The sequence below is a fragment of the Taudactylus pleione genome, unplaced genomic scaffold (genome assembly GCF_031769625.1).
Source record: "Taudactylus pleione unplaced genomic scaffold, aTauple2 ptg000990l, whole genome shotgun sequence".
NCBI lineage: Eukaryota > Metazoa > Chordata > Amphibia > Anura > Myobatrachidae > Taudactylus > Taudactylus pleione.
Window position 1 is genome coordinate 478210 of NW_028285391.1, and position 144179 is coordinate 622388.

General features: G+C 47.0%; 2 protein-coding genes and 1 pseudogene across 2 annotated transcripts; all 3 read left to right on the forward strand.

Annotated features, from left to right (window-relative positions):
- The first annotated feature begins 26474 nt into the window (after nucleotides 1-26474).
- Nucleotides 26475-62803, forward strand: LOC148454476 (olfactory receptor 52P1-like). The gene is made up of 2 exons (XM_088460918.1): nucleotides 26475-26494; nucleotides 61848-62803. Exon 2 carries the CDS (start codon nucleotides 61862-61864, stop codon nucleotides 62801-62803), a length of 942 nt encoding a protein of 313 aa, XP_088317044.1. The 5' UTR covers nucleotides 26475-26494; nucleotides 61848-61861.
- On the forward strand, nucleotides 39442-39560 carry LOC148454477 (5S ribosomal RNA; annotated as a pseudogene).
- A 61525-nt stretch (nucleotides 62804-124328) lies between the features above and the next one.
- On the forward strand, nucleotides 124329-125267 carry LOC148454478 (olfactory receptor 52N2-like). Its single transcript, XM_088460924.1, has one exon. The coding sequence runs from the start codon at nucleotides 124329-124331 to the stop codon at nucleotides 125265-125267; it is 939 nt and encodes a 312-aa protein (XP_088317050.1).
- The last annotated feature ends 18912 nt before the right edge of the window (nucleotides 125268-144179 follow it).

Consider the following 144179-nt stretch of genomic DNA (forward strand, 5'->3'; position numbering starts at 1 on the left):
CAGGGGACCAGAGGCGTCACCTGGTCTGGTGACACCCGGTGCGCACTCTGGATACCTCCCATGTGGCAAAGTCGCGCCTGTCTGAAAAGAGGTGTGGCCTAACTAAAGGAACGCGGCCTCACGGGGGATCCCGATAACATCACTCCGGGGGGCAGCCCAGCATGACAGGAGCCGGGTGCTGCAGGAGAATGTCACACTGCAGAGGAGCTGGCATATTGGTGTCACCCCCTCCGAGGGTGACACCTGGGTGTGGCCCCCACCCCATCATGACCAGGGCTGGATTAATGGGAGGCAACAGGGGTGGTCATCTCTGGGCCCCCATGCATAAAGGACCCATCGGGGTTAAAGCTGGCTGGAAGAGACGGTACCAGTTCCGCCCCGTCCGGCCCACTTCAGCCCGGCGCCGCAGGGAGGCTCCATTTTCCAGGCGCCCACTGAGATTTTGCAACCAGTAGGCGCCCGGCTCCCTCCCCGCAGCAGCAGCTGGAGCCTAGAGCTCACTCATGAGCTCCGGTATCCGGCTCCCGCAGTGCACTATGGGAGATACGTCATGATGTCTCTCCCATGGTGCAGAGGAGAGGAGCAGCCGAGTGGACCGGTTGGCAGCGGATGCGGGAATGGGCCTTAAGTATTAGGTTTTTTGTTGTGCAAGTGGCTTCACTATAGGGGGCACTACTACTGGGGGTATTACTAATGGGGGTATTACTACTGGGGTATTACTACTGGGGGTATTACTACTGGGGGTATTACTCAGGGGTCATTACTATTGGGTGCTTTTCTACTTGGGGCGGGGCATTACTACTGGGGCACTACTACAGAGGGAGCATTACTATTGGGGGCACTAATACAGGGGCATTACTACTGGGGGCATTTATATAGAGGGCTCTACTACAGGGGGCATTACTCAGGGGGCACTACTACAGGGAGCATAACTATTGGGAGCATTACTACTGGGGGCATTACTATAGGGAGCATTACTATTGGGGGCACTACCACAGGGGTCATTACTACTGGGGGCATGACTACAGGGGGCATGACTACTGGGGGCATGACTACAGGGGGCATGGCTACTGGGGGCATGGCTACTGGGTGTACTGCATAAAGGGCACCACTACTGTGGGCTCTGCATACGGGGCACTACCACTATGGGCACTGACACTACTGGGGGCTCTGTATAAGGTCCCCATTTCGCATACCCCCAGTTTATCCACATTTAATAGGGGACCCCATATGTTTGTTGCCCCGGGGCCCCCACAGACCTTAATCCGGCCCTGCTCATGATGCCACTGCACTTTGCACTCCTTAGAATATTAGTCCAGTTGGCAGAAGGAATTTACAAATAAGAGACAGACACCAGCGCTCTGGATGTACAGTACAGTACCGGTATACTGAGGGAGAAAGTAACGGCGCAGTCTGACCCTGTCTCACACTAGCAGCTACATAGCCTACAGTAAGCACAGTACATGGGGGATACAGTAACCACAGTACATGGGGGATACAGTAACCACAGTACATGGGGGATACAGTAAGCACAGTACATGGGGGATACAGTAACACAGTACATGGGGGATACAGTAACCACAGTACATGGGGGATACAGTAAGCACAGTACATGGGGGATACAGTAACCACAGTACATGGGGGATACAGTAACCACAGTACATGGGGGATACAGTAACACAGTACATGGGGGATACAGTAAGCACAGTACATGGGGGATACAGTAAGCACAGTACATGGGGGATATAGTAACACAGTACATGGGGGATACAGTAACCACAGTACATGGGGGATATAGTAACCACAGTACATGGGGGATACAGTAACACAGTACATGGGGGATACAGTAACCACAGTACATGGGGGATACAGTAACACAGTACATGGGGGATACAGTAACCACAGTACATGGGGGATACAGTAAGCACAGTACATGGGGGATACAGTAACCACAGTACATGGGGGATAAAGTAAGCACAGTACATGGGGGATAAAGTAAGCACAGTACATGGGGGATACAGTAAGCACAGTACATGGGGGATACAGTAAGCACAGTACATGGGGGATACAGTAACCACAGTACATGGGGGATACAGTAAGCACAGTACATGGGGGATACAGTAAGCACAGTACATGGAGGATACAGTAACACAGTACATGGGGGATACAGTAAGCACAGTACATGGGGGATACAGTAAGCACAGTACATGGGGGATACAGTAACACAGTACATGGGGGATACAGTAACACAGTACATGGGGGATACAGTAAGCACAGTACATGGGGGATACAGTAACCACAGTACATGGGGGATAAAGTAAGCACAGTACATGGGGGATACAGTAAGCACAGTACATGGGGGATACAGTAAGCACAGTACATGGGGGATACAGTAACACAGTACATGGGGGATACAGTAAGCACAGTACATGGGGGATACAGTAAGCACAGTGCATGGGGGATACAGTAAGCACAGTGTATGGGGGATACAGTAACACAGTACATGGGGGATACAGTAACCACAGTACATGGGGGATACAGTAAGCACAGTACATGGGGGATACAGTAAGCACAGTACATGGGGGATACAGTAACACAGTACATGGGGGATACAGTAACCACAGTACATGGGGGATACAGTAAGCACAGTACATGGGGGATACAGTAACACAGTACATGGGGGATACAGTAACACAGTACATGGGGGATACAGTAACACAGTACATGGGGGATACAGTAACCACAGTACATGGGGGATACAGTAACACAGTACATGGGGGATACAGTAAGCAGAGTACATGGGGGATACAGTAAGCAGAGTACATGGGGGATACAGTAAGCAGAGTACATGGGGGATACAGTAAGCACAGTACATGGGGGATACAGTAAGCAGAGTACATGGGGGATACAGTAACACAGTACATGGGGATATAGTAAGCACAGTACATGGGGGATACAGTAAGCAGAGTACATGGGGGATACAGTAAGGAGAGTACATGGGGGATACAGTAACCACAGTACATGGGGGATACAGTAACCACAGTACATGGGGGATACAGTAAGCACAGTACATGGGGGATACAGTAAGCACAGTACATGGGGGATACAGTAACACAGTACATGGGGGATACAGTAACACAGTACATGGGGGATACAGTAAGCACAGTACATGGGGGATACAGTAAGCACAGTACATGGGGGATACAGTAACACAGTACATGGGGGATACAGTAAGCACAGTACATGGGGGATACAGTAAGCACAGTACATGAGGGATATAGTAACACAGTACATGAGGGATACAGTAACCACAGTACATGGGGGATACAGTAAGCACAGTACATGAGGGATACAGTAACCACAGTACATGGGGGATACAGTAACACAGTACATGAGGGATACAGTAAGCACAGTACATGGGGGATACAGTAAGCACAGTACATGGGGGATACAGTAACCACAGTACATGGGGATACAGTAACCACAGTACATGGGGGATACAGTAAGCACAGTACATGGGGGATACAGTAACCACAGTACATGGGGGATACAGTAACCACAGTACATGTGGTATACAGTAAGCACAGTACATGGGGGATACAGTAACACAGTACATGGGGGATACAGTAAGCACAGTACATGGGGATAAAGTAAGCACAGTACATGGGGGATACAGTAACTACAGTACATGGGGGATACAGTAAGCACAGTACATGGGGGATACAGTAACCACAGTACATGGGGGATACAGTAACCACAGTACATGGGGGATACAGTAACCACAGTACATGGGGGATACAGTAAGCACAGTACATGGGGGATACAGTAAGCACAGTACATGGGGATACAGTAACACAGTACATGGGGGATATAGTAAGCACAGTACATGGGGGATACAGTAACCATAGTACATGGGGGATACAGTAAGCACAGTATATGGGGGATACAGTAACCACAGTACATGGGGGATACAGTAACCATAGTACATGGGGGATACAGTAAGCACAGTATATGGGGGATACAGTAACCATAGTACATGGGGGATACAGTAAGCACAGTATATGGGGGATACAGTACATCTGCTATAATAGTCAGCACATATGCTACGGATCATTTCATCACTTTTTTTAAATTATCTTTATTAACTATTGTCAAAGGTAAATTCCAGTATAATCTGGGGAACATAGGGCCCGATTCAGACCTGCTCGCTAGATTCGTTCGCACGCAGCGAAAGTAAGCAAATCCCGCGATCGCACAGCAAGGAAATAGTACGGCCACTATGTCTTGGCATGCAATCGCCATGTGTATGCAGACGCCCACCAATGTGTCTTCACAACACACATCATTTCCAGGAAGTGTATGCAACAATCTGTAACATCGAGAACCATCGGATGCATACACAGCACTTGTGGCTGACCATATGTGGTACCCCGGTTCTGGGAGTACCACTTCTGAGCCACAAGGTTGAAAATCCCTGTTCATAAGAAATGTATATATATATTGTATATGTATTTATGGTGTTATCAGACTGTACTGTTGATGGTATTTATGTCCAGGAATGGCATGTGTATGCCTTATTGTGTACTAGAGACTGTGCCCTAAATTCCCCCCTGGGCTTGTGGACTTACCCCCTGCCTTGAACTACTAAGAATAGCGGGGCACGAGGGGAGGACTTCCCCAATGGACTTGAGAGGGGAGCCCTGGTTACCTTTAGTGCTAACTGACAGCCCCTAGTAACTGTCCTGTACCGCGTGACCCGGAGGGAGCTTATAAATAGAGGACTGCCTAAGTGACAGCTGCTGAGTCCTGAGGTAATGCCAGACAGCGCAGGGTCTGCGCACTAACCTGGGAGTCCACCGGAGACCGTGAGCGGGAGCCGCGCCAAGGAGAGAGCTGCTCTGCTGTTCCGGGCACTTTCCCTTGTGTGCTGCAGGGGTCCGGAGGCTGCTGGGAAGAAAGGCGGGCCCGAGTGAGTCATAGGCGGGCTGTGGGAGTCGACAGGTGTCGGAGGCTGGTCCGGAGGCAGGAGGCAGGTGTCGGAGGCGGTGATCTCCTGAGGATACCTCCCATCGTGACTAATGGTGCATACACACTGGGCGATAAAGTGGACGACTGAACGATAACGATATCGTTCAGTCGTTCACTTTATCATCCATTTTTAACCACAAAAAGATGAACGATGACGACGACGCGCGTTCCCGCGGGTCGTTCGTCATCATCGTTCATCGGGCTGACATGCAGGCCAACCTGATGATCTCGTCAGGTTGCTGCATGTCAGGGAATGGGGGAGAGAGCCCGGCGCTGAACGATATCGTTAATTATATCGTTCAGCGGCTGTGCTCAATGTCATGAACGACATTGAGCACAGCCTGCCGGGGACACACTACACGATATCGCTCAGGGAGCATATCGTGTAGTGTGTGTACCCACCATAAATGTGGCTTAGGTCTATTTATCAAGCAGTGAAAAGTGTGGAGAAGTGGACCAGTATATAAGTTGCCCATAGCAACCAATCTGCTCCAGGTGGAGTTATTATCACAGAGCCTCCCCTGGTATGTTTTTCACAATTTATTTTTGGCAACTACCAGGCAGATCGCATTTCCCATTACAATGATGGGAAATGGGATCTGATTACTAAAATAAGTGAAAATTAGGGGTTGGAGTAGAATTTTACGAATTCTACTCCAATTGCCCTTTAGTAACTGTAGGTGATACTAAAATAATGTGAGGTGTGAAAATACAAAACTCCCTTTTTCACTTTATTTTAGTAACAATAATGATAATAAATAGAGCCCTTAGTCACAGTCACTGGAGTAAAGCTGCTTTGATCATCCATACTATCTGATGTTGCCCCAAAACAGTATCTTGCGTTAGTCAATCTCTGCCCGTTAATGGCTTTTACATTCTATTGTGCAATAGGGGGGACATTACTAAACATATCATTCTTTGCACTATCATTGACCCAATCCTACCATTAGCACTTCTGTTTGTAAGTAACCTTGTGAGGGTGATTAAGCCACTTACTCTATGGTGTTTAAAAACGTATGGCTCTTTTGCTGTCAGTAACATATAGATAGGTATGGGGATGTATCCAATTGGTTCCAATGACCCCAAACCCGCTTCATCCTGTGGTTGGGAACGGAAGAGTATAAAACCCCTTCAGTAGCTGTACCTGGAAGTGACACGAGTGAGGGCGGAAGTGGAGGTTTCTGCCCACACTTTCCAGGAAAATAAGTAATTCGGCCCCTTGCGGGCTCGCTTCACTCGCCACGCTGCGGGCAAGGTGGCTCACTTCGCTGGCCACAGGAGTATATTCCCCCTCTATGCCCACTTGGATGGTAGGGAATGACGTTGGACACTGGCTGATGATGTCATGGTACAGAAATGAAAGGGGATCTTTCTCATTCCGGTTGGGAACCAATGACAGAAATGTTACTAACAGTGCACAGCAGTGATGTGAGGCCCCTGTCACACTGGTGCTGGGAGATTGTGGTGTCACTTATATCTCTCTACAGAAGGGATAATAACTTATTCCTATCTGTCTCTGTACATAGTATTGGCTCTATTTATCAAGCTCCTTTCACATAAAAACCTTGTGACAGCTGCTGTTTCCACATGATTTAGTTATAGCGGCTATTTAACAAGAGCCTAACTACTACATTAGGATCACTAAAGGGGCAGTCCCCGTCCTTTTTCATGGAAACCAGAAACAAAACCAAATCATGTGATCTGGCAATTGTTTATACTGAGGGCAAAATGGGCATTTACTTCAGGTCAGTCTGGGCACAGCCCCTATTTGGTGTCCGCGTGATAGAACCAAATGAGATGGGCGGTAAAAGATTTCCTGTCCCAGCTCTGTGTATAATGGAAAGACCTTTGCACCTTTACCTTTGCTCTCTGTGTAGTTGTTATAATAACACTGGAGATAGAAGATCAGCACTATTTGTCGTCTGCACACAGCGCAATTGGGGCTGATGTAAAAGTCCATAATATCAGCTACTTTACAGAACTATGGTAAACTCTAGCATCAGGGTATACATTTATAAGTTACCCTTTGGAATGTCTGAGATCACACCTATAGTATAAATACTTTACTATCCTGCAGAATATCGCGGTGCCAGGCTCATGGTCATTTATGGGGACTTGACTTAGAGCTTTCCGCTATTGACCCCATCTCATACTCACCCTAAGGAGGAAATCTACTAAGAATCGCGTTGAGCTGCGATCCATCATCTATGCTTTACGCCGGAACATTTTCCACCGCCAATCGCAAAATGACTAAGTATCGTGTTTGCGCTCGTATTGCCACTCGATGGTGTTACTATTCGTATTATGGCGTGTTTGAGATCATAATCTCGGGAGGGGGTTTCGCAATGGAAATTCAAACTCGCATGTGAAATCTCAAATCAAATCGCAACACTTTCGCAAACATAACCCAATTGGTCCAAATTCATTCATGCTACTGTGACATCACCATTCCCTTATAAAACGTCCCCAAGCAGCTAAACCACGTGCATTTGTGGCGTTTGTTTGTGAGAATTGGGCACTGTTAGGGGTAAATTTACTAAGAATCGAGTCTGGGAGAGTTTGCTTTTTTTCAACTCGATTAGCTTCACCGAAACTCGGGTGATTTGAAGCTCCTGAGACTCTCACATTTACCAAGAAGTAAGTTTAGCTGAGAGTGAGACGTCCGATGGTGATTTAGCAAGGATCTCTCCTAGTATTTTCCCCAATTATGTGTCCTCTCTTGACTTGCATTAATCTCTTACATACAATTCTTGATCACTTATTACTCAGAGGCATCGATCCAATCTCATCATGTCTCCTCCATAAAGCCCTCTCATTTGCATGGTCACCTCAGTGTTTAGGCTCTAAGCCTGCAGATCTCACACCTCTACCTGTACTTTATCTAAGCTGAGCCTTCATCCTCTCAGCCTCCCCACCACCATATTGCCTCCATTACCAACTCTGCTCTCATTTACCTCACCAGGCCTCACTTCAGCCTCTTCTACTTTTGAGAGCATTTTATTCATAAAAATAAAGACAACCAAGCAGGAATATATATTTTTTAAAAATATTTAAGCTTTTATTTCAAGTAATATATAAACTTTTGTTTTATTTACTCTGCATTAAAAAATAGAGCATTCTGGACCAAGATTGATCCAGAATTCTTACACTCTTGTCCTATAAGAGGAACAAGATGGCGGAAACCTCATGACTCACAAAGAATCATCCTTCAGCACTCAGGAGAGGAAAAACCCCCTGTGGAGGAAACCTCTGGGGACCCATGGCTGAAGGACTGCCCGTCCCTCTAGGCATTAAGAGGCTATGCAGAGTTTGCCCAAATCACCCACCCACCACTAACCGTGCATAACCTGTGATCCCTTCTGTCACCTCAGTCTGCTACTTTTACCTATTACCCGGCCGGTGATAAACGCATCTGCACGTCGATGGCGATCGCATGTCCACGGTGAGAGATAGAAAAGAGAGTGACAGACAGGAGAAGTGGGCATGGGAGGGGGAGAGACAAGTCAGAGACACATAGAGCTCCATGTAAGAAAGAGTCATGATCCCTTTAGTCCTCATTTCTGGTGCTAATAGGGGTGATGACTGCAATGTTATATTCAGCAAACAGCTCTAACGCTGTTTCTGATGTCCCCACAGGGTTTGAGCTCTATGCGCATACACAGACGGTCATCACGTATGTACATTAGTCAGTGACCCATCGCCGGCAGCGTTAGGCTGCCAGCAACACAGCAGAGGATGCAGCGGAGGAGGAGGACACCGCTGGGCCTCGCTGGACAGGTAAGTGATGGTAAATACTAGCAGCATATTCCTATGTATCACAGTGACACAAAACAAAATATGCCACTGGCATTTATTATCACTCTTACATGGAGCCCAAACTATGATCTAGATGTAACATTTACTAATGACAGTATTGGATAAATACAAATAACTAAAGCACAATATGCTGTAATTCTCTCACACCTCTGCACATTAATAACAATGGAACAGGCCGCAATACTGGCATACCAGGCTTAGGGCTGTAAAGGAATTAATTAGGAACAGTATAGTCCCATCCAACACCCACCTGGAGCACTGTGTAAAGGATGTAATTAGGAACAGTATAGTCCCATCCAACACCCACCTGGAGCACTGTGTAAAGGATGTAATTAGGAACAGTATAGTCCCATCCAACACCCACCTGGAGCACTGTGTAAAGCAATTAATTAGGAACAGTATAGTCCCATCCAACACCCACCTGGAGCACTGTCTAAAGGATGTAATTAGGAACAGTATAGTCCCATCCAGACAGTGTCCACCCAGGATGCAGCCACTTTGGGCTGTAATGACACTGTCCCACTAGGTGTGAGGTTCTGTATTTATCCAATACTGCCCTGTCCCCGCGGTCACCAGTCATATTACAGTAGTCACGCTGTCTGCCGACGCATAGAACTAAGCTGCCCTTATCTCTGTCCAGTCACTAACCTTATGGAGTATCCCCTGCTGGTGTGTGGTGCAGTGTCAGTGCCCTGGTAGTGTATGAGAGAGGCAGCAACAGCAAAGCCCTGATACAGGCACTTACCATTATGACATCACAGCATGACCTCACAGACTCCAACAGGCAGGCCAAGACTGGTTATTTCTGGTTTCAGGCCCCTGGTGTCTTTTGTATGACTGACCTAAGGGAAATGTGATGTCACTCCTAAATTACAACTATTACATTCACATCAGATTATTATTATTATTATTTATGGCGGGGTTTCCCTATACATTTTTGGCTACTGTATATAGGGCTTTGTATGACCCCAATTTCACTGGTTACGGTTTACAAAAAAAAAAAAATTCATGCAAAAATGAATTCCAGTATAAAATACATTATCAATACAGGTATATAATATATCAGTGTATCATTTACAATCCTTTGGGGAGCATTATATATGTAAATCAAATCACATTCAGCATCATGCTTATATAAAACCCAAACATGATATAAACAAACTGAAATCAATAGCACCTCTATATAAAGAAGTAACACTTTACGTTGTTTTTTAATGTTAGTGTATCAGTGATCACCTCAATTAAGGATTGAGCCCTGTTTATGGCACTGACCTTCCTCAGACGTATTGTGATACTTTCAATTAAACGTCATATTGGCCATAAAAGTCAGCACTACATTCTCTCCCTTCCCCATTAGGATCTGCAGAGCAGCTATGGAAAGTGTTGTCCAATTGTCAAGTAGAACTTTGTTTAGAAAAAAATATATATACTAAAATATTATAATAGTTGTCAAAAACCATAAGGGCAGCAAGTGAGCAGACCTATATAAGGTGACCACAGGCTGCATCTGGGACCTCCGGGACTCTGCTGGATGGAAGACAGAAATCACTGCAGCACATTAAACAGCTGAAATGGATGAGTTCATGTTTGTGACTGCAGTAACCAGTCAGGAAAGCCCTGGCATGGGCCTGCGTGATGGGAGGGGCTATTCTAAGTGCACCAATCACACCAGGGTATATCTGTGGGATGTATTATGGTGCATATACACCCTCACATTTTCTTTCAGATTTGAACGATAACAATTTAGAAAATCGTTCAATCATTTCATATCTGAAAGAAAATGTGACGTGTGCTGGCAACAATGACCGATGCGCGTTCCCATTTGTCAGATAATGATATCTGACATCGTCTATGTTTGCAGTAAGATTTGGGCGATATCGTTCATGAAATCGTTAAAATCGTTGTAAAAATCGTTCAGTCGTTCTTGTGACACATGTGACAGTGTGTAGGCACCATTATTCATATATACATACATAGATGCTAAGTACCACATTTTATTAGGAGAATGTTGCTTAGAAGGGTCCCAGGCTGACAACCAACTTTATTTAATCACATCATTAATACAACAGGCTACAGCCCTGGGGTCCAGGCAGCTCACCTCCATTTGCTATTGCCATGTTATGACTATGACTGATGGCCTCTCCAGCTTCATTCCAGGTGAGAAGATTTAGGTCCCCTTCTGGATGAGCATTGGGAAACTATTCTATGCACCCTGCGACGTGCTACTATGTCGGCGCTGTTTCTACAGATTACCTTTATATGTTACATTTATTACTCCCTGCAGGGTGGCTGCATTTGGAGGTGCCTTGTTCAGTAGTGTCAGACCCTCCAACATGACCCCTTCCACCAGGTACAAAATGCTCTGCTCCTGGACTTCACACCTAATTTATTATTCCTTTTCACCTGTGTTGAACTGGTTGATTGATGAGAAGAAGGTTTCATCACAGGTGACTGCCATCATAAATTAGGTAGGAAGTCCCGGAGCAGAGCACTTTGTACCTAGTGGAAGAGGACATGTTGGACGGGTCTGTATTGTATCTATAACGGGTGCACAGGGACCCCTGGGACCAGGGAGGCTCACAACCCACATCCTACTCTCATTAACAACACTTATCCTGAGCGGAGCCTGAGGCCACCTGAGAGGAATCCTCCAGGAAAATAGTGCCGATACCATTCTCCATGAGATATGTACATGCGGGGTGGACTCTAGCACAGTGCGCAAGCACCAGGGGGTTGTGGGGGGCTTACTTGGACACTGCAGACCAGCCCCACAACTCATATAAGATGTAAAAGCAGAAACATGTAAATGCATTTTGAAGTGCACTTATACACCACCCTTCCTACTCTCCAACATGACCCGTTCCATTAGGTACAAAATGCTCTGCTCCTGGACTTCCCACCTTATGTATGTGTTGAACTAGGTAATTGATGAGACAGGTGTTTCACCACTGGTGGCTGCAATCATACATTAGGTGGGAAGTCCAGGAGCAGAGCATTTTGTACCTAATGGAACGGGTCATGTTGGAGGGTCTGTAACATCTGAGCCAATCCGAGAGAGCAATCTTTCTCTTTCAGCACCCTGACCAGCTCCTATACAACAGCTTGGTGCAATTTTTTTTCTTTGAATTTGCTTCACTAAAATACTCACTGCTCCGCTCCCTTTTATTACAGATGAATCGTTCATACACCTAAACCTTCCTCGACCAATACTGTATAGATATTGAAAACCCCATCAAAATATGTCCAGTGGTTCAAGAGATTAGCCTGAATGAACAGGCAGACCCCTAAACCGGGGTCTTTATTATATAGATAGATATCTATCTATGAGATTCAGGTATTATTTATGACTTATGTTCATAAACTGTGTATGTTAACCTAAACATTTGCATTGATCTGATTAGCCCTTGGTTATCGCAAATACAGTATGGCATTGATGTGATGGTGGGCAATATTCATTACTTGTATGTTTTTCCTATTTGTCTGCTTCCTTCTCTACTATATATAAGTAACTTCAGTACATTGCATGACACTCCTGTGCATTTCTCTGATAGAAGTCTATTTATTAATAATAGTGATACTCCCACGCTCTATAAGGGTCTAACTTACTATGAGTTGTAGCATCAGACCCCAAATGCTTACCAGTCGATTGGTCGACAATAAAATGGTCGACATTCCATGTTGACCTAATTGTTGATAGAATGATTGATGATTGTCGACCGTTATACTGTCGACATTTTGTACCACACCCGCGCCCAAATTACTGAAGAAATGTTAATATTACTCCTGTATGGGGAGAGCCCCAATAAGCCATTGTTCCTGCAAGCCCTATCACAGCTAATTTCACCACTAATTAGTTGTGGAGAAACTTTTATGCTATCAAGTTTGACCCAGCATGCGTGGACTGTGGAGGGATCCTAATGTGGACTGCGTTCAACTTCGGGATTGTCAGGTAAGCAGGAGATTTAAGTAAAGTCCCCCGGGTTACCTACACAATGAATAGCCCTGTTATTGTCATTGTACATTATAGATATGGAAAGTACGTTTCTGTGTCTAGAACTGAACATACATACCCACTCTCCCTGAGGTTGCGGGAGACTCTCTAATTTGTGGGAGAAGTCTCTCGGCTCCTGGTGATGTGGGCAAATTCTGTGCAACCTGCCGGCCTACCATAAAGTCGTCAAAAAGTCAGTAATGCCAATTCACATTGCTCTGCAAAGCAGAGGATGTCGACAAAACATCAAGGAGGCAGAGCCAAGGGTATTCGTATTGCGGTACTCTGCCTTTGTTCTACCCGCCTGCTGCCTCCTCTCCCGGGCTGAGATTTGCCAACGTCAGAAAGTATGGAATTGAATAATGAATAGATCCCTAGTACATTTATATTTGTATTATAATCTTGCTCCCTCTTTTATATAGCGTCTTGTTATGGGTTTTTATTTGATAAAAATGTAATAGGAGTAATAGTATAGCGCACGTAGAATTTGCAGTGATGATAGATCTGCTGGGAATCAGTATGTAATGCCGGCGGATCAAATACTGACAGCGAAATCCCGACAGCTGAAGGTAAGTATCCTAACCCTCCCCTCCCCCCCTAACCCTCCCTTAGGGGGCTGCCTAACCCTAACACCCCCCTCCCGTTGCCTAACCCTAACCTCCCACATTGGTGCCTAAACCTAACCCCCTCCTTGCACCCTAAACAGAACCCTATTGGGGGGGTGCCTAAACCTAACCCCCCCTAGTGGTGCCTAAGTCTAACCCCCCCTACCCTAACCCTCCCGGGGTTGTCTAATCCTTAATCCCCCCCGGTGTTCCCTAAACCCAACCCCCTCCCCTCTCCCCGCTGCTAGATGCTTAGACATCCGGCATATCTTCGTTCGGTATGCCGAGTGTCGGGATTCCATAGTGGGGCTAATTACAGGCGTCAGGATTTTGACGCCTATCTTTAGTCCCATGTCGGGATGTAAGTGTCGAGATATTGGCGAGCGGGATAGCGCCCGCCGGTATCCTGACTACATCCCATCTGCTGAGGAGCAGATTGATAAGATTGTAACCTCTCTCTCTGAACATCATATTATCAATTTAGAGATGGCTAAACGGAAAGCCTCATCTAAATCATGAAGCAAGTTATTGCCACAGTGTACAAAAGGTTAGGAATAAGGATAGGATTCCTTTGGTTCACCGATTTAATGTGGTTAGTGAGACTATTCTGAAATCTGCTAGAAAAAATTGTCCTATTAAGTTAGATTGTGATTTGAAACTTCAGGATGCTACCATTTTACCTTCATATAAGAGAGGTCGCAACATGGGTTGTAAGGACTGACGTCACCAACTGGGGTCAGAGCTCTACAGATTTATTTTATGACCTATATTGGGCTGCTTTAAATGCCTAAATTGCCTTACCTGTTGGTATGACTGGTAAGAGATTTAGTCCCTCACTCAGACCCGGTCACGAGCGCTCGCAACCGGGTCGATGTTTAGACCCTGCGCACGCGCAGCGGCCGCAAGCCGCGGAGCGAGAGAGAAATTCTCTCGCCCCGGAGCTCACTACAAAAGGGGCGACAGCTCGCCCCGTTTTGTGGGCAGGGGGGTGGCTACACAAGCGGAGGCGTTCCTTAAGGAACGCCTGCCATTTTGTGGGCGGCCGCACTGACATCAGCAGTGTTGTCAGTGGGGGGAGCTTCCTGCTCGATCAGTCTTGACCATCGCGACCATCAACCTGGTTGGTCGCTAAAGCTGTGGGTTGTAACCCACAGCTTAGCTAGCGACAAGGAGGCCCTACTTGAAAAATCAAGCGGCCGCCCTCATTCAGAGAGAGCGCTCGCTTCTTGCGACCGCCTTAGTATCAGGCACAGGGTGTCCTGCACAACTAGATATATATAGTTTATATGATTACTTGCCCTTGTAGTCTTGTATATATCGGTAAGACCGATAGAACACACTGTGAACGTATGGCCATTGATCGTAGCGGCAGTGACCAGCCGGTGGCGCACCATTTCGTATGTGCTGGACATTTTATAGAGATAGGCAGGTAGACAGATAGGCAGACACTAGTTATTTGGTACTTATGACTCGTCTTTCGCTGTGTTGCTAGTTATCGTACCTTGCGTTGCATGTGTTGCTAGTTGTGTGAGCATGTGGTAGGGAATATAGACTGTAAGCTCCACTGGATGAGGGCGGCCTCCTTTTTATTTATTTTTTTTCTTTAGCTGGCCGCTCACTAAGCTGCGGGTGACCACAGCTTTTGCGAGCGGCCAGGTGATGGTCATGACCATCGGGCTTGCGACGAGACCCTTGTGGTAGGGTCTCGTCTGCCACAAGCCCCAGTGAGCTTCTTGCTCTAAAAAAGTAGGAAGCTCACTACTGACATCATGAGTGATGTCAGTAGGGCCGCCCACAAACGGCAGGCGTTCCTTCAGGAACACCTCCATTTGTCCAGCCACCCCCCCTCCCCGCCTAAAAAACGGGGCGAGCTGTCGATCAACATCGACAGCCGCCCCGTTTGTAGCAAGCCCCAGAGCAAGTGAATTTCTCACTCACTACGGGGCTTGCGTGCGCAGTGCCCCACCATCTACCTGCTTGCGAGAGGGTCTGAATGAGGGCCTATGTGCGCTATATAAAAACTGGCAATGAATAATAATGATGTATCCGCTATGCGCAACATTCTTATAGACCATACACCCAAATTGGCATGGGGAGGTGATAGATCACTTAAGCTCTTACAATGTGAATCCCGTTGGATTGTTAGACATGAGACACCAGCACCCAAGGGGCTCAATGAAAATTTGGGACTTTTTTTTTTTTTTGCTCTTTGTAATATGTGTCATAATCTTGGTATTTATGTTTTTGTTTTGACTCTGTATTTATGATTTTTCAGTAGTTATAATTCAACTACAGCTACTTCCTGGTATATAATATATGTACAAATGCTCATTTTGATGTATGTTAGTGATAGTCTGCATGTATTTTTTCATTCAAGTATTTCATTGTTGCTATTGGCAGCCTTTGTTTCTTCTTCAGGGTCCATAGGGTATCCACAGGATACCTTGGGGTATAGGTGTGACGTCAGTCGCTGGGCACCATAGAGTTAAGCTTTTCAGCCTCCCAGGATGCACTAGGGTCCCCCTCCTATACCCCGCCCCCGAGCCAAGGCACCTCAGTTTAGTTTGGTGCCCGGCCGGAGTCGGGTGCACCTGTCGGAGTGGGTTCTAGAAGAGCCCCTGAAGCTTTTTCTTCATGCAGCTGTGGCTGCACATCTGGATGAACAGCATGGACAGTCAGTCCTGACGTCCATGCTGTCTTCCCTACACCCCCGCCGGTACCAGAACGCCGGTACCGATCCGGGGATGCTGGTGAGCATCTGGGGTCACAGCTAGCGGTGACCCCAGATGTTCCGGACCATGGCCGGATCCAAGGGGGACAAAGGTAAGCAGCGGGGTCCCGCGGTGGGTCCCCGCTGGTCACATGGTCCTAATTCCCCAGGCAGGGGGCTCCCTGGGGACTGGCTGTAGCGTGGAGGCAGGCGACCAACCTGCGCTTTCCACTACCCCCTGGGACAGCGGACCGCAGCAGAGCGGTAGCGCTGCGGCATCCCAGGGGTTAAATGCATGCCAGGGGAGCGCGCCTTCCCTGTCTCACAGCCGGCGCCTCCCCTGCTGCACACAGCCCTCTCTGCACGCTGCCGACTGGTCCTGTGGCAGCGCTCCTCCCCCACTCCAGCCTCCTCTCTGCTCCTCGGTGGCCATCTTCTCCAGAACACATGGTGAACGCTGCTGGAAGTCTGGAAGGAAGCATCATGGTCTGGGTCCCCCCGCATACCTCTCCTCCGCTGTGGCTCAGGTCTGTGTATGCAGCGCTGTGTCCTACCAGGCCCTGTGTCTGCGTAGTTGAGTGATCAGCGCTGTTAGTGCAGGAATTGATTTTCTTTGCATTGTATGTGACTGTGCTAGCGCTGCTGCCTGTAACTTTTCTCTAAACTGTCAGCTTTATTACTGTCCCTGTTCTTTCTGCTAAGCCCTTGCGGTGAGGTGCTGCAGGGTGATCTCTCGCCTATTTAAGTTATAATTGGTGAGAGAGGTCACATACGTGGTGCCATCATGTCCGAAAGTGATTTTCCCCTCCGACTACAGTGTACTACGTGTAAAGTACCGTTAGCGGAGGGGGAGGGTAGCGCGGAGGGCCTTTGCCGGCAGTGTTTGTCCATGGCGCGGCCTCTTACGGTTACAGCACCGGTACAGGAGCTGCCCTGGGCTTGTTTCGCTCAGGCGCTTACAGCCTTAGTGGGCCAGTTAGCTCCGCAGCCCGCGTTTACACCGATGGGTTTATCCCAGCAGTCAGTGGTGTCGTCACCCATGCAGGGTTTCCCACGACAATTGGTGGTACCCCACAGTCTCCCTATTTCCCCGCTCCCAGTTTCTCAGGAGCCAGCGTGGGTTAACTCCCTGACGAGTTCTGTACAGCACTTGTCGGATGTGTTGCAAGGGGAGTCTGTGATGTGGCCGCATAAACGGCCGGTGGCGTCTCTGTCGGCTCCTTATGAGGATGACGAGGGGACGTCTGATGATGGGGAGATTCTGGATCCTTACGATCAGGAACCTCTCCATACTAAGGATGCTGATGCTAAGTCCAAAGTATATATTCCTGGACTTATTTGGGCGGTCCGCACAGCCTTGGTGATTGAGGACGAAGTTCCCCCAGCGGCTAAATCTAAGTATGCCTTTTTCAAAGATGTGAAGGGCGATGCCACAGTCTTTCCTCTTTCGGGTCAGTTGGTGGACCATTTAGAGGAGGCGTGGAAACAGCCTGGCAAAAGATACCAGCCGCAGAGACACCTGGCGGTGGCTTATCCGTTCGCGGATAATTATTTTGCAAAGTTGGAATCCCCTCCACAGGTGGATTCTCACGTGACCCGTCTTGTCTGTAGTGCCACATTGCCGATGCCATCTATGTCCTCCCTTAAGGATGCTACGGAACCGCAAGGTGGAGATCTGCCTGAAGTCCGCTTATTCCTTTGCGGGGGGGGCAGCGCGGCCGGCTATGGCCATTTGCTGGGTTGCCAGAGCGATGGAGCACTGGGCGGATTCATTAGAGGCTTCTTTTGATTCCGACTGTCAGGCCGAACAGGCGGAGTTGATTGGTAATCTCCGTGATTCGGCCACTTATATCAACGAGGCGGCCCTAGACATTAGTACAACTGGTGTCTAGAATTTCTTCAGCAGCGGTGGCTGCTCGTCGCACCTTGTGGCTGCGATCCTGGAAGGCCGATGCAGATTCCAAAAAGGGTCTGGAGGCGTTGCCGTTTACCGGAGAAGTTCTCTTCGGTCCGGATCTGGATAAGATTGTGGCCACGCTGGCGGCAGCCAAATCGGCTTGTCTCCCGTCGGCCGCTGCTCCTTCTGGTTCTGGACCATCGTCCTTTTGGTCATCTAGGGCCCAGGGCAGGCCCAAACCACAGTCGTTTCCTCGACAGGCTGGCCCTAAGAAATCGGCCAAACCCCGGAAGCAGGCATGGAGTACCAGACGTCCGGCCCCCAAGCCAGATGACAAGCCTGTGGCCTACGGTCCGGGCCTCCCTTTGGGGGATCCCAGGGTAGGAGGCCGCCTGCTGCAGTTCGCCCAGTGTTGGTCAGCCACTACGACAGACACTTGGGTTCTGGAGGTGGTTTCCCACGGATACGCCCTCTCCTTCCGGCACAGACCCCCGGCTCGATTCTTCACCACGGGTCTACCATCAGACCGGAACAAGGCTACGGAGCTGCGGAAGGTATTGCACACTATGCTCCAGGCTGGAGTTATAGTGCCTGTTCCATTCTCCCAGAGGGGCCAGGGTTTCTATTCAAATCTATTTTTGGTACAGAAACCCAATGGGTCGTATCGTCCGATTCTCAACCTCAAAGCACTCAACAAGTCTTTGCGGGTTCCGAAGTTTCGGATGGAGACCCTACGGTCCATCATTCTGGCGCTGGAACCTGGGGACTACATGGTGTCATTGGACATACAGGATGCTTACCTGCATGTCCCTATTCTTTTGCGCCATCAACAGTTCCTCAGGTTTGCAATCCGCAGCGACCACTTCCAGTTTCGGGCGTTGCCTTTTGGCCTGGCGACAGCACCACGTGTTTTCACCAAGGTGATGGCGGTCATGGCGGCTTCTCTGCGGCTGCAGGGAGTCCGCATGTTGCCGGCTTGTTATTGGTGTCAGGATCTCCAGAGCTCCTGTTACGCCACTTGGACCTGACCATTGCACTGCTGCAACGGCACGGCTGGCTAATCAACTGGCAGAAGTCCACTCTAATCCCGTCTCGGAGGATTCTGCATCTTGGAGCCTTATTGGACTCGGGACAGCAAAGGATCTTCGTGACGGAGGACAAGATCTCTGCTTTACAGTCAAGGGTGCGCAGTTGTCTGCACAGCCGCCGGGTGTCCTTACACTCGGCGATGAGGTTACTGGGCTCCATGGTGTCGGTGTTCGACATGGTGGAATACGCCCAGTTTCACTCCAGACCTCTGCAGCACCTGATCCTGTCCAAGTGGAACGGGTTGCCTCAGTCTCTGAAGTTCCAGACGATTGTGCTCACCCCGGAGGTTCGCCTGTCCCTTGCGTGGTGGTTAAAGACGACCCACCTCAACAAGGGACGTCCGTTCTGGGTTCCAAATTGGGTCCTGTTGACAACGGACGCCAGTCTTCGGGGCTGGGGAGCAGTTTCGGGTCCACACTTGTTCCAGGGCAGGTGGACGCTGACAGAAGCGGAGCTTCCAATAAATATCTTGGAACTCCGTGCGGTCTTCAATGCTCTCCTGCAGGCACAGCGGTTTCTCCAGGGTCACCCGGTGCAGGTCCAGTCGGACAATGCTACCACCGTGGCCTACATAAACAGGCAAGGAGGAACTCGCAGTCGGGCGGCTCTCGTAGAGGTCTCTCGGATCCTGGTTTGGGCGGAGCGCAATATTCCGGCCATATCAGCGGTCTTCATCCCGGGAGTGCTAAATTGGGAGGCGGACTTTCTAAGTCGCCAGGACGTTCATCCAGGGGAATGGTCCCTGCACCCGGACGTTTTTCAACTACTGGTGGATGCTCTGTCCGTCCGGTGGACGTTCAGGTTCGCATACCTGTTCCCTCCGGTCTCCCTTCTTCCACGGGTAATCCGGAAATTCAAACAGGAAGGAGGGACGCTCCTGTTGATACCTCCCGCGTGGCCCAGATGGCACTGGTTCTCAGACCTTCAGGGTCTGTCCATGGACAGTCCTCTGCGGTTGCCGCTACGACCGGACCTTCTGTCTCAGGGTCCTTGTCTTCACCCGGACCTGACTCGGCTGTCTTTGGCGGCGTGGCTGTTGAGACGGCCATGCTGAGGTCCCGGGGGTTTTCCAGCTCTGTGGTGCGTACCATGTTACGAGCTCGGAAACCGTCTTCCGCGAGGATATACCATCGCGTGTGGCATACGTTCTTCCAGTGGTGTCGACCGAGAGGTTATGCACCGCGGGAGTTTCGTCTGTCTCGGATTCTCGCCTTCCTGCAAGCGGGACTAGATCATGGAGGTACAGGTTTCGGCCCTATCTGTCGGGTTTCACCGTAGGATTGCTACAATCCCGGATGTGCGCACCTTTATGCAAGGTGTTCTCCGTATTCAGCCGCCCTTTGTTCCACCTGTGGCGCCTTGGGATTTGGCTGTGGTCCTGAGGGCTCTCCAAGGACCGCCGTTTGACCCACTGGGCTCAGTGGATATTAAATGGCTAACAGCTAAGACTGTTTTCCTTCTGGCCGTTGCTTCGGCCAGACGTGTTTCTGAGTTAGGGGCTCTTTCTTGTAGACCCCCTTTCTTGGTTTTTCATGGGAACAGGGCAGTGCTCCGCACTCGGCCCGAGTTTCTTCCCAAAGTTGTTTCCCAGTTTCATGTTAACGAGGAAATAGTTGTTCCGGCCTTTAACTCACCGGGTCTTTCCGTGGGTGAGGCCTCTTTGGATGTTGTGCGGGCCTTAAGGACTTATGTTGACCGCACTTCTTCGTTTAGGAAGTCGGACGCTTTGTTGTCCTCTATGGCTTCTGTAAAAAGCGTTGGCCTGCTTCAAAGCAAACTTTGGCAGCCTGGATCCGTATGGCTATTTCTGAAGCTTATCTTCATGAAGGCCTACCGGTCCCTCCTTCTCTGAAGGCTCATTCCACTAGGTCTGTGGGTCCTTCGTGGGCAGCTCGACGTGGTGCCTCGGCAGTTCAGATCTGCAAGGCTGCTACGTGGTCTTCTGTCCATACCTGTGTGAGGTATTACAGGTTTGACACCTTCGCCCCTCAGGATGCTTCCTTCGGGCGGCGGATTCTCCTTTCTGCACAGGAGCGTCCCCACCCTTAAAGGATACTGCTTTGGGACATCCCCAAGGTATCCTGTGGATACCCTATGGACCCTGAAGTAGAAAATATGAGATATGGTAAGAACTTACCCTTGTTATCTCTATTTCTACGAAGTCCATACGGTTCCACAGGACTCCCGCCCTGTCGCACCTGTGCTGCAGATGGGCTTTGCTCTGGTCACCGGTTTTCTGTCTCCCTCTGGTGAGAATGTGATTCTTGTATGTGTCCAGATCTTTGTTCTCTCTCTTCCTTCTCCTCCTCCGGCCTATGGCTTGGTAACTAACTGAGGTGCCTTGGCCCGGGGGCGGTGTATAGGAGGGGGACCTAGTGCATCCTGGGAGGCTGAAAGCTTAACTCTTTGGTGCCCTGCGACTGACGTCACACCTATACCCCAAGGTATCCTGTGGAACCCTATGGACTTCGTAGAAATAGAGATAACAAGGGTAAGTTCTTACCATATCTCATATTTTTCGCAGCCTAATTGAATACGGGCCTTAAACTCTGATTCAGTTTTAGGGCCGTATTCAATCAGCGGCGAAAAGTCCATTTTCGGTGATAAGTTATCGCGGATGACGTAATTTTCACTTATCCCCATATCCAATTCCAAAGACTTTTCGCTCATAATTGAATACGGCCCTTAGTTGATAGCGGAATATAGAATGTATTGGATAACGTATTCCCATGTGATATGCACTAAAAACGCTTGGTTAGAAACTTGTGGTTTAGTTCATCTTCCTCTCTGTCCTTTATCTCTCGTCTCTCTTCTCTAATTGTCACCAACCCGTCGCTGCTCCTATCCTAATATTCCCCAGCATGAGCTTCCAGCAATTTATATTATATACTGTATATATCTATATAATAATTTGCTATGGTCTGTTCCATCTCAAACAGGCATGGGCGGTGGGAGCCGGGCCCGTCCAACGTCCGATAATGCACCATCCATTTGCCAGGTAAAATGGGTGTAAAAACAAGACGTAATACGTACCTCGAGGTTTAGGATTCGGTCGTGTTCCTGGTTACCGCGCTGCTCATCGATTTCAATCGCCTGCTTCATCACTGCCGTCATCTCCGTGATTTTATCAATGTGGCTTTGTAATTCCTTACAAAAATAAAACACATCCTAAAATTAGATGCTGCAGATCAGGGGTATTCAATAAGCGGCCCTCCAGCTGCTGTGGAACTACACATACCAGCATGCCCTGCTTTTAGGGCATGTTAAAATTGTGACAGGGCATGCTGGGATGTGTAGTACCACACCAGCTGGTGGGCTGCATGTTGAATACCCCTGCTGTAGGTGGTCTATTCTCTCGTTTCAGACTAATTAATGATAAAATAAATAAATTATATAGGAGTATATTTAATTCTTAGCACCGTGAAGACAAGCGAGCCTGAACTGCCAGGCCAGACCCTTACACACCGAGCCCACCCCAAATACACCCCATCCCACCTCACTAATTACAGCCAATCAGAGATCCATTCCCCGCAGACACGCGGCCTCTGAATGACCCACTCCCGTGACGACACCTGGACAGGTAACGGGGTACCTTGGAATGCTGCTCTTTCAGTCTCACAATGACCCCCGGGTCGTCCTTCTTGCTCGCCATCAGTAGGCGGAACATCTGCTCCCTGTACGTGCTCATAATCAGCTCCAGCGCCGACTGGTGTTCTTCTAACGTAGTGTGGAGCTCTAGTACAGAAAGCTTTAATGTTACACGTTACATAGAGAGTGACAGATAAGTGCTGCGTGTAGGGTACTCATCACACATCCCAGACAGAGCTATGTAACAGAAGTACAGGGGTACATACACACGGGTGCCTTTATCTGTATCAGCGTCTGATAGACAAAGAAATACAGCATATTTATTGTGTCTAGGAGTCTGATATCAGGAACCAGGATTCCCGATACACGCTGATGTGTATGACGGATTATGGCCCTGATTCAGAGCCGGACGCTCTGACCAGAGCGCTCGCTCTGAATCAGGGCCCACCTCCATTAATATGGAGCATCCTCCTGGACGCTCGTATAGCTGTGGGTCACCACCCACAGCATATACGAGCGTGCAAAATGATGGTCGCGATGGTCTTGACCCTATTTATCCCCAGCATCTCCTGGCCTCCCCTATCTCTTCCCTGGCATTTCCCCATGAGGCCAAGGCCCCTTTTTGGGTGTACCATCTTATGTCCCAATTTGAAAAATGGGGAGGGGGGGGCGCCTATGCTCTCTCTGGCACAGTGCACCAAAAAGTCTAGTTACGGCTCTGCTACTGCGTATACTCCATCTTAAAATTCCTACAGGGAGGCTTCAAATCCCTAACCAAGATGGCCTCCGACTTTATTACTGCGCATGCGCTGCGCCATCTTGTCACTGTGTTAGAGCACCACAGTGGAAGATGGACGTCTTCCACTTAGCTCAAGGAGGCCCTGCATTTGCCGCATCCATTGCTGCTACAGAGATTCTGATTTCAGCTACAGAGCCTGGTACCGCTAGCATCCGCACCGCTACCTAGATGCAGTCACTGGCTGGTGATCTGTATGCTCCACTCCATTCTAGAAGTCTGTGTATGTATAACTGTGAGTACGGCTGTACATTCGCATTGCTACTTCCACAAACCACCGCACTCATAGATCGATTCATTGCCATTGAAAACTGAGGGCCTGATTCGGACCCGCTCGCGAGCGCAGGGCACTCGCAAGCGGGTCGATGGTGCCGAAGTGCGCATGCGCACGACGGAGGGAGCTCCGTTGTGTGCATGCGCGAGACCCGGCGAGCGACGAGGAATGCGTCGCTCGGGGTCTCGCACCAAAGGTGGAGTGCTGTCGATGGTGAGTGACAGCACGCCCCCTTTGGTGGGCGTGCCGGGGGCGTGGCTGCCAGATGGAGGCGTTCCCATGGGAACGCCTACCGTCTGAGTCCGGCCCCACTGACATCAGTAGTGATGTCAGTGGGAGTGATTTTGGCTCTGATAGAGCCAAAATCACTCCAGGGCTTGAGGCAGCGAGACCCCGCAGGGTCTCGTCACAAGCCCATCATCATGGACGCTCGCTATAGCTGTGGGTGGTAACCCACAGCTATGCGAGCATCCATGAGGCCGCTCCATTTTCAGGTAGGAGGGCCCTGATTCAGAGCGAGCGCTCTGGTCAGAGCGTTCGGCTCTGAATCAGGCCCTGAGGGACCTCACCTGTCTCTCACAGACAGTGCAGAGAAAGTTGCATGGGGGAGCTCCATAGTCACCAGTAATCCAGTCCATCCCTTACCCTCAGCCTGCTGTAGCACCAGCACACAGCTGCAGCCTCAAGGACTAAGGGGTCTATTTACTAAGCAGTGTTAGGAGACAGAGTGAAAAGTGATAGGTCTGTGATAAGGTGCCAGCCAATCAGCTCCCAACTGTCATTTTTCAAACACAGCCTGTGAGATGACAGTTGGGAGCTGATTGGCTGGCACCTTATAACAGACTTATCATTTTGCACTCTTAGGGGTATTCAATATGGGTGTTTTTTGCGTTAATATCACTGATTTTACTTTTACACCGTATTCAATATCAAAGACTTATCGCATTTTTGAAAAGTCGAAGTTAAAAAACGGGGATAAGTTTTCACCTTTGAATAGGTGTCGAAAAAAAGTGCAGAATTGGGGTTTAGGGGTGCAGGCTTAAAAAAAATAGCCTGCACCCTTCAGAATGACCCTTTGAAATGATCTGTGTCCAAATAAAAAAAAAAAAAAAAAAGCGGCACACCCCAAAAAAACACTTTGAATTTGGGGGCCAAAAAAAAAAAAATGTTGGGGAACAAAGTTAAAAAATAGCGAACTTGACTCTGGGGGGGTCCCCAAGTATGCCCCAGGTGTTTTTTTCATTGCAGCTCCTTGCGCAAGTGGGTTTTTCACGATTTTTTCAAGTATGTTTAGCAACTTTAAAATATGCTGACCCCTATTTTCAAGTACCCCAAATTTGCTGGGCATAGTTATTTTTCGCAAAAAAAAATTCTAAATGCTCTTCTGCACCACTTTCTTCAAAGTCGCATTTATGCACTGGCCGCGGCTATTAGAAACCCCGACTTCCTTCAGGAGTTAAAAATGAGGGTACCCATAGTGATCCCCCATGTCTAGACATCATTAGGTGGGTCCCTAGAATATTTCCCGAAGATTCCCATTTTTGTTAACCTGTTAAAAAATGTGTAAAAATTTTGAAAAAAATGACATAAGGTCCCCCCCCCCCAATAGCCAAACCAGCCCCAGGCTAGCCAGCCAGTGGTGGTTTCTAAAAATACGGGGAACAAAATGTGTAGGGTTCCACCGTATTATAGAAACCAACACCAGGCTGTAGGGACTAGTACTGGTTTTAAATATAGGGGGCAAAAACGACGTGGGGTACCCCCTATATTTAAGACCAGCACCAGACCCAATCACCGGGGCTCCAGGTCCAAAGCATTACACCCCAAGTCAGTCAGCGCAAGTCGGTGATCTCGGGGGAGTCGGGGACCCCCCAAAAAAGGGTGTCCCCTCTCCCGAGGACCACAGGCTTATGCTGAAGCCTGGGGCTCATCCCTATACCCCTGGAGCGGTGGGTATGGGGGTAATAGGGGGGCCAAATAATGTAAGACTATTGTACTTTACAGTGGAACTACAAGTGCCAGCATGCCTGCCATTTTGCACTTGTGGAACTACAAGTGCCAGCAGACATGCGGCACCTGTAATTTCACTGTAAAATAAATAGTTAAAAAAAGACAAAACACACACACACCGTGCCCAGTATAAGTTTATTACATACACCTACCCATTCACACATACTTACCTATACCAGAGGTTTCTGTCCCCTTCTCCACGTAGAGATCCATGCAGGGCCGGACTGGCATATGCCAGAAGGGCCGATGGTCAGGTGGGCCGCTCTGTTCTGCACGCTCGCATGTATTGTATGTTATAGAAAATGTCTTTCCCAAAATGGCCGCCGCCTGAGGAAAGACAATTGTTTTCCATTCACAACTGTATATGTTCACTGTCCATATTCTGCCAGCAGACACTAGAGGGCCAGCGGTACCTCTAGTAACAGAGGTCTGACACGCCCCCTACAGAGGATTCCCATCGTCTGTGCTGCTGGTATACAGGAAATGTTCCTGCTACAGCAGCCTGCTGACAGTGGCCATATCAGGCCCCGCCCCCAGACCGAGGCCCCGCCCCCTGGCTTTGTGTGAAGAGCTAGGAGTGCGGAGGAGGAGCAGCAGCGCTGGTGCAGGAGCAGGGGAGGAGCCCCAATGCCACAGCTGCATGTCCTGCCTCTGAGGAGGAGAGGAGAGAGGGCACTGCCTACAAGTCAGGTAAGTGAGGGCATTTTATCTACCCGACCGCTTTATATGTGCAGGGAGCTCTGCTCTCCGGCAGTTATATATATATATAATCACTGTATCTCCACCTCAGTGTCCCACCCTCACCCTCCCTGTAACCCCCAATCAGTGTCCCACCCTCACCCTCCCTGTAACCCCCAATCAGTGTCCCACCCTCACCCTCCCTGTAACCCCCAATCAGTGTCCCACCCTCACCCTCCCTGTAACCCCCAATCAGTGTCCCACCCTCACCCTCCCTGTAACCCCCAATCAGTGTCCCACCCTCACCCTCCCTGTAACCCCCCTTAGTGTCCCCATCCTCAGCCTCTCTGTAAATCCCATCAGTGCCCCCACCCTCACCCTCCCTGTAACCCCCAATCAGTGTCCCCACCCTCACCCTCCCTGTAACCCCCAATCAGTGTCCCCACCCTCACCCTCCCTGTAACCCCCAAGCAGTGTCCCCGCCCTCACCCTCCCTGTAACCCCCAAGCAGTGTCCCCACCCTCACCCTCCTTGTAACCCCCAAGCAGTGTCCCCACCCTCACCCTCCCTGTAACTCCCCCTCAGGGTCCCACCCTCACCCTCCCTGTAACCCATAATCAGTGTCCCACCCTCACCCTCCCTGTAACCCCCAATCAGTGTCCCCACCCTCACCCTCCCTGTAACCCCCAATCAGTGTCCCCACCCTCATCCTCCCTGTAACCCCCACTATCCCCACCATCACCCTCCCTGTAACCCCCAATCAGTGTCCCCACTCTCACCCTCCCTGTAACCCCCAAGCAGTGTCCCCTTACTCAGCCTCCCTGTAACCCTCCTCAGTGTCCCCGTACTCAGCCTCCCTGTAACCCCCCTCAGTGTACCTGTCCTCAGCCTCCCTCTAACCACCCTTAGTGTCCCCATCCTCAGCCTCCCTGTAACAACCCCTCAGGGTCCCAGTCTCCAGCCTCTTTGTAAATCCCCTCAGTGTCCCTGTCCTCACCCTCCCTGTAACCCCCAATCAGTGTCCCCACCCTCACCCTCCCTGTAACCCCCAATCAGTGTCCCACCCTCACCCTCCCTGTAACCCCCAATCAGTGTCCCACCCTCACCCTCCCTGTAATCCCCAATCAGTGTCCTCACCCTCCCTGTAACCCCCAAGCAGTGTCCCCACCCTCACCCTCCCTGTAACCCCCAAGCAGTGTCCCCACCCTCACCCTTCCTGTAACCCCCAAGCAGTGTCCTCACCCTCCCTGTATCTCCCTCTCAGGGTCCCACCCTCACCCTCCCTGTAACCCCCAATCAGTGTCCTCACCCTCCCTGTAACCCCCAATCAGTGTCCCCCTCACCCTCCCTGTAACCCCCAATCAGAGTCCCCGTCCTCAGCCTCCCTGTAACACCCTTCAGTTTCCCTGTCCTCAGCCTCCCTGTAACACCCTTCAGTTTCCCTGTCCTCAGCCTCCCAGTAACACCCCTCAGAGTCCCCGTCCTCAGCCTCCCTGTAACCCCCTCAGTGTCCCCGTCCTCAGCCTCCCAGTAACACCCCTCAGTTTCCCCGTCCTCAGCCTCCAAGTAACACCCCTCAGTGTCCCTGTCCTCAGCCTCCCAGTGACTTCCCTCAGTGTCCCCGTCCTCAGCCTCCCTGTTACCCCCTCAGTGTCCCCGTCCACAGCCTCCCTGTAACCTCCCTCTGTGTCCCTTTCCTCAGCCTCCCTGTAACTTCCCGCAGTGTCCCCGTCCTCACCCTCCATATAACCCCCAAGCAGTGTCCCCATCCTCACCCTCCATGTAACCCCCAATCAGTGTCCCCACCCTCACCCTCCCTGTAATACCCAGTGTCCCCACCCTCACCCTCCCTGTAATCCCCAATCAGTGTCCCCCCCTCACCCTCCCTGTAACCCCCAATCAGTGTCCCCACTCTCACCCTCCCTGTAACCCCCAATCAGTGTCCCCACCCTCACCCTCCCTGTAACCCCCAATCAGTCCCCACCCTCACCCTCCCTGTAACCCCCAATCAGTGTCCCACCCTCACCCTCCCTGTAACCCCCAATCAGTGTCCCCACCCTCACCCTCCCTGTAACCCCCAATCAGTGTCCCCACCCTCATCCTCCCTGTAACCCCCACTGTCCCCACCATCACCCTCCCTGTAACCCCCAATCAGTGTCCCCACTCTCACCCTCCCTGTAACCCCCAAGCAGTGTCCCCTTACTCAGCCTCCCTGTAACCCTCCTCAGTGTCCCCGTACTTAGCCTCCCTGTAACCCCCCTCAGTGTACCTGTCCTCAGCCTCCCTCTAACCCCCCTTAGTGTCCCCATCCTCAGCCTCCCTGTAACAACCCCTCAGTGTTCCAGTCTCCAGCCTCTTTGTAAATCCCCTCAGTGTCCCTGTCCTCAGCCTCCCTGTAACCCCCAATCAGTGTCCCCACCCTCACCCTCCCTGTAACCCCCAATCAGTGTCCCACCCTCACCCTCCCTGTAACCCCCAATCAGTGTCCCACCCTCACCCTCCCTGTAATCCCCAATCAGTGTCCTCACCCTCCCTGTAACCCCCAAGCAGTGTCCCCACCCTCACCCTCCCTGTAACCCCCAAGCAGTGTCCCCACCCTCACCCTTCCTGTAACCCCCAAGCAGTGTCCTCACCCTCCCTGTATCTCCCTCTCAGGGTCCCACCCTCCCCCTCCCTGTAACCCCCAATCAGTGTCCTCACCCTCCCTGTAACCCCCAATCAGTGTCCCCCTCACCCTCCCTGTAACCCCCAATCAGAGTCCCCGTCCTCAGCCTCCCTGTAACACCCTTCAGTTTCCCTGTCCTCAGCCTCCCAGTAACACCCCTCAGTGTCCCCGTCCTCAGCCTCCCAGTGACTTCCCTCAGAGTCCCCGTCCTCAGCCTCCCTGTAACCCCCTCAGTGTCCCCGTCCTCAGCCTCCCAGTAACACCCCTCAGTTTCCCCGTCCTCAGCCTCCAAGTAACACCCCTCAGTGTCCCCGTCCTCAGCCTCCCAGTGACTTCCCTCAGTGTCCCCGTCCTCAGCCTCCCTGTTACCCCCTCAGTGTCCCCGTCCACAGCCTCCCTGTAACCTCCCTCTGTGTCCCTTTCCTCAGCCTCCCTGTAACTTCCCTCAGTGTCCCCGTCCGCACCCTCCATATAACCCCCAAGCAGTGTTCCCACCCTCACCCTCCATGTAACCCCCAATGAGTGTCCCCACCCTCACCCTCCCTGTAATCCCCAGTGTCCCCACCCTCACCCTCCCTGTAATCCCCAATCAGTGTCCCCACCCTCACCCTCCCTGTAACCCCCAATCAGTGTCCCCACTCTCACCCTCCCTGTAACCCCCAATCAGTGTCCCCACCCTCACCCTCCCTGTAACCCCCAATCAGTTCCCACCCTCACCCTCCCTGTAACCCCCAATCAGTGTCCCACCCTCACCCTCCCTGTAACCCCCAATCAGTGTCCCCACCCTCACCCTCCCTGTAACCCCCAATCAGTGTCCCCACCATCACCCTCCTTGTAATCCCCAATCAGTGTCCCCACCCTCACCCTCACTGTAACCCCCAATCAGTGTCCCCACTCTCACCCTCCCTGTAACCCCCAATCAGTGTCCCACTCTCACCCTCCCTGTAACCCCCCTCAGTGTCCCCACCCTCACCCTCCCTGTAACCCCCAATCAGTGTCCCCACCATCACCCTCCCTGTAACCCCCAATCAGTGTCCCCACCCTCACCCTCCCTGTAACCCCCAATCAGTGTCCCCACACTCACCCTCCCTGTAACCCCCAATCAGTGTCCCCACCATCACCCTCCCTGTAACCCCCAATCAGTGTCCCCACCCTCACCCTCCCTGTAACCCCCAATCAGTGTCCCCACCCTCACCCTCCCTGTAACCCCCAATCAGTGTCCCCACCCTCACCCTCCCTGTAACCCCCAATCAGTGTCCCCACCCTCACCCTCCCTGTAATCCCCAATCAGTGTCCCCACACTCACCCTCCCTGTAACCCCCAATCAGTGTCCCCACCCTCACCCTCCCTGTAACCCCCAATCAGTATCCTCACCCTCCCTGTAATCCCCAATCAGTGTCCCCACACTCACCCTCCCTGTAACCCCCAATCAGTGTCCCCACCCTCACCCTCCATGTAACCCCCAAGCAGTGTCCCCACACTCACCCTCCCTGTAACCCCCAATCAGAGTCCCCGTCCTCAGCCTCCCTGTAACACCCTTCAGTTTCCCTGTCCTCAGCCTCCCAGTAACACCCCTCAGTGTCCCCGTCCTCAGCCTCCCAGTGACTTCCCTCAGAGTCCCCGTCCTCAGCCTCCCTGTAACCCCCTCAGTGTCCCCGTCCTCAGCCTCCCAGTAACACCCCTCAGTTTCCCCGTCCTCAGCCTCCCAGTAACACCCCTCAGTGTCCCCGTCCTCAGCCTCCCAGTGACTTCCCTCAGTGTCCCCGTCCTCAGCCTCCCTGTTACCCCCTCAGTGTCCCCGTCCACAGCCTCCCTGTAACCTCCCTCTGTGTCCCTTTCCTCAGCCTCCCTGTAACTTCCCTCAGTGTCCCCGTCCTCACCCTCCATATAACCCCCAAGCAGTGTCCCCACCCTCACCCTCCATGTAACCACCAATCAGTGTCCCCACCCTCACCCTCCCTGTAATCCCCAGTGTCCCCACCCTCACCCTCCCTGTAATCCCCAATCAGTGTCCCCACCCTCACCCTCCCTGTAACCCCCAATCAGTGTCCCCACTCTCACCCTCCCTGTAACCCCCAATCAGTGTCTCCACCCTCACCCTCCCTGTAACCCCCAATCAGTCCCCACCCTCACCCTCCCTGTAATCCCCAATCAGTGTCCCCACCCTCACCCTCCCTGTAACCCCCAATCAGTGTCCCACCCTCACCCTCCCTGTAACCCCCAATCAGTGTCCCACCCTCACCCTCCCTGTAACCCCCAATCAGTGTCCCCACCCTCACCCTCCTTGTAATCCCCAATCAGTGTCCCCACCCTCACCCTCACTGTAACCCCCAATCAGTGTCCCACCCTCACCCTCCCTGTAACCCCCAAACAGTGTCCCCACACTCACCCTCCCTGTAACCCCCAGTGTCCCCACCCTCACCCTCCATGTAACCCCCAAGCAGTGTCCCCACACTCACCCTCCCTGTAACCCCCAATCAGAGTCCCCGTCCTCAGCCTCCCTGTAACACCCTTCAGTGTCCCCGTCCTCAGCCTCCCAGTAACACCCCTCAGTTTCCTCGTCCTCAGCCTCCCTGTAACACCCTTCAGTGTCCCCATCCTCAGCCTCTCTGTAACCCTACTCAGTGTCCCTGCCCCCACCCTCCCTGTAAAGCAGCGTACACACTGGGCGATTGTAATCGTGCAATTGTTAATTTTCCAGTGCAGTGGGATAATGGACCTCATTCAGAGGCGGTCGGGGGGAGGACTACTACTGAGGGCACTGCATCGGGGGAGGACTACTACTGAGGGCACTGCATCGGGGGAGGACTACTACTGGGGGCACTGCATCGGGGGAGGACTACTACTGGGGGCACTGCATCGGGGGAGGACTACTACTGAGGGCACTGCATCGGGGGAACTCTACTGGGGGGGACCTCTACTGGGTACAACTTGTGGGGGGGGGAAACTACTACTGGGGGCACTGCATCGGGGGGGACCACTGCTGGGGGGGACCTCTACTGGGGACTACTACTGGGGTCACTGCTTCGGCGGGGACCACTACTGGGGACACTACTCGGGGGACCTCTACTGGGGGCACTGCATAGGGGGGTCTACTACTGGGGCCACTATAAAAAGGGCACTGCTGGGGGAATTGAATAGGGCGGGACTACTACTGGGGACACTGCATAGGGGGTACCACTACTGAGGAAACTGTATAAGGGGCACTACTGGGGGCCTGCATAAGAGGAACCACTATTGGGGGCACTGCATAGGGGGGACTGTATAAGGGGCACTGCAATAAAGGTGCATATGAAATGGAAAGGAATGTTCAGAGTGACGAGAAAGGGGTGAGTGTCATGTTGAGTGACCGCACCCCTTGTGTCCATGCCCATTTTTTGGCATGCACACATAGGTGGGGTGGGGGCTCCATTTTTCAATTTGCCCATGGCTCCAAATACCCTAGTTACACCACTGGTGCCTAACCCTAAACCCCCTTTCCCGCACCCTAAACTTAATGCTCCCTGGTGGATGCCTAACCCTTACCCCCCCCCAACCCTAAACCTAACCCTCCCAGGGGGTGCCTAACTCTAACCTCATCCCCCAGGTGGTGCCTAACCCCACCTTCCCACAGCGTAATCCTAACCCTCCCCGGGGGATGCCTAACCCTAATTTCCCTCACAGTGGTCCCTAAACCTAACCCCTCATCCCTGGGCTAATGCTGATACTTACCCATATCCTTCGTTCCAAATCTCTGCGGTTGGGATAATGGCGTCTGCATTTTGCTGGGTATATTGGCAGCTGGTGGCCCATCCATATAAATATAAATGGCATGAGAAACCTTATTTGAAAATGTATGTAGCTGTAGGGGTCATTATGCCTTATAATGGGTTGGGTATGAAATCCTCACAGCCAGAATCCTGACACCCATAGGAATGCATGGTAAGTATTTTCCCATCCCCTACCCTAACACTCCCACCCCGGTGCCTAACCCTAACCTCCCCCCTAGTGCCTAAACTTAATCTCTCCCTCCCCGTACCCTAAACCTAACACTTCCTCCCCGGTGCCTAACCCCAACCCTCCCCCTAATGCCTAACCCCACTACCTAACCCTAACCTCCCCTAACACCCCAATACTTACCTTTGGGATGTCAACAGTCGGGATACTGGTGCCGGGATCCTGACCTGTCAGGATTTCAGCTCCAGTATTTAGACCATCGACATCCCAGGGAATAATACTAATGATCCCATTTGAATGTATATATCTGTTTTTTTTTTGTTATATAACAGCTTCATAATGGGGATAAGGTGCAATCAGGGAAATTACTAGAATCTTCAGGGAGACAGGGAGACTGCTGCTATTTCAGGAAGTCTCCCCGACAATTAGGGAGAGTTGGCAAGTATGGCTAGTTTAGAACAAACAGGGTGGGTGCCGCACAGAACCTATTCATATTATAAGTCAATAATTACAGACCAACCATATATTATCTCAGTACTTATATTGTATCATGACTCTTTGTTGGTGGTGCTCCCAAAGCCCAGGAAATAACATATACCAAAAACAAAGTAAACAAGACGGGCTTGTCATTGGGGCGCTCTTTACATTCACATATATAAAAAAATAACTTTTAAAAATGTTCCTTAAAATTCTGTAGATCTCCTTGGAAAAACAAAATTGAGTGGATGTAGATAGTCAGATCACTACAGTATAGCAATAAATTCACTAATAACGTATTTCTATATCTTACTGACTATGTATAAAAATGGCTATCAGTAACCCTGCGATTCCCAGACTCTAAAGTATTATCATGTGAACAATATGCTGTGTTATTCACTTTGTCCCAATCCACCTCTTATCTACCTACAGCACCTGGTATTCCTAGGCGGTCACCCATCCAAGTACTGACCAGGCCCAATGCTGTATGGCTTCCAAGATCAGACGAGATTGGGCATGGCTGACGGTTCTGATCCAGACAGCAGCAGCCCGACAGAGGAGGAAATCCTGATCGTCCAAGGTAAGTATAAACTAACCTAATTTTTCCCCCTAACCCTCCCTTAGGGGTGCCTAACCCCACCCCACCCCCCCAAGTGCCTAACCCTAATTCCCCCTGTAAGTGCCTACACCTAACCCCCCCTTCCCCGCGCTCGGCGCCCGGCTTACCTTCGATCGGGGTTGCGTGGCATCGGTCTCCCAGCGTATGTAAAATGAAAGGCCTCGGGGTCTCGACGCCTGTCATTTAACCCTTGCCGGGATTAGACAGTCGGATTCCATCCGTCGGCTTCCCTATCCAGTATGGTATGGCTGTAGGTCTGATATTATTCTGAGAGAGCCTGGATGCCCTGGTGTATACACAGCAACATATCTGTAGGACTATCTCACATGAGTCCGCTTTGTTCAGAATAATACAAAATCAAAAAAAGTATAGCACAAGCACTTTATTTGTGTGGAAATAAATCTTAGTGCTTATGCTTAGGTCAAGTATCACGTATGTGAGATATGAAATCTGTACAGTGCAAGGTTACATTTTATACCTGTGTTTCTGCATCTTGCAGCAATCAACATTTATTCATTTACATAGATACCCATCTTTCCATGCCCTGACAGACTAAGGGCCTGATTCAGACCCGGACGCAATGCTGCGCTCGCTCACATTCAGCGATTTGTCGCAAACTGCACATGCGTATAAGTAGCAGTGCGCAAACCGGTCAGTGCGATGGGAAAGTGCTCGCCCGTAGCCTGCAGACGGGCCGCTACTTTGAGTGACAGATAGTGCCGTTTGTGGGTGGTAACAAGAGAAGGTGCTTGTGAACAGGGGAGTGGAGGTGCGAACGCAGACGTGTCTGACCGTGTTGCGGTGGGGAAAGGCTACCACAAGCGCTGCGAGCAGCTCCGATGGCTCTCGATGTTCCCGATTAATCCTACAACTGCCGGAGATGACGTGTGTTGCGAGTGGCAAAGGGGCGTCTTTATACAGGTGCGAGCGCATAATCCCGCCGCCCGCTAATACTTAGTGGGCATCTACACGCAACGCACCATTTTAATATCCGGACCCTTTTTGCTGGCGGGCGATCGCAAATTGCGTCCGGGTCTGAATCAGGCCCAAAGTCACGAGTTTGTTGATCTGTTACTATATCATGTGGGTGTTAAAAGTCCAATATTATGACCCCCTATATGCTGTATGTGTTGTGTTTTTCTCCCCTCTTAGAGTGGGGTGTTCTAGTGAATGTCAAGGATATAACATTTATCCTGAAAATAGGTGCAAATAAACCTCCACATCACATATATGCTCTTACAGAGTAACTAATGACAGGCATTTATACACCAATGAATATAATGCAATCCATTTCTTTAAGGTCACATTCAGCATGGAGTAATAAAGATCTCCACACTTTTGAAGCAGAATAAATAGGTTTAGAAAGAGGGAGGGTATAACCATGGTACATCCATACAGCACAAAACGGGATGAGTGTTTTAACTACCAAATATTAAAACCACATGAGTTTCCACAGTGTTGTGGAGCTGGGTGCCCGCCTTCACATTGAATCAAGTTGCAGACACTCACAGCATTAGTCTGCCTACGACAGTACACACATGCGTTTCAACCTCGACAGCTGCACTGACACGGTGGTCAGTCAGCTGTAATACATACGGTATCCGGGTTACATGATCTGGAGTCTGATCCGTACACTGACCAGATCTCCGTTGATATGTGGTGTGGGGGGTGCGCGTTTCGCCTCTAAGGTGGCTTGTTCACCTCTCCATAGCCGTATTGCACACGGGTGACTCCTTTTAAGCTGAGTTACAAATGATTAGTGGGCGTGTCACCTGACGTCATTAGGCTGGCTATAGGCTACTGTCAGGTAGAGTTCCGCCTCTGGATTTGTCATTGCAGTCCGTCAGAATGACATGGATTAGAAGCCCAATAAACTCATTAGGAAGAAAACGGTTTGATCGTTCTGATTGTTATAAAATTGTTACAAAAAAATAAATATCAACCGAAAATTTGAAACAAAATGAAGCACAAAAAAGCGTTTGTCTCCCTAAAGGACCACAGGAATGTGTCCAAGACTGTGTTCTCAGGAAAACACACCGGCAAATCTCAGCTAGATCATGCCTAATATAGAAACACAGGCTTTACACAATAAGCCAGGAAATACTGAAAACCTGGCCCAGATTCCAGAAAAAAAAATGTTTTATTTATTTTATTAACAAATTATAAGTCCAGAATGAAAGTGGTTTCTTATAAAGTAAAAGATATTGCCCTAAAAATAATAAAAAGTTAATGTAGCAGCCAGGGAAATCCTAAAAACTTGGCCCATGTTTAGTAAAGACCCTGGCCACAATAAAACTTTAAAATTGAGAGAGATCACTTCGATCTGTCCCTGGATAATGATTAGGTGTCCTGGTTAGAAGTGCATATGATACACTAATGGTAAATGCCCTAGAAATAACAAAGTGGCAGCCAAAGAAATCCTGAAAACCTGGCCCATAATAGAAGAACACTGGACATATTAAAACTTCAAAGATTGAAAAATACCACTTTGGTCTATCTCCTTCTGTGATTCAGTGGCCTAATTATAAGTACATACAATAAAGTGGTCCCTGTAAGATATAGAGATTATGTATTCAAACCAGTGCTGGAAGTGTGCCGGTATGAAATGGTATGTCATACCGGCACTTCACTTCGTCACCCGGCGCTGGGACTGTTACTGCCCCAGCGCAAGTTAACAAGCGGCTGCGCCTGCGCTGCCTGTTGACTCTTGGTTCCGGCCATGAGCCAATCATGGCTCGCGGACCGATGGCCAATCAGCAGCAGCGGCAGTGGCATATTGAATTTGACACCGGCCGCAAGCCAATTAGGGTCGGCATATTGAATTTGGCGCCGGCCATAAGCCAATCAGGTGCGGCTACGTGGCCGTCCCTAATTGGCTGCCGGTCCGCGGCTGGTGCTAAATTCAGTATGCTGCACCGACGAGGAGTGAGGAGAAGAGGCGGGAGCAGCGCTGGTCAGCAGCGCGGCACTGGTGTGTGCTGGAAGATGACATGGAGGTGAGCTGGTAGCTGTGGTGTGAGGGCAGGTGAGCGGGTAGCTGTAATGGGAGGGCAAGGTAGCTGTAATGGGAAGGTATGGAAGCTGTAATGGGAGGGCAGGGTAGCTGTAATGGGAGGGTATGGAAGCTGTAATGGGAGGTCAGGGGAGCTGTAATGGGAGGTATGAGGGCAGGTGAGCTGGGAGCTGGGAGCTGTGATGTGAGCTGGGATGTGTGATGGGAGCTGTGATGGGAGCTGAGCTGTGATGGGAGCTGGGAGCTGTGATGTGAGCTGGGAGCTGTGATGGGAGCTGGGAGCTGTGATGGGAGCTGGGAGCTGTGATGTGAGCTGGGAGGTGTGATGGGAGCTGGGAGCTGTGATGGAAGCTGGGAGCTGTGATGGGAGCTGGGAGGTGTGATGGGAGCTGTGATGTGAGCTGGGAGGTGTGATGGGAGCTGGGAGCTGTGATGGGAGCTGTGATGTGAGCTGGGAGCTGTGATGGGAGCTGGGAGCTGTGATGGGAGCTGGTAGCTGTGATGGGAGCTGGTAGCTGTGATGGGAGCTGGTAGCTGTGATGGGAGCTGGTAGCTGTGATGGGAGCTGGGAGCTGTGATGGGAGCTGGTAGCTGTGATGGGAGCTGGGAGCTGTGATGTGAGCTGGGAGCTGTGATGGGAGCTGGTAGCTGTGATGGGAGCTGGGAGCTGTGATGTGAGCTGGGAGCTGTGATGGGAGCTGTGATGGGAGCTGGGAGCTGTGATGGGAGCTGGGAGCTGTGATGGGAGCTGGGAGCTGTGATGGGAGCTTGGAGCTGTGATGGGAGCTGGGAGGTGTGATGTGAGCTGGGAGCTGTGATGGGAGCTGGGAGCTGTGATGGGAGCTGTGATGGGAGCTGGGAGCTGTGATGGGAGCTGGGAGCTGTGATGGGAGCTGTGATGGGAGTTGGGAGCTGTGATGGGAGCTGGGAGCTGTGATGGGAGCTGTGATGGGAGCTGGGAGCTGTGATGTGAGCTGGGAGCTGAGGTGTGGGGGCAGGTGAGCTGTGAGGGGAGGAAGTGGAGGTATGGAATTATAAGGGGGGCTCAGGATTGTGCCTGCCTAAGTAAAGCCCCCCTGATATTTCCATACCCCCACTTCAAAATTTCCACTTCGACCACTGATTCAAACTATACATTATCCCAAACAAGTGATAACAGCAAATATGTGAAGGATAATCATTTGAAAAGAAGATTTCCCTCCTAAATATAAAAAGTATTGATAAAGTATAATTAATGAAAGGTTCTCCTCTGTGAAGAAAAATAACAATTGCTTAGACTGCCAATAGTGTCATTAACCAGTGACAGAATGTAGCTAGAAATACCATAGGATTCAAGGAGATCCTGAAAGCCTGGCCCATATCTAAGAGAAACAATGTACATATTAAAACTTCAGAATTGGGAGGAATCAATTTGATATGTCCCCTTCTGATAACTATGAGTACAAACACATACAATAGGATAGTTCATATCATAAAATATAGATATTACATAATTGGGCTGTGTTCCCGTAAAGTGATATCACCTAACATGTGAAATAATGGTCCTAGACAAGGGGTATCGGCCTCCATTGTACTAGTAAAGTATAGAAGGTGTTCCCAGAATAATCATAAGTGATACTCTATAGAGAAAAATGACAGATACTATGATTATATACAGTGGCGTATCTATAATGGGTGCAGTGTGTGCGGGGCACACAGGCCCCTGGGTCCAGGGGGGCCCCGCACAACAACCACACTGCACTCATATTTTTTTTAAACTTACCTGTCCGAGGTCCCGCGTCGGGCGTCACTGCTGCGCAGAACACCAGAAAGATGGTTGCCGCGGCCATTTTTTCCGGTGTTCTGCGTATGCACAATAGACTCCGGGCAAACTCTAGTGCCCGGAGTCTACTAATGCTCCAGTGGCTGGCCAGCCGCGTCAGTCGCCTGCCAGCCACCAGGGAGAGAGGAGGGGGCCCCGCACGTGGAGTGCACACGGGCCCCCTCCTCTCTTAAAACGCCCCTGATTATATATAATGTCAAATATCAGTGACAAAGTGTAACTGGAAATTACCCTGTAAATTATATCAAAATGATACAATTAAGATAAGTCCCACATATGATAGTCACAAAAATGTGACAAGTAAGCACTAAGATTTATTTCCACACAAATAAAGTATGCTTGTGCTATACTTATTTTCATTTTGTATTATTCAAACATATTGCTGTGTATACACCAGGGCATCCAGACTCTCTCAGAATAATATCAGGCCTACAGCCATACCATACTGGATATGCCCAATCTCGTCTGATCCTGGAAGCCATACAGTATTGGGCCTGGTCAGTACTTGGATGGGTGACCGCCTAGGAATACCAGGTGCTGTAGGTAGTCTTAGATAAGCGGTGGATTGGGACAAAGTGAATAACACAGCATATTGTTCACATGATAATACTTTACATTCTGGGAATGGCAGGGATACTGATAGCCATTTTTCTACATAATCAGTAAGATATATAAATACGTTATTTTTGAAGTTATTGGTATACTGTAGGAATCTGACTGACTATCTATAAACGTTGTTCAATATTTTCGCCACATCCACTCAATTTTGTTTTTCCAAGGAGATCTGCAGAATTTTAAGGAAAATTATTCAAAGTTATTTTTTATACTGTATATTTGAATGTAAAGAGTGCCCCAACAACAAGCCCTTCTTGTTTACTTTGTTTTAAGTATGGCTAGTTATAAGGCCCTTCCTAAATTTCACAAGCTATGTGACAGATGGGCTGTTTCTCCTTTGGATCTTCATAGACCTGTTGGAGATCCTCCCGTGTAATCTATAATCTCCCTTGTACAGGTGTTTCTTTCCTATGCCCTTTTACTCTCCTTTCATTTGCTAAGAAAGTACATAAATAGCGCTATGATAAAAGATAGAAGATGATACCCGGTATTAAAAAGTTATTTACCAAATACTTTTAATAAAAAATAATAATACACTTATATAAAAAAAGAATGACATTAAAACAATTCTGAAACGAGCAAATGCCTAACCCACATAATGCCCGCACAATTGTGCCTGTTCCTATTTATACTTTTGGATGTATATTAACACCAATTAGGTAGACAATGAATACCACTTTTAGAGTCCACCTCGCATGTACATATCTCATGGAGAATGGTATCGGCACTATTTTCCTGGAGGATTCCTCTCAGGTGGCCTCAGGCTCCGCTCAGGATAAGTGTTGTTAATGAGAGTAGGATGTGGGTTGTGAGCCCCCCTGGTCCCAGGGGTCCCTGTGCACCTGTTATAGATACAATACAGACCCGTCCAACATGTCCTCTTCCACTAGGTACAAAGTGCTCTGCTCCGGGACTTCCTACCTAATTTATGATGGCAGTCACCTGTGATGAAACCTTCTTCTCATCAATCAACCAGTTCAACACAGGTGAAAAGGAATAATAAATTAGGTGTGACGTCCAGGAGCAGAGCATTTTGTACCTGGTGGAAGGGGTCATGTTGGAGGGTCTGACACTACTGAACAAGGCACCTCCAAATGCAGCCACCCTGCAGGGAGTAATAAATGTAACATATAAATCTAATCTGTAGAAACAGCGCCGACATAGTAGCACGTCGCAGGGTGCATAGAATAGTTTCCCAATGCTCATCCAGAAGGGGACCTAAATCTTCTCACCTGGAATGAAGCTGGAGAGGCCATCAGTCATAGTCATAACATGGCAATAGCAAATGGAGGTGAGCTGCCTGGACCCCAGGGCTGTAGCCTGTTGTATTAATGATGTGATTAAATAAAGTTGGTTGTCAGCCTGGGACCCTTCTAAGCAACATTCTCCTAATAAAATGTGGTACTTAGCATCTATGGCCCTGATTCAGACCCACTCGCGAGCGCCTGTCCGCTCGCAAGTGGGTCGATGTTCTGCACTGAGCATGCGCACGACGGAGGAAGCTCCGTCGTGCGCATGCGCCAGACGCGACGAGCGAAGGAAAGTCCTTCGCTCGTTGTGTCTGATCAAAGGGGGCGTGCTGTCGATGTTGATTGACAGCACGCCCCCTTTTGTGGGCATGCCTCCCTGACGGGGGCGTTCCCACGGGAACACCTCACGTCAGAAGCCAGCCCACTGACATCACTAGTGATGTCAGTGGGAGTGATTTTGGCTCTGATAGAGCCAAAATCACTCCGGAGCTTGCGGTTGAAAACCTCAACCGCAGGCTCCGGCTCGCAGTTTCGATGGTCGCGATGGTCAAGACCATCGCGCCCATCAAACTGCACGCTCGTATAGCCTGTGGGTGGTGACCCACAGCTATACGAGCGTCCAGGAGGACGCTCCATTTTTATGGAGGGCGGCCCTCATTCAGAGCGTGCGCTCTGCTCAGAGTGTACGGCTCTGAATGAGGGCCTATGTATGTATATATGAATAATGGTGCATACACACCGTCACATGTGTCAGATGAACGACTGAACGATTTTTACAACGATTTCATGAACGATATCGCCCAAATCTTACTGCAAACATAGACGATGTCAGATATCATTATCTGACAAATGGGAACGCGCATCGGTCATTGTTGCAAGCACACGTCAGATTTTCTTTCAGATATGAAATGATTGAACGATTTTCTAAATTGTTATCGTTCAAATCTGAAAGAAAATGTGAGGGTGTATATGCACCATAATACATCCCACAGATATACCCTGGTGTGATTGGTGCACTTAGAATAGCCCCTCCCATCACGCAGGCCCATGCCAGGGCTTTCCTGACTGGTTACTGCAGTCACAAACATGAACTCATCCATTTCAGCTGTTTAATGTGCTGCAGTGATTTCTGTCTTCCATCCAGCAGAGTCCCGGAGGTCCCAGATGCAGCCTGTGGTCACCTTATATAGGTCTGCTCACTTGCTGCCCTTATGGTTTTTGACAACTATTATAATATTTTAGTATATATATTTTTTTCTAAACAAAGTTCTACTTGACAATTGGACAACACTTTCCATAGCTGCTCTGCAGATCCTAATGGGGAAGGGAGAGAATGTAGTGCTGACTTTTATGGCCAATATGACGTTTAATTGAAAGTATCACAATACGTCTGAGGAAGGTCAGTGCCATAAACAGGGCTCAATCCTTAATTGAGGTGATCACTGATACACTAACATTAAAAAACAACGTAAAGTGTTACTTCTTTATATAGAGGTGCTATTGGTTTCAGTTTCTTTATATCATGTTTGGGTTTTATATAAGCATGATGCTGAATGTGATTTGATTTACATATATAATGCTCCCCAAAGGATTGTAAATGATACACTGATATATTACATACCTGTATTGATAATGTATTTTATACTGGAATTCAATTTTGCATGAATTATTTTTTTTTGTAAACCGTAACCAGTGAAATTGGGGTCATACAAAGCCCTATATACAGTAGCCAAAAATGTATAGGGAAACCCCGCCATAAATAATAATAATAATAATCTGATGTGAATGTAATAGTTGTAATTTAGGAGTGACATCACATTTCCCTTAGGTCAGTCATACAAAAGACACCAGGGGCCTGAAACCAGAAATAACCAGTCTTGGGCTGCCTGTTGGAGTCTGTGAGGTCATGCTGTGATGTCATAATGGTAAGTGCCTGTATCAGGGCTTTGCTGTTGCTGCCTCTCTCATACACTACCAGGGCACTGACACTGCACCACACACCAGCAGGGGATACTCCATAAGGTTAGTGACTGGACAGAGATAAGGGCAGCTTAGTTCTATGCGTCGGCAGACAGCGTGACTACTGTAATATGACTGGTGACCGCGGGGACAGGGCAGTATTGGATAAATACAGAACCTCACACCTAGTGGGACAGTGTCATTACAGCCCAAAGTGGCTGCATCCTGGGTGGTCACTGTCTGGATGGGACTATACTGTTCCTAATTACATCCTTTAGACAGTGCTCCAGGTGGGTGTTGGATGGGACTATACTGTTCCTAATTAATTGCTTTACACAGTGCTCCAGGTGGGTGTTGGATGGGACTATACTGTTCCTAATTACATCCTTTACAGCCCTAAGCCTGGTATGCCAGTATTGCGGCCTGTTCCATTGTTATTAATGTGCAGAGGTGTGAGAGAATTACAGCATATTGTGCTTTAGTTATTTGTATTTATCCAATACTGTCATTAGTAAATGTTACATCTAGATCATAGTTTGGGCTCCATGTAAGAGTGATAATAAATGCCAGTGGCATATTGTGTTTTGTGTCACTGTGATACATAGGAATATGCTGCTAGTATTTACCATCACTTACCTGTCCAGCGAGGCCCAGCGGTGTCCTCCTCCTCCGCTGCATCCTCTGCTGTGTTGCTGGCAGCCTAACGCTGCCGGCGATGGGTCACTGACTAATGTACATACGTGATGACCGTCTGTGTATGCGCATAGAGCTCAAACCCTGTGGGGACATCAGAAACAGCGTTAGAGCCTTTTGCTGAATATAACATTGCAGTCATCACCCCTATTAGCACCAGAAATGAGGACTAAAGGGATCATGACTCTTTCTTACATGGAGCTCTATGTGTCTCTGACTTGTCTCTCCCCCTCCCATGCCCACTTCTCCTGTCTGTCACTCTCTTTTCTATCTCTCACCGTGGACATGCGATCGCCATCGACGTGCAGATGCGTTTATCACCGGCCGGGTAATAGGTAAAAGTAGCAGACTGAGGTGACAGAAGGGATCACAGGTTATGCACGGTTAGTGGTGGGTGGGTGATTTGGGCAAACTCTGCATAGCCTCTTAATGCCTAGAGGGACGGGCAGTCCTTCAGCCATGGGTCCCCAGAGGTTTCCTCCACAGGGGGTTTTTCCTCTCCTGAGTGCTGAAGGATGATTCTTTGTGAGTCATGAGGTTTCCGCCATCTTGTTCCTCTTATAGGACAAGAGTGTAAGAATTCTGGATCAATCTTGGTCCAGAATGCTCTATTTTTGAATGCAGAGTAAATAAAACAAAAGTTTATATATTACTTAAAATAAAAGCTTAAATATTTTTAAAAAATATATATTCCTGCTTGGTTGTCTTTATTTTTATGAATAAAATGCTCTCAAAAGTAGAAGAGGCTGAAGTGAGGCCTGGTGAGGTAAATGAGAGCAGAGTTGGTAATGGAGGCAATATGGTGGTGGGGAGGCTGAGAGGATGAAGGCTCAGCTTAGATAAAGTACAGGTAGAGGTGTGAGATCTGCAGGCTTAGAGCCTAAACACTGAGGTGACCATGCAAATGAGAGGGCTTTATGGAGGAGACATGATGAGATTGGATCGATGCCTCTGAGTAATAAGTGATCAAGAATTGTATGTAAGAGATTAATGCAAGTCAAGAGAGGACACATAATTGGGGAAAATACTAGGAGAGATCCTTGCTAAATCACCAGAACCATGCATTGTTTATTCTACACAAGAGAGCACCAGACGAGGCAGCCATCTTGGGTGCACTTCATACTTTATAGCTTACAATGTGCATTAGCAATACGTGAAAATAAGACATACAAGGGTAAAATGAAAAGCGACTAACAGGATACTCACTGCATAAATAGTTCTGCAGCTTACAGAGTGAGGAATATGGTCTTACTCTATAAATGCTTTCATCCATTATTTTCCTTTACAAAATGTTTGAAGTGAACTGAGGGGAAACTATCCAGAGGGGCCAGTCACATGCAATAATGTACAGAAAGTATCTGACTGACAAAATAAGCAAACAACAAATACAAAAAAAAGTGATATTAATCATGGGATACTGTATTTAGAAGATGTTAGACTCATTCATACTCATTGTTTTGGTGCAATATAAACCAATGCAAGCATATGAGACCATCTAAACATATATTTATAAAATTCTAATATCATACAGGTTTTATCTGTCACTTGAAAACCAATTTCAATAAAAACACAATAAAAGTTTGATGCCATATTAGCATAAGCACTGTCGCTCCAATGTGTATAAAGGATGCTGTGAACAAAAATAAATTATATATATATGGCTTGTCCGTTAAAGGGTGCTGTAACCCCCAAAGTACACTCCAAACAAAATAAAAAAATATTTTCTGTGCACGTGCATCAACAAAGGAGCAGCGCCAAGCGTGCGCCTGTGTCATAAGTCAAGGGCCGGTTTGGACATCTGGTCCGGACTGAAGGACGTGCCAACAATTTCTGACAAGTCTACTGTCACTGCATATGATACTGTCCTCAAAGCAGCAGCGACAAGCGTGCGTCTGTCTGTTAAAGGGTGGTGTTACCCCCAAAGTGCGCTCCAACAAAATAAAATAATCTTTTTTTCTGTGTTTGTGTGTGAAATGTATGCGCAGTAGCCGCACCTGCATCCTCAAAGCATACAAAATATGATCGCGATCGTCAAATCGGGGACATGTAACATGTAATATTTCAGCGATCCTGCGACGGATCGCTGAACATCGACGTTGGCCGGACGGCGTTTCCACCCGGCAGATTGGCATTTCCGATCGCGTTGCAGGATCGCGGAAATGCCTGTCAGATGTATGGGCACCTTAACCCCTCCCTCACATTACCACTGAGTGACTAAAGTTACCATGTTGTTATACCTTAGCTGGTCTTTATTGAGGTAAGGGTGTGGTTCCTCCCTGGTTACAGGGAGTGTAACCCTTTCCTCAGAATGTGGGAGAGACCCCCTCTGTCACACACATATAATAACAAGTCCTCGTGTGTGTATAGAAAGTGTCATTGTTACTCGGTGATACATGACAGGACAGAGATCCAGCTATTTGACAATGGGTCTGTTTAAAAGATGTATGGAAACCCGATGGTTTGCATACAGCTCTGATGTTTAGGGGTCTGCGGGTCCTGCGTGATCGCTCGTAGTACCCCCGTAGCCGCAGCTACATTTACATGCTGCAGCGTTTGGGAGGCAGAGTGGGGGCGGACAGAAGGACCGTTCTACAAAACAGGGGCGTGTGACCCCCATTTGTAGGGTGTGCCGAGCCCAGGGTGTGTGTTGTACGTAAACTTCCTGGACCTGGCTGTGAGGTTCCGTTGGCCAGGCTGATACATTTCAGCTTACGCAGCCTGGCAGAGGTTGTCCTGGTGATCTGATGCTGCATCTTTGGACGCATCTTATTCCTACAGATGCCTCCTGCTGCATTAGAATAGGAGTTGGATGGTGTTACACAGCCGCTTCCCTGCAGGTGTGCAATATCACCCATCTCTGAATCAGGCCCAATGTTCCCTATGACAGAGTGAGGATATACCTGGATTATGGGGCAGGACAGCTGTCCTTTTATTCTCTGTGTGACCCCATCAGACACTTACACACATACACTGCCGCCCTCACTGAGCCCCTTCATGCTGCATTATGGGGAGGGGGAGGAGGTATAACTATATCTGGGGGAGGCAGCAGCTGGGAGGAATTACCATCACATATCTGCCCAGAGACTGGTGACATCACAAGGAGGGGAATCTGATTGGTGTAACATTCAGCCAATAGAATGATGCAGTGGGTGGAGCTACAGGTGAGCAACTTCTTGTTGTGTAACCAGGGCTGCCATCAGAAACTGTGGGGCCCAGTACAAATGAGAGCGGTGTAGTGTGAAGCCCTTGCTCCCAGAGCAGGAACATATGGTGACCTCACCAACATGCTCTCCAGACTTCCCAGTATACTGTCACACATCCTCACACATACCTCCCAACTGAGTCCCGTTTTTCTGGGACTGTCCCGCCCGCGGGCCGCAGTGTCCCGCGGTGGAGGGGAAGTTGGGGAGAGCACACCCGCTGCACTGCCTAGCAGAGCAGCGGGTGTGCAGAAGGTGAACAGATGCCGTGCGCATCGCACGGCATTTGTTCACTAGCGTAGGGAGAGCCTGGGGGGCTGCCCAGCATCTCGGAGAGTGCTGGGCATGCCCCCTATAGTGACGAAAACGGGGGGAAGCCGCGAGGCTCCGCCCCATTTTCAGTTGGCTCCGTCCCCTTTTCAGAAGCCACGCCCTTTTGGGTACGCGCCCGAAACGCTGTTGGATTAAAAGTTACTTTTTTTAAAAGCCGCTGAGTGCCGCCTATCAATCTTTATCTATGCATTGGAACAGCCTTGTTCCTAGGAGGGCTATATATATATATATATATATATATATATATATATATATATATATCCTAATTATCCAATTATAAATGCCACATGTTTGCTATAATTCAAACCCACAGGCTCAGAGGATAAAATCCTTTCCTTTTACATCTGAAACACTGATTCACATAACAATACATTTTTATTTATAAGATATATAGACACTATTCTCATATGCATGTATACATAAATAATCTTAAGCATCTCTTCAAACTTATTTTTATCAAAAGGATATATTATCCTAAAAAATATATATGATTACAAGGATGATCCATTATGTTAAGAGAGAAACTGCAAAATTAAATTCCATTGTTTACCCTCTTAATATTACATTAATTTGTAAATATCAGTTTTAATGTATATATTATCTTGTATGTAGAGGATTAGCAGCCCTGTGTATTACACACTGTGAGGTGTATCCTGGTACCCTATAATCAATGCGTCCGGGTATAAAACCAACACAGACAGACCACCAAGGCACAATCTACACCACACTAATTGTGCAAAAAGGGTACAATGTCGCATCCCTCATTCATACCATTTGGTGCAAACGTATCTAATGAATAGATCCAAAAAGTTTCTCGGTTAGAAAGCTTATTTACAATGTCTCCTCCCCTCTCATCCAAATGTACTTGTTCTATCGCTTTAAAAGTGAAGTTGTCTAGGTTTCCATTACAACATGCAGAGAAATGACGGGATACACTATGATTTTTCACATTATTCAATATATTGCGCATATGTCCTAGAATTCGCAGCGTAAGCTATCTTTTTGTTTTTCCCACGTAGCTTTTACCACAACTACATTGTATTAAATAGATGACATGCGTACTTATACAGCTTAGCTTACCCTTTCATTTATCATTTGTAAAATGATTAAACTGTTTATTGTCTTTACTAGCGAATTTACATAGCTTACATTTGTTACATGTAAAGAAACCTCTGTTTTATGTAACCAACACTCCTCACAGGTATTATTCTACATACTTGGTGCCAACCTATTCTTCACATTGTTACATCTTCTGTACTTTATTGGAGGTTTTACCGGGATAATTCCATTTAATAGAGGGTCCATACATAATATGTCCCAATCCTTACTTAATACTTGTTCTATTTCTTTAGATTTCACATTATATATATATAAGTCGTAACAAATTAGATATAATTATATAATATAATTATAGTGATATTATATAAGTCGTAACAAAAAGATAGTAAATCATTTGTTTTCTCTTCCTGCTTTTGTTTGTATACTAACAGCTCAGATCTATGACGTCATTTTGCTTTATTTTTACAATTATCTCTGATACTAATCTGGTACATTTTATCCTTAAATCTTTCTTCATAAATAGCAGCTTGTTCCTCAGAGTTACACACATCAGAACAGTTTCATACCCACTTTCTCAGATGACAGCTGTAAAAATGGACATAGCTGTTACCATCAGGGCTGCCATCAGAAATTGTGGGGTCCGGGACTGATAAAATACGCAGGGCCCCCCCAGACCCCATTATACAATGCACCTCTGGAAAATGGAGGCATATTAGAAATAGCTGAAGCCAGTGGAGCTGACCATCTTACAGTAATCACCTCACAGTTCCCCCATATAGTAATAACCTCACAGAACCCTATTCTTCAGTCATTCCTGCAGCCAATCCCCCCCTTAAATAACCCCTTCCTCCTTCAATAATCACCAGGCTCATCCCCCCTTCCCCTTCCCCAGTAAAACTTACCTGATTCCCTTTGGTGAGGATCTCTGGTCTCCCGGTCTGTCCTGAGCCAGCAGCTTTCTCCCCTGCAGTGGCCGGCACGCAGCAGCCTGCACTGATGTGACATTATGTCACCATTGTGCATGGGCACCTGACAGTAATACTAAGAGGAGCTCAGGCAAGCGGAGCTGCATGGGTAGCATCCTCTCTGCCTGCCCCCCACAGCTATCCATGAACACGGCAGCGGCAGCGAGAAGAAAGCTGGGCGGCTGCACCGCAGTGCACTGGTAGGCGTCGGGGCCCCAGCCGGGTCTGTCTGATCTTGTTATTTTGGCAGGGGGGAAGTAGCTAGCAGGCGGTAGCACCAGGCGGGCCCCCCGCGTGTCCGGGCCCGGGACTAATGACCCGGCAGTCCCCCCGTGATGGCGGCCCTGGCTGTTACAATGTACCTCCTTAATAACCGTATATATGTTTTAATTTTATCTCCTATATTACAGTTAGTACTGTCCAACACCAGATCCAAGAATTCAATTGTGTCCTTGTAGTTAGCAGTAAAATGTAAATTGTATTTATTTGAATTTAGATATACCATAAATTCTTTAAACGTACACTCATCCCCTGCCCATACTATCAGTATATCCATTTTCCTAAGTATAGATTCGCTAGACTTGGTGCACCTAAAGTATACTTAGGAAAATGGGAAGAAGATGTGATTGAAAATAATAATCCACATGCAGGATATATAAAAATGTGTAGAAGGTATATACAGTAGACGATATCCTGTAAAGACAATGTGAATAATTCTAATTTTTACACACTACACCTACACTATCAACCAGCCACCCACCAACCAGGGGTGGCAGGGATAGCACCAGGCCTAGGTTAGGGGTGCCCTGGAGAGGGGGACCCCTTTATTGGGGAGGTCCCCAAATCCCCAGGGATCCCTGGCCTGGGCTGACTAGTGGTCAGGACTGATGCTGCAGCTGGAGGGCCCGGTGAAAGAGCTCCCCTGGCTGTGGCATCAGCCCCCTGCTAGAAAGGGTCCAGAGCTGATTTTAAATATAGGGGGGACCTCACGCAAATGTTTTCACCCTACTGTATATTTAAAACCAGGTCTGGCCCTGCTGCCTGGTGCTGGTTCTTAAATTACGGTGGAACCCTACTCGTTTTGTTCTCCGTAATTTTAAGAACCAGGACTGGCTGGCAAGTCCGGGGCTGGTTAAGCTTTAGGAGGGGGGCCCTATATAATTTTTTTTTAAAAAATTAACCCGTTCTTTTACAGGCTAGAACACAAGCAGCTTATACATATCTCAATGATCTATCTCACTGATATGTGCAGGCTGCTTGCCCGGGAGAGTTTTGCAGAGAGAAGACGCTGCAATCTCGGGTGAGTCATCTCCTGCAAAACCTGCTACTCGGGGGAGAAGTCTCGTTCTGCTTCACCATCGGACGTCTCACTCTCAGCTAAACTCACTTCTTGGTAAATTTGAGAGTCTCAGGAGCTTCAAATCACCCGAGTTTCGGTGAAGCTAATCGAGTTGAAAAAAAGCAAACTCTCCCAGACTCGATTCTTAGTAAATTTACCCCTAACAGTGCCCAATTCTCACAAACAAACGCCACAAATGCACGTGGTTTAGCTGCTTGGGGACGTTTTATAAGGGAATGGTGATGTCACAGTAGCATGCATGAATTTGGACCAATTGGGTTATGTTTGCGAGAGTGTTGCGATTTGATTTGAGATTTCACATGCGAGTTTGAATTTCCATTGCGAAACCCCCTCCCGAGATTATGATCTCAAACACGCCATAATACGAATAGTAACACCATCGAGTGGCAATACGAGCGCAAACACGATACTTAGTCATTTTGCGATTGGCGGTGGAAAATGTTCCGGCGTAAAGCATAGATGATGGATCGCAGCTCAACGCGATTCTTAGTAGATTTCCTCCTTAGGGTGAGTATGAGATGGGGTCAATAGCGGAAAGCTCTAAGTCCCCATAAATGACCATGGGCCTGGCACCGCGATATTCTGCAGGATAGTAAAGTATTTATACTATAGGTGTGATCTCAGACATTCCAAAGGGTAACTTATAAATGTATACCCTGATGCTAGAGTTTACCATAGTTCTGTAAAGTAGCTGATATTATGGACTTTTACATCAGCCCCAATTGCGCTGTGTGCAGACGACAAATAGTGCTGATCTTCTATCTCCAGTGTTATTATAACAACTATACAGAGAGCAAAGGTAAAGGTGCAAAGGTCTTTCCATTATACACAGAGCTGGGACTGGAAATCTTTTACCGCCCATCTCATTTGGTTCTATCACGCGGACACCAAATAGGGGCTGTGCCCAGACTGACCTGAAGTAAATGCCCATTTTGCCCTCAGTATAAACAATTGCCAGATCACATGATTTGGTTTTGTTTCTGGTTTCCATGAAAAAGGACGGGGACTGCCCCTTTAGTGATCCTAATGTAGTAGTTAGGCTCTTGTTAAATAGCCGCTATAACTAAATCATGTGGAAACAGCAGCTGTCACAAGGTTTTTATGTGACAGGAGCTTGATAAATAGAGCCAATACTATGTACAGAGACAGATAGGAATAAGTTATTATCCCTTCTGTAGAGAGATATAAGTGACACCACAATCTCCCAGCACCAGTGTGACAGGGGCCTCACATCACTGCTGTGCACTGTTAGTAACATTTCTGTCATTGGTTCCCAACCGGAATGAGAAAGATCCCCTTTCATTTCTGTACCATGACATCATCAGCCAGTGTCCAACGTCATTCCCTACCATCCAAGTGGGCATAGAGGGGGAATATACTCCTGTGGCCAGCGAAGTGAGCCACCTTGCCCGCAGCGTGGCGAGTGAAGCGAGCCCGCAAGGGGCCGAATTTCTTATTTTCCTGGAAAGTGTGGGCAGAAACCTCCACTTCCGCCCTCACTCGTGTCACTTCCAGGTACAGCTACTGAAGGGGTTTTATACTCTTCCGTTCCCAACCACAGGATGAAGCGGGTTTGGGGTCATTGGAACCAATTGGATACATCCCCATACCTATCTATATGTTACTGACAGCAAAAGAGCCATACGTTTTTAAACACCATAGAGTAAGTGGCTTAATCACCCTCACAAGGTTACTTACAAACAGAAGTGCTAATGGTAGGATTGGGTCAATGATAGTGCAAAGAATGATATGTTTAGTAATGTCCCCCCTATTGCACAATAGAATGTAAAAGCCATTAACGGGCAGAGATTGACTAACGCAAGATACTGTTTTGGGGCAACATCAGATAGTATGGATGATCAAAGCAGCTTTACTCCAGTGACTGTGACTAAGGGCTCTATTTATTATCATTATTGTTACTAAAATAAAGTGAAAAAGGGAGTTTTGTATTTTCACACCTCACATTATTTTAGTATCACCTACAGTTACTAAAGGGCAATTGGAGTAGAATTCGTAAAATTCTACTCCAACCCCTAATTTTCACTTATTTTTAGTAATCAGATTCCATTTCCCATCATTGTAATGGGAAATGTGATCTGCCTGGTAGTTGCTAAAAATAAATTGTAAAAAACATACCAGGGGAGGCTCTGTGATAATAACTCCACCTGGAGGTGGCGTTATCCAGGGTCTTCCCCGGTTATCGGACTCCTGCTCTGCTCTAACAGGCAGAGCAGAGCCTAGAGCCGGCCCCAGTGATCTACTGTGTGGTCTAAACAGACCACACTCTGATCACTGCCAAAAAAAAAGTAAAAAAATACCCACCAGAGTCCAGGGAGCAAAGATCGGGGCTCTGGTGATGTCCTCCCTCCGGTCAGCTGGTCTCCCATGCTGCACTGGGGCCTGGTCGTCACCTGACTGGGCTCCAGTGCAGGGTGGGATGTCAGCTGACCGGAGCCACGGAGGACATCACCGGAGCACCAATCACCGAAGGTAAGTGCAATTAAGGGAGGGGGGGGTCATGGGGAGGGGGTCGCGATCACGGAGGCGCGGGGCTTAGTGGCGGGGGGTGGCAACAGCAGCCGGTCGGCGCATGTGCGGGCACTTGTCACTGTATTTTTTTGCGAAATTACCGTGACTAGTGTGCGGAGGGAATTCGCAGGGACATAGCTTTATTGCAAGCTCTGTCCCTGCAAGGGATTTGTAGTAAATCCCTGTGATATTGCCTGAATTCGCAATGCGAATTCAGTCGGTAATATCACACTACAATCTGCATTCAAAATGCGGATTGTAGTAAATAGAGCCCTAACTATGATAAACATCAATACAAGATAAACTACAAGTATGTAAATGTAATTGGGCAAAGTATTCCGAGGTGACGATACCCTTCAAATATAACATCTCTAAACCCTTCCCCCGCGCGCCATCCTTACCCGTGTCTATGCCCCTTCCTCAATGCTGGCGATGAGAAGTACCATGGATGAATGGAGGCCACATACAGTAACTGACCCTGAACACAGTTTTCCTTAAAAATTCATGACAGCATCGATAACAGAGGTATAACTCCTGACAGTTATGACTGTGGTTTGTGGGTCCATGGGGAGGGGTTAAAATTACGTGATTCATGCCATCTTAGCTCCACCCTCTCCCTGCGGTGCCACAATTCCCGGTTAAATCTCCCCATCCTGTCTACCCCAAAAATCCTGAGCTTCCCGCACCTTCCAGGAGACTAGGTAAGTATGACTCAGGGGTCTATTTATCAAGCAGTGAAATGCATGGAGAAGTGAACCAGTGGAGAAGTTGCCCATAGCAACCAATCGGCTGTGAAGTAGCATTTATCAAGTACAGTCTATAAAATAATAGGTAGGAGCAGATTGGTTGCTATGGGCAACTTGTATACTGGTCCACTTCTCCACACTTTTCACTGCTTGATAAATAGACCTAAGCCACATTTATGGTGGGTACACACTACACAATATGCTCCCTGAGCGATATCGTGCAGTGTGTCCCCGGCAGGCTGTGCTCAATGTCGTTCATGACATTGAGCACAGCCGCTGAACGATATCATTAACGATATCGTTCAGCGCCGGGCTCTCTCCCCCATTCCCTGACATGCAGCAACCTGACGAGATCGTCAGGTTGGCCTGCATGTCAGCCCTATGAACGATGATGACGAACGACCCGCGGGAACGCGCGTCGTCGTCATTGTTCATCTTTTTGTGGTTAAAAATGGATGATAAAGTGGACGACTGAATGATAACGATAACGATATTTGTGCCCCTTATGCAGTGCCCCCTGTATTTGAGCCCCTTATGCAGTGCCTCCTGTATTTGTGCCCCTTATGCAGTGCCCTCTGCATTTGTGCCCCATGTATTTGTGCCCCTAATGCAGTGGCCCTTGTAGTTGCGCCCCTTATGCAGTGCCCCCTGTATTTGTGCCCCTTATGCAGTACCCCCTGTAGTTGTGCCCCTTATGCAGTGCCTCCTGTATTTGTGCCCCTTATGCAGTGCCCTCTGCATTTGTGCCCCTTATGCAATGCCCCCTGTATTTGTGCCCCTTATGCAGTGCCCCATGTATTTGTGCCCCTTATGCAGTGCCCTCTGTATTTGTGCCCCTTATGCATGCCCCCCTGTAGTTGTGCCCCTTATGCAGTGCCCCATGTATCTGTGCCCCTAATGCAGTGCCCCTTGTAGTTGTGCCCCTAATGCAGTGTCCCTTGTAGTTGTGCCCCTTATGCAGTGAACTCTGTATTTGTGCCCCTTATGCAGTGCCTCCTGTATTTGTGGCCCTTATGCAGTGCCCCCTGTATTTGTGCCCCTTATGCAGTGCCCCCTGTATTTGTGCCCCTTATGCAGTGCCCCCTTTATTTGTGCCCCTTATGCAGTGCCCCCTGTATTTGTGCCCCTTATGCAGTGCCCCCTGTATTTGTGCCCCATATGCAGTGCCCCCTGTATTTGTGCCCCTTATGCAGTGCCCCCTGTATTTGTGCCCCTTATGCAGTGCCCCCTGTATTTGTGGCCATTATGCAGTGCCCCCTGTATTTGTGTCCCTTATGCAGTGCCCCCTGTATTTGTGCCCCCTGTATTTGTGCACCTTATGCAGTGCCCCCTGTATTTGTGCCCCTTATGCAGTGCCCCCTGTATTTGAGGCCATTATGCAGTGCCTCCTGTATTTGTGGCCCTTATGCAGTGCCCTCTGTATTTATACCCCTTATGCAGTGCCCCCTGTATTTGTGTCCCTTATGCAGTGCCCCCTGTATTTGTGCCCCTTATGCAGTGCCCTCTGTATTTATGCCCCTTATGCAGTGCCCCCTGTATTTGTGTCCCTTATACAGTGCCTCCTGTAGTTGTGCCCGTTATGCAGTGCCTCCTGTATTTGTGCCCCTTATGCAGTGCCCCCTGTATTTGTGCCCCTTATGCAGTGCCTCCTGTATTTGTGTTCCTTATGCAGTGCCCTCTGTATTTATGCCCCTTATGCAGTGCCCCCTGTATTTGTGTCCCTTATGCAGTGCCCCCTGTATTTGTGCCCTCTGTATTTGTGCCCCTTATGCAGTGCCCTCTGTATTTATGCCCCTTATGCAGTGCCCCCTGTATTTGTGTCCCTTATGCAGTGCCCCCTGTATTTGTGCCCCTTATGCAGTGCCCCCTGTATTTGTGCCCCTTATGCAGTGCCCCCTGTATTTGTGCCCCTTATGCAGTGCCCCCTGTATTTGTGCCCCTTATGCAGTGCCCCCTGTATTTGTGCCGCTTATGCAGTGCCCCCTGTATTTGTGCCCCTTATACAGAGCCCCCTGTATTTGTGCCCCTTATGCAGTGCCCCTGTATTTTTGTCCCTTATGCAGTGCCCACTGTATTTGTGCCCCTTATGCAGTGCCTCCTGTATTTGTGCCCCTTATGCAGTGCCCCCTGTATTTTTGTCCCTTATGCAGTGCCCCCTGTATTTGTGCCCTTTGTATTTGTGCCCCTTATGCAGTGCCCCCTGTATTTGTGTCCCTTATGCAGTGCCCCCTGTATTTGTGCCCTTTGTATTTGTGCCCCTTATGCAGTGCCCCCTGTATTTGTGCCCCTTATGCAGTGCCTCCTGTAGTTGTGCCCCTTATGCAGTGTCCCCTGTATTTGTGCCCCTTATGCAGTGCCTCCCGTATTTGTGCCCCTTATGCAGTGCCTCCTGTATTTGTGCCCCTTATGCAGTGCCCCCTGTATTTGTGTCCCTTATGCAGCACCCCCTGTATTTCTGCCCCTTATGCAGTGCCTCCTGTATTTGTGTCCCTTATACAGTGCCCTCTGTATTTGTGTCCCTTATGCAGTGCCCCCTGTATTTGTGCCCTCTGTATTTGTGCCGCTTATGCAGTGCCCTCTGTATTTATGCCCCTTATGCAGTGCCCCCTGTATTTGTGCCCCTTATGCAGTGCCCCTGTATTTTTGTACCTTATGCAGTGCCCACTGTATTTGTGCCCCTTATGCAGTGCCTCCTGTATTTGTGCCCCTTATGCAGTGCCCCCTGTATTTTTGTCCCTTATGCAGTGCCCCCTGTATTTGTGCCCTTTGTATTTGTGCCCCTTATGCAGTGCCCCCTGTATTTGTGCCCTTTGTATTTGTGCCCCTTATGCAGTGCCCCCTGTATTTGTGCCCCTTATGCAGTGCCTCCTGTAGTTGTGCCCGTTATGCAGTGCCTCCTGTATTTGTGCCCCTTATGCAGTGTCCCCTGTATTTGTGCCCCTTATGCAGTGCCTCCCGTATTTGTGCCCCTTATGCAGTGCCTCCTGTATTTGTGCCCCTTATGCAGTGCCCCCTGTATTTGTGTCCCTTATGCAGCACCCCCTGTATTTCTGCCCCTTATGCAGTGCCTCCTGTATTTGTGTCCCTTATACAGTGCCCTCTGTATTTGTGTCCCTTATGCAGTGCCCCCTGTATTTGTGCCCTCTGTATTTGTGCCGCTTATGCAGTGCCCTCTGTATTTATGCCCCTTATGCAGTGCCCCCTGTATTTGTGTCCCTTATGCAGTGCCCCCTGTATTTGTGCCCTCTGTATTTGTGCCCCTTATGCAGTGCCCCCTGTATTTGTGCCCCTTATGCAGTGCCCCCTGTAATTGTGCCCCTTATGCAGTGCCCCCTGTATTTGTGCCCCTTATGCAGTGCCCCCTGTATTTTTGTCCCTTATGCAGTGCCCCCTGTATTTGTGTCCCATATGCAGTGCCCCCTGTATTTGTGTCCCTTATGCATTGCCCCCTGTATTTGTGCCCTTTGTATTTGTGCCCCTTATGCAGTGCCCCCTGTATTTGTGTCCTATATGCAGTGCCCCCTGTATTTGTGCCCTTTGTATTTGTGCCCCTTATGCAGTGCCCCCTGTATTTGTGCCCCTTATGCAGTGCCTCCTGTATTTGTGCCCCTTATGCAGTGCCCCCTGTATTTTTGTCCCTTATGCAGTGCCCCCTGTATTTGTGCACTTTGTATTTGTGCCCCTTATGCAGTGCCCCCTGTATTTGTGTCCATTATGCAGTGCCCCCTGTATTTGTGCCCCCTGTATTTGTGCCCCTTATGCAGTGCCTCCTGTATTTGTGCCTCTTATGCAGTGCCTCCTGTATTTGTGCCCTTTATGCAGTGCCCTCTGTATTTGTGCCCCTTATGCAGTGCCACCTGTATTTGTGCCCCTTATGCAGTGCCCCCTGTATTTGTGCCCTCTGTATTTGTGCCCCTTATGCAGTGCCCCCTGTATTTGTGCCCCCTGTATTTGTGCCCCTTATGCAGTGCCCCCTGTATTTGTGCCCTCTGTATTTGTGCCCCTTATGCAGTGCCTCCTGTATTTGTGCCTATTATGCAGTGCCCCCTGTATTTGTGCCCCTTATGCAGTGCCCCCTGTATTTGTGCCCCTTATGCAGTGCCCCCTGTATTTGTGCCCTCTGTATTTGTGCCCCTTATGCAGTGCCTCCTGTGTTTGTGCCTATTATGCAGTGCCCCCTCTGTTTGTGCCCCTTATGCAGTGCCCCCTGTATTTGTGCCCGTAATGCAGTGCCCCCTGTATTTGTGCCCCTTATGCAGTGCCTCCTGTATTTGTGCCCTTTGTATTTGTGCCCCTTATGCAGTGCCCCCTGTATTTGTGCCCGTAATGCAGTGCCCCCTGTATTTGTGCCCCTTATGCAGTGCCTCCTGTATTTGTGCCCATTGTATTTGTGCCCCTTATGCAGTGCCCCCTGTATTTGTGCCCCTTATGCAGTGCCCCCTGTATTTTTGTCCCTTATGCAGTGCCCCCTGTATTTGTGCCCTTTGTATTTGTGCCCCTTATGCAGTGCCCCCTGTATTTGTGTCCCTTATGCAGTGCCCCCAGTATTTGTGCCCCCTGTATTTGTGCCCCTTATGCAGTGCCCCCTGTATTTGTGCCCCTTATGCAGTGCCCCCTGTATTTGTGCCCCTTATGCAGTGCCCCCTGTATTTGTGCCCCTTATGCAGTGCCCCCTGTATTTGTGCCCCTTATGCAGTGCCTCCTGTATTTGTGCCCTTTATGCAGTGCCCTCTGTATTTGTGCCCCTTATGCAGTGCCCCCTGTATTTGAGCCCCTTATGCAGTGCCCCCTGTATTTGTGCCCTCTGTATTTGTGCCCCTTATGCAGTGCCCCCTGTATTTGTGCCCTCTGTATTTGTGCCCCTTATGCAGTGCCCCCTGTATTTGTGCCCTCTGTATTTGTGCCCCTTATGCAGTGCCTCCTGTATTTGTGCCTATTATGCAGTGCCCCCTGTATTTGTGCCCCTTATGCAGTGCCCCCTGTATTTGTGCCCGTAATGCAGTGCCCCCTGTATTTGTGCCCCTTATGCAGTGCCCCCTGTATTTGTGCTCCTTATGCAGTGCCTCCTGCATTTGTGCCCCTTATGCAGTGCCCCCTGTATTTGTGTCCCTTATGCAGTGCCCCCTGTATTTGTGCCCTCTGTATTTGTGCCCCTTATGCAGTGCCCCCTGTATTTGTGCCCTCTGTATTTGTGCCCCTTATGCAGTGCCCCCTGTATTTGTGCCCCTTATGCAGTGCCTCCTGTATTTGTGCCCTTTATGCAGTGCCCTCTGTATTTGTGCCCCTTATGCAGTGCCCCGTGTATTTGTGCCCCTTATGCAGTGCCCCCTGTATTTGTGCCCTCTGTATTTGTGCCCCTTATGCAGTGCCCCCTGTGTTTGTGCCCTCTGTATTTGTGCCCCTTATGCAGTGCCTCCTGTATTTGTGCCTATTATGCAGTGCCCCCTGTATTTGTGCCCCTTATGCAGTGCCCCCTGTATTTGTGCCCGTAATGCAGTGCCCCCTGTATTTGTGCCCCTTATGCAGTGCCTCCTGTATTTGTGCCCCTTATGCAGTGCCCCCTGTATTTGTGTCCCTAATGCAGTGCCCCCTGTATTTGTGTCCCTTATGCAGTGCACCCTGTATTTGTGTCCCTTATGCAGTGCCCCCTGTATTTGTGCCCTCTGTATTTGTGCCCCTTATGCAGTGCCTCCTGTATTTGTGCCTATTATGCAGTGCCCCCTGTATTTGTGCCCCTTATGCAGTGCCTCCTGTATTTGTGCCCTTTATGCAGTGCCCCCTGTATTTGTGCCCCTTATGCAGTGCCCTCTGTATTTGTTCCCCTTATGCAGTGCCCCCTTTATTTGTGCCTCTTATGCAGTGCCCCCAGTATTTGTGCCCCTTATGCAGTGCCCCCTGTATTTGTGCCCCTTATGCAGTGCCCCCTGTATTTGTGCCCCTTATGCAGTGCCTCCTGTATTTGTGCCCCTTATACAGTGCCTCCTGTATTTGTGCCCCTTATGCAGTGCCCCCTGTATTTGTGCCCCTTATGCAGTGCCCCCTGTATTTGTGCCCTCTGTATTTGTGCCCCTTATGCAGTGCCCCCTGTATTTGTGCCCCTTATGCAGTGCCCCCTGTATTTGTGCCCTTTGTATTTGTGCCCCTTATGCAGTGCCCCCTGTATTTGTGCCCCTTATGCAGTGCCCCCTGTATTTGTGCCCTCTGTATTTGTGCCCCTTATGCAGTGCCCCCTGTATTTGTGCCCCTTATGCAGTGCTCCCTATATTTGTGCCCATTATGCAGTGCCCCCTGTATTTGTGCCCTCTGTATTTGTGCCCCTTATGCAGTGCCCCCTGTATTTGTTCCCCTTATGCAGTGCCCCCTGTATTTGTGCCCTTTGTATTTGTGCCGCTTATGCAGTGCCCCCTGTATTTGTGCCCCTTATGCAGTGCCCCCTGTATTTGTGCCCTCTGTATTTGTGCCCCTTATGCAGTGCCCCCTGTATTTGTGCCCCTTATGCAGTGCCCCCTGTATTTGTGCCCCTTATACAGTGCCCCCTGTATTTGTGTCCCTTATGCAGTGCCCCCTGCCCAGTACTTACCTGACCACTCTGGCTCCCGCTGATGCCGCCTCGCTCTGACTGGATCTAACTGGATCTAGCAGGCACGCAGGGCAGGCTCCTCACATTGCATCAATGGGAATGCTGGCCTCTGCCATTGGCTCTATCACTGCACTAAGCTGGCCACAGTATGCTCCAATGCAAGTGTGTATTATTAACATACTGTAGATATAATATAACATACTCCAAAATACAAGTTCAATTTAATTAAAACCATTTTTGAGCCTTTAACAAAAAATTAGCCAAATTATTAAGTAAATGCCTCTAAGTGCATAAATATTAATTGGGAGGGGAGGTGCCAGAGGTTCTACACTGGGGTACTGACAGGGGGAGTGGCTGAAGTCAGTGGGTGTGTCAGGGGTGTGCTGATATCAGAGACTGCTCCGCAGACACAGGCAGACAAATACCACCTGACATTCTGTGCAGCTATGGGGTTGCACAGAAGTCCGATGGCACAGCCGATATCCGCTCGATGGTGTGCCTTTGTGCACCCCCGGTAGATTAGAACTGCAGCTGGGGGTGTGTGCGGCATTAGCATAATAATGTGGAAGGAGGGGCAGATTGTCAGGTCTGGGGTATGTTTCCAATTGAGGGGTGGGGTGTTGTCAAGTTTGGGGTATATTCATAATTGAGGCAGGCTGGGAACATTTTTAATGAGATGGGGTGGGGCTGCGTGTATCAGGTCTGGGGTCTTCTTGTTAATGTAATAAAACATTGGGAATAATAATGTATTATTTCTTATACCAATATAAAGTAGTCACTATTTGTGTTGGTGTATAAGTATTAGATTGTTAAAACTAGATCTGGCGTAAGGACAAAATAAATGTGTAAAGAGTGTAAATGAAACACTTACACAGGTGAGAGACATAAAGGACTGTTCCTGCAACCATCCTAAGGACTGGAAAAATTACCAAAAGATTAGTAAAGAATTTTCGGAAACAAAAGAAAATTTTCATTACATGTAATTGAATAAATAAATAAATATTCATTTGTGATTTTTTTTGTCACCATTATGAATGGCAAAGAAAACAACTCTATCACAGCTAAAGGTGGCCTGCTGATAAATAGGCCAATGAGAGACATAGAAAGTAATATGACTGACTTATTGTTATATATTGTGATCCTTTATTTATATGGTGCCACAAGGGGTACACAGCGCCTCACATAGTGACTTACAGTACAGAACATTACAGAACATGGACACGGTTTATAAATATTGCTGCTTCAGCATAGTACCCAAATAATCAGCAGAGTAGCTGCACCCAAAGGTTGGGCGCTGTTTTGTAGACAGTGGGGAGAAGATGGTGGTTTAGGTGCAGGAAGGAAAAGCACATTAGGGAAGAGGGCCCTGCTCATGAGAGCTAACAGTCTACAGGGGAGGGACAGACAGACAATGTTATTACATTTCTGAATTACATAAGAATACAGAAACATTTTCATATGAATTATCACAGCACGCATGCAGACCCCATTGCATACCCCAGGTATTTTGGAGAAATTAACTATTATCTTCATTTTATTTACAGAAACAATAAATTCGATGACTGATCACAATGAGACTTTCTACCAACCGGAGAATTTCATTTTGATTGGGGTCCCTGGCATGGAGGACGTCCAGTTCTGGTTCTCCATCCCTATGTGTGCCATGTATGTTCTCACCATCCTGGGGAACAGCATCTTGCTCTGCATCATTATTCCACAAGAGACCTTTCACAAGCCAATGTATCTGTTCCTCTCTGTGATGTCAGTGATTGACCTTGTGGCATCGGCAACCACCAAATCAAAAATCCTCTGCATCTTCTGGTTCAGTTGCGGGGAGATTGACTTCAATGTGTGCCTGGCCCAACTCTTCTTTATCCATGCCCTCTCCATGATGGAGTCTACAGTACTCTTGGCTATGGCGTTTGACCGCTATGTCTCCATTTGTCACCCTCTCAGATACACCTCGATTCTAACTATCCCCACTATTGCCAGGATTGGGGTTCTAGCAATAATTAGAGGCTCTTTCTTCATGGCTCCAGCTCCATTCCTGATAAGGAGGTTGTCTTACTGCAGGACCAACATCATCTCTCACACCTACTGTGAGCATATGGCTGTGGTGAAGATCGCTTGCATGGACACCACCATAAATCAGATGTATGGTATAACTGTGGCTCTGCTGGTGATAGCCGTAGATATTATATGTTTAGCTGTGTCATATTGTGCCATCATTAGGGCAGCCTTTAGACTTTCCTCCAGGGTCGCTCGTAGCAAGGCTCTAGGTACATGCGGCCCACACATCTGTGTCATCCTGATCTCCTACATCCCAGCTCTCTTCTCCTTCTTCTCACATAGGTTTGGACATAACATCCCTCTGCACATCCACATAATTCTCGCTAACCTGTATATCCTCATTCCACCCATGTGCAATCCCATGATCTATGGGGCAAGGACCAAGGAGATTCGGGACAGGGTAGTCGTCATATTCCAAGAGCTGCTTTAAGATTCTGATTTTCTACACGGCAGTAATAATTTAGTGGCCACATCTCTCTTAAAGGTTTTCACTCTGCTGTAATAGTATTTGTGCGACGAACAGAACTGTTAATTCTCCCGGCAATGTAATATTGGCCATTGACTCTCTCTGGGTCTGGACTGAGAAGGGAGCAGCACCCTGAGAATGGAGGAGATTGTGTTATCTTGTCATGAAGATTTTCAGAACAGTATGTAACACACCAGATACAGCCCGTGTAACCACTGTGATATTTCTGTGCCAAATCACTAACGGACAGCACAAAACATAAAACATAACTGATGAATCTGTTTTATGGGCAGAAAGTACCAAAGTAGACAAGCAAGCATTAGAAATAAATACTATGTCAATTGCAAACCAGTATCGGGAATACAGTACTACAGTGCGTATGATAATATTGCTCATTGCGTGTTATAATGGGCTCCGGGCCGTGTGTGAGAGGACTGCACAGTGTCTATGAAAAGTGAAGCAAATACCGAATAATAAAATAACCAAAAAATACACCCTAACATGGTCGTTATCATTATCGTATGCATTTCTGTTTATAATATTATAGATTCACTTTCATTGCTCAAAAATTATACCAATGTAACCCCTGCTCACCGGTATTGGGGAAAATAGTTTAGTCTTCAATTGGAGGGTTCTATGTACTAAGCCTTGGATAAAGAAAAAGTAAACAGATAAAGTACCAGCCAATCAGCTCCTGTTATTATAAAAAGGCAGATTCTCGCATTACCATAATAGAGTTATCAGACCTCCGCGGTCAGACAGAAAAGTGGATGCATCCAGCTCACAGTCAGCCCCATTATCTATAACAATGGTTCTCAAACTCTGTCCTCAGGACCCCACACACCTCACATCTCCCAGGTCACCCAGCAGGTGCACAGGTGTATTCATTACTCACTGACACATTTCCCAGGTCACCCAGCAGGTGCACAGGTGTAATCATTACTCACTGACACATTTCCCAGGTCACCCAGCAGGTGCACAGGTGTATTCATTACTCACTGACACATTTCCCAGGTCACCCAGCAGGAGCACCGGTGTACTCATTACTCACTGACACATTTCCCAGGTCACCCAGCAGGAGCACAGGTGTAATCATTACTCACTGACACATTTCCCAGGTCACCCAGCAGGAGCACAGGTGTATTCATTACTCACTGACACATTTCCCAGGTCACCCAGCAGGAGCACAGGTGTAATCATTACTCACTGACACATTTCCCAGGTTACCCAGCAGGTGCACAGGTGTATTCATTACTCACTGACACATTTCCCAGGTCACCCAGCAGGAGCACAGGTGTACTCATTACTCACTGACACATTTCCCAGGTCACCCAGCAGGTGCACAGGTGTATTTATTATTCACTGACACATTTCCCAGGTTACCCAGCAGGTGCACAGGTGTATTCATTACTCACTGACACATTTCCCAGGTCACCCAGCAGGTGCACAGGTGTAATCATTACTCACTGACACATTTCCCAGGTCACCCAGCAGGAGCACAGGTGTAGTCATTACTCACTGACACATTTCCCAGGTCACCCAGCAGGAGCACCGGTGTACTCATTACTCACTGACACATTTCGCAGGTCACCCAGCAGGAGCACAGGTGTAATCATTACTCACTGACACTTCCCAGGTTACCCAGCAGGTGCACAGGTGTATTCATTACTCACTGACACATTTCCCAGGTCACCCAGCAGGAGCACAGGTGTAATCATTATTCACTGACACATTTCCCAGGTCACCCAGCAGGAGCACAGGTGTATTTATTATTCACTGACACATTTCCCAGGTCACCCAGCAGGTGCACAGGTGTATTCATTACTCACTGACACATTTCCCAGGTCACCCAGCAGGTGCACAGGTGTATTCATTACTCACTGACACATTTCCCAGGTCACCCAGCAGGTGCACAGGTGTAATCATTACTCACTGACACATTTCCCAGGTCACCCAGCAGGTGCACAGGTGTATTCATTACTCACTGACACATTTCCCAGGTCACCCAGCAGGTGCACAGGTGTACTCATTACTCACTAACACATTTCCCAGGTCACCCAGCAGGAGCACAGGTGTAATCATTATTCACTGACACATTTCCCAGGTCACCCAGCACGTGCTCAGGTGTATTCATTATTCACTGACACATTTCCCAGGTCACCCAGCAGGAGCACAGGTGTATTCATTACTCACTGACACATTTCCCAGGTCACCCAGCAAGTGCTCAGGTGTATACATTATTCACTGACACATTTCCCAGGTTACCCAGCAGGTGCACCGGTGTATTCATTACTCACTGACACATTTCCCAGGTCACCCAGCAGGAGCACAGGTGTAGTCATTACTCACTGACACATTTCCCAGGTCACCCAGCAAGTGCTCAGGTGTATTCATTATTCACTGACACATTTCCCAGGTCACCCAGCAGGTGCACAGGTGTATTCATTATTCACTGACACATTTCCCAGGTCACCCAGCAGGAGCACAGGTGTAATCATTACTCACTGACACATTTCCCAGGTCACCCAGCAGGTGCACAGGTGTAATCATTACTCACTGACACATTTCCCAGGTTACCCAGCAAGTGCTCAGGTGTAATCATTATTCACTGACACATTTCCCAGGTCACCCAGCAGGTGCACAGGTGTATTCATTACTCACTGACACATTTCCCAGGTCACCCAGCAGGTGCACAGGTGTATTCATTACTCACTGACACATTTCCCAGGTCACCCAGCAGGAGCACCGGTGTACTCATTACTCACTGACACATTTCCCAGGTCACCCAGCAGGAGCACAGGTGTAATCATTACTCACTGACACATTTCCCAGGTCACCCAGCAGGAGCACAGGTGTAATCATTACTCACTGACACATTTCCCAGGTCACCCAGCAGGAGCACAGGTGTAATCATTACTCACTGACACATTTCCCAGGTTACCCAGCAAGTGCTCAGGTGTAATCATTATTCACTGACACATTTCCCAGGTCACCCAGCAGGTGCATAGGTGTAATCATTACTCACTGACACATTTCCCAGGTCACCCAGCAGGAGCACAGGTGTAATCATTACTCACTGACACATTTCCCAGGTCACCCAGCAGGTGCATAGGTGTAAACATTACTCACTGACACATTTCCCAGGTCACCCAGCAGGAGCACAGGTGTAATCATTACTCACTGACACATTTCCCAGGTTACCCAGCAAGTGCTCAGGTGTAATCATTATTCACTGACACATTTCCCAGGTCACCCAGCAGGTGCACAGGTGTAATCATTACTCACTGACACATTTCCCAGGTCACCCAGCAGGTGCACAGGTGTAGTCATTACTCACTGACACATTTCCCAGGTCACCCAGCAGGTGCACAGGTGTAATAATTACTCACTGACACATTTCCCAGGTCACCCAGCAGGTGCACAGGTGTATTCATTACTCACTGACACATTTCCCAGGTCACCCAGCAGGTGCACAGGTGTATTCATTACTCACTGACACATTTTCCAGGTCACCCAGCAGGAGCACAGGTGTATTCATTATTCACTGACACATTTCCCAGGTTACCCAGCAGGTGCACAGGTGTATTCATTATTCACTGACACATTTCCCAGGTCACCCAGCAGGAGCACAGGTGTACTCATTACTCACTGACACATTTCCCAGGTCATACAGCAGGAGCACAGGTGTATTCATTACTCACTGACACATTTCCCAGGTCACCCAGCAGGAGCACAGGTGTAATCATTACTCACTGACACATTTCCCAGGTTACCCAGCAAGTGCTCAGGTGTAATCATTATTCACTGACACATTTCCCAGGTCACCCAGCAGGTGCACAGGTGTATTCATTACTCACTGACACATTTCCCAGGTCACCTAGCAGGTGCACAGGTGTATTGATTATTCACTGACACATTTCCCAGGTCACCCAGCAGGTGCACAGGTGTATTCATTACTCACTGACACATTTCCCAGGTCACCCAGCAGGAGCACAGGTGTATTCATTACTCACTGACACATTTCCCAGGTCACCTAGCAGGTGCACAGGTGTATTCATTACTCACTGACACATTTCCCAGGTCACCCAGCAGGAGCACAGGTGTAATCATTACTCACTGACACATTTCCCAGGTTACCCAGCAAGTGCTCAGGTGTATTCATTATTCACTGACACATTTCCCAGGTCACCCAGCAGGTGCACAGCTGTACTCATTACTCACTGATACATTTCCCAGGTCACCCAGAAGGTGCACAGGTGTATTCATTACTCACTGACACATTTCCCAGGTCACCCAGCAGGAGCACCGGTGTACTCATTACTCACTGACACATTTCCCAGGTCACCCAGCAGGAGCACAGGTGTAATCATTACTCACTGACACATTTCCCAGGTCACCCAGCAGGAGCACAGGTGTAATCATTACTCACTGACACATTTCCCAGGTCACCCAGCAGGAGCACAGGTGTAATCATTACTCACTGACACATTTCCCAGGTTACCCAGCAAGTGCTCAGGTGTAATCATTATTCACTGACACATTTCCCAGGTCACCCAGCAGGTGCACAGGTGTAATCATTACTCACTGACACATTTCCCAGGTCACCCAGCAGGAGCACCGGTGTAATCATTACTCACTGACACATTTCCCAGGTCACCCAGCAGGAGCACCGGTGTAATCATTACTCACTGACACATTTCCCAGGTCACCCAGCAGGAGCACAGGTGTAATCATTACTCACTGACACATTTCCCAGGTCACCCAGCAGGTGCACAGGTGTATTCATTACTCACTGACACATTTCCCAGGTCACCCAGCAGGTGCACAGGTGTATTCATTACTCACTGACACATTTTCCAGGTCACCCAGCAGGAGCACAGGTGTATTCATTATTCACTGACACATTTCCCAGGTTACCCAGCAGGTGCACAGGTGTATTCATTACTCACTGACACATTTCCCAGGTCACCCAGCAGGTGCACAGGTGTATTCATTACTCACTGACACATTTTCCAGGTCACCCAGCAGGTGCACAGGTGTATTCATTATTCACTGACACATTTCCCAGGTCACCCAGCAGGAGCACAGGTGTACTCATTACTCACTGACACATTTCCCAGGTCACCCAGCAGGAGCACAGGTGTATTCATTACTCACTGACACATTTCCCAGGTCACCCAGCAGGAGCACAGGTGTAATCATTACTCACTGACACATTTCCCAGGTTACCCAGCAAGTGCTCAGGTGTAATCATTATTCACTGACACATTTCCCAGGTCACCCAGCAGGTGCACAGGTGTATTCATTACTCACTGACACATTTCCCAGGTCACCTAGCAGGTGCACAGGTGTATTTATTATTCACTGACACATTTCCCAGGTCACCCAGCAGGTGCACAGGTGTATTCATTACTCACTGACACATTTCCCAGGTCACCCAGCAGGAGCACAGGTGTATTCATTACTCACTGACACATTTCCCAGGTCACCTAGCAGGTGCACAGGTGTATTCATTATTCACTGACACATTTCCCAGGTCACCCAGAAGGTGCATAGGTGTATTCATTATTCACTGACACATTTCCCAGGTCACCCAGCAGGAGCACAGGTGTAATCATTACTCACTGACACATTTCCCAGGTCACCCAGCAGGAGCACAGGTGTAATCATTACTCACTGACACATTTCCCAGGTTACCCAGCAAGTGCTCAGGTGTAATCATTATTCACTGACACATTTCCCAGGTCACCCAGCAGGTGCATAGGTGTAATCATTACTCACTGACACATTTCCCATGTCACCCAGCAGGAGCACAGGTGTACTCATTACTCACTGACACATTTCCCAGGTCACCCAGCAGGAGCACAGGTGTAATCATTACTCACTGACACATTTCCCAGGTCACCCAGCAGGAGCACAGGTGTAATCATTACTCACTGACACATTTCCCAGGTCACCCAGCAGGAGCACAGGTGTAATCATTACTCACTGACACATTTCCCAGGTTACCCAGCAAGTGCTCAGGTGTAATCATTATTCACTGACACATTTCCCAGGTCACCCAGCAGGTGCATAGGTGTAATCATTACTCACTGACACATTTCCCAGGTCACCCAGCAGGAGCACAGGTGTACTCATTACTCACTGACACATTTTAAAAGAGCCACAGGTGGAGCTAATTATTTCACTTGTGATACTGTGAGGAGACCTGGAAAACAGGAGACCTGGAAAACATGCACTGTTTGGGTTCCTGAGGACAGTTTGAGAACCTGTGATCTATAGTAATCAGGATACCAGTGACTGTGATGGGCAATAAGGGTTTGTGAAGAAATTGTGGTATGTATCAACACACGTCCTGCTAACTCCAAATAACAATAGCAGTGTATTCCAGTTACTGTATATATATATATATATATATATATATATATATATACGACAGGAGATAGATCACTGAGATCTTAATGACGTCAGTACTGTGTAGGTCACCAGTGATTACTACAGACACCCTACTTAGCAAACTGGCCACAAGTTCCTGGACAGCGGCAGGCGGTATGTCCTGCCATTCTGCCTTATATACAGTGACCAACTGTGACCATGAGGAAGGGCGAGTCAGCCAAGATCGCACTCGTCGCCCCAATTTCACCCAGAGGTTCTCAATGGGATTAAGATCTGGAACATGACAGGTGGCCTTGTCATCCTGATAACACATTCGTCGTTTCCATAGAACTACAAGTACATGGGCCTCCTACCAAGTGTCCATGTACAAACCACCACATTAGTGGCCATTTGGAAATTGTGTGCAATGTTATGCATGGGACTATTTTGCTTGCGCAGGGGTTGTCCAATCACATTTGTGTACTGTACATAGGGCCTGATTAAGCACGGATCGCAATATAGGGTACACACGCAGTTCAGTGCGATTGTAAGATAATCTATTGCGATCGCAATGCCGCCACGGCACTACATAATTGATGCCCACTTTACCTTACCCACACATCAGGGTTAACAAGACTGTGAAAACATCGGTACAATCGAGTATCATCAGACCCATACGCACAGATAAGGCAGGTCAGACCTCACTCAGGAATTGCTAACTTCAGCGCACGCTATGAGGCCTCAGGCTGTGTATGGTATTGCAGTGGCTAATTTATGTACGCCCCTGCAACACTGTTGAAACGCACCGGCACGCCTGCGTTCGCCCGACCACCCCTTGTTACCACCTTCAAACGGCACTTCATGTCAATCACTCTGCGATGGGTTCCAATCACAGTGGCTGGTTCGCGCACACGCACTGCGATGCTTACGCATTGCGAAATAATTGGCCCATTGCGTACATATTACCAACTGCGATCCAAGCTGAATCAGGACCATAGTGTAGATAGATATATTACTAGATAGATAGATTGATTAATTTAGGGATGTATGGGCCTGATTCAGAGCCGCTCGCTAGATGCGATCGCTCGCATGATGTGTATGCAAATTGCGTAGGCAGTGCTATCGTACACAGCAATGCATTAGCGCGCCCAGTATTTCTTAGAGAGCGATCACATAGTGTATGCAGACACCCACCAGCCTGTCTTAAGACGCCCACTTGTGCACGTCATGTCCACCATCCGTCATGCTACCATCGGTACATCGGATGCTATCGCAGCGCTTGTGGTTGACCATACCCTGTCGCAAGCACTGCGAGCACGTCAGTGTTGCCAGATGACGTGTACTATGATGCTGTCTTATAATTATGTACACCTCTAACACGCCGGTGAGATGCTCAGGCACGCCTGTGTTTGCACCTCCACTCCCCCGTTTTTAATGGCCAGCCCCTGTTACCACCTACAAACGGCTTCTCCTGTCACTCACTCTACTGGGCTGTCTATGCGCAGCGAGCGCATGCATTGGGAACTTTCGCTAAGGCATGCACACAATTCAGAAACACTGCATACCATCGGCAGCTGTGAGAGGATGCATCTTAGCGAGCAGCTCTGAATCAGGCCCTATGTACTAAGACAGCTTCTGGGGCCTCAGGAGCCCAGTTTCCAGTGGTGCAGTGGGACTGATTCAGAGCCGGACGCTCTGACCAGAGCGCTCGCTCTGAATCTGGCCCATCCTACCTAAAATTGGAGCGGCCACCTGGCCGCTCGCATAGCTGTGGGTGACCACCCACAGCTTATGTGAGTGGCCAAAAAGATGGTCGCGATGGTCAAGACCATCGCAACCATCGGGCTTGCGACGAGACCCTTGCGGTAGGGTCTCGTCTGCCGCAAGCCCGGAGTGCTTTTGGCTCTATCAGAGCCGAAAACACTCCCACTGACATCACTAGTGATGTCAGTGGGGCCGGACCCAGACAGTAGGCGTTCCCATGGGAACGCCTCCGTCTGGGCAGCCACACCCCCGGCCTGCCCACCAAAGGGGGCGTGCTGTCAATCACCATCGACAGCACTCCCCCTTTGGTGCGAGACCCGGAGCGACGGCTTCCCCATCGCTCGCCGGGTCTCGCGCATGCGCACGATGGAGCAGCCTCCGTCGTGCGCATGCAGACTTCGGCAACATCGACCCACTTGCGAGCGCTCAGCGCTCTTGAGTGGGTCTGAATCAGGCCCAGTGTGCGGTGACATGATGACATCACATGCCCAGCAGTTACAGAGCAAGTTTGGAGACTTGTCAGGAAAGTTAAGTGTTCTGTGGATATGATTATTGGGGTTATTATCTGAGGCTAAAATTAGTTTTGGAGCTATTGTTACATAATAGCACCAATAACAATGCACACATTTAAAAAAATAGCCATAATAATGCACTTAGGGCCTCATTCAGAGGCGGTCGTAGGATGCAAGCGATTGTTCTGAAACAGGGCGGCCGCTTGCATCCTGAATGGCCGCCTCCAGGTCAGTCGATAGGCTGTGGGTTAACTCCCACAGCTCTAACAACCACTAAGGGTGATAGTCGCGATGGTCAAGACCATCGCAACCATCGGGGCTTACGACGAGACCCTAAGGTAGGGTCTCGTCAACCTTAAGCCCCAGGGAGCTTCCTGCTCTGTTTGAGCAGGAAGCTCCCCACTGACATCACTGATGATGTCAGTGGGGCCACCCCCAAACGGCAAGCGTTCCGACAGGAACTCCTCCGTTTGGCCGGGCACACCCCCGACCCGCCCAGCAAACTGAGCGAGCTGTCACTCAACATCGACAGCTCGCCCCGTCTGCTATGAGACCCCTAACGACGGATCACCCGTCGTTAGCTGGGTCTCGCGCATGCGCACGTCAGAGCAGGCTCCGTCATGCGCATGCGCACTGGAGCAACATCGAACCGGTTGGGAGCTCGTAGAGCTAACGACCGGGTCTGAATAAGCTCCTTAATGTGTACATCTTTTTGGTGCTATTGTTTGAGATGGGCATTATTATTAGAGATGAGTGGGTTTGGTTCCCTGAGAAACTAACCCACCCGAACTTAGGGGATCCTAGTCAGTTCCGAATCGACTCGGGTTTTCCCGCCTGACTCGGATCTGAGAACGAGGCAAAACGTCATCATCCTGCTGTCGGATTCTTGTGGGTTTTGGATTCAATAAAGGTCCCGCGATCACCGCCAATTTTCATTCCGGCTGTGGAGAGTGAAGAGGGAGCTGGGTGCTATGCTGTTGTGCATAGGGGCTAGCTACTATTGTGTAGCTTAAGGGCTGGCTGTTGTCCATACAGGGGCTGGCTGTTGTTGTGACTGAGGTTGTCCTGTCCTTCCATAGGGACTGGCTGTCTGCTGTCCATATATAGGGGCTGGCTGGCTGTTGTCCTGTCCATAGGGGCTGGCTGGCTGTTGTCCTGTCCATAGGGGTGGGTTGGCTGTAGTACGTAGGGGCTGGCTGTTGTCCATAGGGGCTGGCTGTAGTCCATAGGGGCTGGCTGGCTGTTGTCCATAGGGGCTGGCTGTTCTGCTGTGTTGTCCAGTGGGTGCTCTGTCCATAAGGGGTGCTCTTCACCCCCAGTGTGAAAATAAAACAAAAAAACAATTTTTTCTGTGTGCATGCTGGCCACACTTGTCATCAACATAGGTGCGCAGGGGTGCTGTGCTGCTGTCTGTCAAGGGGCTGCTACCTCTTTCAGGAGTGCTGTTCACCCCCAGTGTGAAAAAAAACAATTTTTTTTTCTGTGTGCGCATTCGCCACATTTATCAGCAATGTAGGTGCGCAGGGGTGCTGTGCTGCCTGTGTCATTTATCAAGAGGCTGCTGCCTCCTTCGGGTGTGTGTGTATGTATGTGTGTGTGTGTATGTGTGTGTGTTTGTGTGTGTGTGTGTGTGCGTGTTACCCATGGCATCACAAAACGCTTCTGCTGAGATTTGCATAAACATTTTCAAAGGTGAAAGTAGAGGATATGGTTTAAAAAAATAGAATAAAGCAGCTAAAACTGCATTCTCTGATTATAGTGTCCCTATTCCCAGTCCCTACCCATGGCCCCTCTACCTGACTTTCAGTGAGTCAGAGGGGCAACTCCATGCAACTGTATTTCAGAGTGCAACTGCTCCTCCTGTAGCCCAGGTCAGAAGATGTGTTGGGGGTTTGGTGATGATATGGACTAAAATGGAGCTCACATCCACTAAAGTGGACAATGAATCCCCAATCTAACAGGGAGTACAGCTGTAATTTATACACAACACACGATGGGATAACTATATAGGCTTGGGCGATGGTATAATATGGGGTGATGTATACATCATCTTCTTCACACAATATTCATTTGTCCCTGATGGGATCCACCATTAAAGGTGCCTCTGTAATTTTTGCACATAATTGACGGTAAAGGTCTTTCTCGTAGAATTTGTAGTTCATTTGATGGACATCATCTTTTCCACATTTTGGGGAAGTAGTCTCAGGCCGATCACTGACAAGGTTCCCGGCTGTGCTGAAAACTCTTTGAGTACACACTGGAAGGTGGGCAGCTCAAGTAAAGCAAAGGCAGTTTTGTGTAAGGGCCTCCAAATTGCCTCTTTTTCCTATTAGTAGTTATTTACATCTCTTTAGATCTGTGTCCATTGGGAAGAAAAAACAATGTCTTCATCCCATCTATGGATGAAAATCCACTCCCAGCAGCAGGCATGGTGCTCAAGACACAAAGTAAGACTTAAACCTTAAATCTTAAATGTTGCATTTGCTACTCTGTTCCACTTGTCCACAATATCTGCTTTGGTTAAGTGGACAGTGGGTACAACGGAAGTTTGAACTGAAGGCCACTAACTAACTATGTTTTTTGTTAAAGTCCCTGTATAGGTTGGGAAATGCTTTTTCGGAAGGTTTGCAAAGGATTATTTAACAGTCAAATGTTTTTAGAAAGCACTCTTCCTGGTCTCCTTCTGGGATGAAAATCCACTCCTAACTGCAGAAGCAGGCACAGGATTCTCAAGAAAGATACAACGTAAGGCCTTAAATCAGGGGTAGCTAACCTCGGTCCTCGAGAGCTACTAACAGTTCATATTTTCCAGACCACCTAGCAGGTGCACAGGTGTATTCATTACTCAGCACCACATTTGAAAATATCCAAAGGTGGAGTTAATTATTTACTACACTTGTTGTGATTCTGTGTGGAGACCTGGAAAACATGCACTGTTGGTAGCTCTCGAGGACCAAGGTTGGCTACCCCTGCCTTAAATCATAGATCTTACGCTTGTCCACATATCTGTGCTGGTTAAGTGGCACTTTGAGGACACTAACTATATTTTTTTTAATGTCCCTGTACAGGTTGGGAAATGTTTAATGTGGAAGCTTTGCAAAGAATTATTTTACACTCAATTGTTTTGGAAAACAGTCTTCCTGGTCCCCTTTTGGGATGAAAATCCCCTCCTAGCAGCAGAAGTTGGCACAGGATTCTCAAGAAAGACACAACGTAAGTCCTTAAGAGGTAAATTTAATTTACTAAAGTGACAGTTTTTAGAAGTGAGTTTTAGAAGTGATGTTGCTTGCCCATAGAAAATAATCAGATTCTAGCTATTATCTTCTAGAAAGTGATGTTAAGTAGAATCTGATTGGTTGTTATGGGCAGCATCACTTCTAAAATGCACTTCTAAAAACTCTTACTTTAGTAAATTAAATTTACCCCTTGATATCTTTGTGCTGGTTAAGTGACAGTTTGAAGGCCACTAACTAACTATGTTTTTTTTAATATCCCTGTACAGGTTGGGGAATGCTTTGTCATTTGGAAAGCACTACTAGAAGTCTTCCTGGTCCCCTTCTGGGATGAGAAAATCCACTCCCAGCAGCAGGAATGGCCCTCAAGGATTCTTTTGGGGCAAAGACTGATGTGAATGAGTAAAATATTTTTTTGTAAATGCCTCCTCCGCTCCCCTTCTCCCTCATAAATTTAATTTAGAATAAAAAAAATTAAATTCAATTTACTACCAAACCCTTTCTGTTCCTGCCTTCAACTACATACATACTCCAACTCCCTCAGGCCTCTCTTGAATAATAAAAACATTTCCTGATGTGCCATGTTGGCAGTTGAACTGCCACATTTTTGTGTCGCCCACTGCTGCCGCATAGCTTAGTCAGCCAGCTAGCTTGGTGCAAATGTTGGGCCTAAATGGAAATAAATGTTATTGAGGTTAATAATACTGTAGGAACAAAAATAATACTGTAGGAACAAAAACAGGTGATTATAGCTGTTTTTATGATTTTTTAAGAAAAAATCCAGACCCAAAACCTAACCGATAAACAAAATACGGAGGTGAGGTTTTGGCAAAACCAATCCAGATCTAAAACCAGGGGAGATCCAGATCCAAAACCAAAACACGGGGGTCGACGCACATCTCTAATTATTATTAATTATTAATAATAGCTCCAATAATAATTTCTACTCAACACATTGATACTGGTAGATGACTGCTAAGCAAGTGAGCAAAAAGTAAATCCCAGGTCACAAAAATCCATTCACTCCAATCTAAAGACTATTCCTGTCCTGCTTCCAGCACTCTGTCCAGCATTTTCCTAAAGACTACAGTATATGGAGCATATTCAATTGGGAATGAGATTTAGCGAGGTAAAAAACCTTGCGTCCAATTTTGGATTACCGCGGGTATGCACGCTCCCGGTACCGCAGTATCTAATAAAAAAAAGTGGTTGCAGAGTTTTTCAGAGCTGAAAACCCTGCGGCACGTAAAAGAAATAAAATAAAAAAAATAATACTTACCTGTTCGGAGGTCTCCGGCGCTCCCAGTGGCCTCTCCTCCATCTTGTCACTGGGGGAGGGGGTTGCTGGGAGGCTCTGGGGGCAGCATGGAGGCACAAGGGCTGCTGGGAGATATAGTTTTCCCAGTGTCGGCTAAAGGGTGGGAACACACGCACATAGGGGGGGTCACACACATCGGGGGTCACTCTCATACACTCACACACACATACACTAATGCACACACGCACTCACTCATACACATTTACAAACACTCACACAGACTCACATACTCATCCTGCTGTAGAAGACCTGTCTCCCGATGCTGGAGGAAGAAGACACTGCTTTAGAAGGTGTGTAATTAAGACTAATTAAGCTAATTGAAAATGTCCAATTGCTTAATAAGTCATTAGGAGGGGTACCGCCAGGGTCTCAGAGCATTTCCCGAACATTTTTCATAAAAATATAGATTATAAGAGGTAATCAAAAACTGAAACATCCCGCTCCTAATTAAATAGCAAAACTCCTGCACATGCAGGAAAAACCCCATGGGTGCAGGATTATTTTCTATTCTCACACCTAGCTGATACCTCCCTATACATCTGTCCATTGACAATCACCATTCATCTCCTTAAAGTATAAAGGATGGCCATGGAATAGTATTAGGGGTAGCCATTGAATAGTATTAGGGATGTCCATGGAATAGTATTAGGGATGGCCACTGAATAGTATTAGGGATGAGCATGGTATATTATTATTAGGGATGGCTGTTGAGTTATATTAGGGATGGCCATGGAATAGTATTAGGGATGAGCATATAATAGTATTAGGGATGGCCATGGAATAGTATTAGGGATGAGCATGGAATAGTATTCGGGATGAGCATGGAACAGTATTAGGGATGAGCATGGAATAGTATTTGGGATGGCCATTTAATAGTATTAAGGATGGTCATGGAATAGTATTGGGGGTGGCCATTGAACAGTATTAGGGATGAGCATGGAATAGTATTAGGGATAGCCATGAAATAGTATAAGGGATGAGGATGGAATAGTATTAGGGATAGCCATGGAATAGTATTATGGAAGGCTGTTGAGTAGTATTAGGGATGGCCATTGAATTGTATCAAGGATGGCCATTGAAAAATATTAGGGATGAGCATGGAACAGTATTAGGGATGGCCATGGAATAGTATTTGGGATGGCCATTTAATAGTATTAGGGATGGTCATGGAATAGTATTAGGGATGGCCATGGAATAGTATGAGGGATGACCATTGAACAGTATTAGTGATGAGCATGGATTAGTATTAGGGATGACCATTGAATAGTATTAGAGATGAGCATGGAATAATATTAGAGATGATCATGGAATACTGTTAGGGATGAACATGGAATAGCATTAGGGATGAGCATGGAATAGTATTATGGATGAGCATGGAATATAATTAGAGATGGCCATGGAATAGTATTAGAGATGAGCATTGAATAGTAATAGGGATAATGCATGGAATAGCATTAGGGATGACTATTGAATAGTATTAGGGATGACCATTGAATAGTATTAAGAATGAGCATGGAATAGTATTAGGAATGAGCATGGAATAGTATTAGGGATGGCCATGGAACAGTATTAGGGATGGCCATGGAATAGTATTAGTGATGGCCATGGAACAGTATTAGAAATGAGCATGGAATAGTGTGGTATATGGCCATGGAACAGTATTAGGGATGAGCATGGAATAGAATTAGGGATGGTCAAGGAATAGTATTAGAGATGAGCATGGAATAGTATTAGGGATGGCCATTGAAGAGTATTAGTAATGAGCATGGAATAGTAGTAGAGATGGCCATGGAATAGTTTTAGGGATGGCCTGGAATAGTATTAGGGATGAGCATGGAATAGAAGAAGTATTAGTGATGGCCATGGAACAGTATTAGAAATGAGCATGGAATAGTGTGGTGCATGGCCATGGAACAGTATTAGGGATGAGCATGGAATAGAATTAGGGATGGTCATGGAATAGTATTAGAGATGAGCATGGAATAGTATTAGGGATGGCCATTGAAGAGTATTAGATATGAGCAGTGAATAGTATTAGGGATGGCCATTAAAGAGTATTAGTAATGAGTATGGAATAGTATTAGGGATGGTAATGGAATAGTATTAGGGATGGCTATGGAATAGTATTAGGGATAGCCATTGAAGAGTATTAGTAATGAGCAGTGAATAGTATTAGGGATGAGCATGGAATACTATTAGGGGAGGCCAATGAAGAGTATTAGTAATGAGCATGCAATAGTATTAGGGATGAGCATGGAATAGTATTAGGGATGAGCATGGAATAGTATTAGGGATGACCATGGAATAGCATTAGGGATGAGCATGGAATAGTATTAGGGATGAGCATGGAATAGTATTAGGGATGAGCATGGAAGAGTATTAGGGATGACCATTGAATAGTATTAGGGATGACCATGGAATAATATTAGGGATGAGCATGGAATAGTATTAGGGATGGCCAATGAATAGTATTAGGGATGAGCATGGAATAGTATTAGGGTTGAGCATGGAATAGTATTAGGGATGGCCAATGAATAGTATTAGGGATGGCCAATGAACAGTATTAGGGATGAGCATGGAATAGAATTAGGGATGACCATGGAATAGTATTAGGGATGAACATGGAATAGTATTAGGGATGAGCATGGAATAGTATTAGGGATGGCCAATGAATAGTATTAGGGATGAGCATGGAATAGTATTAGGGAAGACCATGGACTAGTATTAGGGATGACCATGGAATAGTATTAGGGATGAGAATGGAATAGTATTAGGGATGAGCATGTAATAGTATTAGGGATGGCCAATGAATAGTATTAGGGATGAGCATGGCATAGTATTAGGGATGAGCATGGAAGAGTATTAGGGATGACCATTGAATAGTTTTAGGGATGACCATGGAATAGTATTAGGGATGATCATGGAATAGTATTAGGGATGAGCATGGAATAGTATTAGGGTTGTGCATGGAAAAGTATTAAGGATGGCCAATGAACAGTATTAGGGATGAGCATGGAATAGAATTAGGGATGACCATGGAATAGTATTAGGGATGAGCATGGAATAGTATTAGGGATGGCCAATGAATAGTATTAGGTATGAGCATGGAATAGTATTAGGGATGACCATGGACTAGTATTAGGGATGACCATGGAATAGTATTAGGGATGAGAATGGAATAGTATTAGGGATGAGCATGGAATAGTATTAGGGATGGCCAATGAATAGTATTAGGGATGTGCATGGAATAGTATTAGGGATGACCATGGACTAGTATTAGGGATGATCATGGTATAATATCAGGGATGAGCATGGAATAGTATTAGGGATGACCATGGACTAGTATTAGGGATGACCATAGAATAGTATTAGGGATGAGCAGGGAATAGTATTAGGGATGGCTAATGAATAGTATTAGGGGTGAGCATGGAATAGTATAGTATTAGGGATGAGCATGGAATAGTATTAGGGATGAGCATGGAATAGGATTGGGGATGAGCATGGAAGAGTATTAGGGATGAGCATGGAATAGTATTAGGGATGAGCATGGAATAGCATTAGGGATGGCCAATGAATAGTATTAGGGATGAGCATGGAATAGTATTAAGGATGAGCATGGAATAGTATTAGGGTTGAGCATGGAATAGTATTAGGGATGGCCAATGAATAGTATTAGGGATGAACACGGAATAGTATTAGGGATGAGCATGGAATCGTATTAGGGATGAGCATGGAATAGTATTAGGGATGAGCATGAAATAGTATTAGGTTTGTCCAATGAATAGTATTAGGGATGAGCATGGAATAGTATTAGGGATGGCCAATGAATAGTATTTGGGATGAGCATGGAATAGCATTAGGGATGGCCAATGAATAGTTTTAGGGATGAGCATGGAATGGTATTAGGGATGACCATGGAATAGTATTAGGGATGAGCATGGAATAGTTTTAGGGTTGGCCAATGAATAGTGTTAGGGATGAGCATGGAATAGTATTAGGGATGACCATGGAATAGTATTAGGGATGAGCATGGAATAGTATTAGGGATGAGCATGGAATAGTATTTGGGATGGCCAATGAATAGTATTAGGGATGAGCATGGAATAGTATTAAGGATGAGCATGGAATAGTATTAGGGTTGAGCATGGAATAGTATTAATGATGGCCAATGAATAGTATTAGGGATGAGCATGGAATAGTATTAGGGAAGACCATGGACTAGTATTAGGGATGACCATGGAATAGTATTAGAGATGAGAATGGAATAGTATTAGGGATGAGCATGGAATAGTATTAGGGATGACCATGGACTAGTATTAGGGATGACCATGGAGTAGTATTAGGGATGACCATGGAATAGTATTAGAGATGAGAATGGAATAGTATTAGGGATGAGCATGGAATAGTATTAGGGATGACCATGGACTAGTATTAGGGATGACCATGGAATAGTATTAGGGATGAGCATGGAATATTATTAGGGATGGCCAATGAATAGTATTAGGGATGAGTATGCAATAGTATTAGGGATGACCATGGACTAGTATTATGGATGACCATGGAATAGTATTAGGGATGAGCATGGAATAGTATTAGGGATGACCATGGACTAGTATTAGGGATGACCATGGAATAGTATTAGGGATGAGCATGAAATAGTATTAGGGATGGCCAATGAATAGTATTAGGGATGGCCTTGGAAGAGTATTAGGGATGAGCATGGAATAGTATTAGGGATGAGCATGGAATAGTATTAGGGATGGCCAATGAATAGTATTAGGGATGAGCATGGAATAGTATGAGGGTTGAGCATGGAATAGTATTAGGGATGGCCAATGAATATTATTAGGGGTGAGCATGGAATAGTATTAGGGATGACCATGGAATAGTATTAGGGATGGCCATGGAATAGTATTAGGGATGGCCATGTAATAGTATTAGGGATGACCATGGACTAGTATTAGGGATGACCATGGAATAGTATTAGGGGTGGCCATGGAATAGTATTAGGGATGAGCATGGAATAGTTTTAGGGATGGCCAATGAATAGTTATAGGGATGAGCATGGAATAGTATTAGGGATGGCCAATGAATAGTATTGGATGAGCATGGAATAGTATTAGTGATGACCATGGAATAGTATTAGGGATGAGAATGGAATAGTATTAGGAATGAGCATGGAATAGTATTAGGGATGGTTACTGACACCATCACAACAATATGGTTGACATAGTGGTTAGTATTACTGAATATCAGCACTGAGGCCATGGGTACAATTTTAGATAATGGCTGATCTTTGTATGTGATGCTTGATTCCTAGTCACCTTGGAGTGAATATATGTATCAGATACTGCTAATGGCAGTCGGGAGCATTGCTACAGTAGGGTCTGCAGCCAGAGATGTGTCTGTTAGAAACTGATTGTAGTCGGGTCTGACATAGTGCCAGTTTTTAGGGTGGATTTTGCACGGGCTAATTGTGGCACGAGGCTTACGGAGGTGAGCTATGGGAGGCAGCCTTGGGGGCTGACGAGCTTTGGCTCATTGTGGCCAGAGGCCTGGAGGTGAGATGCAGCCTGTGGGCTGTAGGAGAAGCCTTCAGGGCTGGTTGTAGCCTTTATAGTCGTGGCCAAGGGACTGGTGGTGTGTAACAGCCTTTGGGCTGATGAGACTCAGGTGAGGTATGCAACGTTGAGCTGTTACCAGAACCACCGGGATTACACTGGCGACGGTTGCTTCAAGACCATCGCAACCATCGGGGCTTACGACGAGACCCTAAGGTAGGGTCTCGTCAACCTTAAGCCCCAGGGAGCTTCCTGCTCTGTTTGAGCAGGAAGCTCCCCACTGACATCACTGATGATGTCAGTGGGGCCACCCCCAAACGGCAAGCGTTCCGACAGGAACGCCTCCGTTTGGCCGGGCACACCCCCGACCCGCCCAGCAAACTGAGCGAGCTGTCACTCAACATCGACAGCTCGCCCCGTCTGCTACGAGACCCCTAACGACGGATCACCCGTCGTTAGCTGGGTCTCGCGCATGCACACGTCAGAGCAGGCTCCGTCATGCGCATGCGCACTGGAGCAACATCGAACCGGTTGGGAGCTCGTAGAGCTAACGACCGGGTCTGAATAAGCTCCTTAATGTGTACATCTTTTTGGTGCTATTGTTTGAGATGGGCATTATTATTAGAGATGAGTGGGTTTGGTTCCCTGAGAAACTAACCCACCCGAACTTAGGGGATCCTAGTCAGTTCCGAATCGACTCGGGTTTTCCCGCCTGACTCGGATCTGAGAACGAGGCAAAACGTCATCATCCTGCTGTCGGATTCTCGTGGGTTTTGGATTCAATAAAGGTCCCGCGATCACCGCCAATTTTCATTCCGGCTGTGGAGAGTGAAGAGGGAGCTGGGTGCTATGCTGTTGTGCATAGGGGCTAGCTACTATTGTGTAGCTTAAGGGCTGGCTGTTGTCCATACAGGGGCTGGCTGTTGTTGTGACTGAGGTTGTCCTGTCCTTCCATAGGGACTGGCTGTCTGCTGTCCATATATAGGGGCTGGCTGGCTGTTGTCCTGTCCATAGGGGCTGGCTGGCTGTTGTCCTGTCCATAGGGGTGGGTTGGCTGTAGTACGTAGGGGCTGGCTGTTGTCCATAGGGGCTGGCTGTAGTCCATAGGGGCTGGCTGGCTGTTGTCCATAGGGGCTGGCTGTTCTGCTGTGTTGTCCAGTGGGTGCTCTGTCCATAAGGGGTGCTCTTCACCCCCAGTGTGAAAATAAAACAAAAAAACAATTTTTTCTGTGTGCATGCTGGCCACACTTGTCATCAACATAGGTGCGCAGGGGTGCTGTGCTGCTGTCTGTCAAGGGGCTGCTACCTCTTTCAGGAGTGCTGTTCACCCCCAGTGTGAAAAAAAAAATTTTTTTTTCTGTGTGCGCATTCGCCACATTTATCAGCAATGTAGGTGCGCAGGGGTGCTGTGCTGCCTGTGTCATTTATCAAGAGGCTGCTGCCTCCTTCGGGTGTGTGTGTATGTATGTGTGTGTGTGTATGTGTGTGTGTGTATGTGTGTGTGTTTGTGTGTGTGTGTGTGTGTGTGTGCGTGTTACCCATGGCATCACAAAACGCTTCTGCTGAGATTTGCATAAACATTTTCAAAGGTGAAAGTAGAGGATATGGTTTAAAAAAATAGAATAAAGCAGCTAAAACTGCATTCTCTGATTATAGTGTCCCTATTCCCAGTCCCTACCCATGGCCCCTCTACCTGACTTTCAGTGAGTCAGAGGGGCAACTCCATGCAACTGTATTTCAGAGTGCAACTGCTCCTCCTGTAGCCCAGGTCAGAAGATGTGTTGGGGGTTTGGTGATGATATGGACTAAAATGGAGCTCACATCCACTAAAGTGGACAATGAATCCCCAATCTAACAGGGAGTACAGCTGTAATTTATACACAACACACGATGGGATAACTATATAGGCTTGGGCGATGGTATAATATGGGGTGATGTATACATCATCTTCTTCACACAATATTCATTTGTCCCTGATGGGATCCACCATTAAAGGTGCCTCTGTAATTTTTGCACATAATTGACGGTAAAGGTCTTTCTCGTAGAATTTGTAGTTCATTTGATGGACATCATCTTTTCCACATTTTGGGGAAGTAGTCTCAGGCCGATCACTGACAAGGTTCCCGCCTGTGCTGAAAACTCTTTGAGTACACACTGGAAGGTGGGCAGCTCAAGTAAAGCAAAGGCAGTTTTGTGTAAGGGCCTCCAAATTGCCTCTTTTTCCTATTAGTAGTTATTTACATCTCTTTAGATCTGTGTCCATTGGGAAGAAAAAACAATGTCTTCATCCCATCTATGGATGAAAATCCACTCCCAGCAGCAGGCATGGTGCTCAAGACACAAAGTAAGACTTAAACCTTAAATCTTAAATGTTGCATTTGCTACTCTGTTCCACTTGTCCACAATATCTGCTTTGGTTAAGTGGACAGTGGGTACAACGGAAGTTTGAACTGAAGGCCACTAACTAACTATGTTTTTTGTTAAAGTCCCTGTATAGGTTGGGAAATGCTTTTTCGGAAGGTTTGCAAAGGATTATTTAACAGTCAAATGTTTTTAGAAAGCACTCTTCCTGGTCTCCTTCTGGGATGAAAATCCACTCCTAACTGCAGAAGCAGGCACAGGATTCTCAAGAAAGATACAACGTAAGGCCTTAAATCAGGGGTAGCTAACCTCGGTCCTCGAGAGCTACTAACAGTTCATATTTTCCAGACCACCTAGCAGGTGCACAGGTGTATTCATTACTCAGCACCACATTTGAAAATATCCAAAGGTGGAGTTAATTATTTACTACACTTGTTGTGATTCTGTGTGGAGACCTGGAAAACATGCACTGTTGGTAGCTCTCGAGGACCAAGGTTGGCTACCCCTGCCTTAAATCATAGATCTTACGCTTGTCCACATATCTGTGCTGGTTAAGTGGCACTTTGAGGACACTAACTATATTTTTTTTAATGTCCCTGTACAGGTTGGGAAATGTTTAATGTGGAAGCTTTGCAAAGAATTATTTTACACTCAATTGTTTTGGAAAACAGTCTTCCTGGTCCCCTTTTGGGATGAAAATCCCCTCCTAGCAGCAGAAGTTGGCACAGGATTCTCAAGAAAGACACAACGTAAGTCCTTAAGAGGTAAATTTAATTTACTAAAGTGACAGTTTTTAGAAGTGAGTTTTAGAAGTGATGTTGCTTGCCCATAGAAAATAATCAGATTCTAGCTATTATCTTCTAGAAAGTGATGTTAAGTAGAATCTGATTGGTTGTTATGGGCAGCATCACTTCTAAAATGCACTTCTAAAAACTCTTACTTTAGTAAATTAAATTTACCCCTTGATATCTTTGTGCTGGTTAAGTGACAGTTTGAAGGCCACTAACTAACTATGTTTTTTTTAATATCCCTGTACAGGTTGGGGAATGCTTTGTCATTTGGAAAGCACTACTAGAAGTCTTCCTGGTCCCCTTCTGGGATGAGAAAATCCACTCCCAGCAGCAGGAATGGCCCTCAAGGATTCTTTTGGGGCAAAGACTGATGTGAATGAGTAAAATATTTTTTTGTAAATGCCTCCTCCGCTCCCCTTCTCCCTCATAAATTTAATTTAGAATAAAAAAAATTAAATTCAATTTACTACCAAACCCTTTCTGTTCCTGCCTTCAACTACATACATACTCCAACTCCCTCAGGCCTCTCTTGAATAATAAAAACATTTCCTGATGTGCCATGTTGGCAGTTGAACTGCCACATTTTTGTGTCGCCCACTGCTGCCGCATAGCTTAGTCAGCCAGCTAGCTTGGTGCAAATGTTGGGCCTAAATGGAAATAAATGTTATTGAGGTTAATAATACTGTAGGAACAAAAATAATACTGTAGGAACAAAAACAGGTGATTATAGCTGTTTTTATGATTTTTTAAGAAAAAATCCAGACCCAAAACCTAACCGATAAACAAAATACGGAGGTGAGGTTTTGGCAAAACCAATCCAGATCTAAAACCAGGGGAGATCCAGATCCAAAACCAAAACACGGGGGTCGACGCACATCTCTAATTATTATTAATTATTAATAATAGCTCCAATAATAATTTCTACTCAACACATTGATACTGGTAGATGACTGCTAAGCAAGTGAGCAAAAAGTAAATCCCAGGTCACAAAAATCCATTCACTCCAATCTAAAGACTATTCCTGTCCTGCTTCCAGCACTCTGTCCAGCATTTTCCTAAAGACTACAGTATATGGAGCATATTCAATTGGGAATGAGATTTAGCGAGGTAAAAAACCTTGCGTCCAATTTTGGATTACCGCGGGTATGCATGCTCCCGGTACCGCAGTATCTAATAAAAAAAAGTGGTTGCAGAGTTTTTCAGAGCTGAATACCCTGCGGCACGTAAAAGAAATAAAATAAAAAAAATAATACTTACCTGTTCGGAGGTCTCCGGTCGTCTCCGGCGCTCCCAGTGGCCTCTCCTCCATCTTGTCACTGGGGGAGGGGGTTGCTGGGAGGCTCTGGGGGCAGCATGGAGGCACAAGGGCTGCTGGGAGATATAGTTTTCCCAGTGTCGGCTAAAGGGTGGGAACACACGCACATAGGGGGGGGTCACACACATCGGGGGTCACTCTCATACACTCACACACACATACACTAATGCACACACGCACTCACTCATACACATTTACAAACACTCACACAGACTCACATACTCATCCTGCTGTAGAAGACCTGTCTCCCGATGCTGGAGGAAGAAGACACTGCTTTAGAAGGTGTGTAATTAAGACTAATTAAGCTAATTGAAAATGTCCAATTGCTTAATAAGTCATTAGGAGGGGTACCGCCAGGGTCTCAGAGCATTTCCCGAACATTTTTCCTAAAAATATAGATTATAAGAGGTAATCAAAAACTGAAACATCCCGCTCCTAATTAAATAGCAAAACTCCTGCACATGCAGGAAAAACCCCGTGGGTGCAGGATTATTTTCTATTCTCACACCTAGCTGATACCTCCCTATACATCTGTCCATTGACAATCACCATTCATCTCCTTAAAGTATAAAGGATGGCCATGGAATAGTATTAGGGGTAGCCATTGAATAGTATTAGGGATGTCCATGGAATAGTATTAGGGATGGCCACTGAATAGTATTAGGGATGAGCATGGTATATTATTATTAGGGATGGCTGTTGAGTTATATTAGGGATGGCCATGGAATAGTATTAGGGATGAGCATATAATAGTATTAGGGATGGCCATGGAATAGTATTAGGGATGAGCATGGAATAGTATTCGGGATGAGCATGGAACAGTATTAGGGATGAGCATGGAATAGTATTTGGGATGGCCATTTAATAGTATTAAGGATGGTCATGGAATAGTATTGGGGGTGGCCATTGAACAGTATTAGGGATGAGCATGGAATAGTATTAGGGATAGCCATGAAATAGTATAAGGGATGAGGATGGAATAGTATTAGGGATAGCCATGGAATAGTATTATGGAAGGCTGTTGAGTAGTATTAGGGATGGCCATTGAATTGTATCAAGGATGGCCATTGAAAAATATTAGGGATGAGCATGTAACAGTATTAGGGATGGCCATGGAATAGTATTTGGGATGGCCATTTAATAGTATTAGAGATGGTCATGGAATAGTATTAGGGATGGCCATGGAATAGTATGAGGGATGACCATTGAACAGTATTAGTGATGAGCATGGAATAGTATTAGGGATGACCATTGAATAGTATTAGAGATGAGCATGGAATAATATTAGAGATGATCATGGAATACTGTTAGGGATGAACATGGAATAGCATTAGGGATGAGCATGGAATAGAATTATGGATGAGCATGGAATATAATTAGAGATGGCCATGGAATAGTATTAGAGATGAGCATTGAATAGTAATAGGGATAATGCATGGAATAGCATTAGGGATGACTATTGAATAGTATTAGGGATGACCATTGAATAGTATTAAGAATGAGCATGGAATAGTATTAGGAATGAGCATGGAATAGTATTAGAGATGGCCATGGAATAGTATTAGGGATGGCCATGGAATAGTATTAGTGATGGCCATGGAACAGTATTAGAAATGAGCATGGAATAGTGTGGTATGTGGCCATGGAACAGTATTAGGGATGAGCATGGAATAGAATTAGGGATGGTCATGGAATAGTATTAGAGATGAGCATGGAATAGTATTAGGGATGGCCATTGAAGAGTATTAGTAATGAGCATGGAATAGTAGTAGAGATGGCCATGGAATAGTTTTAGGGATGGCCTGGAATAGTATTAGGGATGAGCATGGAATAGAAGAAGTATTAGTGATGGCCATGGAACAGTATTAGAAATGAGCATGGAATAGTGTGGTGTATGGCCATGGAACAGTATTAGGGATGAGCATGGAATAGAATTAGGGATGGTCATGGAATAGTATTAGAGATGAGCATGGAATCGTATTAGGGATGGACATTGAAGAGTATTAGATATGAGCAGTGAATAGTATTAGGGATGGCCATTAAAGAGTATTAGTAATGAGCATGGAATAGTATTAGGGATGGTTATGGAATAGTATTAGGGATGGTCATGGAATAGTAGTAGGGATGGCTATGGAATAGTATTAGGGATAGCCATTGAAGAGTATTAGTAATGAGCAGTGAATAGTATTAGGGATGAGCATGGAATACTATTAGGGGAGGCCAATGAAGAGTATTAGTAATGAGCATGCAATAGTATTAGGGATGAGCATGGAATAGTATTAGGGATGAGCATGGAATAGTATTAGGGATGACCATGGAATAGCATTAGGGATGAGCATGGAATAGTATTAGGGATGAGCATGGATGAGCATGGACTAGTATTAGGGATGACCATAGAATAGTATTAGGGATGAGCATGGAATAGTATTCGGGATGGCTAATGAATAGTATTAGGGGTGAGCATGGAATAGTATAGTATTAGGGATGAGCATGGAATAGTATTAGGGATGAGCATGGAATAGGATTGGGGATGAGCATGGAAGAGTATTAGGGATGAGCATGGAATAGTATTAGGGATGAGCATGGAATAGCATTAGGGATGGCCAATGAATAGTATTAGGGATGAGCATGGAATAGTATTAAGGATGAGCATGGAATAGTATTCATGGCCAATGAATAGTATTAGGGATGAGCATGGATAGTATTAGGGATGAACATGGAATAGTATTAGGGATGAGCATGGAATAGTATTAGGGATGAGCATGAAATAGTATTAGGGTTGTCCAATGAATAGTATTAGGGATGAGCATGGAATAGTATTAGGGATGGCCAATGAATAGTATTTGGGATGAGCATGGAATAGCATTAGGGATGGCCAATGAATAGTTTTAGGGATGAGCATGGAATGGTATTAGGGATGACCATGGAATAGTATTAGGGATGAGCATGGAATAGTTTTAGGGTTGGCCAATGAATAGTGTTAGGGATGAGCATGGAATAGTATTAGGGATGAGCATGGAATAGTATTAGGGTTGAGCATGGAATAGTATTAGGGATGAGCATGGAATAGTATTTGGGATGGCCAATGAATAGTATTAGGGATGAGCATGGAATAGTATTAAGGATGAGCATGGAATAGTATTAGGGTTGAGCATGGAATAGTATTAATGATGGCCAATGAATAGTATTAGGGATGAACATGGAATAGTATTAGGGATGAGCATGGAATAGTATTAGGGATGAGCATGAAATAGTATTAGGGTTGTCCAATGAATAGTATTAGGGATGAGCATGGAATAGTATTAGGGATGGCCAATGAATAGTATTTGGGATGAGCATGGAATAGCATTAGGGATGGCCAATGAATAGTTTTAGGGATGAGCATGGAATAGTATTAGGGATGACCATGGAATAGTATTAGGGATGAGCATGGAATAGTATTAGGGTTGGCCAATGAATAGTGTTAGGGATGAGCATGGAATAGTATTAGGGATGAGCATGGAATAGTATTAGGGTTGAGCATGGAATAGTATTAGGGATGACCATGGAATATTATTAGGGATGAGCATGGAATAGTATTTGGGATGGCCAATGAATAGTATTAGGGATGAGCATGGAATAGTATTAGGGAAGACCATGGACTAGTATTAGGGATGACCATGGAATAGTATTAGAGATGAGAATGGAATAGTATTAGGGATGAGCATGGAATAGTATTAGGGATGACCATGGACTAGTATTAGGGATGACCATGGAATAGTATTAGGGATGACCATGGAATAGTATTAGAGATGAGAATGGAATAGTATTAGGGATGAGCATGGAATAGTATTAGGGATGACCATGGACTAGTATTAGGGATGACCATGGAATAGTATTAGGGATGAGCATGGAATGGTATTAGGGATGGCCAATGAATAGTATTAGGGATGAGTATGCAATAGTATTAGGGATGACCATGGACTAGTATTATGGATGACCATGGAATAGTATTAGGGATGAGCATGGAATAGTATTAGGGATGACCATGGACTAGTATTAGGGATGACCATGGAATAGTATTAGGGATGGCCAATGAATAGTATTAGGGATGGCCATGGAAGAGTATTAGGGATGAGCATGGAATAGTATTAGGGATGGCCAATGAATAGTATTAGGGATGAGCATGGAATAGTATGAGGGTTGAGCATGGAATAGTATTAGGGATGGCCAATGAATATTATTAGGGGTGAGCATGGAATAGTATTAGGGATGACCATGGAATAGTATTAGGGATGGCCATGGAATAGTATTAGGGATGGCCATGTAATAGTATTAGGGATGACCATGGACTAGTATTAGGGATGACCATGGAATAGTATTAGGGGTGGCCATGGAATAGTATTAGGGATGAGCATGGAATAGTTTTAGGGATGGCCAATGAATAGTTATAGGGATGAGCATGGAATAGTATTAGGGATGGCCAATGAATAGTATTGGATGAGCATGGAATAGTATTAGTGATGACCATGGAATAGTATTAGGGATGAGCATGGAATAGTATTAGGGATGAGCATGGAATAGTATTAGGGATGGTTACTGACACCATCACAACAATATGGTTGACATAGTTGTTAGTATTACTGAATATCAGCACTGAGGCCATGGGTAAAATTTTATGTAATGGCTGATCTTTGTATGTGATGCTAGATTCCTAGTCACCTTGGAGTGAATGTATGTATCAGATACTGCTAATGGCAGTCGGGAGCATTGCTACAGTAGGGTCTGCAGCCAGAGATGTGTCTGTTAGAAACTGATTGTAGTCGGGTCTGACATAGTGCCAGTTTTTAGGGTGGATTTTGCACGGGCTAATTGTGGCACGAGGCTTACGGAGGTGAGCTATGGGAGGCAGCCTTGGGGGCTGACGAGCTTTGGCTCATTGTGGCCAGAGGCCTGGAGGTGAGATGCAGCCTGTGGGCTGTAGGAGAAGCCTTCAGGGCTGGTTGTGGCCTTTATAGTCGTGGCCAAGGGACTGGTGGTGTGTAACAGCCTTTGGGCTGATGAGACTCAGGTGAGGTATGCAAAGTTGAGCTGTTACCAGAACCACCGGGATTACACTGGCGACGGTGCACTTAATAGTGCCCCTGGAATGCAGAGTTACTACCAATGCCACCAAGATGACACTAGTGACGGTGTGCTTATATGTGCCCCAAGAACGCAGAGTTGCTACCAGCACCGCTGGGATGATACTGGCAACTGTGTGCTGATATGTGCCCCTGGAACGCAGAGTTGCTACCAGCGCCACCGGGATTACACTGGCGACAGTGTGCTTAATAGCACACCTGGACCGCAGAGTTGCTACCAGTGTCGCTGGGATGACACTGGCAACAGTGTGTTAGATTGCACACCTGGAATGCAGAGTAGCTACCAGTGCCGCTGGGATGGTACTGGCACCAGGTGGTGACAGACGCTTCTGGGGTAGGAAGCGCTCCATACTGCCCAGATGGTACAAGCAGCACATGAGGATGAGATGTAGGTGGAGCCGCCTGGATGGAGTAAACGGCACACACAAAACACAGCTAGTCTGACTCAGGAACACGACTGACATGCTGACATGCAGGAGACAGGAACCGAAAGTACGAAAAAACTCTATCACCGGCATGGAGTGCAGGGCTGGCTGGAATTTACAGAAACAGGGCCCAATCAGAGCAAGTATCCATAATGACAGATTATTGAGCACCTGGGCTGTGTTTAGACTGGAGAATCAATCAGTGTGCACCTGATGCTGCACACAGACAGGCAGTAATTAGTGCCTCAGGCTGGAAACTGCAGATCCTAACAGTGTCCTTCTCACTGCACTGATTTGTGATCATGGAGACTGAAATCATTGTGGCCAACACTGTTCTACTGAAAGCCAGAGAAGAAACCCTTGGTGAATCCAACCCACATTGAGGACGTGCCAAACAGTATACAGAATCCTTTTCTATATTGAAAAGATACGTATAAGTATATATAGTATCTGATACATACATCACTCCAAGGTGACTAGAAATCTAGAGTCCTGACTCACATCTTATCTACTTATTCACTTGTTTATTCTTTGATCTTTAGGATGATCATTTTGATGTGAATAGGTGGCAGCAATGTTTCTTTGTATTGAGCGCCCTAAACCTCTTATATATCATTCAGATCTTTGTATGTGTCAGCGCAGGGTGTTCTTCAGGTGTTCTGGTTTCCTTCCATCTGATGAATGAATAAAGATTTCCCTGCAAAGTGCTGTGTAATATGTGTTTTCTGTGTAAATAACTGATAATAATAATAATAACAATAATAATAGTATAATGTTGTTATGAGACCTGTACCCTGGTATAAATGTTCCGTGTGCTCATTAGAAATAGTCCCTTAGAACAGCACAGGCCGTCAGCTTCAGGGACTCACTGATCATCCACGGCAGCCTGAGAGCTGAGCCCCATTATCTCAGGGGCATCAGTCCAGCGGGAACCTGCATCCACATCGGAGTAAACACATCAGGACTATAAATGTCCGGTGCCACCATGTAACCCGTACCCCATCTCTCATCACCTGTGAGGGGCTGTTATGTCTCTGCTCCCAGCACGGAAAACACAATATACTTACTATGAGGTGAGAAAGTTACACTTCTATAGCTCCTTATATATTGCTATACCTGCTATGTCATTGGGGTTACCTACTAACACAGGGGTAACGTCTTATACTGTATGCAGGGAGAGATGTGTTCCTATAGTGTAACCTTCTATAGTGTAACCAGAGCTAAGTGCTGGCTGATTGCTGAGGATTATACACATTTGTAATAAATGACCCAATTGTCTGATTGTGTCAAGTTCTGATCTGCAAGATACTTATTTACTAACAATTACTTCTATAGCGCCTGCAAATTCCATTGCGCATTAAAATTGTTAACAAAAGAGGAAGAGGGCCCTGCTCGCAAGATTACAATCTACAGGATATGATGTATTATACATTATTACATCTCAGGACATGATATCACACAGGCTGATCTGCAATATACAAAGTCTTACTGTATACATTATTACAGCTCAGGACAGGATATCACACAGGCTGATCTGCAATATACAAAGTGTTATACATTATTACAGCTCAGGACATGATATCACACAGGCTGATCTGCAATATACAAAGTCTTATACATTATTACAGCTCAGGACATGATATCACACAGGCTGATCTGCAATATACAAAGTGTTATACATTATTACAGCTCAGGACATGATATCACACAGTCTGATCTGCAATATACAAAGTACTGTACATTATTACAGCTCAGGACAGGATATCACACAGGCTGATCTGCAATATACAAAGTACTATACATCATTACAGCTCAGGACATGATATCACACAGGCTGATCTGCAATATACTAAGTACTGTACATTATTACAGCTCAGGACAGGATATCACACAGGCTGATCTGCAATATACAAAGTACTATACATCATTACAGCTCAGGACATGATATCACACAGGCTGATCTGCAATATGTGATGTATTATACATTATTACAGCTCAGGACAGGATATCACACAGGCTGATCTGCAATATACAAAGTACTATACATTATAACAGCTCAGGACATGATATCACACAGGCTGATCTGCAATATGTGATGTATTTTACATTATTACAGCTCAGGACAGGATATCACACAGGCTGATCTGCAATATGTGATGTATTATACATTATTACAGCTCAGGACAGGATATCACACAGGCTGATCTGCAATATGTGATGTATTATACATTATAACAGCTCAGGACATGATATCACAGAGGCTGATCTGCAATATACTAAGTACTGTACATTATTACAGCTCAGGACATGATATCACACAGTCTGATCTGCAATATACAAAGTACTATACATTATTACAGCTGGGGACAGGATATCACACAGGCTGATCTGCAATATACAAAGTACTATACATTATTACAGCTCAGGACATGATATCACACAGTCTGATCTGCAATATACAAAGTACTATACATTATTACATCTCAGGACAGGATATCACACAGGCTGATCTGCAATATACAAAGTACTATACATTATTACAGCTGGGGACAGGATATCACACAGGCTGATCTGCAATATACAAAGTACTATTTGCGGTCGTTCGTTCAAAAACAAGGGCTGGATATTCAAATGATCCGTTCGCAAATTGCACTCTGTTCACACCTCTAAGTCTGAACGAGCGAGCAAAACATACGTTTGTTTATTTGATAAAAACGCCCCCTGGCCGCTCGCACCATACGTCATGTCCGCTATTTATTAGATTAATCGAGTACATCGTACAGCGTATGAACTGCTCGCTATTCTTGTGGTTGGTTTTTTCAACCGCTATTTTGCGAGCAGCTCTGAGTTTAAAAAAACCAAGTGACGTGGTCAATGACGCTGCTGTATTAATTATGCACTCCCTTAAAACGCCTGTTTTGACCTTTAGGCACGCCTGCGTTCTGATCTCCACTCCCCCGTTTTCAAGCACCTTCCCCTGTTACCACCCACATACGCCTCATTCTGTCACTCAAAATAGCAGGCACTCGCTATATAGCGTACAAACGATTTTCGGCCGCACTGACTGGTTCACGCATGCGTACTAAAAACCGTATGCATGCGCAGATGTGCGAACATCGCTCGGAACGAGCGTACTGCCGCTAGCGAGCGGCTCTGAATGAGGGCCAATAACAGCTCAGGACAGGATATCACAGAGTCTGATCTGCAATATGCGATGTATTATACATTATTACAGCTCAGGACAGGATATCACACAGTCTGATCTGCAATATGCGATGTATTATACATTATTACAGCTCAGGACAGGAAATCACCCAGTCTGATCTGCAATATGTGATGTATTATACATTATAACAGCTCAGGACAGGATATCACACAGTCTGATCTGCAATATGCGATGTATTATACATTATAACAGCTCAGGACATGATATCACACAGTCTGATCTGCAATTTGTGATGTATTATACATTATTACAGCTCAGGACAGGATATCACACAGTCTGATCTGCAATATGTGATGTACTATACATTATTACAGCTCAGGACAGGATATCACACAGGGCTGGATGTATTAAGTATAATAAAGTGAGGTGCGCTATTTAGCAGAAGTTGCCCTGTATAGAAACTTGCAGCTGACAAACAAGGGGCTCAAACACCCTCAAAAAGACATAAAAATAGTGAAAGTGTCTGCGCCAGTATCTATACAATGATCCCCAAGGCTGTGAGATATAAACAATTAAAATGATTTATTCAACATACATGTGATATGCAGTTCATCCCTTTAAAACACATGAATACATAGTATACAGTATTGCCATCTGTAATAATATGACTGGAGATAATACAATATTCTGCACAATAGAAGTCCCAGATAGATATAAGGGACATATATGTCTGATCGTATTGGATTATAACCTGTGCATTAATGGAACCGTATCCATATATAATGCAAAAAGAAGTTCCGGCATGTAAATATATCCTTATGTGCACAAATATATAGTCACCATTTGTAGAGACTGTTGATAAATGTCGTGTGCGAGGTTCCAGATATTCTGGCTCCTTTATGCTTGTATAGACCCGCACCGAGTCTCCTGTGTGACTTACACAATGATGGCAAATCCCGGCTTGTATTGTGCTCCAGCGTCTTGTCTGTGGTCGCACTGCACCAGCAGCTCCCGACCATCGCGACCATCACCCGAGCGGTCGTTAGAGCTGTGGGTGTTAACCCACAGCCTAACGACCGCAACAGAGGCGGGCGGTCAGGATGCAAGTGGCCGCCCAGTTTCTGAGCGACCGCTTGCATCCTCCGACCGCCTCTGAATGAGGCCCTGTATTTAAGGCAGAATGGCAAAACATACTGCCTGCTGCTGTCCAGGAACCTGTGGACAATTTGACAAGTAGGACGTCTGCAGTAATCACTGCACGTGGTGGCCTACACAGTACTGACGCCACTAACATCTCACTGCACGTGGTGGCCTACACAGTACTGACATCACTATAACATCTCACTGCACGTGGTGACCTACACAGTACTGACATCACTATAACATCTCACTGCACGTGGTGACCTACACAGTACTGACGTCACTAACATCTCACTGCACGTGGTGACCTACACAGTACTGACGTCACTAAAATCTCACTGCACGTGGTGACCTACACAGTACTGACATAACTATAACATCTCACTGCACGTGGTGACCTACACAGTACTGACATCACTATAACATCTCATGTGGTGACCTACACAGTACTGACCTCACTATAACATCTCACTGCACGTGGTGACCTACACAGTACTGACGCCACTAACATCTCACTGCACGTGGTGACCTACACAGTACTGACACCACTAACATCTCACTGCACGTGGTAACCTACACAGTACTGACCTCACTATAACATCTCACTGCACGTGGTGACCTACACAGTACTGACCTCACTATAACATCTCACTGCACGTGGTGACCTACACAGTACTGACCTCACTATAACATCTCACTGCACGTGGTGACCTACACAGTACTGACCTCACTATAACATCTCACTGCATGTGGTGACCTACACAGTACTGACGCCACTAACATCTCACTGCACGTGGTGGCCTACACAGTACTGACGCCACTAACATCTCACTGCACGTGGTGACCTACACAGTACTGACCTCACTATAACATCTCACTGCACGTGGTGACCTACACAGTACTGACCTCACTATAACATCTCACTGCACGTGGTGGCCTACACAGTACTGACGCCACTAACATCTCACTGCACGTGGTGGCCTACACAGTACTGATGCCACTAACATCTCACTGCACGTGGTGACCTACACAGTACTGACCTCACTATAACATCTCACTGCACGTGGTGACCTACACAGTACTGACCTCACTATAACATCTCACTGCATGTGGTGACCTACACAGTACTGACGTCACTATAACATCTCACTGCACGTGGTGACCTACACAGTACTGACCTCACTATAACATCTCACTGCACGTGGTGACCTACACAGTACTGACGTCACTATAACATCTCACTGCACGTGGTGACCTACACAGTACTGACATCACTATAACATCTCACTGCACGTGGTGACCTACACAGTACTGACCTCACTAACATCTCACTGCACGTGGTGACCTACACAGTACTGACCTCACTATAACATCTCACTGCACGTGGTGACCTACACAGTACTGACGTCACTATAACATCTCACTGCACGTGGTGACCTACACAGTACTGACATCACTATAACATCTCACTGCACGTGGTGACCTACACAGTACTGACCTCACTATAACATCTCACTGCACATGGTGACCTACACAGTACTGACCTCACTATAACATCTCACTGCACGTGGTGACCTACACAGTACTGACCTCACTATAACATCTCACTGCACGTGGTGACCTACACAGTACTGACCTCACTAATATCTCACTGCACGTGGTGACCTACACAGTACTGACCTCACTATAACATCTCACTGCACGTGGTGACCTACACAGTACTGACCTCACTATAACATCTCACTGCACGTGGTGACCTACACAGTACTGACCTCACTATAACATCTCACTGCACGTGGTGACCTACACAGTACTGACCTCACTAATATCTCACTGCACGTGGTGACCTACACAGTACTGAAGCCACTAACATCTCACTGCACGTGGTGACCTACACAGTACTGACGCCACTAACATCTCACTGCACGTGGTGACCTACACAGTACTGACCTCACTATAACATCTCACTGCACGTGGTGACCTACACAGTACTGACCTCACTATAACATCTCACTGCACGTGGTGACCTACACAGTACTGACCTCACTATAACATCTCACTGCACGTGGTGACCTACACAGTACTGACCTCACTAATATCTCACTGCACGTGGTGACCTACACAGTACTGACCTCACTATAACATCTCACTGCACGTGGTGACCTACACAGTACTGACATCACTATAACATCTCACTGCACGTGGTGACCTACACAGTACTGACGTCACTATAACATCTCACTGCACGTGGTGACCTACACAGTACTGACATCACTATAACATCTCACTGCACGTGGTGACCTACACAGTACTGACATCACTATAACATCTCACTGCACGTGGTGACCTACACAGTACTGACCTCACTATAACATCTCACTGCACGTGGTGACCTACACAGTACTGACGTCACTATAACATCTCACTGCACGTGGTGACCTACACAGTACTGACCTCACTATAACATCTCACTGCACGTGGTGACCTACACAGTACTGACCTCACTATAACATCTCACTGCACGTGGTGGCCTACACAGTACTGACGCCACTAACATCTCACTGCACGTGGTGACCTACAAAGTATTGACGCCACTAACATCTCACTGCACGTGGTGACCTACACAGTACTGACCTCACTATAACATCTCACTGCACGTGGTGACCTACACAGTACTGACCTCACTATAACATCTCACTGCACGTGGTGACCTACACAGTACTGACCTCACTATAACATCTCACTGCACGTGGTGACCTACACAGTACTGACCTCACTAATATCTCACTGCACGCGGTGACCTACACAGTACTGACCTCACTATAACATCTCACTGCACCTGGTGACCTACACAGTACTGACCTCACTATAACATCTCACTGCACGTGGTGACCTACACAGTACTGACCTCACTATAACATCTCACTGCACGTGGTGGCCTACACAGTACTGACGCCACTAACATCTCACTGCACGTGGTGACCTACACAGTACTGACGCCACTAACATCTCACTGCACGTGGTGACCTACACAGTACTGACCTCACTATAACATCTCACTGCACATGGTGACCTACACAGTACTGACCTCACTATAACATCTCACTGCACGTGGTGACCTACACAGTACTGACCTCACTATAACATCTCACTGCACGTGGGGACCTACACAGTACTGACCTCACTAATATCTCACTGCACGTGGTGACCTACACAGTACTGACCTCACTATAACATCTCACTGCACCTGGTGACCTACACAGTACTGACCTCACTATAACATCTCACTGCACGTGGTGACCTACACAGTACTGACCTCACTATAACATCTCACTGCACGTGGTGGCCTACACAGTACTGATGCCACTAACATCTCACTGCACGTGGTGACCTACACAGTACTGACGCCACTAACATCTCACTGCACGTGGTGACCTACACAGTACTGACCTCACTATAACATCTCACTGCACGTGGTGACCTACACAGTACTGACCTCACTATAACATCTCACTGCACCTGGTGACCTACACAGTACTGACCTCACTATAACATCTCACTGCACGTGGTGACCTACACAGTACTGACCTCACTATAACATCTCACTGCACGTGGTGGCCTACACAGTACTGACGCCACTAACATCTCACTGCACGTGGTGACCTACACAGTACTGACGCCACTAACATCTCACTGCACGTGGTGACCTACACAGTACTGACCTCACTATAACATCTCACTGCACGTGGTGACCTACACAGTACTGACCTCACTATAACATCTCACTGCACGTGGTGACCTACACAGTACTGACCTCACTATAACATCTCACTGCACGTGGTGACCTACACAGTACTGACCTCACTAATATCTCACTGCACGTGGTGACCTACACAGTACTGACCTCACTATAACATCTCACTGCACGTGGTGACCTACACAGTACTGACCTCACTAACATCTCACTGTACGTGGTGACCTACACAGTACTGACCTCACTAATATCTCACTGCACGTGGTGACCTACACAGTACTGACGTCACTAACATCTCGCTGCACGTGGTGACCTACACAGTACTGACCTCACTAACATCTCACTGCACGTGGTGACCTACACAGTACTGACGTCACTATAACATCTCACTGCACGTGGTGACCTACACAGTACTAACGTCCCTATAACATCTCACTGCACGTGGTGACCTACACAGTACAGACGTCACTATAACATCTCACTGCACGTGGTGACCTACACAGCACTGACCTCACTATAACATCTCACTGCACGTGGTGACCTACACAGTACTGACCTCACTATAACATCTTACTGCAAGTGGTGACCTACACAGTACTGACATCACTAACATCTCACTGCACGTGGTGACCTACACAGTACTGACATCACTATAACATCTCACTGCACGTGGTGACCTACACAGTACTGACGTCACTATAACATCTCACTGCACGTGGTGACCTACACAGTACAGACCTCACTATAACATCTTGCTGCACGTGGTAACCTACACAGTAGTGACATCACTATAACATCTCACTGCATGTGGTGACCTACACAGTACTGACCTCACTATAACATCTCACTGCACGTGGTGACCTACACAGTACTGACCTCACTATAACATCTCACTGCACGTGGTGACCTACACAGTACTGACCTCACTATAACATCTCACTGCACGTGGTGGCCTACACAGTACTGACGCCACTAACATCTCACTGCACGTGGTGACCTACAAAGTACTGACGCCACTAACATCTCACTGCACGTGGTGACCTACACAGTACTGACCTCACTATAACATCTCACTGCACGTGGTGACCTACACAGTACTGACCTCACTATAACATCTCACTGCACGTGGTGACCTACACTGTACTGACCTCACTATAACATCTCACTGCACGTGGTGACCTACACAGTACTGACCTCACTAATATCTCACTGCACGCGGTGACCTACACAGTACTGACCTCACTATAACATCTCACTGCACCTGGTGACCTACACAGTACTGACCTCACTATAACATCTCACTGCACGTGGTGACCTACACAGTACTGACCTCACTATAACATCTCACTGCACGTGGTGGCCTACACAGTACTGACGCCACTAACATCTCACTGCACGTGGTGACCTACACAGTACTGACGCCACTAACATCTCACTGCACGTGGTGACCTACACAGTACTGACCTCACTATAACATCTCACTGCACATGGTGACCTACAAAGTACTGACCTCACTATAACATCTCACTGCACGTGGTGACCTACACAGTACTGACCTCACTATAACATCTCACTGCACGTGGGGACCTACACAGTACTGACCTCACTAATATCTCACTGCACGTGGTGACCTACACAGTACTGAACTCACTATAACATCTCACTGCACGTGGTGACCTACACAGTACTGACCTCACTATAACATCTCACTGCACGTGGTGGCCTACACAGTACTGACGCCACTAACATCTCACTGCACGTGGTGACCTACACAGTACTGACGCCACTAACATCTCACTGCACGTGGTGACCTACACAGTACTGACCTCACTATAACATCTCACTGCACGTGGTGACCTACACAGTACTGACCTCACTATAACATCTCACTGCACCTGGTGACCTACACAGTACTGACCTCACTATAACATCTCACTGCACGTGGTGACCTACACAGTACTGACCTCACTATAACATCTCACTGCACGTGGTGGCCTACACAGTACTGATGCCACTAACATCTCACTGCACGTGGTGACCTACACAGTACTGACGCCACTAACATCTCACTGCACGTGGTGACCTACACAGTACTGACCTCACTATAACATCTCACTGCACGTGGTGACCTACACAGTACTGACCTCACTATAACATCTCACTGCACGTGGTGACCTACACAGTACTGACCTCACTATAACATCTCACTGCACGTGGTGACCTACACAGTACTGACCTCACTAATATCTCACTGCACGTGGTGACCTACACAGTACTGACCTCACTATAACATCTCACTGCACCTGGTGACCTACACAGTACTGACCTCACTATAACATCTCACTGCACGTGGTGACCTACACAGTAATGACCTCACTATAACATCTCACTGCACGTGGTGGCCTACACAGTACTGACGCCACTAACATCTCACTGCACGTGTTGACCTACACAGTACTGACGCCACTAACATCTCACTGCACGTGGTGACCTACACAGTACTGACCTCACTATAACATCTCACTGCACGTGGTGACCTACACAGTACTGACCTCACTATAACATCTCACTGCACGTGGTGACCTACACAGTACTGACCTCACTATAACATCTCACTGCACGTGGTGACCTACACAGTACTGACCTCACTAATATCTCACTGCACGTGGTGACCTACACAGTACTGACCTCACTATAACATCTCACTGCACGTGGTGACCTACACAGTACTGACCTCACTATAACATCTCACTGCACGTGGTGACCTACACAGTACTGACATCACTATAACATCTCACTGCACCTGGTGACCTACACAGTACTGACCTCACTATAACATCTCACTGCACATGGTGACCTACACAGTACTGACCTCACTATAACATCTCACTGCACGTGGTGGCCTACACAGTACTGACGCCACTAACATCTCACTGCACGTGGTGACCTACACAGTACTGACGCCACTAACATCTCACTGCACGTGGTGACCTACACAGTACTGACGTCACTATAACATCTCACTGCACGTGGTGACCTACACAGTACTGACCTCACTATAACATCTCACTGCACGTGGTGACCTACACAGTACTGACCTCACTATAACATCTCACTGCACGTGGTGACCTACACAGTACTGACCTCACTATAACATCTCACTGCACGTGGTGACCTACACAGTACTGACCTCACTAATATCTCACTGCACGTGGTGACCTACACAGTACTGACCTCACTATAACATCTCACTGCACGTGGTGACCTACACAGTACTGACCTCACTATAACATCTCACTGCACATGGTGAGCTACACAGTACTGACATCACTATAACATCTCACTGCACATGGTGAACTACACAGTACTGACATCACTATAACATCTCACTGCACGTGGTGACCTACACAGTACTGACGTCACTAACATCTCACTGCACGTGGTGACTTACACAGTACTGACGTCACTAACATCTCACTGCACGCGGTGACCTACACAGAACTGACATCACTATAACATCTCACTGCACGTGGTGACCAACACAGTACTGACGTCACTATAACATCTCACTGCACGTGGTGACCTACACAGTACTGACATCACTATAACATCTCACTGCACCTGGTGACCTACACAGTACTGACATCACTATAACATCTCACTGCACGTGGTGACCTACACAGTACTGACCTCATTATAACATCTCACTGCACGTGGTGACCTACACAGTACTGACATCACTATAACATCTCACTGCATGTGGTGACCTACACAGTACTGACGTCACTAACATCTCACTGCACGTGGTGACCTACACAGTCCTGACATCACTATAACATCTCACTGCACGTGGTGACCTACACAGTACTGACGTCACTAACATCTCACTGCACGCGGTGACCTACACAGAACTGACATCACTATAACATCTCACTGCACGTGGTGACCAACACAGTACTGACGTCACTATAACATCTCACTGCACGTGGTGACCTACACAGTACTGACATCACTATAACATCTTACTGCACGTGGTAACCTACACAGTACTGACATCACTATAACATCTCACTGCGCGTGGTGACCTACACAGTACTGACCTCACTATAACATCTCACTGCACATGGTGAACTACACAGTACTGACCTCACTAATATCTCACTGCACGTGGTGACCTATACAGTACTGACATCACTAATATCTCACTGCACGTGGTGACCTACAAAGTACTGACGTCACTAACATTTCGCTGCACGTGGTGACCTACACAGTACTGACCTCACTAACATCTCACTGCACGTGGTGACCTACACAGTACTGATGTCACTATAACATCTCACTGCACGTGGTGACCTACACAGTACTAACGTCACTATAACATCTCACTGCACGTGTTGACCTACACAGTACTGACATCACTATAACATCTCACTGCACGTGGTGACCTACACAGTACTGACATCACTATAACATCTCACTGCACGTGGTGAGCTACACAGTACTGACCTCACTATAACATCTCACTGCATGTGGTGACCTACACAGTACTGACGTCACTAACATCTCACTGTATGTGGTGTCCTACACAGTACTGACGTCACTATAACATCTCACTGCATGTGGTGACCTACTCAGTACTGACATCACTATAACATCTCACTGCACGTGGTGACCTACACAGTACTGACATCACTATAACATCTCACTGCACGTGGTGACCTACACAGTACTGACCTCACTATAACATCTCACTGCACGTGGTGACCTACACAGTACTGACGTCACTAACATCTCACTGCACATGGTGACCTACACAGTACTGACCTCACTAACATCTCACTGTACGTGGTGACCTACACAGTACTGACATCACTATAACATCTCACTGCACGTGGTGACCTACACAGTACTGACACCACTAACATCTCACTGCACGTGGTGACCTACACAGTACTGACCTCACTAACATCTCACTGCACGTGGTGACCTACACAGTACTGACATCACTATAACATCTCACTGCACGTGGTGACCTACACAGTACTGACGTCACTAACATCTCACTGCACGTGGTGACCTACACAGTACTGACCTCACTAACATCTCACTGTACGTGGTGACCTACACAGTACTGACCTCACTAATATCTCACTGCACGTGGTGACCTACACAGTACTGACGTCACTAACATCTCGCTGCACGTGGTGACCTACACAGTACTGACCTCACTAACATCTCACTGCACGTGGTGACCTACACAGTACAGACCTCACTATAACATCTTACTGCACGTGGTAACCTACACAGTACTGACGTCACTAACATCTCGCTGCACGTGGTGACCTACACAGTACTGATGTCACTATAACATCTCACTGCACGTGGTGACCTACACAGTTCTAACGTCACTATAACATCTCACTGCACGTGGTGACCTACACAGTACTGACGTCACTATAACATCTCACTGCACGTGGTGATCTACACAGTACTGACATCAATATAACATCTCACTGCACGTGGCGACCTACACAGTACTGACCTCACTATAACATCTCACTGCACGTGGTGACCTACTCAGTACTGACGTCACTAACATCTCACTGCACGTGGTGACCTACACAGTACTGACCTCACTAACATCTCACTGTACGTGGTGACCAACACAGTACTGACATCACTATAACATCTGACTGCACGTGGTGACCTACACAGTACTGACGTCACTAACATCTCACTGCACGTGGTGACCTACACAGTACTGACCTCACTAACATCTCACTGTACGTGGTGACCTACACAGTACTGACCTCACTAATATCTCACTGCACGTGGTGACCTACACAGTACTGACGTCACTATCATCTCGCTGCACGTGGTGACCTACACAGTACTGACCTCACTAACATCTCGCTGCACGTGGTGACCTACACAGTACTGACCTCACTAACATCTCGCTGCACGTGGTGACCTACACAGTACTGACCTCACTATAACATCTTACTGCACGTGGTGACCTACACAGTACTGACATCACTAACATCTCACTGCACGTGGTGACCTACACAGTACTGACATCACTATAACATCTCACTGCACGTGGTGACCTACACAGTACTGACGTCACTATAACATCTCACTGCACGTGGTGACCTACACAGTACAGACCTCACTAATATCTCACTGCACGTGGTGACCTACACAGTACTGACCTCACTAACATCTCACTGCATGTGGTGACCTACACAGTACTGATGTCACTATAACATCTCACTGCACGTGGTGACCTACACAGTACTAACGTCACTATAACATCTCACTGCACGTGGTGACCTACACAGTACTGACGTCACTATAACATCTCACTGCACGTGGTGACCTACACAGTACTGACATCACTATAACATCTTACTGCACGTGGTGACCTACACAGTACTGACATCACTAACATCTCACTGCACGTGGTGACCTACACAGTACTGACATCACTATAACATCTCACTGCACGTGGTGACCTACACAGTACTGACGTCACTATAACATCTCACTGCACGTGGTGACCTACACAGTACAGACCTCACTAATATCTCACTGCACGTGGTGACCTACACAGTACTGACCTCACTAACATCTCACTGCATGTGGTGACCTACACAGTACTGATGTCACTATAACATCTCACTGCACGTGGTGACCTACACAGTACTAACGTCACTATAACATCTCACTGCACGTGGTGACCTACACAGTACTGACGTCACTATAACATCTCACTGCACGTGGTGACCTACACAGTACTGACATCACTATAACATCTCACTGCACGTGGTGATCTACACAGTACTGACATCACTATAACATCTCACTGCACGTGGCGACCTACACAGTACTGACCTCACTATAACATCTCACTGCACGTGGTGACCTACTCAGTACTGACGTCACTAACATCTCACTGCACGTGGTGACCTACACAGTACTGACCTCACTAACATCTCACTGTACGTGGTGAACAACACAGTACTGACATCACTATAACATCTGACTGCATGTGGTGACCTACACAGTACTGACATCACTAACATCTCACTGCACGTGGTGACCTACACAGTACTGACCTCACTAACATCTCACTGTACGTGGTGACCTACACAGTACTGACCTCACTAATATCTCACTGCACGTGGTGACCTACACAGTACTGACGTCACTATCATCTCGCTGCACGTGGTGACCTACACAGTACTGACCTCACTAACATCTCGCTGCACGTGGTGACCTACACAGTACTGATGTCACTATAACATCTCACTGCACATGGTGACCTACACAGTACTGACCTCACTATAACATCTCATTGCACGTGGTGACCTACACAGTACTGACGTCACTAACATCTCACTGCACGTGGTGACCTACACAGTACTGACGTCACTATAACATCTCACTGCACGTGGTGACCTACACAGTACTAACGTCACTATAACATCTCACTGCACGTGGTGACCTACACAGTACTGACGTCACTATAACTTCTCACTGTACGTGGTGACCTACACAGTACTGACCTCACTATAACATCTCACTGCACGTGGTGACCTACACAGTACTGACGTCACTAACATCTCGCTGCACGTGGTGACCTACACAGTACTGACCTCACTAACATCTCGCTGCACGTGGTGACCTACACAGTACTGATGTCACTATAACATCTCACTGCACGTGGTGACCTACACAGTACTGACATCACTATAACATCTCACTGCACGTGGTGACCTACACAGTACTGACCTCACTATAACATCTCACTGCACATGGTGACCTACACAGTACTGACCTCACTATAACATCTCACTGCACGTGGTGACCTACACAGTACTGACCTCACTATAACATCTCCCTGCACGTGGTGACCTACACAATACTGACCTCACTATAACATCTCACTGCACGTGGTGACCTACACAGTACTGACATCACTATAACATCTCACTGCACGTGGTGACCTACACAGTATTGACGTCACTATAACATCTCACTGCACGTGGTGACCTACACAGTACTGACCTCACTATAACATTTCACTGCATGTGGTGACCTACACAGTACTGACATCACTATAACATCTCACTGCAGTGACTTACTGTGTAGGTCACTGCACATGGTGACCTACACAGTACTGACATCACTATAACATCTCACTGCACGTGGTGACCTACACAGTACTGACATCACTAACATCTCACTGCACGTGGTGACCTACACAGTACTGACATCACTATAACATCTCACTGCACGTGGTGACCTACACAGTACTGACATCACTATAACATCTCACTGCACATGGTGACCTACACAGTACTGACCTCACTATAACATCTCACTGCACATGGTGACCTACACAGTACTGACCTCACTAACATCTCACTGCACGTGTTGACCTACACAGTACTGACGTCACTAACATCTCACTGCACGTGGTGACCTACACAGTACTGACATCACTATAACATCTCACTGCACGTGATGACCTACACAGTACTGACGTCACTATAACATCTCACTGCACGTGGTGACCTACACAGTACTGACGTCACTAACATCTCACTGCACGTGGTGACCTACACAGTACTGACATCACTATAACATCTCACTGCACGTGGTGACCTACACAGTACTGACATCACTATAACATCTCATGTGGTGACCTACACAGTACTGACATCACTATAACATCTCACTGCACGTGGTGACCTACACAGTACTGACCTGACTATAACATCTCACTGCACATGGTGACCTACACAGTACTGACCTCACTAACATCTCACTGCACGTGGTGACCTACACAGTACTGACATCACTATAACATCTCACTGCACGTGGTGACCTACACAGTACTGACGTCACTATAACATCTCACTGCACGTGGTGACCTACACAGTACTGACGTCACTAACATCTCACTGCACGTGGTGACCTACACAGTACTGACATCACTATAACATCTCACTGCACATGGTGACCTACACAGTACTGACATCACTATAACATCTCACTGCACGTGGTGACCTACACAGTACTGACCTCACTATAACATCTCACTGCACGTGGTGACCTACACAGTACTGACGTCACTATAACATCTCACTGCACGTGGTGACCTACACACTACTGACGTCACCATAACATGTCACTGCACGTGGTGACCTACACAGTACTGACATCACTATAACATCTCACTGCACGTGGTGACCTACACAGTACTGACATCACTATAACATCTCACTGCACGTGGTGACCTACACAGTAGTGACCTCACTATAACATCTCACTGCGCGTGGTGACCTACACAGTACTGACGTCACTATAACATCTCACTGCACGTGGTGACCTACACAGTACTGACGTCACTATAACATCTCACTGCACGTTGTGACCTACACAGTACTGACGTCACTATAACATCTCACTGCACGTGGTGACCTACACAGTACTGACATCACTATAACATCTCACTGCACGTGGTGACCTACACAGTACTGACCTCACTATAACATCTCACTGCACATGGTGACCTACACAGTATTGACGTCACTATAACATCTCACTGCACGTGGTGACCTACACAGTACTGACATCACTATAACATCTCACTGCACGTGGTGACCTACACAGTACTGACGTCACTAACATCTCGCTGCACGTGGTGACCTACACAGTACTGACCTCACTATAACATCTCACTGCACGTGGTGACCTACACAGTACTGACGTCACTATAACATCTCACTGCACGTGGTGACCTACACAGTACTGACATCACTATAACATCTCACTGCACGTGGTGACCTACACAGTATTGACCTCACTAACATCTCACTGCATGTGGTGACCTACACAGTATTGACCTCACTAACATCTCACTGCACGTGGTGACCTACACAGTACTGACCTCACTAACATCTCACTGCACATGGTGACCTACACAGTACTGACGTCACTATAACATCTCACTGCACGTGGTGACCTACACAGTACTGACGTCACTAACATCTCACTGCACGTGGTGACCTACACAGTACTGACGTCACTATAACATCTCACTGCACGTGGTGACCTACACAGTACTGACATCACTATAACATCTCATGTGGTGACCTACACAGTACTGACATCACTATAACATCTCACTGCACGTGGTGACCTACACAGTACTGACCTCACTATAACATCTCACTGCACATGGTGACCTACACAGTACTGACCTCACTAACATCTCACTGCACGTGGTGACCTACACAGTACTGACATCACTATAACATCTCACTGCACGTGGTGACCTACACAGTACTGACGTCACTATAACATCTCACTGCACGTGGTGACCTACACAGTACTGACGTCACTAACATCTCACTGCACGTGGTGACCTACACAGTACTGACATCACTATAACATCTCACTGCACATGGTGACCTACACAGTACTGACATCACTATAACATCTCACTGCACGTGGTGACCTACACAGTACTGACCTCACTATAACATCTCACTGCACGTGGTGACCTACACAGTACTGACCTCACTATAACATCTCACTGCACGTGGTGACCTACACAGTACTGACGTCACTATAACATCTCACTGCACGTGGTGACCTACACAGTACTGACGTCACTATAACATCTCACTGCACGTGGTGACCTACACAGTACTGACGTCACTATAACATCTCACTGCACGTGGTGACCTACACACTACTGACGTCACCATAACATGTCACTGCACGTGGTGACCTACACAGTACTGACATCACTATAACATCTCACTGCACGTGGTGACCTACACAGTACTGACATCACTATAACATCTCACTGCACGTGGTGACCTACACAGTAGTGACCTCACTATAACATCTCACTGCACGTGGTGACCTACACAGTACTGACGTCACTATAACATCTCACTGCACGTGGTGACCTACACAGTACTGACGTCACTATAACATCTCACTGCACGTTGTGACCTACACAGTACTGACGTCACTATAACATCTCACTGCACGTGGTGACCTACACAGTACTGACATCACTATAACATCTCACTGCACGTGGTGACCTACACAGTACTGACCTCACTATAACATCTCACTGCACATGGTGACCTACACAGTATTGACGTCACTATAACATCTCACTGCACGTGGTGCCCAACACAGTACTGACATCACTATAACATCTCACTGCACGTGGTGACCTACATAGTACTGACGTCACTAACATCTCGCTGCACGTGGTGACCTACACAGTACTGACGTCACTATAACATCTCACTGCACGTGGTGACCTACACAGTACTGACGTCACTATAACATCTCACTGCACGTGGTGACCTACACTGTACTGACATCACTATAACATCTCACTGCACGTGGTGACCTACACAGTATTGACCTCACTAACATCTCACTGCATGTGGTGACCTACACAGTATTGACCTCACTAACATCTCACTGCACGTGGTGACCTACACAGTACTGACCTCACTAACATCTCACTGCACATGGTGACCTACACAGTACTGACGTCACTATAACATCTCACTGCACGTGGTGACCTACACAGTACTGACATCACTATAACATCTCACTGATCTATATGCTGTCAGTGTCCAATCACTTTTGTCTCCATAGTGTATATCCAGCACACATAGTTAATACAAATAAACGCCTCCTCCTACACCCAATGGATGGCTTCTGTGCCACATCTAACTAGGTCTTGTATAGCTTTGTTTTTAAAGCAGCCATGACAATAGCCACATTTTGAAAGTAGGGTGGCCACCGGTCTGGGATAACTCTGGACAGCCAAGAAATCTGCTATACTGTCCAGAGTCCGGATGGGGGGGGGGGGGGGGGGGATAATCCTCCCGGACAGTAATTGTCTGAGAATAAACTTTATGAGCATCGGGCTTTGTGTGCCAGCAGACGATAGTGGCTTTCAGGAGCCTCACAAGATTCTTGGTCTGAATTAGAAATTTCATTATCTGATGATGAACGTACATCCCTGACTGTTAGGGGTCTGCGCCTGCACAGGACCCGTTCTGCCAATGTGCATTAATCTCACTTTATGACCCCTCCTAAGCCACAGTATGATTGAAATCCTGCAGCATTTGGAAATGGAGGGTAGGGGTGTCTGGCTAGGGTCTGCATCGACATGACCAGCACCCGGTCAGGCTGCGGGAAGATTCAGCTCCTGCAGCCTGACCAAAGGAGCAACCATCGTGACCATCAGTTGCTATGGTTGCAATGGTGATCCCAGGCTTCGACATTGGTCTCAGGACCTCATTCAGAGTCGGTCATTGCGGCCGCACAGTTGTACTGGAAAAGGGGCCGGATATGCAAATGATGCACTCGCATGTTGTGTCCCTAAGGTCGGATCGTTAGCTGGCCAACCAGGGGCGGGATGTGGTCGGATCGCTAAAAAAACGCCCCCATCTCGTACGCATTACACGTCATCTCCGGCCATATAAGGATTAATCGCGAGCATCGGAAACCATCAGAACTGGTCGTAGAGCTAAAGGTTGACCATACCCTCTCTTAAGCTCTACGATCATGTCAGTGTAAAACCTCCCCTGTCACATGTGCCATGACGCTACTTTGTTAATTATGCACTCCCATAAAACGCAGTTCGCATAATGAGGCACGCCTGCATTCGGATCTCCACTCCCCCGTTTTCATGCACCTTCCCCTGTTACCACCCACAAACGCCTCAATCTGTCACTCAAACTACCGACCTGGCTGTGTTCAAGGAGAGAGAAATTTCTGATCTTAGCCGCTAGTTTGCGCACGCGCATTGCGAACTTTACGCATGCGCAGTTTAGCGAACATCTGTGGCGTACGACCGTGCGGCCGCAACGACCGACTCTGAATGAGGTCCTCAGTGCTTGGATTGCAAATGCAACCAAACAGATGCAGGGGGACAGGAGCCAGAGAGATGCAGGGGGACTGGAGTGGGAGAGAGATGCAGGGGGACTGGAGCCAGAGAGATGCAGGGGCACTGGAGCCAGAGAGATGCAGGGTTACTGGAGCCAGAGAGATAGAGGGGTACTGGCGCTGGACAGATGCAGGGGAAATAAAGGCAGAGAGATGCAGGGGGACTGGAGCCAGAGAGATGCAGGGGGACTAGAGCCAGAGAGATGCAGGGGTACTGGAGACAGAGAGATGCAGGGGGTCTGGAGCCAGAGAGATGCAGGGGGACTGGAGCCAGAGAGATGCAGGGGGACTAGAGCCAGAGAGATGCAGGGGGACTGGAGCCAGAGAGATGCAGAGTTACTGGAGCCAGAGAGATGCAGGGTTACTGGAGCCAGAGAGATAGAGGGGTACTGGAGCCAGAGAGATGCAGAGTTACTGGAGCCAGAGAGATGCAGGGTTACTGGAGCCAGAGAGATGCAGGGGTACTGGAGCCAGAGAGATGCAGGGGGACTGGAGCCAGAGAGATGCAGGGGGATTGGAGCCAGAGAGATGCAGAGTTACTGGAGCCAGAGAGATGCAGGGTTACTGGAGCCAGAGAGATAGAGGGGTACTGGCGCTGGACGGATGCAGGGGAAATAAAGGCAGAGAGAAGCAGGGGGACTGGAGCCAGAGAGATGCAGGGGGCCTGGAGCCAGAGAGATGCAGGGGGGCTGGAGCCAGAGAGATGCAGGGGACTGGAGCCAGAGAGATGCAGGGGGACTGGAGCCAGAGAGATGCAGGGGGACTGGAGCCAGAGAGATGCAGGGGGGCTGGAGCCAGAGAGATACAGGGGGACTGGAGCCAAAGAGATACAAGGAGACTGTAGTCAGATAGACACAGAGGTATTGGAGCCAAAGAGATGCAGGGGAGTAGAGCCAGGGAGACACAGGTGGCCTGGAGACATTTTGGCCACACCTCCTTGTTACACACTCCTGGCCATGCCCCTGGTCACACCACCTGGTCGAGAATTTAAAATGAAAAGGTGGTATCCCTATTTGAAACAGATAACAAAATGTTGCCTAGTGCTATCATGGCTGCTTTCAGTATATACAAGGCCAAATTGAGTGTGTCTCACAGCCCTTGTCTAGATATTAACCTCTGTACCTGTCCTAAGAGGTGAGTGCGTTTATATGCAATTTAATGGTGTGTTAAGTATACACACAGAGATTTGGGGTCCCTTGACGATGAGTGCTCTACTGTGTGCTACTTCCTGCCCAGGGAGGCTTCATACCTGTTTCAAGATGGCCGAAAAGGTCATTATTGAGCATTTGTAGGGACCATCTTGTCTTTACTGTACTGTGTAGAGTGACATGTTGGGAGACAGTAGTCTCCTGCTTAGCTCCTATGAGAGACCTGTTTAATAACCTTCTATTACCACTGCCAGCATCCTGCACCACTACCTGCAAGTAACATACACTCACCAGCTGGTGAACTGAATGGAACCTCGCTTCACTAAGTCACCAGTGTGCATCTAACAGTGAGTACAACTGTACCTGCTATCTAACAATAAACCAGCACCACTGGTTAAGTAACTGGGTTGTTTATAGTTTGAGTCATCCGCTGGTGTGTGCCTACAGTATACTGTATAACTCTGCAGTATCAGCACCTGCACAGACATTGGGGTAAAATGACTAAGAATCGTGTCTGGACGAGATTGCAATCTTGGGTGAGTTTAACCATTGTCACCAACTCGGAAATTTTCTAAAGGCAAACTCAGGAGAGATTTCTCTTTTTAGACAGAAAATCTCAGGTGAGAATGCAATCTCGATTCAATACATTACCGGTCAAACTCGCAAGTACTTTCTGTGGAAAATATACAACGCGTGAATTTACCAGGAATCGTGATGCTGGCAGTGTTCTCAGTGAAGGGTAATGGTGATGTCAGCAATGCGGGGGTGCCAGCGGTGTCTTTAGTGTAGGTTTGCTGGCTGTGTCGGCAGTGCAGGGTGCCAGCAGTGTCCTCATTGCAGGTTTGCTGACTGTGGGCCTAATTCAGACACGCTCACGAGCGCTGAGCGCTCGCAAGTGGGTCGATGTTGGCCAAGTGCGCATGCGCACGATGGAGGCGGCTCTGTTGTGTGCATGCGCAAGACCCGAATAACGCTATGGGTCTCGCACCAAAGGGGGCATGCTGTCGATGGTGAGTGACAGCACGCCCCCTTTGGTAGGCGTGCCAGGGGCGTGGCTGCCCAGACGGAGGCGTTCCCATGGGAACGCCTACCGTCTGAGGCCGGCCCCACTGACATTACAAGTGATGTCAGTGGGAGTGTTTTTGGCTCTGATAGAGCCAAAAGCACTCTTGGGCTTGCGGCAACGAGACCCTACCGCAAGGGTCTCGTTGCAAGCCTGATGGTTGCGATGGTCTTGACCATTGCGACCATCATCATGGACGCTCGCATAAGCTGTGGGTGGTAACCCACAGCTATGCGAGCGGCCAAAAGGCCGCACTAATAAAAAAATAAAAATACCCTTATTCAGAGCGGGTGCTTGTTCAGAGCGTCCGGCTCTGAATCAGGCCCTGTGTCGGCAGTGCGGGGGTTGCTGTGTGAATTTACCAGGAATCGTGATTATAATCACAGGTGTAATTTTAGCAAACTCGGTCCTAAATAGAAGTTTTACATAGACTACCCCCTGAGCTGCGAGTGTGGCAGAAACATACACAGATCCCGAGCACCCCAGGATTATGCTGCAGCCCGGGGCTCCTCCCTGCACCCCTGGTAGGTGGGTGCAGGGGTAATAGTGTGAAAAATAGAATTAGACTATTGTTTTTTACAGTGGAACTACAGGTGCCAGCGTGTCTGCCCTTTGGCACTTGTGGAACTACAAGTGCCAGCAGGTGGCCAGCACCCGTACCCTCACTGTAAAAAAAATAGTTACGATAAAGACAGTACATACACCGTAGAATTTCAAATCCAGGGGCGGATCCAGAAAATAATGACAGGGGGGCACCATGATCGGGGGGAGCGAGGTTGCAGGGGTGTGGCCATTTATGGGAGAGGGGATGTGGCCCCACATATCCAGTGAGTACATAGTGTCCACCTCGTTGTGCCAAATGTTATAGCAAATGAACATCCCACTTATATATTGAGCAGCTCAGTGACTGACGTTAGTAAGTAGAGGTGCTGGTATGTAAATGTAAAGTAGATGGCCGGGGGTCTGGGGGCTGCCGGGGGTCTGGGGGCCGCCAGATGCTTTATGGATTATGAGTGAGAAATTAGATTTAGATGCATTGTCTGCACTTATGCCACCAACAGACTCAAATGTGAGGTCACTTAAAAAGAATTATAGCTCCCTACTTTTATTAATCTGTCACAATTCATCAATAGACAAAGGGGGGACTCCAATTGCGGGCGGGAGATTTAAAAAAACCCCTGCAGTCTTTTTCCCGCAGCCGTGCGGTTTTACTATTTATTTAATTAGGGGACTTCAGCATCAGCTTCCGGAGCCGGCCAGGGGCTGCGGGGGAGAGATTAAAAGATTTTTCTCTGGCACCTGGAGCCTCCATAGGCTTACAGCAGTATACGCCATCTGAGGATGGTATAAACTACTGGGTCCAAACTCCGAAAATATTCACTTTTTGGAGTTTAGTATAAAGGGGACAGATTGTAGTCCCCATTGTTAATAATGGAGGCTGCAATCAGCACTTTACTGGAGATTTCTGTGAAATATTCTGCGTTATGCCATAAGTACATAGGATCATTACATAGAATTAGGGATGTGCGCCGACACCCATGTTTTGTTTTTGTTTTCGGTAGAGATGTGCGCCGACCCCCGTGTTTTGGTTTTGGATCGGGATCTCCCCTGGTTTTTGATCTGGATTGGTTTTGCCAAAACCTCACCTCCGTGTTTTGGTTTCGTGTTTTGGTTTTGGATCTGGATTTTTTCTTATAAAATCATAAAAACAGCTAAAATCACATGAAATGGGCCTGTTTTTGTTCCTACAGTATTAGTAACCTCTATAACATTTATTTCCAGTAATTTCCAGTCAATTTTGACCACCTCACAATATTATTTGCTACATCTAGTTAAGGCCAATAGGTCGCATCCAGCTTGCTGGCTGACTAAGCTAAGTGACACAGTGGGCAGCACTAACATGTGGCAGTTCAGTTTCTAATTTCCAACATGGATACAGGGCCTGATTCAGACCCGCTCGCGAGCGCTGTGCGCTCGCAATCCGGGTCGATGGTGGCCCAGTGTACATGCACACGATGGAGCTGGCTCCATCGTGCGCATGCGCGAGACCCGGATAGCGACGGGCAATCCGTCACTCCGGGTCTCGTACCAAAGGGGGCGTGCTGTCGATGTTGAGTGACAGCACGCCCCCTTTGGTGGGCGGGCAGGGGGCGTGGCTGCCCAGATGGAGGCGTTCCCATGGGAACGCCTACCGTCTGGGGCCGGCCCCACTGACATCACAAGTGATGTCAGTGGGAGTGCTTTCAGCTCCTTTAGAGCCGAAAGCACTCTGAGGCTTGCGGCCACGAGACCCTACCACAAGGGTCTCGTCGCAAACACGATGGTTGCGATGGTCTTGACCATCGCGACCATCTTCTTGGCCGCTCGCTATAGCTGTGGGTGGTCACCCACAGCTATGTGAGCAGCCAGGAGGCCACTCTAAAAAACCAGAGGGCCGGCCCTGATTCAGAGTGAGCGCTATGTCAGAGCATCCGGCTCTGAATCAGGGCCACAGTGTGTTATACAGTGTGGGTTGGATGACGGTGTCCTCAGTATATGGAATGGCAGTGCTGGCTGTGCTGGCAGTGTTATCAGTGAAGGGTAATGCTGATGTCTGCAGTGCGGGGTGCCAGCAGTGTCCTCATTGCAGGTTTGCTGGCTGTGTCGACAGTGCGGGGTGCCAGCAGTGTCCTCATTGCAGGTTATCTGGCTGTGTCGACAGTGCGGGGTGCCAGCAGTGTCCTCATTGCAGGTTTGCTGACTGTGGGCCTAATTCAGACCCGCTCGCGAGCGCTGAGCGCTCGCAAGCTGGTCAATGTTGGCCTGGTGCGCATGCGCACGATGGAGGCGGCTCCGTTGTGCGCATGCGCGAGACCCGAATAACGAAGGTCAAGCCGTCGCTATGGGTCTCGCACCAAAGGGGGCATGCTGTCGATGGTGAGTGAGAGCACGCCCCCTTTGGTGGGTGTGCCGGGGGCGTGGCTGCCCAGGCGGAGGCGTTCCCATCACTAGTGATGTCAGTGGGAGTGCTTTTGGCTCTGATAGAGCCAAAAGCACTCTTGGGGTTGCGGCAATGAGACCCTACCACAAGGGTCTCGTCGCAAGCCCGATGGTTGCGATGGTCTTGACCATTGCGACCATCATCATGGACGCTCGCATAAGCTGTGGGTGGTAACCCACAGCTATGCGAGCGGCCAAAAGGCCGCACTAATAAAAAAAAAAAACGCCCTGATTCAGAGCGGGTGCTCGTTCAGAACGTCCGGCTCTGAATCAGGCCCTGTATCGGCAGTGCGGGGGTTGCTGGCGGTGTCCTCGGTACATGGAATGGCAGTGCTGGCAGTGTTCTCAGTGAACGGTAGCGGCGGTGTAGGCAGAGTGGGGGTGAAATTGGTGTACTCATTGCAGGTTTGCTAAATGTGTCGGCAGTGCAGGGGTGTTCTCAATGCAGGGTGCCGGCGGTGTCGGCAGAGCGGGGGTGCCAGCGGTGTCCTCAGTGCCGGTTTACTGACTGTGTCGGCAGTGCAGGGGTGCTGGTGGTGTCCTCATTGTGGGAGTGTCGGCAGTGTGGGGGTCGCTGACGGTGTCCTCAGTATGTTGGGCAGCAGTGCAGGAGTGTCGGCAATGGTGGTGGACGCTGTCAGTGGGGGTGCCGGCGGTGTCGGCAGGGGGGCTCTTGGCGGTGTCAGGTGGCGGGCGCCATCTTTTTTTCCTCCTTTGTAGTGTTTTCAATGGGCTTAATGCTGATTTGCTGAGAACCGTGACAGACGGCTCTCATAGCCAATCAGCACTAAGCCCACTAAAAACAAAACCTCGCGACTCTACAGAGGGGTCACGAGGTTTTGCCATGGGTCAGGGATCCGGGGCAGGCAGGGACGCTCGGATCGCCCCGGATCGCTGAAATTCAGGTGGGTCCGGTACCCAGGGAACCGGACCCACTCATCTCTAGTTTTCAGTTTTGGATCTGTATCTCCTTCGTGTTTTGGATCTGGGTCTGGTTTTGCAAAACCGCCCTTGCGTGTTTTGGTTTTGGATCTGGATCTTTTTTCAAAAAATTATAAAAACAGTAAAAACCACATAATTTGGGCCTGTTTTTGTTCCTACAGTATTATTAACCTTAATAACACTTATTCCCAGTCATTTCCAGTCACTCTTCACCACCTCACAGCTCACAATATTGATTTTTTTCATCTACTGTAGGTTTGGCCTAGGGACAAAATGTTGCATCCAGCTAGCTGGCAGACTAAACTAAGCGACAGCAGTGGGCGGCACTAACATGTGGCCATTTTTTAAAAATGAAAGGGGCATACAGGAGATGCTGAGTGTGGCCATTACAATTTCTGGACATAAACGACAAATTCAATATGTCAGGCAGCAATGCCCCAAACAGCACATAATACACACACACAGACAAAAGACACTTTTTGTTATATATATATCTTTATTGTCCAGAACTTGGGGCCCGGAGCCCTGACCGAAGCTGCAGTGATTGACGACACAGGCAGCACTAGGTTGCTGTTGTCTGATGATAATAAGTGCGGCTAATGCACACACAGAAAAAAAAATACACTTGTTATTATATATATATATATTTTTATTGTCCAGAACTTGGGGCCCGGAGCCCTGACCGAGGCAGCAGCGATTGACGACAGTTCATTATTTTATAGATTGTACTGCAGAACTGTGGAGGTAGTTTGTATATTTGGGTAATGCCTGTATATTTGGGTAATACCTGTATATTTGGGTAATGCCTGTATATTTGGGTAATGCCTGTATATTTGGGTAATACCTGTATATTTGGGTAGTACCTGTATATTTGGGTAATACCTGTATATTTGGGTAATGCCTGTATATTTGGGTAATACCTGTATATTTGGGTAATACCTGTATATTTGGGTAGTACCTGTATATTTGGGTAATACCTGTATATTTGGGTAATACCTGTATATTTGGGTAATGCCTGTATATTTGGGTAATGCCTGTATATTTGGGTAGTACCTGTATATTTGGGTAATACCTGTATATTTGGGTAATACCTGTATATTTGGGTAATGCCTGTATATTTGGGTAATACCTGTATATTTGGGTAATACCTGTATATTTGGGTAATGCCTGTATATTTGGGTAATGCCTGTATATTTGGGTAATACCTGTATATTTGGGTAGTACCTGTATATTTGGGTAATACCTGTATATTTGGGTAATGCCTGTATATTTGGGTAATACCTGTATATTTGGGTAGTACCTGTATATTTGGGTAATGCCTGTATATTTGGGTAGTACCTGTATATTTGGGTAATGCCTGTATATTTGGGTAATACCTGTATATTTGGGTAATACCTGTATATTTGGGTAATGCCTGTATATTTGGGTAATGCCTGTATATTTGGGTAATACCTGTATATTTGGGTAGTACCTGTATATTTGGGTAATGCCTGTATATTTGGGTAATACCTGTATATTTGGGTAATACCTGTATATTTGGGTAATGCCTGTATATTTGGGTAATGCCTGTATATTTGGGTAATGCCTGTATATTTGGGTAGTACCTGTATATTTGGGTAATGCCTGTATATTTGGGTAATGCCTGTATATTTGGGTAGTACCTGTATATTTGGGTAATACCTGTATATTTGGGTAATGCCTGTATATTTGGGTAATGCCTGTATATTTGGGTAATGCCTGTATATTTGGGTAATACCTGTATATTTGGGTAATGCCTGTATATTTGGGTAATACCTGTATATTTGGGTAATGCCTGTATATTTGGGTAATACCCAGGCTCGGACTGGGCTGCCGGGGATTCGGGGAAATCCCCGATGGGCCCCAGTGATTTATGGCCACGCCCTCTATTGTGGGAGGGCGTGGTCTAGCCCCTGTAGCCGGCACTTTCATTTAACATGTGGGTGGTGTGCAGCGACAGGTGAGTGGCGGGTGTTGTGTAGCGGAAGGTGCGGCGGGTGGTGTACGGCAACGGCAGGTTTCTTCAAGCACCACTGATTCTCCCTTCCGGAATCAGGGGGAATCAGTGGTGACGTCACGTGGAAGGAGCTTAGACACAGGTGGCCACTTCAGTAACAGAGTCGGCTGTCAGTGGCAGCGGCGGGGGTTAGAGGGGCGATTGGGTGGGCAGCGGGCTGCTGATCACCAATATAGTTTCCAGCAGCAGCTGCACCACTCAGAATCCAGGGCAATGTCAGCGGGGGGAGGAGCCCAGGCACAGAGGAGCCTGGAAGACAACAGAGAGGTGGATCCATGGAGGCTGGTCATCTGAAGCGAGCGGACTGAATTACTAAACAGTAAGTTTAGTATTTATTGAAATAAAAAGTGGACTCTGGAATTTTACTTGGCAGGTTATAAAAGAACAGGCAGTGTCACATAAAGATGCATTAGATAACACTCTATGCTTGCTGACATACATCATACAAAATATAATAAAAGTATTAACAGCAATTTAATAGCTTGTGCCAGCAAGCATAGACAAACCAGATTAAGGCTTGTGGGGGGCACTTCGGCAACTAGGTTGGGGGGGCACCAACAAAATTGATTATGCAAATATATTTTATAGATTTATTAATTATAAATACAAGTGGACCGATTACACCCCAACTTGTTGTTAATAAATTGGCATACTTTCCATTTTTTAAACAAATCTAAAAGATGTAGCAAAATTTCAAAACACTGAATGCATACATAAATTGATGTCATTTCTAGCCCATTAATGTCACTAATCAAATATCCACCCTGTCACACATAATAAAGAGTTCTGAATAATGGTGCTTTATAAGCTTACACTTGCTGTGCCATGTACAGTATAGTGACACTCTCTGCATTCTATGCACTGTGACACTGCATTATATAGTGAGCACTGCAACACTCTGCATTATATGCTGGCTACTGCGACACACACTGCATTATATGCTGGCCACTGTGACACACACTGCATTATATGCTGGTTACTGCGACACACTGCATTATATGCTGGCCACTGTGACACACACTGCATTATATGCTGGCCACTGGGACACACACTGCATTATATGCTGGCCACTGCGACACTGCATTATATGCTGGCCACTGTGACACACACTGCATTATATGTTGGGCACTGTCACACTCTGCATTATATGCCGGCCACTGCGACACTCTGCATTATATGTTGGGCACTGTCACACTCTGCATTATATAGTGAGCACTGCAACACTCTCTGCATTATAAGCTGGCCACTGTGACACTCTGCATTATATAGTGAATGCTGCGACACACTCTGCATTATATAGCGAGCACTGCGACACACTCTGCATTATATGCTGGCCACTGTGACACTCTGCATTATATAGTGAGCACTGTGACACACTCTGCATTATATAGTGAGCACTGCGACACTCTCTGCATTATATGCTGGCCATTGTGACACTCTGCATTATATAGTGAGCACTGTGACACACTCTGCATTATATAGTGAGCACTGTGACACTCTGCATTATATAGTGAGCACTGCAACACTCTGCATTATATGCTGGCCACTGTGACACTCTGCATTATATAGTGAGCACTGTGACACTCTGCATTATATGCTGGTCACTGTGACACTCTGCATTATATAGTGAGCACTGCAACACTCTCTGCATTATATGTTGGCCACTGTGACACTCTGCATTATATAGTGAGCACTGTGACACACTCTGCATTATATGCTGGCCACTGTGACACTCTGCATTATATAGTGAGCAATGTGACATTCTCTGCATTACAGTATATGCTGGCCACTGTGACACTCTGCATTATATAGTGAGCACTGTGACACTCTCTGCATTATATGCTGGTCACTGTGACACTCTGCATTATATAGTGAGCACTGCAACACTCTCTGCATTATATGGTGGCCACTGTGATACTCTGCATTATATAGTGAGCACTGCGACACTCTCTGCATTATATGGTGGCCACTGTGACACTCTGCATTATATAGTGAGCACTGCGACACTCTCTGCATTATATGGTGGCCACTGTGACACTCTGCATTATATAGTGAGCACTGCAACACTCTGCATTATATGCTGGCCACTGTGACACACTCTGCATTATATAGTGAGCACTGCGACACTCTCTTCATTATATAGTTAGCACTGCAACACTCTGCATTATATGGTGGGCACTGAGACACTCTCTGCATTATATGGCAGCCACTGAAATGTTCACTGTATAGTATGGTGGTCACTGCAATGCTCTCTGAATAGTATGCTGGTCATTGCAATGCTCTGTGATGGGTGAAGTACAGGCAGCAGTACCTAGCCACTGAGTTATGAGACAGTTGAGCCTACATGCTGGCACCTTAATGTAACAGGACTAAAATATGGATTTTCCTTTACCATAAATGCAATTCAGACTTTACAATGCTGACAGCTGTATCCAGGCCCAGGGTGACGAGAACTACAGCTGCTAATCCCTATGCCTTCTGGAGACTAGACGTAAACATTATTACTTACCTGATTGTAAACTATAACTAGAATACCAGATTAAGCATTATTATTGTGATTTTATTATATGTAATATGGCTCTGGACCTGTGTAGTTTTCTTATTTTACTTATGCTCCTCTGGTAGCTAGCCACACCCCCAGCCAATAGCTGGCCATACTTCATCAGCTTTGTGCCGCCTTCCTTCAGTGGGCCCTACCACTGCATTCCCCCTGTGGGCCCTTCATGCCCCAGTCCGACACTGGTAATACCTGTATATTTGGGTAATACCTGTATATTTGGGTAGTACCTGTATATTTGGGTAATGCCTGTATATTTGGGTAGTACCTGTATATTTGGGTAGTACCTGTATATTTTTTTAACTGAAATCTGACATTTAAAAAGAACAGGTATCCCAGCATTGCAGTCCCGGAGTGGAGTGAAATAAAATTGTCTGTTTGTCTATAACAATTGTCAGTCACTGAGCTTGGGGCAATGGTGGGGTCCTTGCCTCTCTGCAGGGATGTGGCCTGAGCTAGGAATTACCGCGGAAGTTAGAAGGGAGGAGGTGTCTCCTCTACAGAGGTAACTCCAGCTTACACCTGCCTAATGCCATTAATTGCCCTCACCTTGGCAGGGAATCACATTCACAGCCTGCGAAGCTATCACTGGGTTTAATATGGCACCCAGATTGCATTGCAAATGCGGTCAATGATAAATGGGCCCCTAAGACATAAAACATAAAATGCAACTTCCTGTGCTCCTCATTAAGATTAGTTATATATTACAATGTATCTATTAAAGCTTAGATGAAGCTGGCACATCATTCCAATTGCAACGTTACTGTAATAAAAACATAAACATAGAATGACGTAATTTACATATGTCACCCAGGATTCCAAAGTTGCTACTTAACTCACTTTATTCTTTCATTTTTCTCATTAGAATTAAATTATTTTTCTACATTTACAGGCAGTCATGAAAACATTTCAGAATCTGGGCTTATACATGGGTCCCACAAATGCCTTCAACCTCCACCCGAATGTGTTTGTGCTGGACGGCATTCCTGGACTTCAGTCGGCCCACACCTGGATAGCCATCCCTCTCTTTATCATGTACGTCCTGGCACTGTTTGGAAACAGTATGATGCTGCTTCTCATTGTGACCGAGCAGAGACTACACAACCCTATGTACTATTTCCTCTGTATTTTGTCCTTTACTGACATGGTCCTATCTAGCTCCACTGTCCTAAAAATGCTGTGCATCTTCTGGTTTAACCTCAACGAGATCGCCTTCGTCTCCTGCCTCATCCAGATGTTCTTCATTCATTGCTTCACCTCGCTAGAATCTGGCGTTCTCCTCGCCATGGCCTTTGATAGATACATGGCTATTTGTAACCCTCTACATTACACCACCACATTAACAAACACACTGATAGCCAAGATAGTCATTGCACTGGTTATACGAGGGACAGTTATAGTGACCCCATGTCCGCTGATGGCCAGTAGACTTCCATACTGCCAGACCCACCACATCTCCCACTCATACTGCGACCACATGGCAGTGGTAAAGTTAGCTTGCACTGACACCACCATCAACAGTGCCTACGGGTTGACCGTGGTCTTGCTGGTCACTGTGTTTGACATTTCCTTCATCACTGTGTCCTATGCCTTGATACTGAGGGCAGTTTTTGGTCTCTCCTCCAAAAGTACCAAAAATAAGGCCTTTGGCACCTGTACATCCCATATCTGCATTATCCTTATGTTCTACACGCTGGGCCTTTTCTCATTCCTCACTCATAGGATAGGCCATATAGCTCCATACATCCATGTGATTCTGTCAAACCTCTATCTGCTCATCCCACCCACTCTCAACCCGATCATCTATGGTGTGAAGACCAAGGAGATCCGGGCCGCAGCTGTCTACCTTTTCACAAACAGGGCTTAATGCAAGATTGGGAAAATGTTTCATCAGGAGGAAGGGGTAGGTTTTGGAGAACTGTATGATTTCCTGGTGGTCTTCAAGCCACAAGCCAGAATCTTTGCAGCAGAGCTGCCTGGAGTGTACTTAGGACACTTCAGACATTCACACTGCTGCCCTTACAGCTCCCCGGAGCATCCTCAGGATGTGACATCACATGGAGAGGGCGTGGCCTGCACCAGGCCCACAGATAATGTTATATATTTCAAAATGGCCCTCTGCAGAAAAAACATTCCCCACCCCTGGTTTAACTGCACCCAGGATGTTCAAAATAAGCGTATCTATTTTCAAATATACTGCTGTGGATACTGCTTACGCCCAAAATTGCTTGTTAAGTCCGACGGCCTTCAGTGTGCTTCTATATGCTTCAGTAAGCTTCTGTGTGCTTCAGTATGTTTCTGTATGCTTCTGTATGCTTCAGTATGCTTCTGTGTGCTTCAGTATGTTTCTGTGTGCTTCAGTATGCTTCTGTGTGCTTCAGTATGTTTCTGTGTGCTTCAGTATATTTCTGTATGCTTCAGTGTGCTTCTCTATGCTTCTGTGTGCTTCAGTATGTTTCTGTATGCTTCGGTGTGCTTCAGTATGTTTCTGTATGCTTCTGTGTACTTCAGTATGTTTCTGTGTGCCTCAGTATGTTTCTGTATGCTTCAGTGTGCTTCTCTATGCTTCTGTGTGCTTCAGTATGTTTCTGTGTGCTTCTGTGTGTTTCTGTTTGTTTCTGTATGCTTCTGTGTGCTTCAGTATGTTTCTGTGTGCTTCTGTGTACTTCAGTATGTTTCTGTGTGCCTCAGTATGTTTCTGTATGCTTCAGTGTGCATCTCTATGCTTCTGTGTGCTTCAGTATGTTTCTGTTTGTTTCTGTATGCTTCTGTGTGCTTCAGTATGTTTCTGTATGCTTCTGTGTACTTCAGTATGTTTCTGTGTGCCTCAGAATGTTTCTGTATGCTTCAGTGTGCTTCTCTATGCTTCTGTGTGCTTCAGTATGTTTCTGTGTGCTTCTGTGTGTTTCTGTTTGTTTCTGTATGCTTCTGTGTGCTTCAGTATGTTTCTGTATGCTTCTGTGTACTTCAGTATGTTTCTGTGTGCCTCAGTATGTTTCTGTATGCTTCAGTGTGCTTTTCTATGCTTCTGTGTGCTTCAGTATGTTTCTGTGTGTTTCTATGTGTTTCTGTATGCTTCAGTATGCTTCTGTGTGCTTCTGTGTGCTTCTGTATGCTTCTGTGTGTTTCCGTGTGCTTCAGTATGTTTCTGTATGCTTCTGTGTGTTTCTGTTTGTTTCTGTATGCTTCAGTATGCTTCTGTATGCTTCTGTGTGCTTCTGTGTGCTTCAGTATGTTTCTGTATGCTTCTGTGTACTTCAGTATGTTTCTGTGTGCCTCAGTATGTTTCTGTATGCTTCAGTGTGCTTCTCTATGCTTCTGTGTGCTTCAGTATGTTTCTGTATGCTTCAGTGTGCTTCTCTATGCTTCTGTGTGCTTCAGTATGTTTCTGTATGCTTCAGTGTGCTTCTGTATGCTTCTTTATGCTTCTGTATGCTTCTGTGTGCTTCAGTATGTTTCTGTATGCTTCTGTGTGTTTCTGTATGCTCAGTGTGCTTCTCTATGCTTCTGTGTGCTTCAGTATGTTTCTGTATGCTTCAGTGTGCTTCTGTATGTTTCTGTGTGTTTCTGTTTGTTTCTGTGTGTTTCTGTATGCTTCTGTATGCTTCTGTGTGCTTCAGTATGTTTCTGTGTGTTTCTGTATGCTTCTGTGTGTTTCTATTTGTTTCTGTATGCTCAGTGCTTCTCTATGCTTCTGTGTGCTTCAGTATGTTTCTGTATGCTTCAGTGTGCTTCTGTATGCTTCTGTGTGCTTCTGTATGCTTCAGTGTGCTTCTGTATGCTTCTGTATCCTTCTGTTTGTTTCTGTGTGCTTCCGTATGTTTCTGTATGCTTCTGTATGTTTCAGTAAGTTTGAGTATGCTTCTGACTTTCTCCATTAGTCTTTTGTAGTCTGCAATCTTTTTGGCTACTACAGACTTCATTTTAATGAAGTATATGTGTGTCATTCTTGTGAAGCCATCAATGAACTTTAGGAAGTATCTGTATCCACTTATTGACTTCCATAGGACCACACATATCTTTATGCACTAATTGTAGTAGTGTTTTAGCTCTGCTTGCTGACTTTGGAAATGGTTGACGGCTTTGCTTCCCTATAATACAGCTTTCACATACAGGTTTCTCTTATCAGTCACAGATATTCCTGTAACCATCCCGTTCACTAATTTTGGGACATTTTATACAGTATATCCAAGGTTACCAAATCTTCTGTGCCAGAGTTCCATAGACTGATCATGGCACAACACTTCTGTATGTCAAGGACATATAATTGATGTCAACTGATACCTGTTGCTATCACAGTCCCTGTTCTGCTCCGTCTGTTCAAATTTCTTTTGTGAACTGGACTTTATGACCTGTTTTGCTCTAGGACACTGATGGCTATGTTCCTACTGTATCTCTGGTACATAAAAAATATATTGTATTTCTGAGACTTCAGTTTTAGTCCCTATTTTCAAGCAAGTAGTGACTGTTCCAATGGTCATAGCTGTAAGCACATAATTCCCATTTCCTTTAGATATTTTTAAATAGGATTATATGTGGTTAATGTGGTGCACCACTCTCCATTCCAGCTAAAATGTCTGGTAGCTCCTAACTGAATATGCCAGTGATCTTTTATATGGCTTTCTGTGACATTCAAGGCTGACACATCTGCGCTGCCGCGCTTCTTATTCATAGCATACACATTCCTCTGCTTACATTCATATGCTTACATTCATATGCTTAGTGACCTATTTTGTGACATACTGTATATAACACTAGTTACTTGATTTTTCTGAGCTTTCATTCAATTCAACTGGCACAAGTTTCTGGAACATAGTTTTGCTCTAACAAAGTATGTAGTAAAATTGGTTGTGTTTGCTTCCAATGCCACCAATAGAGAGTCAAACTCAATGTTACATTTTGCAGCATTGCCATGGCAATCTTTTCGTCATCTACTTTAACTCCTACAGATGTTAGCAGCTGTGATATAGACATCTTTCTGTCAATATAATCATTCATACTGGTTGTGAGGAAATGAGATGTGTGCTAAAAATGTATTTGCAGTGTCTCATTTGCTGCAGCTATTAATGAACTTTTTAGCCCTTTTGTTCCCCTATCCATCTACTGGTGTAGATGTTCCCATATTTGTGTTCATTTACAGGACTTGAACTTTTGCATTAGTAGAAATATTATAATTCCTTTGTTGATATGCCTGTTTTATCTATTCTTTATTCTGACCTAGCCACACAGGAAGTAACCAGTAGAAAAATGGAACATCTCACAGAAAAAGCACTTTATTGGTTAAATTCCACCTCCGCAGGGGTCACTCAGGACATAAACAAATTACCATGTCATTGTTCCTTCTATTTGCCTCCCTTTGTTCCTCTCTGGACTTTGGCAGTTGGCACGGAGCCAAGCCAGCATGGGTTCATCAGGAACATGACATCGGGGAAAGGTAGGAGGGATGGACAGGATAAGGGACCCACACCAATCAGGAAACTGTGCAACTCCCCTGGGTTGTCACAAGCACCATGGGAAAAATTAAGGTTTTAAAGGAGGCCACACAGGGCAGTTCCTCATGTTAGTCACTGACCTTGACTAAGGGGTGAAACTCTGCCAAGGTGCTTAGTGAAATGCATCAACTGTCCTCTGTGGACTAATCTGCTATCACTGCTGTGTGGGATCTGTGCTAGTTCTGTGTGGACTTATACATCTGAAACTCCTTTGTGGACTAAAACACTATCACTGCTGTGTGGGATCTGTGATAGTCATTCTTGTGTGGAACTGTGTATCTTTAGCTCTTGCTTGGAATTGTTGTGGAACTTTATCCTCTATAGGGACTGGCTCTATCTGGACTGCTACCTACCTTTTGCCTTCTTGCTGTATTTACCTCTTGCCCTTGCGTATTATCTATTTCTGTGTGCAGTGAAAAATAAACCATCACTTCAGTTTCATCTGCTCACTGTCTGGGTGATTAAAGGAACCCCATATCCTCACGCTGGTGCATTCATATAACTTGCTATTATATAATACATGCCTCGGAATAATTCTTCTTATTAGACCCCCATCCTCATATGTTGTCTGTAGTGCTGTACACATGTATCTTGCTGACAATTTCCCATGTATGATAGAAGCTTAAGTGTGCTGTTCTACACTTAAGCCAAATTTGCCCATGTCTCTCTCTACATTATCTGGGCTTGGACTGTCACCAGGATCATTTGCAACTTTTCACATATTTTCACGCTTTAGTTGCATTTCCATTGCAAACTTTTATGTAGTGTAATACTCTGCACCCTTAACTTTGATGAGCCCCAACACGGGTGTAGCTACTGTATGTATTTTTTGCATTGACATGATTATTCAGCTTCAGTGCTGGAACACTCTGGACCTCATTCAGAGCCACTCGTAAGCGGCAGCTCGTTCGTTCCGAGCGATGTTCGCACATCTGCGCATGGGTTGTAATACGCATGCGCGAACCAGTCAGTGCGGTCAAAATTCGTGTGCTCGCAAAATAGCGAATGCCTGCTAATTTGAGTGACAGGATGAGGCGTTTGTGGGTGGTAACAGGGGAAGGTGCTTGAAAACGGGGAGTGGAGATCCGAACGCAGGCGTGCTAAAAGGTCAAAACGGGCGTTTTAAGGGTGTGCATAATTAACAAAGCAGCGTCATCGACCACGTCACTTGGTTGTTTTTTAGTCTGAACTGCTCGCATGATTGCGGTAGGAAAATGCAACCACAAGAATAGCGAGCAGTTCATTCGCCTTTCGATGCACTCGATTAATCTAATAAATAGCGGACATGACGTATGATGCGAGCGGCCAGGGGGGCGTTTTTTTCAAAATAACGACCGCATGTTTAATTCGCTCGTTCAGACATAGAGGCGTCAACAGACCGCAAAGAGCGAACGGTCAATTTAAATAGCCAGCCCCTTTTTCTGAACGAGCAAGCGCAAATAGCGTCCGGCTCTGAATCAGACCCTCTGTGCTATCTTCACTCTGTGTTTGGAAACACTCTGTGCTGTCTTCACTCTGCCTGCATGTGTCTAATGGCGTCTGTGTGCTGCTGGGCGTTCTAACTTCTTGGAACCTGTGTGATTGGCGCTTTTGTGCCTGGCCCCATAACCTGACGGAATAATTGTGTACTGTTGCAGATGGTATAGCAGAGTAAATGCACACACCAGCAAATACCCTGAAGTGACTGAACAGCCCAGTATGTAACAGTGGAGTAGTTTATTTAGCAGTAATGTGAATGTACAGCCATACTCACAGCTATGTATGTAACAGACTCTCAGCACGGACCAGAGCCTACAGGCCACCCGCCGGTGACCGTATGTTGGAAGCGGTGCAGGGTGCAAGCAATGAACATTGCTGTGGATGCAGTATATTGCATGGTCTCACTGAGCTCAGTGGAATACATCCATGTTCCACCGCGGCGCTCTAACACTGTGACAAGATGGTGCCATGCATGCGCAGAAGTACAGACGGTAACCATCTTGGTTAGGGAATGAAGGCTCCGTAAAGGAGTCAATATGGAGACTGCATAGTAGCATTCTCCTGGCTTCAACAACTGTCTCTGTAGTGACAGTGGCCAGAAGAGCCTGTGCCAAGCCACCATTACAGAAGTCTCTGTACTTTGATGTAATTGGCGACAAAGGTCTTCCTCATAGAATTTATAGTTCATTTTTATGGACATCAGTTTTTCCACATATTTAGGATGTCACCTCCTAAGCTGATCGCTCAGAAGGCTCCCGGCTGTGCTAAACACAGTGCACACTGGGGGGTGAGCAGTCTAAGTAAGGCAAAGCCAGTTTGTACGAGGAGCTGCAAAATCCCTTTTTTCCTCCCAGTATTCAAAAGGTCTGTGTGACATGCTAATTTGTACATTGTCATTAAAATAATCCTCCACCATTTTATTGATGGTTACTGTATCAGATTGAGTCATGGTAGAGGTGTCAATAATTTGGGCAGTTGTTTTTAAGCCAGACTAAATGTCACAATGTTGTTTCACTCTGGTGCGCTGAGTTGACGCATTCTCCTCACCAGTGGGTCTCTTGGTAAAGGTGAGTTTTTTCCTGGCAGCAGCATTTGCAGGAGAAACTTAAGCAGGAAACATCATCATGTCATCATTGTGAGAATTGTTTTGGGGTGCAGATGATGGGGGGACACTTCCGCATACACTGGAAGGATAATACCCTATGCAATGTTTTTGCACTAATGGCTCTATTTTTTTAGACACAGACAACACTGCCAATTGTTTTCATGCACTTGGAGGAACAGGTCTCTGTGAGAATTGTTTTGGGGTGCAGATTAAGGGTGGGACACTAACACACACAGAACATAATATACGCTGCATCACTCATCTCAGCAATTTATTTTATATATAACTGGGACAAAAACTCAAATTAAAGATGTCTGTGTGGGGTAGAGCAGCATCAAACCCGGTAGAGTATTTTTGAAAATATAAACAAGAGAGTATACTGCAGTGATAGCAGGGCAGATGTAAGGTTTCTTGGCACCCTAGACAAATCTTCAGCCCACTGCCCCTTCACCCACCACCACTAATACCCCTGCCCAGACACTCAGGTCTCAGGTGAAAGTGCGCAGGTGGCATTCTTGTGTAAATGTGCAGCTGCCACTATATTGAGTACAACTAGGATGTCTCTAAGCTACATTCTTAATAATATGATTGGCAGACTCAGTGGTGCCCCCCAAATTCAGGCAAACTAAACAGCCGCCTAATGGCAGCGTCAGCCCTGAGCGGCCCCATAGAAACCTATGGGGGCTGCTTTTCCTGGCAGAGCGCAAGATAATATGCAATTTAAAAATGAAGGGTTCTATTTATCCCCTCACACTGTAATAGAAATATTTATTGTGACGATGAAAGAAAAATAATTTATAGTCATAATTTGCCAGTTATATATCACCAGGGCATCTAAGCGATATTAAACGGCCTGGTGATACATATGTGCATGTACGACAGATAGCAGGGTACAGTATATACTGCAGCTGTAACAGACGTGATACATATGTGCATGTATGACAGATAGCAGGGTACAGCATATACTGCAGCTGTAACAGACGTGATACATATGTGCATGTATGACAGATAGCAGGGTACAGTATATACTGCAGCTGTAACAGACGTGATACATATGTGCATGTATGACAGATAGCAGGGTACAGTATATACTGCAGCTGTAACAGACGTGATACATATGTGCATGTATGACAGATAGCAGGGTACAGTATATACTGCAGCTGTGACAGACGTGATACATATGTGCATGTATGACAGATAGCAGGGTACAGTATATACTGCAGCTGTAACATACATGATACATACTGTATGGGTCTTTCATGAAACATCCACCACCTCCATCGCTGTCTGCCAGCACCTGTGTGTATACATGTGGCTCTGAGCATGGTATAGGCATCACTAACATTTCTTATTATAAAATGAAACACAGGCAGAGCTGCCATAGCATCAGGGGGCACTACTGCTAATGAGCCATGTGGGTGCCAGTCAGTGCTGATAGCCCTATTCCTTTGGTGGTATACCTGCCCACCTCTCTGCTAACCATGATTCCCAAGGCTGAAGAATGACTGGGATGAGACAAGAAGAAACGAGGGACATGAGCATTTCCCTGGAGCCCGCTTAGGTACTGGGGGCCCTAAATGTGTGAGATGTTGATGCCTACCTGCCCTGGCAACCAGCTACTTGTCTTTTTCTCCAAAGGAAGAGGAGGAGATAAGGGGAGGAGGGAGCCCAGCCAGCCAGGAGGCGGGCGCCGGTAGTTGTAAGCGCTCGTCACCGCAGACAGCCCGGGGGGACGAGGCAACTTAGCAGAGAGCTCACACTGGCAGTGACCAGTACAGTGAGGTCATGTGCAGGGCGACAGATAGCGGCAGCTGCGACTGATTACACCAGCGAGCCCACGGCTGCCGGCAGCACAGTGTGAAAGAAGGATGTCTCTATTAGAGATATCCTTATTTTTTTAGTTTGATGTACTCGGCGGTGCCCTCCAGTGACCTGGCGCACTAGGCAGCTGCCTAATGGTGGCACCGACCCTGAGTGATGGATTTCCTAGGGAAAAAAGGTGCAGGTTCACTTTAAGAAACAACCCCCCCAATCAACAGCACCACAGACAGTAGCCTGTTAGTTTGCACTGTAGTGTGTGAGTGTGGAGTGTGTGTGACAAACACACATACACTGATAAGCGACACTTCTCAGGCACCTACTCCTGTCTCCTGATCAGGGATGTGCAGTCAGGGTAGGCATGGGAGGCAGAGCCTCTCCTGTCATATTCCCTATCAAACTGAAGAGTTTTGACTATAAAAATTATTAGGATAATACAAAGAAGATATTTATAACCTATAAATATCTTCTTTGTATTATTATGATCGTTTTTATAGGCAAAACTCACCAAAATTGAAAATACAGGGAGAGATGAGGCAATAAAGAGTTTGCCTCACCTCTGATAGCTCAGACACTGCCTGGAGCAGGGGGCTGGACCACAAAGCAGCCAGTAAAACACAGAGAAAAAGAGCTAATGGAGGCATGCCTCACTGTGAGGGGCGTGCCTTGAGCTCTGATGGACACCACTGATGATCAGGTGACCAGTCCAGGAAGTACTCAGGCATCGGAGCTCAGCAGCAGCACTAATGAGGGAAGGAAATTGGCATATGCAGACAGAGGAAACACACAAATGAGAAAAAGGCGAGGAGGGTCCGCTGCTAAGGGGAAATCTTTTCTGCTTGGGAGATATGTGTGAGGGGAATCTGTGTGTGTGTGGGGGTACACCTGTTCAAGTTGGGCAAATCTGGCTCTGATACTAGCCAGTTCCTCCCCATCCATTCACCTCACAGTGCTTCCCTGCTGCAAATGTACCGACTATTAAACTCTAAAGGGCATTTTTTTGAACACAGTGCCTCACCCTCTCCCTCTGCTCTCCTGTGTGAGATGGCGTCCGATCATGAGGAAGGGACTTTTATATGCAATCCAAAACACGCGAGATACGACGCCAGGAAGATGACGTTTTTCCGTGTTTTGAAATCACTCGGAACCATAAAGTTTGGGTGTGTTCTGTTTCCAGGGAAACCAAACTGCTTATCTCTAACAAATACACAACATTTTCATAAAATAGAGTCCAGTGTACAGGCCTCGCACACATTGGTATAAGTGCAAGTTTCAGAATATATAGGAATATCTGGAGTTTGCATTGCGCAATGTGCAATGTGAATGCGCAAGCCCCGGAGCGAGTGAGAACTTCACTCGCTCCGGGGCTCGCTACAAAACGGGGCGGCTGTTGATGTTGATTGACAGCTCGCCCCGTTTTGTAGGCGGGGAGAGGGGGGTGGCTGGACAAATGGAGGTGTTCACGAAGGAACGCCTGCTGTTTGTGGGCGGCCCTACTGACATAATTCATGATGTCAGTAGTGAACGTCCTGCTCTATTAGAGCAGGAAATTCACTCGGGCTTGCAGGAACCGAGACCCTACCACAAGGGTCTCGTTGCAAACCTGATGGTCGCGATAATCGCGACCATCGCCAGGCCGCTCGCAAAAGCTGTGGGAGGTCACCCACAGCTATGCGAGCGGCCTGTAGGCGGATTTTTTTATTTTTTAAAAATCCGCCCTGATTCAGAGCGAGCGCTCGCAAATAACGAGAGCCTCTGAATCAGGCCCATAGTTCACAAACACCCACCATTTCCTGAATGCAGAGATAACTTTTTGGATTTTGTAATAAAAATTTCTGGTCAGTTCTGTTTCTTTTTCAGTTTTACCAAAGAAGAAAAGAATTGACATTTATATGTACAGTAGGTTTCATTTGGTTGGTGCCTTATTAAGCATCTTACTTTGTATGATGCCATAATATCCTCTGTTGGCAGATTTCATAACCAAATTTTTGTTTTCACAGAATCCATTCCGCCTATTACTTAGAGCTACAGACAGCCCGGAATAGGGAAACGTTAGTTATGGTCACATTGTACTGTATGTAACATGTATACAAAATAACACAATAGAATAATTCCATAAAATATTGGATCTATAGCAAAGTTACCACAACACCCAAATTCCTGGCACCCTATTATCATGGGTGATATCTGTCACTTCAGTGGTCAATCTCCCCCCGCAATTCACTGATACCCCCTTATCACATATTACACCTCAGTAACCCCTCTCTATTGTTCAATAAAAAGCCAACTACAAATACCACACAACACATTTATTGTTACACATTTATCTTTTCATGATTTCTAACCGGTTCATTTTCTGTTCCTGGTAACAGGTTATTGTGCGACCACTTGTGCTGATAAAGTTGCTTTTGTTGCTCTTTGTAAACTCTTAAATACATAGATTTACAAGAAAAACAAAGTACAATGATTTAGTATGGAGAACGGAGGTCAGGGACTGCAAATAATAGGTGTATAACTCTCATCAGACCCAGAACCCACTTATGTACAGTATGTGCAATATACAGATACAGGTATACAGGTATACAGGTATACAGATACAGGTATACAGATATACAGGTATACAGATACAGGTATACAGGTATACAGATATACAGATACAGGTATACAGGTATACAGATACAGGTATACAGGTATACAGATACAGGTATACCGGTATACAGATACAGATATACAGGTATACAGATATACAGATACAGATATACAGGTATACAGATATACAGGTATACAGATACAGGTATACAGATATACAGATACAGATATACAGGTATACAGATACAGGTATACAGATATACAGATATAGAGGTATACAGATATACAGATACAGGTATACAGATATACAGGTATACAGATATACAGATACAGGTATACAGGTATACAGATATACAGATATACAGGTATACAGGTATACAGATATACAGATATACAGGTATACAGATATACAGATACAGGTACAGGTATACAGGTATACAGATATACAGGTATACAGATATGCAGATATACAGATGCTCCTCACTTAACGGTTCTGTTACTACAACTAAGTTGCTAAACAAATTGGTCACTAAACGAGGAGCTGCATAAACTTAATACAGGTAATCGTTATTATTTATCCTGAATAAAGAAAAGGTCTAAACTCAAACGTGATACTGTAACTGTGTTTAACTTTGCAAAAGTCTTATATACTGTACAGGGCAATTAAAGTTATATAATAAACATTAAGAGTAATATTGTAGTCATTGTACTATGGGCTCCGGCTGGTCAGAGTGCAGGTCGTAAGTCTGAGCGGTTGTTGTACAGAAGGTTGTACAGTGAGGAGCATCTGTATAGTAACAGAACAGGGGACCAGAGGCGTCACCTGGTCTGGTGACACCCGGTGCGCACTCTGGATACCTCCCATGTGGCAAAGTCGCGCCTGTCTGAAAAGAGGTGTGGCCTAACTAAAGGAACGCGGCCTCACGGGGGATCCCGATAACATCACTCCGGGGGGCAGCCCAGCATGACAGGAGCCGGGTGCTGCAGGAGAATGTCACACTGCAGAGGAGCTGGCATATTGGTGTCACCCCCTCCGAGGGTGACACCTGGGTGTGGCCCCCACCCCATCATGACCAGGGCTGGATTAATGGGAGGCAACAGGGGTGGTCATCTCTGGGCCCCCATGCATAAAGGACCCATCGGGGTTAAAGCTGGCTGGAAGAGACGGTACCAGTTCCGCCCCGTCCGGCCCACTTCAGCCCGGCGCCGCAGGGAGGCTCCATTTTCCAGGCGCCCACTGAGATTTTGCAACCAGTAGGCGCCCGGCTCCCTCCCCGCAGCAGCAGCTGGAGCCTAGAGCTCACTCATGAGCTCCGGTATCCGGCTCCCGCAGTGCACTATGGGAGATACGTCATGATGTCTCTCCCATGGTGCAGAGGAGAGGAGCAGCCGAGTGGACCGGTTGGCAGCGGATGCGGGAATGGGCCTTAAGTTAAGTATTAGGTTTTTTGTTGTGCAAGTGGCTTCACTATAGGGGGCACTACTACTGGGGGTATTACTAATGGGGGTATTACTACTGGGGTATTACTACTGGGGGTATTACTACTGGGGGTATTACTCAGGGGTCATTACTATTGGGTGCTTTTCTACTTGGGGCGGGGCATTACTACTGGGGCACTACTACAGAGGGAGCATTACTATTGGGGGCACTAATACAGGGGCATTACTACTGGGGGCATTTATATAGAGGGCTCTACTACAGGGGGCATTACTCAGGGGGCACTACTACAGGGAGCATAACTATTGGGAGCATTACTACTGGGGGCATTACTATAGGGAGCATTACTATTGGGGGCACTACCACAGGGGTCATTACTACTGGGGGCATGACTACAGGGGGCATGACTACTGGGGGCATGACTACAGGGGGCATGGCTACTGGGGGCATGGCTACTGGGTGTACTGCATAAAGGGCACCACTACTGTGGGCTCTGCATACGGGGCACTACCACTATGGGCACTGACACTACTGGGGGCTCTGTATAAGGTCCCCATTTCGCATACCCCCAGTTTATCCACATTTAATAGGGGCCCCCATATGTTTGTTGCCCCGGGGCCCCCACAGACCTTAATCCGGCCCTGCTCATGATGCCACTGCACTTTGCACTCCTTAGAATATTAGTCCAGTTGGCAGAAGGAATTTACAAATAAGAGACAGACACCAGCGCTCTGGATGTACAGTACAGTACCGGTATACTGAGGGAGAAAGTAACGGCGCAGTCTGACCCTGTCTCACACTAGCAGCTACATAGCCTACAGTAAGCACAGTACATGGGGGATACAGTAACCACAGTACATGGGGGATACAGTAACCACAGTACATGGGGGATACAGTAAGCACAGTACATGGGGGATACAGTAACACAGTACATGGGGGATACAGTAACCACAGTACATGGGGGATACAGTAAGCACAGTACATGGGGGATACAGTAACCACAGTACATGGGGGATACAGTAACCACAGTACATGGGGGATACAGTAACACAGTACATGGGGGATACAGTAAGCACAGTACATGGGGGATACAGTAAGCACAGTACATGGGGGATACAGTAAGCACAGTACATGGGGGATACAGTAAGCACAGTACATGGGGGATACAGTAAGCACAGTACATGGGGGATATAGTAACACAGTACATGGGGGATACAGTAACCACAGTACATGGGGGATATAGTAACCACAGTACATGGGGGATACAGTAACACAGTACATGGGGGATACAGTAACCACAGTACATGGGGGATACAGTAACACAGTACATGGGGGATACAGTAACCACAGTACATGGGGGATACAGTAAGCACAGTACATGGGGGATACAGTAACCACAGTACATGGGGGATAAAGTAAGCACAGTACATGGGGGATAAAGTAAGCACAGTACATGGGGGATACAGTAAGCACAGTACATGGGGGATACAGTAAGCACAGTACATGGGGGATACAGTAACCACAGTACATGGGGGATACAGTAAGCACAGTACATGGGGGATACAGTAAGCACAGTACATGGAGGATACAGTAACACAGTACATGGGGGATACAGTAACCACAGTACATGGGGGATACAGTAAGCACAGTACATGGGGGATACAGTAACACAGTACATGGGGGATACAGTAACACAGTACATGGGGGATACAGTAAGCACAGTACATGGGGGATACAGTAACCACAGTACATGGGGGATAAAGTAAGCACAGTACATGGGGGATACAGTAAGCACAGTACATGGGGGATACAGTAAGCACAGTACATGGGGGATACAGTAACACAGTACATGGGGGATACAGTAAGCACAGTACATGGGGGATACAGTAAGCACAGTGCATGGGGGATACAGTAAGCACAGTGTATGGGGGATACAGTAACACAGTACATGGGGGATACAGTAACCACAGTACATGGGGATACAGTAAGCACAGTACATGGGGGATACAGTAAGCACAGTACATGGGGGATACAGTAACACAGTACATGGGGGATACAGTAAGCACAGTACATGGGGGATACAGTAAGCACAGTACATGGGGGATACAGTAACACAGTACATGGGGGATACAGTAACACAGTACATGGGGGATACAGTAACACAGTACATGGGGGATACAGTAACCACAGTACATGGGGGATACAGTAACACAGTACATGGGGGATACAGTAAGCAGAGTACATGGGGGATACAGTAACACAGTACATGGGGGATACAGTAAGCAGAGTACATGGGGGATACAGTAACCACAGTACATGGGGGATACAGTAAGCACAGTACATGGGGGATACAGTAAGCACAGTACATGGGGGATACAGTAACACAGTACATGGGGATATAGTAAGCACAGTACATGGGGGATACAGTAAGCAGAGTACATGGGGGATACAGTAAGGAGAGTACATGGGGGATACAGTAACCACAGTACATGGGGGATACAGTAACCACAGTACATGGGGGATACAGTAAGCACAGTACATGGGGGATACAGTAAGCACAGTACATGGGGGATACAGTAACACAGTACATGGGGGATACAGTAACACAGTACATGGGGGATACAGTAAGCACAGTACATGGGGGATATAGTAAGCACAGTACATGGGGGATACAGTAAGCACAGTACATGGGGGATACAGTAACACAGTACATGGGGGATACAGTAAGCACAGTACATGGGGGATACAGTAAGCACAGTACATGAGGGATATAGTAACACAGTACATGAGGGATACAGTAACCACAGTACATGGGGGATACAGTAAGCACAGTACATGAGGGATACAGTAACCACAGTACATGGGGGATACAGTAACACAGTACATGAGGGATACAGTAAGCACAGTACATGGGGGATACAGTAACCACAGTACATGGGGGATACAGTAACCACAGTACATGGGGGATACAGTAACCACAGTACATGGGGGATACAGTAAGCACAGTACATGGGGGATACAGTAACCACAGTACATGGGGGATACAGTAACCACAGTACATGTGGTATACAGTAAGCACAGTACATGGGGTATACAGTAAGCACAGTACATGGGGGATACAGTAACACAGTACATGGGGGATACAGTAAGCACAGTACATGGGGATAAAGTAAGCACAGTACATGGGGGATACAGTAACTACAGTACATGGGGGATACAGTAAGCACAGTACATGGGGGATACAGTAAGCACAGTACATGGGGGATACAGTAACCACAGTACATGGGGGATACAGTAACCACAGTACATGGGGGATACAGTAACCACAGTACATGGGGGATACAGTAAGCACAGTACATGGGGGATACAGTAAGCACAGTACATGGGGATACAGTAACACAGTACATGGGGGATATAGTAAGCACAGTACATGGGGGATACAGTAACCATAGTACATGGGGGATACAGTAAGCACAGTATATGGGGGATACAGTAACCACAGTACATGGGGGATACAGTAACCATAGTACATGGGGGATACAGTAAGCACAGTATATGGGGGATACAGTAACCATAGTACATGGGGGATACAGTAAGCACAGTATATGGGGGATACAGTACATCTGCTATAATAGTCAGCACATATGCTACGGATCATTTCATCACTTTTTTTAAATTATCTTTATTAACTATTGTCAAAGGTAAATTCCAGTATAATCTGGGGAACATAGGGCCCGATTCAGACCTGCTCGCTAGATTCGTTCGCACGCAGCGAAAGTAAGCAAATCCCGCGATCGCACAGCAAGGAAATAGTACGGCCACTATGTCTTGGCATGCAATCGCCATGTGTATGCAGACGCCCACCAATGTGTCTTCACAACACACATCATTTCCAGGAAGTGTATGCAACAATCGGTAACATCGAGAACCATCGGATGCATACACAGCACTTGTGGCTGACCATATGTGGTACCCCGGTTCTGGGAGTACCACTTCTGAGCCACAAGGTTGAAAATCCCTGTTCATAAGAAATGTATATATATATTGTATATGTATTTATGGTGTTATCAGACTGTACTGTTGATGGTATTTATGTCCAGGAATGGCATGTGTATGCCTTATTGTGTACTAGAGACTGTGCCCTAAATTCCCCCCTGGGCTTGTGGACTTACCCCCTGCCTTGAACTACTAAGAATAGCGGGGCACGAGGGGAGGACTTCCCCAATGGACTTGAGAGGGGAGCCCTGGTTACCTTTAGTGCTAACTGACAGCCCCTAGTAACTGTCCTGTACCGCGTGACCCGGAGGGAGCTTATAAATAGAGGACTGCCTAAGTGACAGCTGCTGAGTCCTGAGGTAATGCCAGACAGCGCAGGGTCTGCGCACTAACCTGGGAGTCCACCGGAGACCGTGAGCGGGAGCCGCGCCAAGGAGAGAGCTGCTCTGCTGTTCCGGGCACTTTCCCTTGTGTGCTGCAGGGGTCCGGAGGCTGCTGGGAAGAAAGGCGGGCCCGAGTGAGTCATAGGCGGGCTGTGGGAGTCGACAGGTGTCGGAGGCTGGTCCGGAGGCAGGAGGCAGGTGTCGGAGGCGGTGATCTCCTGAGGATACCTCCCATCGTGACTAATGGTGCATACACACTGGGCGATAAAGTGGACGACTGAACGATAACGATATCGTTATCGTTCAGTCGTTCACTTTATCATCCATTTTTAACCACAAAAAGATGAACGATGACGACGACGCGCGTTCCCGCGGGTCGTTCGTCATCATCGTTCATCGGGCTGACATGCAGGCCAACCTGATGATCTCGTCAGGTTGCTGCATGTCAGGGAATGGGGGAGAGAGCCCGGCGCTGAACGATATCGTTAATTATATCGTTCAGCGGCTGTGCTCAATGTCATGAACGACATTGTGCACAGCCTGCCGGGGACACACTACACGATATCGCTCAGGGAGCATATCGTGTAGTGTGTACCCACCATAAATGTGGCTTAGGTCTATTTATCAAGCAGTGAAAAGTGTGGAGAAGTGGACCAGTATATAAGTTGCCCATAGCAACCAATCTGCTCCAGGTGGAGTTATTATCACAGAGCCTCCCCTGGTATGTTTTTCACAATTTATTTTTGGCAACTACCAGGCAGATCGCATTCCCATTACAATGATGGGAAATGGGATCTGATTACTAGAAATAAGTGAAAATTAGGGGTTGGAGTAGAATTTTACGAATTCTACTCCAATTGCCCTTTAGTAACTGTAGGTGATACTAAAATAATGTGAGGTGTGAAAATACAAAACTCCCTTTTTCACTTTATTTTAGTAACAATAATGATAATAAATAGAGCCCTTAGTCACAGTCACTGGAGTAAAGCTGCTTTGATCATCCATACTATCTGATGTTGCCCCAAAACAGTATCTTGCGTTAGTCAATCTCTGCCCGTTAATGGCTTTTACATTCTATTGTGCAATAGGGGGGACATTACTAAACATATCATTCTTTGCACTATCATTGACCCAATCCTACCATTAGCACTTCTATTTGTAAGTAACCTTGTGAGGGTGATTAAGCCACTTACTCTATGGTGTTTAAAAACGTATGGCTCTTTTGCTGTCAGTAACATATAGATAGGTATGGGGATGTATCCAATTGGTTCCAATGACCCCAAACCCGCTTCATCCTGTGGTTGGGAACGGAAGAGTATAAAACCCCTTCAGTAGCTGTACCTGGAAGTGACACGAGTGAGGGCGGAAGTGGAGGTTTCTGCCCACACTTTCCAGGAAAATAAGAAATTCGGCCCCTTGCGGGCTCGCTTCACTCGCCACGCTGCGGGCAAGGTGGCTCACTTCGCTGGCCACAGGAGTATATTCCCCCTCTATGCCCACTTGGATGGTAGGGAATGACGTTGGACACTGGCTGATGATGTCATGGTACAGAAATGAAAGGGGATCTTTCTCATTCCGGTTGGGAACCAATGACAGAAATGTTACTAACAGTGCACAGCAGTGATGTGAGGCCCCTGTCACATTGGTGCTGGGAGATTGTGGTGTCACTTATATCTCTCTACAGAAGGGATAATAACTTATTCCTATCTGTCTCTGTACATAGTATTGGCTCTATTTATCAAGCTCCTGTCACATAAAAACCTTGTGACAGCTGCTGTTTCCACATGATTTAGTTATAGCGGCTATTTAACAAGAGCCTAACTACTACATTAGGATCACTAAAGGGGCAGTCCCCGTCCTTTTTCATGGAAACCAGAAACAAAACCAAATCATGTGATCTGGCAATTGTTTATACTGAGGGCAAAATGGGCATTTACTTCAGGTCAGTCTGGGCACAGCCCCTATTTGGTGTCCGCGTGATAGAACCAAATGAGATGGGCGGTAAAAGATTTCCTGTCCCAGCTCTGTGTATAATGGAAAGACCTTTGCACCTTTACCTTTGCTCTCTGTGTAGTTGTTATAATAACACTGGAGATAGAAGATCAGCACTATTTGTCGTCTGCACACAGCGCAATTGGGGCTGATGTAAAAGTCCATAATATCAGCTACTTTACAGAACTATGGTAAACTCTAGCATCAGGGTATACATTTATAAGTTACCCTTTGGAATGTCTGAGATCACACCTATAGTATAAATACTTTACTATCCTGCAGAATATCGCGGTGCCAGGCTCATGGTCATTTATGGGGACTTGACTTAGAGCTTTCCGCTATTGACCCCATCTCATACTCACCCTAAGGAGGAAATCTACTAAGAATCGCGTTGAGCTGCGATCCATCATCTATGCTTTACGCCGGAACATTTTCCACCGCCAATCGCAAAATGACTAAGTATCGTGTTTGCGCTCGTATTGCCACT

What these genes read in the sequence shown, in the direction of transcription:
- LOC148454476 (XM_088460918.1), top strand. Translation starts at nt 61,862, where the DNA reads ATGACTGATCACAATGAGACTTTCTACCAACCGGAGAATTTCATTTTG.
- LOC148454478 (XM_088460924.1), top strand. Translation starts at nt 124,329, where the DNA reads ATGGGTCCCACAAATGCCTTCAACCTCCACCCGAATGTGTTTGTGCTG.